Source organism: Chlamydotis macqueenii, chromosome 26, assembly GCF_036417535.1.
Source record: "Chlamydotis macqueenii isolate bChlMac1 chromosome 26, bChlMac1.mat, whole genome shotgun sequence".
Lineage (NCBI taxonomy): Eukaryota > Metazoa > Chordata > Aves > Otidiformes > Otididae > Chlamydotis > Chlamydotis macqueenii.
In genome coordinates this window covers 4,113,083-4,242,154 of record NC_141581.1, presented here as the reverse complement: position 1 = coordinate 4,242,154, position 129,072 = coordinate 4,113,083, and the positions used below count along the sequence as shown (strand labels likewise).

At 59.2% G+C, this 129,072-nt stretch overlaps 7 protein-coding genes and 1 long non-coding RNA gene across 21 annotated transcripts; 4 read left to right on the top strand and 4 right to left on the bottom strand.

The window, feature by feature from the left end:
* The first annotated feature begins 7,087 nt into the window (after positions 1-7,087).
* On the top strand, positions 7,088-10,433 carry LOC104483863 (granzyme E). Its single transcript, XM_010125772.2, has 5 exons — positions 7,088-7,274; positions 7,388-7,535; positions 8,560-8,701; positions 8,819-9,052; positions 9,711-10,433. Exons 1-5 carry the CDS (start codon positions 7,088-7,090, stop codon positions 9,846-9,848), a joined length of 849 nt encoding a protein of 282 aa, XP_010124074.2. The 3' UTR covers positions 9,849-10,433.
* A 6,873-nt stretch (positions 10,434-17,306) lies between these two features.
* On the bottom strand, positions 17,307-33,286 carry LOC104483865 (guanine nucleotide-binding protein subunit alpha-11). Of its 3 annotated transcripts, none has more exons than XM_086767200.1 (8): positions 33,121-33,259; positions 32,659-32,758; positions 28,567-28,751; positions 26,810-26,964; positions 25,695-25,823; positions 24,149-24,278; positions 23,257-23,410; positions 17,307-21,655 (listed from the first exon to the last, which is right to left on the bottom strand). In XM_086767200.1, exons 2-8 carry the CDS (start codon positions 32,666-32,668, stop codon positions 21,465-21,467), a joined length of 954 nt encoding a protein of 317 aa, XP_086623326.1. In that variant the 5' UTR covers positions 32,669-32,758; positions 33,121-33,259; the 3' UTR covers positions 17,307-21,464. The 3 variants fall into 3 exon arrangements, with proteins under 3 accessions (XP_086623326.1, XP_086623327.1, XP_086623325.1); XM_086767201.1 differs by having other exon boundaries at positions 32,659-32,795; positions 33,121-33,250; XM_086767199.1 differs by lacking the exon at positions 32,659-32,758 and having other exon boundaries at positions 33,121-33,286.
* Positions 33,287-33,786: 500 nt separating this feature from the next.
* LOC147597569 (uncharacterized) lies at positions 33,787-37,069 on the top strand. Its single transcript, XR_015261144.1, has 4 exons — positions 33,787-34,516; positions 34,957-35,039; positions 35,282-35,411; positions 35,742-37,069. It is a non-coding gene; the product is annotated as an uncharacterized LOC147597569 (long non-coding RNA).
* A 10,009-nt stretch (positions 37,070-47,078) lies between these two features.
* TLE5 (TLE family member 5, transcriptional modulator) lies at positions 47,079-55,620 on the top strand. 2 transcript variants are annotated; one of them, XM_086767693.1, is made up of 7 exons: positions 47,079-47,288; positions 47,763-47,860; positions 49,142-49,205; positions 51,466-51,510; positions 52,515-52,577; positions 53,642-53,716; positions 54,363-55,620. In XM_086767693.1, the coding sequence occupies exons 1-7, from the start codon at positions 47,262-47,264 to the stop codon at positions 54,579-54,581; spliced, it is 591 nt and encodes a 196-aa protein (XP_086623819.1). In that variant the 5' UTR covers positions 47,079-47,261; the 3' UTR covers positions 54,582-55,620. The 2 variants fall into 2 exon arrangements, with proteins under 2 accessions (XP_086623819.1, XP_086623818.1); XM_086767692.1 differs by having other exon boundaries at positions 47,087-47,288; positions 54,360-55,620.
* Positions 55,621-63,281: 7,661 nt separating this feature from the next.
* TLE2 (TLE family member 2, transcriptional corepressor) lies at positions 63,282-79,185 on the top strand. Of its 5 annotated transcripts, none has more exons than XM_086767691.1 (20): positions 63,282-63,506; positions 63,587-63,684; positions 64,145-64,208; positions 65,347-65,391; positions 67,286-67,348; positions 67,571-67,645; positions 68,093-68,285; positions 70,092-70,108; positions 72,382-72,483; positions 72,785-72,829; positions 73,744-73,884; positions 74,917-75,058; positions 76,178-76,338; positions 76,733-76,809; positions 77,152-77,401; positions 77,532-77,779; positions 77,905-78,052; positions 78,144-78,294; positions 78,401-78,514; positions 78,590-79,185. In XM_086767691.1, the coding sequence occupies exons 1-20, from the start codon at positions 63,483-63,485 to the stop codon at positions 78,592-78,594; spliced, it is 2,163 nt and encodes a 720-aa protein (XP_086623817.1). In that variant the 5' UTR covers positions 63,282-63,482; the 3' UTR covers positions 78,595-79,185. The 5 variants fall into 5 exon arrangements, with proteins under 5 accessions (XP_086623817.1, XP_086623815.1, XP_086623814.1 ...); XM_086767689.1 differs by having other exon boundaries at positions 63,284-63,506; positions 77,532-77,774; positions 77,909-78,052; positions 78,438-78,514; XM_086767688.1 differs by having other exon boundaries at positions 63,286-63,506; positions 68,096-68,285; positions 78,438-78,514.
* A 583-nt stretch (positions 79,186-79,768) lies between these two features.
* LOC104482219 (transducin-like enhancer protein 1) lies at positions 79,769-92,166 on the bottom strand. Of its 2 annotated transcripts, none has more exons than XM_086767184.1 (21): positions 92,060-92,166; positions 91,491-91,615; positions 90,729-90,877; positions 89,992-90,055; positions 89,464-89,508; positions 86,752-86,814; positions 86,492-86,566; positions 85,678-85,873; positions 85,233-85,249; positions 84,823-84,927; positions 84,635-84,679; positions 84,236-84,391; positions 83,769-83,898; positions 83,471-83,655; positions 83,320-83,396; positions 82,920-83,169; positions 81,557-81,804; positions 81,174-81,321; positions 80,932-81,082; positions 80,533-80,609; positions 79,769-80,429 (listed from the first exon to the last, which is right to left on the bottom strand). In XM_086767184.1, the coding sequence occupies exons 2-21, from the start codon at positions 91,512-91,514 to the stop codon at positions 80,322-80,324; spliced, it is 2,313 nt and encodes a 770-aa protein (XP_086623310.1). In that variant the 5' UTR covers positions 91,515-91,615; positions 92,060-92,166; the 3' UTR covers positions 79,769-80,321. The 2 variants fall into 2 exon arrangements, with proteins under 2 accessions (XP_086623310.1, XP_086623311.1); XM_086767185.1 differs by having other exon boundaries at positions 86,525-86,566.
* Positions 92,167-100,066: 7,900 nt separating this feature from the next.
* PLPP2 (phospholipid phosphatase 2) lies at positions 100,067-104,485 on the bottom strand. Its single transcript, XM_086767202.1, has 6 exons — positions 104,245-104,485; positions 102,458-102,609; positions 101,879-102,156; positions 101,629-101,686; positions 101,306-101,482; positions 100,067-101,186 (listed from the first exon to the last, which is right to left on the bottom strand). The coding sequence occupies exons 1-6, from the start codon at positions 104,294-104,296 to the stop codon at positions 101,049-101,051; spliced, it is 855 nt and encodes a 284-aa protein (XP_086623328.1). The 5' UTR covers positions 104,297-104,485; the 3' UTR covers positions 100,067-101,048.
* Positions 104,486-106,923: 2,438 nt separating this feature from the next.
* On the bottom strand, positions 106,924-123,976 carry MIER2 (MIER family member 2). 6 transcript variants are annotated; one of them, XM_086767190.1, is made up of 14 exons: positions 123,946-123,976; positions 119,887-120,015; positions 119,197-119,284; positions 118,492-118,643; positions 117,620-117,745; positions 116,867-116,990; positions 116,128-116,237; positions 115,410-115,479; positions 113,595-113,746; positions 112,788-112,869; positions 112,588-112,682; positions 111,662-111,789; positions 110,477-110,613; positions 106,924-109,644 (listed from the first exon to the last, which is right to left on the bottom strand). In XM_086767190.1, exons 4-14 carry the CDS (start codon positions 118,633-118,635, stop codon positions 109,169-109,171), a joined length of 1,644 nt encoding a protein of 547 aa, XP_086623316.1. In that variant the 5' UTR covers positions 118,636-118,643; positions 119,197-119,284; positions 119,887-120,015; positions 123,946-123,976; the 3' UTR covers positions 106,924-109,168. The 6 variants fall into 6 exon arrangements, 5 of the variants coding, with proteins under 5 accessions (XP_086623316.1, XP_010115047.2, XP_086623315.1 ...); XR_015261143.1 differs by lacking the exons at positions 119,887-120,015; positions 123,946-123,976 and having other exon boundaries at positions 106,924-107,974; positions 108,903-109,644; positions 119,197-119,317; XM_010116745.2 differs by lacking the exons at positions 119,887-120,015; positions 123,946-123,976 and having other exon boundaries at positions 119,197-119,317.
* Between the last annotated feature and the right edge of the window lie 5,096 nt (positions 123,977-129,072).

Sequence of the window (129,072 nt, the reverse complement as noted above, 5' to 3'; positions counted from 1 at the left end):
TTCACCAACTTCAGCAGCGTCACGACCTGCCTGGGAGCACCAACAGTCAGGATGTGGTGTGTCAGCAGGTACCAGGGGTCAAAAGCTGCCGTTCTCCTCAAAGCAGTGACTGTCCCCTCTGCAGGGACCTCGTGCCTGGGTGATGTTGTACCCTAGGGCGTACGGCAGCCAAGACAGCAGGCTGGGTCGCAGGGAAAACCGGGCTCATCTTTTCAGCTCTCTTAGCTGTAGGAGGCTCCAGCAGGTGAAGGGAGATGGACTTTTTGTGGTCTGTGCTGCTTCCGCCCCATCTCAGGATGGTGGCTGAGATCTCAAGGATGGGGCTTTAGGATCCTAGAGAGGAGCCACACTCACAGTCCCAGTTGTTGCACACCAGTGCTTTCCTGTTTGCCTCTGCCATCCTCCAACAGCCACCGTCCTCCATCTCCTGGACAGCACCTGTCCCTGTCCCCCGTGGTGTCCCACCTCTCCCTCCTTTGCGACAGGTTTGAGGTTTTGACTTTTTGTCTGATCCGCAGTGAAAGGCGTGGGGGGGATGGGATGGGATGGGATGGGATGGGATGGGATGGGATGGGATGGGATGGGACGGGACGGGATGGGATGGGACGGGATGGGATGGGAGCTTTGGAGGTGCTCACCCCTCAGCATCCCTCCCAAGTGAGTGTGCCACAAATGCAAGCTCCTGAGTCATGGGATCATGGAACCACAGAATGGTTTGGGTTGGAAGGGACATTCAAAGCCCATCCAGTCCAACCCCCCTGCAAGGAGCAGGGACATCCCCAACCGGATCAGGTCACTCAGAGCCCCGTCCAAGCTGGCTTTGAATGTTTCCAGGGATGGGGCATCCATTTGCCCACAGATGTCCCGCATCTTCGTTCTGGTGCGGCATTTACAGCGCGTGACAGCCGCTGGCAATTGCCAGAGAAGTGGTCCCTCCCCTTCCTAGGTCTGGATTTTGGCCTGGGGACCTCAGAGGGGCTGGAGGAGATGGACCAGCTCGATGTCCAGTCTCCAAATGCCGTGGCCGGCACCAGCTCTCCTACTGTTGCCTGGGACGAGCTCAGCTTTTCTGCTGCTGCACGGCCAGCCACGGCCAGCGTGGTGTGACCAAGGCCACGGGGCTGCTCCAGGGACCCGGAGCCTGTGGCCCAGGGTCCCCTGTGCAGGACCCATCAAATCCCTCATGCGAGCTCATCAGTGCTGCTTTGCACCCTGTTGGGCAGGGCCCAGCTCAGCGCCAGGCTCGTCACCGCGGGCTGAGGGCTGTTTCTTCCCGTGCTCGTGCGGGGCTGGCAGGGAGGAACCGGTCCTCACCCAGGAAACCTCCAGGGAGGGCTCAGAGTAAACAGCGGGGTGATGCCCGCGTGGGGAGGGGGCTGGCAGGGGCGCGGTTCCCAGCACCAGGCAGAGGAAACAGGGCTGGTTTGAAACCAAACCTGAGCCCTGCAGAGGAAGGACAAGCCGCACACCTCCCTGCGGTTTGCGCTCCCTGGCTGGGGCAGGGGCGATGCCGCGACTGGCGGCAGGGCTGGTGCTGCTGCGCTGTGTCTGGAGAGCAGAAGTTTATCCAAAGCTCTGCTGCTTACCGTCCTCTGCATCACTTCCTCCACCTGCTGTTTTTTTCTCCCTGCCCGTAAGAATACCAAGCGGTTTGGGGCAGAGAGCTGCTGTCTGCTTTCTGCTGTCTGCAGCATAGCCTGGCCCTGGACCCACCGGCTGTTACGGAGCGATAAATAAACTCAACTGGGCATCCGAGCTCCGAGCTTTTGGCTTGGCATCACCAGGATTGAGGAGAAAGCGAGGCCGTTGCACGAGGTTACTGCGGGATGCAGGCTCACGGGGAGAGCTGCTGCTCACAGAGAGAAATTAGGGAGCAGAGCACGGTGGGAGCCCTGGGTTTGGGAGTGAGGCTTTCATCAAACCAAAGCCCTGGTGTCCAAAGACCAGCAGGCCCCAGACCGCCCTGCCCGAGGTGGTGCAGCCCTACCACAAGCCCAGCGGCTCTTCTGATGCTGGAGACGGCTCCAGGCAGTCAGAGAGGGATGGATTTATCTGTTGCTTTGTTTACACCTACACACGTACTCTGATTTTATTTCCAGGAACTGTTTCAGGGGTTTTCCATTCTCATACCGCAGCTTTCCCTCAAATGCTCTCCTCCCAGCAACGAGGACGTAGCTGGCAGATCAGCCCTGCTGCCTCCCTGGTGCCGTCCTGGGACGCTCGCCCTCTCAGCTCGCTCGCGTGCCCCCAACAATTGCCTGCCCCTATGCCAGACTTTGGTGTCAACAGGGCAAAGCAAGGAAAGGGTCTGGACTTCAGGGCTTGGAGGAAATTTCTGGAGAGCATCCGAGGGAAGGTGTCATAGTTCAGCCCCAATCGGGACCAGACTACGCAGTCTCTCTCTCGTTCCCCCCACCCTCCGAGAGAACAGGGGGAGATGATACAAGAAAAACGGCTCGAGGTTTGAGATAAGGACGGGAAGAAATTTGTAAAGTTACCGTTACAGGCAAAACAGACTCGACTTGGGGAAAACTATTCATTTATTTCTAAAACTAGCAGGAGAACGAGACAGGGAACAAGATGACCTCCCCCCACCCCTCTCTCTTCCCGGGCTTAACATTATCTCCACTACCTTCCCCTCCCGAGTGGCACAGGGGGGAAGAGGGAATGGGGGTCGCGGTCAGTTCATCACACGTTGTTTTACGCCTCTGTGTCATCGTCGGGGGAAGAACTCCTCACATTCCTCCTCTGCTCCAGCGTGGGGTCCCTCCCACGGGCCACAGTCCTTCGTGAAACTGCTCCGGCGTGGGTCATCTCTTCCACGGGGTGCAGCCCCTCCAGAACGGCTGCCCCAGTGGGGCCTCCATGGGCCACAGTCTCCTTCAGGCCTCCACCTGTCCCAGCGTGGGGTCCTCCATGGGCTGCAGGTGGATCTCTGCTCCTCCGTGGACCTCCATGGGCTGCAGGGGCACAACCTGCTCCACCATGGCCATCACCACAGGCAGCAGGGGAATCTTGGCCAGGAGCTGCATTACTGCTCCCCCTCCTTCTTCACTGACCTTGACGTCTGCAGCCGTTCCTTACAACAGGCTGGCAGGGGCCTCTCAGGATCCTTTTTACATCTCATTTACTTCTCATCTCCTCTCCACCTCTTGCAGCCGGGCCAGGCTGAGTCGGGCCCAGTCAGCTGCCTGGTGGGAGGCCAGAGGGTGAGGCCTGCAAGGCCCACAAGTCTTGTGCCTTCCCCTCTCTGCCCCTGCTCAGCTGCTTCACATCTTCTCTCCTCTTTTTTTTCTGTTTTCCCCTTCTTAAATACGTTATCACAGAGGCGTTATCACGGGACATTCTGCTACCAATTGGCTCGGCCTTGGCCAGCAGCGGGTCCGCCCTAGGCCCGGCCGAGTCCCCTGAACAAAGGGGAGCAACTTCTAGCAGTTTCCTACAGAAGCTGCCACCTTAGGCCCCCCCTCACTAAACAAAACCAGAGCAGAAGGTTTAATCCTGACCAACACTCAAAATAGGAGGGGTGAGGCTGGGAGCAGGAGGTGAGGAGGATCTGGCTCTGCTCTCATGAAAGCCTTTGTCCTTCTGGCAGCAGAGAGGCCGTGCGGCTCCGATGCGGCGTCCTGCCCCCTCCTCTGCCGTGGCTGTCCCTTCGGATGCACTTGTGCTGGAGTGGAGTCAGGAGCTGTTGAACGTCTGTGAGTGTGGAAACGATGTCCATCCTGTCTGCAATGCGCGATCCCTCCTGAGCAGAGCAGACGCTTCACGCAGCGTTGACCCCAAGAGATCGGCACTTTGCTGTGGGCCCGCCACTGCCTAGACAAGCCTCAGGGGTGAGAAACGGCGCAGCAAACTGGGATAACCTGGCAGCGGGTTAGATACCCGAGCTGAAGGTACGTAGGGGCTAGGAGGTGCCAACAGGAAGGACAACTTCAAACCACGCAGGACAATACGGAACAGCTCCCTCCGAGCTCTTTGCACAAAGGACAGGCTCCACTGCCGTCGCAGGATGCGCTCGGGCAATCTGAGGCCCAAAGATCAGCAGGGAAGAGCAGACAGCCACCAGCTAAGGCGGCGTGGGAGCCAGGGAGAGGAGGAATGCTGCAGTCCGGAGCCCAGCTCCGTGCCCTTGACACAAAGATTTGGTCGCCTCTCAGAAACAGGGTGGCCTGGGGCAGCTCAGCGGTGGTTTCTGGTTAGGGCCACGAGGCAGGAAGGGACGAGCGCAGCAGGACTGGCGCTCAGCTTAGCATTTAAACAAATCACGTTTTGCTAGGGGCAAGGTGAAGGCAGCGATCGCAGCTTTGTTTGCTCTCCCAGGGAAGGGAGAGAGCAGAGAATTCAGAGCGGGGTGGGTGAAGGCTTGCCCTGGTCCCATTGGAACAGAGGTGCTCGTGGCCAGACCGGCTGCAGAGGGGAAAGCGTGGAGGGGAAAAGCATCTGCAGTCTGGCAACGAAGCGTGAAGTGACCGGATCACCCCCAGGAGCAAATGGCGTGGGCTGCTGAAGGTACAGCACAGGACAGACCACCACGCTTTGAAGCAGATGGACGGGATTTGTCCTGCAGCCAAGCTGTGGGAGAAATGCCAAATCACACCTCAACAGCACCCCAGGCCCCCTCTCCCGGGCTGCACCCCTGAGGCTTTGGGACCGCGGCGTACCGCGTCCTCTCTGCCCTGGCCTCTCTGTGCTGCTCTATCGCCCATCAATCACAGCCACGGGGCACGTGGGGCAGCGGAGATGCAGATAGCTCTGCAGAGATGCTGCGCGGCTGCCATTAGCGCAATCAGCCCATTGCACATGGTTTCCTGGCTGCTGGGTACAGCTGGCCCCAGGGTATAAAACCAGCCCTTGGGCACCAGGAGACTCGGACTTCCACACATCTTGGAGAGAGCGTCCCGCTGTGGGAAGAGATGCCCCGGCCTCAGCCCCAGCCGCTGCTGGCCCTGCTGCTCCTGCTTTCCTGCCCATGGGCCAATGCCAGTAAGTTGGGGTGCCGCTGTTGGGACACTGCTGGTCCGGGCTCCGGCCTCGGCAGCCACTGGCTCATCCTGCGGTGGGGTGTCTTGCAGGTGCTCTACGGGGTCACATTGTGGGGGCCCATGAGGCAGGTGAAGGGAGATGGACTTTTTGTGGCCTGTGCTGCTTCCGCCCCATCTCGGGATGGTGGCAGAGATCCCAAGGACGGGGCTTTAGGATCCTAGAGAGGAGCCACACTCACAGTCCCAGTTGTTGCACGCCAGTGCTTTCCTGTTTGCCTCTGCCATCCTCCAACAGCCACCGTCCTCCATCTCCTGGACAGCACCATGATGTCTTGGGTGGAGAAGTTGACGCAGTCTCTGAAAGGATTGTACTGGGAGGGCTGGTAAAGGACCTGGGTTCACAAAAGCACCTGACCCCATGCCAACTGTTGTGGGAAAGTCCAACTCTTGGCCTGGAGAAGACAAGGGTGAGTTCTAGCTGAGCACTCTCTGACCTGGAGCTGGTTGGCACGTTTCTGGCCCTCTCAGATGACAAGTTGGCAAATAACGGAGCTGCAGACCTCCCTGGCGTGGGATGACGGATGTCTGTGCAAGTTTGATAGGAGACTGGGGGGGTTCATGGTGGGGAAACCCAGTGTGGAATTTTAAACACAGAGAAACCACGTGCAGTTCAAGAGAACAGGATCTTGCCCTTTTCTCTTAGCCTTTCTGAGGCTCCTGCTGGCCACCGCTGACAGAGAGAAGAGAAGGCCTGCGGTCCGGTGCCGGGTGTCTGTTTGTATGTTCTCCTTGGTTTTGCCTGGAACGAGGGGAAACTACGTCACTGTTGCCTTCAGCACCCATGTCACCCTGGCAAAACTGAGAAGGGTCCATGGTTTGGGCTTCTGCTAGGAGCTGCTATCAGCTAAGAAATCTGCATGCAAAAAGGCTGCAGCTGCTTATCTGCATTGTACAAATCTTTGTCACGTCAGGGTTTTCCTTGAAGCTCCAGCTGCTGCAGCCTTTGCACGAGAATGGCAGCTCTTCGCTTCAAAATGGGTGTCACTGGGGGCAGAATGGTAAATTTACTGGCAGTCTATGAGGGCAGCGAGGACTTATCAGCCACGTGTCATCGTGGAGGCCGGGGGTGTGGGGAGTGTGTTGAGTGATTTGCCACCAGCTCTTCCTCCAGCAGCGTCCCGCTCACCGTGGGCCGGAGGAGGAGGAGGAGACGCTGCGGCCGCTGGACCTGGTCCAGGGAAGACAGATCTCCACGGTGCGCCGCAGAAAGGCACCTGGCACTCACTTGGCATTTTAAAAACACTGCCTGCCGGGGCGGGGGCTGTGCTGGCTGTGGTACACTTGGGCACGTCCCTTCCTGGAGGAACCAGACGTGGGGTTGGGCCACCTCCAGCCCACGAAGGGGCAGAATCCCAAACCTGCATCCCCCGTGTCTATCCACCCTCAACATGTCAGAGGGAAAGCGAGCCCCTGCTCCGGGGTCAAGGAAGCGTCCTCCTGCCTTCTCTCACACTGGCTGGTCAGAGCGAAGTCCCCAGTTGACCAGTGAACTGGTCAACACCTGGAAAGAAACACTTAAAATGGTGTCTGCCGTACAAAGCGAGCCCTAAGTCAGCAGCTGGGGTGGAACAGAGACCTTGTGGCTGCAGTGGGCCATGCTGATGATGCTCCCGTAACGGCTTCTTGCCCTCACATAGGTGTCGTGAATGCGCTCACCCCAATTTTGCTCTAGCCAGGACCACACCTACTGAGAACGAGCAGGAGGGTCCTCAACTGCCTCTGCGCCGTCTTTGGAACGGGTACCTCGAGTGAAAGAAACCTCGTTCTCACAAGGCTCGTGATAAAAAATGAGAGTTTGCAAGGGCACGACAACCAATTTGGAGCTGCAAGGGAAGAACACCCTGGCAGGCAGCAATGGGGGGGATGTGCTCCCTGTAGCTTCCACCTCAAGGGCAATGGGTTAAAACTGGCTCTGGGTTTAAGAAGATGTCAGATAGCCCAGATCAGACCCAAGATGAAGGTGGGTTGATGCCCAAGGCTAAGGCTGACTGAATTCCCCTCTCAGATCGCTGAGGTATGCAATTTGCACATAGAATAATCAGATGAGTCTGACTTCTGTGGTTTCCTGGAGTCTGGTCTCAGGCTATAAAACCTTGCTGGGAGCAGGAAGAGACCCCAGCTGCAGCCTCAGCTCCAGAGGATCCACCAAAGCCGAGAACGCCGTGATGGAGTACCTGCAGAAACTCCTGCTCTCCCTCCTGCTGGTACCGTACCCCCCGGCCAAAGCCAGTAAGTAGAGCGGCTCAGAGGTGAGGAGAGGGCTGGGGAAGAAGAGGTCTCAGAGCGCACATCCTGTGCCCCGTGTCCTCCCACCCCCTCAGCCTCCGCCCCGTCCGTTGCAGATTATCCCTGGAATCGGATGGAGGGCGGAGGCAAAGCCAAGACCCGCTCCACGCCCTACGTGGCCTATCTGCAAGGAAAAAACAACCATTTCTGCGGAGGCTTCCTCGTGGCCCCGAACTGGGTGATGACAGCGGCTCAGTGCTTCATGTAAGTGTTCGCTGCGTTCGTACGGCATCCAGCGCCACCAGACTGGTGCGCTGATCTGGGTGACATCCCCAAACAGAGGTCTAACCGTTTGAGTCACGTCCTTCACGGCTGTGACCAAACTCTGTCCCTAGCAGGGCGTGTGGGCTGGGACAGGGCGAGGCTGCGGGGGCTAGCACCGAAACCGCAGGGGTCTGCAGCTCCCCCTCGAGCCATCCTTCCCCATGTTCCTCCCCAGCCCACGTTCCGATTCTTCTTACCTTTATTTTTTTCATTCTCCCTCCATGACTCATTTTATTCTTCCCAGAGAAGTCAGGCCAGCGTCTTCCCATGCTGGCGCTGAGCTGCTGGCGTAGCAGGGATTGATGGTTGGCAGGATTTGCCCTTTCTACCACCAAAGATCTCCAGGACTGCTATCACAATTAATCATCTCTTGTCAGCACGCTGCTCGCTCAGCTCTCTTCCATCCCTCCAGCTGGACAGACTGGGGCAGGGACAGGCAAGAGAAAGCCAGGCTCCAGGTTGGTCTCCACACCCGAGCAGCAGAAAGCAGGATTAGCAGAACTCAGGAGCCCGGATGCCCAAGTCCCTGCTGCTAGATTGAGAGGGGCTCCCACCCAAACCCGGGCTCCCTCTCCATGTTCCTAAGGCAGCCCCTTCTGCAGACGGTGTAGAGGCCAGTGAAGGGACATTGGCCCAGAGGAGGGTCATTTAAAAATCCCTCCTTGCTACCACAGGCTTCCATGGGCCTGCAAAGCCTGGACCAACGGCCCACGAATCTTAGTTCACAGCAGCATCGTTGGGCCTAATCTGCTCAGCTTGAGATCCCGAGGTTCAGTAACCCTTGCAGAGCTCCAGTCCCTCAGATGGGAACTTGCTCTGCCAATTCCCTGGCAGAGCTCATCGCTCCCACCGTTCTTCAAAGCCCAGCCGGTGTCTCCTGGCCGTGCCCCTGGGAGATGTGCCTCAGCGTTACCGGGGAAGACAGGAGAAAGCTGATGACGCACGCCGTGCTTAATTTTACCAGGCACAAACCTCTGACTGTCATCCTCGGAGCCCACACGATTCAGAGGAGAGAGGAGAGCTGGCAAATATTCGAAGTCCAAGAGTATCACTGCCACCCGGACTTCATGAGTGCGAAGAAGGGGAACGACATCCTCTTGCTGAAGGTAAAGGTCCCGTCTGCCGGACGCGCAGGGCTGAGCCGTGGCGCTGGGCTGGGAGCGGACAGCCTGCGCCGCAGAGCCTTTACAGACCAAGCGCTTATTTCTGTTTTTCTGTCCCAGCTGAAAGGCAACGCCACCAGCAACAGCTACGTTCGAACCATTTCCTTTGAAAAATCAAAAGTCCCCGGCGGGACCGAGTGCAGCATCGTCGGCTGGGGCTACAAAACGCCCGCCGACACGTTACGCGAAGCCGCCGTCACCATCATCAGGCAAAGGGACTGCCTCAGCCACTACCCTGGACTCACCGACAACTTGATCTGTGGCCGCAGCGGACCCGCAAGGGCGCCCGAAAAGGTCAGGCCCTGACTTAGTGGGTAGGAGGCTGCAGGGGAGGTTTCAGGCAAAAAAACTTTGCTGAGAAGGTGCCGCCTAAAATCGCTTTTTGTTGTCCCCTCGCTCCCCCTCAGCCCCACATCAGCCTGTGCTTCCCCACCAGCATCCCCCTCTGGTGCTGTCCTGGCACAAGAGGAGCCCTGGGTCTCGCTCTCCGAGGATCCTCGGAGGGCCGGCAGCGTTCCTACCGACTGTGGGCGTCGCGCTTGCGCTCAGCCCCGGGCGAAGCGGGAGAAATGGGGGGGATCCTTGTCTTCCCGCGGCAGAGGATCTCGGAGTCTGCACCGGCACGGTGGGACGACAGCTGGGCTGAAGGGGGGTTTGCCCTAAATCTCAGAGCTGCTTTGAGCGCGTTGAGAGTGCTCTGCAGCCAGCAGAAGGGCAGGAGCGAAGCGATGCTTTAAGCTCCAGCTGTAGCTGTGCTGGGTGTCCTGATGGGTCCCAGACAAAACTGCCAAGGGTCCCTTTTGGACCCAGAGCCACCCACCCCCACCGCGAGTCCCAGCTGCCCCCGGGGATGCTCTGTCCTGGTGTTCGCAGCCTCCCGCTCTTTCCAAACGCGCCCTTTTCCTGGGGACCCTGCGTACGCCGGCGCTGACCTCTCTCCTCCGTTTCACAGGGCGATGCCGGGGACCCGCTCATCTGCAACAACAAAGCCTACGGCATCTTCTCCTACAGGCACAACAACTGGCCCGGTTTCTACACGCACATTGCTCCCTTCCTGCCCTGGGTCAACGGCATCATGAAGTCAGCGTGACCCCGCTCTCCCTCCCGCTGCCGCCCTGGAAAGCTCACTCAACCTCAGGGCCCCGCACTCGGCTGCTTTTCCTCCCTTTCTCCCTGGGAAGCATCTCCCACTGATCCTCACGGACGCAGCAAGGGCGTCCCTCTGGCAAAGTCAAACTGCGGCAGCGGGGGGCTTGGCGCAGAGATCGCACCGCGGCCGCGTTTACCCCCTGCGTGAGGTGGGCAGTGCCGCTTCACCCAGCGCGCGCTCGTGCACTTTGCTGGTCCCGTTTTCCCCTTTCTCCGGCTCTGGAAGGGAAGCAGCGGAACAGCCCCAGGCGAGTCGAGAGCGGCCGTTGGGACACCTGCCGCTCTTCAGGAAAGCAGCGCAATGAGATGGGGGCGGGATCCAATGAGCAGCCTCCTCCCTGCCCCTCGCGTTTGTGACATCGGGTGCCCGGGTCTCTGCCCAAGCGCTGGGATTAGACAGGGGCTGTCCTGGGATGAGGACAGCGGCAGCTCCCGCTTCGCTCCCCGGCCTCTGAACCCTGCTGCCTCCTTCCTCCCCTCTTGCTGTAGCTCCCGTCTTGTAAGAATCCATAAAAGTGATCTGTTGGACCTGCGTTTGAGAGCCTTTGTCCTTCTACCGTTCGGATTTCTCCAGTTCCGAGCAGCTCAGCAGAGAGTTGCCGCGCAAACCGCTGAATCCCAAACTGGAAGTTTCTAACCCTAACTGGTGGCCTCCGTTTGCTGTCCACCTAAACCCCAAAATAGGTGTCAAGCCTGGTTTGCAGGGCAGGGGAAGCCTCTGGGCCTCCTCTCCCCAGCGTGGAGTGCCAAACTGGAAAAGATGGGAGCCAGTCGCCTCCCGGGAGGAGGCCGCAGTGGGAGCAGGCAGGGAGGGGGCACTGGGCAGGAGGGGTCCCCGGGGCGATGGGAGCGCTTGCGGTGCGTGATGCGCTCCTTCGGCTGCTCCAGCCACACAGCAGCCTACAGAAACACCTCACTGTGGAAGGAGGCAGAGCGCCGGGCTGCGTCTCGGGCAGCCATCGTGTCCTCCGGGAGGTTTGTTTTCCTCAGGAAGAGGATTCCCAGTGAGCTCTGGCACAGCGGGCTCTCCGCCACCCCGTTCTGCAGCGAGGGCAGCGCGCGTGGAGCTCGCTGTCCCTCTCGGGCAGGCGTTCAGCTCGCCAACCCCACAGCCCCGCCACAGAGCGCTGACGGCAGGGACGGCCCGCGCTCCGCACCAGCACTCGCCCAACGTGCCTGGACCACCAGATGGGCTCCTTGGCCAGCACCACCCAGCACAGATGTGCAAAGGCTCTGCTCCCCAGTCACCGTGGCGCCTGCCCAGCCCCAGGAGAAGCCACGTGCCATGGTCGGCGCTGCCTTATTTCCTGCCGGGGAAGGGAGAGGCAGCCAAGTGAGAAAGCCCAAGGGCCAGAGATGCAGTAGAGAGGGAAGGTTTGTAGGAGTGGAAGCCTTTACGCCTGCCACGCTCAAAGGGCTGACTGCTTTACGGGAGCTTCACCTTAACGGCCTGTTCTGCACGGAGAAGCGGTGTTCCTTGGGGCCAGCCGTAGGCATCCTGCTCTGCAGCACATCCTGAACAGCAGGAACGCGAGAGCCTCAGCTATCCACTCCAGATGGGACAGAAAACCCCAGGAAGCCAGGGCAGAAGGAAGCAGTCTGTCCCCTCGGCCCACAGGGCTGTGCCACATCTACATCGTGTGTTTGGGTTATTCTCAAGTCACGTTCCCCTCATCCTCCTCAACACACGCGCTAGCTGGCTTCTAGTCTTCTTCTGGAGTCAAGCAACGAGGTTCCTCCAACAAAGAGGCAAGAACGCTGAACCTCACTGCAAGAGGACAACCGCACCTAGCGCGGCACGGTCTTGCGCCGAGGCTGTAAGGCACCGCTGCCATACACGATTTTATCTCGGATCGCTGCCAGTCCGTAACAGGGTGAAGTCAGTCTGTACCAATAAAGAAAACAGAACTGGGAGTACCACTCCTGTCCCCATCCTTTAACTGTATCACCATCCTTCTCTTCCTACATCCGTAACATCCAACCACTGTGCCACTGAGGCACAAACCCCACAGCCACCCCCAGTTCCGACGCGTCGGGAAGCATGCCCAAAGATTCCAGAGATTTTTGTGCCTGGTTGTACTGGAAAACGCGAGTGAAAGACGTAGGCCTGAGCTCATTGGTGAGGGGAGGGAAATGGAATCTGGCATCCACAGATTCAGGCTCTTAGAAGCAGAGCCCACCCAGTCCAGGAGGCGGGGAAGCTCTTCTGCATCGCTGCGAGCCAGCGCCTTCGCTTCCCCGGCACGCGCCAAGGCACAGACAAGCGCAAGCGAAGGCAGAGAATCTTGCCCTCTCCCGAGTTTTGAAAGCCAGAAACAAAGCCAGAAACTTTTTTTGAGTGAAAACTTCAGATCACAGAAGTGCAGACTCTTCCTGCCGGTACAAAGCGACCACTGCTGAGGGGGAAGGAGAGGGAAGGGGCGTGACGGACGGTGAAACGGTGAACAGATGCTGTTTCACACAGACAAAGGGCATTCCAAGACCTAGAACTTTGAGGCTTGTCTTTGAAGAAGCACGAAAACACCAACACCAGTTGCTTTTTCTCCCCACGTGGATTTCCAAACGTACCAGTTTTGACTGGGATGCCATTTGAGACATCGGCAACATTCTGTAGTCTATCCAAGACTAATGCCGGGCAGGGAGGAGAGGAGGAGTTTTGGAGAAATCATCTATTTCTATGGATTTCCTGGTTTCTCTCCTCTCTTCGCTGCAACAACCACTTCCACCCAGCCGCTGGAGGTTCGGGACCTCAGAGCCATGAGGCGCAGGAGCCCCGGGCGAGCGTCGCGCTGCGGTGACACAACCGCAGAGACAAATCCGAGCCTGCGTCCGCAGAACCAACGTCGCGCTGGCTTTCCTCGATGCCACGTTTGCTTTGGCCTTAACTAGGGCTGCACGCTTGGGGGCTTACATCTGGGGAACGAGAGACCCAGCTCTCCGGCCAGAGAACAAAGAGAACGCGGGTGATCAGGGATGAGATGGGTTCAGCAGGAATCTGCCCAGCTGAGGTGTGGATCCGTACCTGAGAGGCAGGGATGCACCAGGAACAGAAAAAGCAGCCAGACAGCTGAGAAAGTGGGGTCGAAGCCGACTCTCTGTTAGGAGAGGTACGCGGGTGGTTTTGTAGCGCGTAGAGGTTTTCAACTTGACAATATTTGCGTTCTCCTAACTGCATAGAAAGGAGGGACAATTAAAAAAAATCTATTTAAAGCACAGGAATCCAACATATTTCCTGAGATTAGAACAGATAAATGACATTCTAAAATCCAAGACCAGGGGACGATGTTTCCAAAGCCGCTGAGAAGAACATTTGCCTTTTTGAATCCAAACCTGCTTTTGGATCCAGCCCAATTTCCCCAACCAGCTCCTGTTCTGAAACCGTTGTAAGCCTGCGGGTACGCTTCAGTTTGCAGGTCACAACGAAAGTTTCCTGCCTACAGGAACACAACCGCCAATGGTTTTGAAAAGCAGCAGTCAGACTGAAATTTTTCTGTTAAAAAAAAAAATCCCTACTGGGCTTTATTTTTCCAGATGTCCTTCTCATCCCGTCTTTCCTGATGTTCACCTTTCCGTAAGAGCCCCTTGAATATCCGCAGCAGCGCTGGATACAAAGCGCTAGACCAAGGATTTTAAGATTCCAAGTATTTTCCAAACCCAGTAATTCAAAACTTCTTAAAGCCCCCCCAGGTCATCCATGTGACGGAGGAAAGCTAGAGCTTTTCCCAAAAAGTTATCCTGGATTTTTGTTGCGAATGCTGCTGCAGGAGAGCGCATTCGTGCTGTGGGTTTTGCATGCACGCAGTGCCCTCTTCGGGTTAGCAACAGCAAGTGTGCTTCGAAGTTCTGGCTCTAAACGACTTCCAAATTAACCCAAAAAACTCACTTCGAAAAAAACCCTTTCTCGATGAAGCAGAAGATCGCGGTTTGGCAGTGAATCCGTGGCTCAGCAGAGAAAGGCACCTCTTTCCCTAGGGCTCTTCACATTTCATCTGCTTTGAATCAAGTGTTGCAAAGCTGACATCAAAATTAGAGTTTTTTTAATTTTTTTTTTTCCCTAACCAGGCTGCTGAATCCTTTCCAGAAGGATTCCAAGAGCGTTCTCATCCCACATCGCCTCCGCTTTGCAGAGAGCCTCGTTGGCGATATTTTGGTTGCAGTATTGGGGTGACGGTCGGAGCCGCTGGCAGGAGCATCCAAACCAGCAGAGCCGGAGAGGCTCGCTCTTGGGGAGCTTCACCATTTATTTCCACAGCCAGGAGCTGCGGATACGCACCTGAGATGAAGGGAGGAGCAATTCTGGGAGCAGTGATGGAGTGGCCAGTGACACCAGTGAGTGGTAGCAGAACAGCCCCCAGGTCGCCTCTGGAGTCCCTGCTAAGCCGCATCTTCTCCCATCTTGGGAGCCAGGTTGCTCAGAAGCTTTCGCGCAGCCGAAATGCTGAGTCTTGGCATACAGTCCAGTGTGGGAGCTATGAAAACTCTTCAGAAGCCACGAGTTCTCAACTCAAGGTGATAGAGATGTCACAAATATTGCTTGCAGAGGCTTAAATTCCTGATCAGACTGCGTCACAGAAGATAAACAGCTCAAAGACAGCTATACTGAACTGGTAGGACAAGAGTTTGTTTCAGAAACTGCTAATGGTGCGAGCTTTTGCTGGGAACCCACTGAGATATCATGGACAGGAGACCACACGTACAGTTTATTTTCAACTAGCTTTACAAACCAGAGAAAGAAGGAGGAAGATTTTGTCCAAGGTGGTTTCTGGGAACCTTCATTTCCATCCTGACTGCTTCCCATCAGTTCTTTTGTCTGCAGGGACACACGTAACCATAAAGGCTTTTTTTTAAAAACACCAGCAGATATTGGCTTCTGGAATGGAGGAACTAGCGATTTCCGTGTTCTACCCTTGATCATAGACTGGTTTGGATTGGAAGGGACCTTCAAGGGTCATCTAGTCCAACCCCCCTGCCAGGAGCAGGGACATCTCCAACCAGATCAGGTTGCTCAGAGCTCCAGCCAACCTGGCCTGGAACGTTTCCAGGGACGGGGCATCCACTGCCTCTCTGGGCAACCTGGGCCAGCGTGCCACCACTCTCAGTGTAAAAAAAAAATTCCTAATATCTGATCTGAATGTACCTCCCTCTATTTTGAAACCATCACCCCTCGTCCTGTCACACCAGGCCCTGCTGAAGAGTCTCTCCCCACCTTCCCTGCAGCCCCCTTTGGGCACTGGGAGCCGCTCTCAGGTCTCCCCGGAGCCTCCTCTTCTCCAGGCTGAACAGCCCCAGCTCTCTCAGCCTGGCCTCACAGCAGAGCTGCTCCAGCCCTCTCAGCATCTGCGTGGCCTCCTCTGGACCCTCTCCAGCTGGTCCATGTCCTTCTGATGTTGGGGGCTCCAGAGCTGGACGCAGTGCTGCAGGTGGGGTCTCACCAGAGCAGAGCAGAGGGGTCCAGCTGGAGCTTAGCACAGCGACGGCTAGGTGTGACAAAAGCAGGCAACGACACGGGAGGCAGGACCCCAAATTCTCTCTTCTTTGCCCTCTTTTCCTATTAAAAAATCCCCTGCAGAAGAAGGAGGAAATTGATTTCCATAAAAATGGGGAGAAACTCTTCAGGGGGGCCTGTTGTGACAGGACGAGGGGTGATGGTTTCAAAACAGAGGGAGGTACACTCAGATCAGATATTGGGAAAAACTTCTCACACTGAGGGTGGTGGAGCACTGTCCCAGGTTGCCCAGAGAGGTGGTGGATGCCCCATCCCTGGAAAGGCCAGGTTGGCCGGGGCTCTGAGCAACCTGATCTGGTTGGAGATGTCCCTGCTCCTGGCAGGGGGGTTGGGCTGGGTGGGCCTTAACGGTCCCTTCCCACCCAAACCATCCTGTGATCGATCCTGTGATTAATGTCTGGGCCCACCTACGTACATAATCCCCAGGACCCGCGCTGGTGTTGGCGGTGACATCCAAGGGCCAGGTTGGAAGTGACTTGCAGCACTGACAACACCCCGGTCCCTGGGCCAGGACACCTCACCAGAAAACTCACCTGGCCCACCGCCCGGTTTAGCCCACTCCCTTTTCCCGGGAGTCCCTTAAGAGCAGGACACAGGCAAAGGAATCGCCCGGGCAGCAGCAGGCTGCTCTGTGCCGCGGTCACTCCTGGGTTCCCGAGGCCTCTCCTTGTGGGACAGGGTACATCCTGCGCAGGACAAAGGCGTTAAGGGCCCGAGCTGCGGAGCTGGACGCTGAGAGTTTGCCATCTTGCTGGAAACCATTTAACCAGTCTGTGCTTTGAGGGGCCCTTGGGAAAGACAGCAGCTGCGAGCAAACCCTGTGGATACATCGGCTGCTGCTCCAGCTGCCCCTTTCCCCGGGCCGCTCCAAGGCGGGCAGGGACCCAAGCTCCTGCAGAGACGGCGAACGAGCTGCAACGCACCCGTGCTGCACGCCTGCAGAGGGTCCGGGCAACGTGCACACACGTCACGGCCGGAGGCTGTAGAAGGGCAAAGCACGAGGCCTTCTCGCAGTCAGCTGGGAACACCGGGCATTAGTTTGAAGACTTTTCCAGTCTGAATCGGTCTCTGCTTTATTTAAACGGAGCGTTATTATACGCTCTTTGCAAAGAATGGCACAACACTTGACACATACGGAGCTGAAGGAAGAAAGCAACAAATCAAACACGCTGCTTCCAGCTACTATTTCATGCTTTCCAGCTGGTGAGGACACAGAGCGACCGGGAAAAGCGACGCACGTTCATCCTTCACCAGAAAACATCCATGACACAAACAGCTGGCAGTATTCTACCGGCCAGATCGGCGCGATCCCCCCGGTCAAGACAGAACACCGCATCTCTGGCTGGCCGGTACCTGCAGCTTCACCTTGGCGTTAAATGACACAGAAGGGAGCAGAATGTCCTCGGCTGCAGCTTCCGGAAAACACAGCAAACCCTACACAGGGGAAGTCAAACATCTCTACCCGCTCCCAGCTGATCGAATCTGAAATTCCTGGGGAACAATCCCAGGGAAGGAGAAATAAATTCAGGAACTCCATCCCAGGAAACACCTTTGTGAAAGCTTTCACAATCATCCATCCTTAAAGGGAGACATTTAAGCCGTGTTTCTTATTTCAGTCCGTGTTGCTAACGAACGTGACTGGAAGCAGGTCTGGTCCCACCAACATAGGTCCTGCAGGAAACGTGCCTGCAACGGGCACGTTATATAGTTATTGCACATTATACCTTGTGTTTTCCAGAACACGTGTTGTTTCTGTGCTTCAGAGTCCTGATCTTCCGACACTGCTAGCCAGGAGCGTGCTTCCATCGGATGCAGTTCCCACAGGATACGGAAGTCGTGCAGCCAACCCGAAGAGGAGGGACAGGAGTGAAAAAACGCATGCACGACCACCACGGCTTTTAGGAACAAAATTTATTCCAATTTCAAACAGAGAATTTATTTCAGGAGAAAGATATGAAAATCAATTTCCATCAGATATTTCTGTAATAAGGGTTGTTGCCCAGCAGTCAGAGTGGGATCATTCCAAGAAACAATCGCACTCCTGGACTGGAATGAGACAGTTTGGAGCCTGAATAGATCCTGACACTGGGCATCTTATTCAGAAACTCCTTTCCCCTACCCTCTTCCCTCCCCCCACCCCAACACGCACAACAATACATGCATTGCAAATGACAAGGTTTAAAAACAGCATTTTATATAGTATCTTTTTAAATAGGATAATGTTTAAATTGTCTTAAATCAGGATCCTATAATATACAAGTATAACCAAAGAATTTCCACCACATTGGCACTTGTAAAGAGTCTCTGGCACTACTAAAGAAGGGGCATTGGCACAAACCATACTCTTAGAAAACTGGGTGCTGCGTAACACACTTGATCTCTGCTGGACTCTAACAACCCGGGCTCTGTACAGTACAATACAATGGTCAGCACACTCCGGAAGTACTTTAAAAAAAAAAATAATAATAATAATAACCCACAATAAAACACATGAAAAAAAAAACCATAGTTGAACGCAAGGCCGACATTGCTAGGAAGCAACAACAAGAGACCAAAGAATCCAACTCTAGGAGAAGGGGGGACAGGCAGGAGGGGCAGGAGCTATCCGACACGCTGAAGCGGGAAGGGGCTGTTGCTCACCAGGTAGCCAATTCCACACAGAACGGTGCAAAGAAATGGGATGGTCCTCTCCTCACCGACTTGAAGTTTCAAACTGCTTCAAAGGACGTTGGTTTCTTCAGCAGAACTAATATTAAAAGTGCACAAGGAGCAGAGGTTAGCCAAGAGACCGCTTCCTCAGACTCGAGAGTCTAGATTCTCTCCAAGAACCCAATTCCACCTCCTTTCTGAAGGTCAATCTGTTGTCTCAACCTGCAGAAAATTCTGACTGGCCTTGCTTTCCGAAAATACGAGATAGGCAAATTTGGTTTCAGGTTTGGCACTTTCGCTAGGGCAGGGATTTGCCAAAGGGCAGCCAACAGAGACACAAACCAGTTCTGCAGGAACACTTCGCTGGCCGAGCTGGAGGCGCACAAGCTACTGGTCGCTAAGAAAAGCGCAGGTAACGCTGCTGTCTTCTCATGCATGATACAGTCCACAGACAGCTCCAGACGACGTGTCCAAGTCTGACCCGTTCCTCCCCTAATTCAGAATGAGGTTTCAGGAACTCGCGTCATGTTCTCCCCTTCCCTTTGCAATAATCATGACACAAATTGAGTTATCAGGCGGCAGCTACAGCGAGCAGCTGCTCCGTAAGGGACAGCACACGCCTAAGTCCCCGTGCCCGTAGCCTCCCTCCGTTCCCCACGACAACGCAGATTCACTCCGCAAGAGCCAGAAGCCAAGATCCCTCCTCCTGTGCCAGGGCAGCAGCTCTTAAAGAGGGGAGGATATTAAAAAAAAAAAAAAAAAATGTAAAAAAAAATTTAAAAAAAGGGTTTTCTGATTCAAGTGGAAGTACCACCATCATTCACCTTGGAAAAACAAACTTCTGGGAAGTTATTTCCAAGAACCTGTGTATCTGAGTGCCAGGCTGGTCCTGGCAATAGCTGTAGTGTGAACCATTTACGAGAGGATCACAGAAGTGGAAAAGGCTGGTGCTGCCATCTGCCTCAGATGAACAGCACTTCGAATACATGATGATGATTATAAATTCCTCGTTATAGGACAGTTTCTACAAAACGGATCATTTTAGCATAAAGACAAAAAAAAAAAAAGCAGTAAAATTGATGCAAAGCTGTCTGACACATGGGAATCCCTCTCATTCCTCCCAAGTGTTACATGCAGTCCGGAGCATGGCTGGTCTGAAGGGATGCTGCGTTTCCCTCAGCACCGCTACTCAGCCAGACTGGCTCTTCAGCTGTTGGTCCCATGGCTGCTGTTCCAACTTGAGCTCTCTAACTCCTGGCAGAGCTTGCTCTCTTCTCTAGCGCTCCGCGACAGAGCCTCTCCTCAGCTATTCCGGAAAACAAGAGGGACGGATGAACATAATCACTCCAAAGGACGTCCCTCGTATTTTAGTGTTCTAGATCAAAGCATCTTAATTAGGATTTACTCTTCCACATTGTGCAAAACACTGATGTAGTGCTCTGTCTACAAAAGAGACAAAATATCACCAGCCCCCTTCAACAGTGCAGCTCATTTAGTCTTTATCTACTGGCAGCCTGCTAGCCTTCAAGGGGGCAATCCAATTGATCCGGAGAACTTGGACCCAACGTTACTTGTTGGAATTGAAACAGAAGCATTAGTGATGGCTAAACGACACGCGTCCAGAGGTGGGTCAGATTTCCCTGCTTCCTGCTCCTTGCCTTGCCGCTGTAGCTATCTTCCAGGCCGGCACCGGGTCTTCGGCGCGTTTGTTCACTTCTCTCAGCTCCTGGAAAAAGCTCTCTACGGTGCAACGGCTTCACATCTTTCCGCTCAGTGGAGTTTCATTTGGCATCTAGAATCCAGAACTGCTTCCGCTCTGCCTTCCGCCTGCACCAGTAAACCCTGCCTCTACTCTCCTGCTAAACAAAAGTGCAACCACTGCAGGGCTTTCCAGATTCCGCAGCAGCCGCGTGCTCCGGCCGTGGCTGCTGCAACTTGATTATCGCATCCACCCTGGAGCAAGGATGTGTGCAAGTCTTCCAAAGAGGATCCGTACTCCTCGACGGAGAAACACAGCAGCATGTGCCTCAGGGGAACGCAGAAACAGGAGAGAGAGAATTGCCGCTCCCTCCAAGAGCTATCCTCGATCTTTTAAAGTAAGAACCCTACCTATGTCCCAAAGTTTGTCACCCACCAACTCTGGTCCTCTCAAGAAATCCGCAAGCTGGACAGGACTGAGGAATTCTTACAAAAGTCATTCAACACACTGGCACAAAACGCAACAAACAAGGCTTGTTTGCTACCGGCAGCGAGGAAAGAACTAGAGGGTGGCACGAGACTAAGATTCCCAATCCAAAGTCTGATGTTTAAATGCCACAATTACTCCGTGTGATTTTGAAATCTGCTGCATAGAGAAGTGACTCGCTTGATGTCTACTCAACAAAACAGTTTCTCTCTGCAAATCTGCAAATTGAGCCTTGTGCGCGCACGCATGCGCTTGTGGTGCGGGGGGGATGTGTGTATGCGTGTGAAAAAAAAAAAAACAAAATGAAATAAAAAAAAAAAAAAAAAAAAAGAAAAATTGCAGTCAGGCACTTCCCCAGGCTCAGCAGCTATTGCTCCAAGAGCTTCCATCATTTGTAGTCCATGAACAAAATACAGCAACACGTAGCAAACTATGTATAGAACATCAATAATTTAAAAAAAAAAAAAAAAAAAAAATCACAGTCTCCATACCTTTTATAATTGATAAGAAAAAATATCTCAGAACTAGAACATATAAAGAATGGAAAAGTGATGGCTTTTTTTAGTTGTTGTTTTGCCTTTTTCTTTTTTTTTTTTTTTTTTTTTGCACAACAGTTGGAGAGCAATCGCTCCTCCCCAACATTTCATCACAGTGAACCATGGAGCGTGTCCTGGGGAAGGGAAGGGAAAGGAAAGGGGGGGGCAAGCAGGATTAGCAAATTACATCAGAGGTACCCTATAGCACAAGGCAAAGGGACCAGTAGCATTCTGCACTCCCACAGTCCAGTGAATTCACAATCTCAGCTGGAAAGTTTTTTTTTTTCTATATATACCATGGGAATGAAAAGGGGTGGGGGGGGTGGGGGGAAAGTGGCTAAGCAACAAAGGAAAGCTCAAGATGAGACTGCCTTAGCTGTTTGGCAAAAATTAAGAAGCAAGCAAGGTGCTGTAGAAATGAGGTGTATCCCCGTTAACTGTGAAATAAAAGCAATTTGTTAAAAATATGAAATCAACTACTCTGTGGACAGAGACATGAGACTCCAGGATAACACTGAGCACTTGCCACTCCACAGATCAGACAATTTGCAATCATTACATCATCAAAAATTAAAATGTTTTTTTCCTGTCATATTTAAAATTTCCTTTTTTTTTTTTTTTTTTTTTTTTTTGGTCTTTTCTTCACAATGAAGCCTCTCAAGGGGCCAAGAGCAGAGCAGGTCAAACCAGGTTGTACTCCTTCAGGTTGAGCTGTAGGATGGTGTCCTTGACAGCTGCAAACACGAACCGGATGTTTTCCGTGTCTGTGGCACATGTGAAGTGAGAATAGATGATTTTATCGCTGTCTGGATTTAAATCCACAAACATCTTGAGAATGAACTCACGGGCTGCCTGTGCATCCCTCTGCGGGCCTGGGAGCAAATAAGGAAACCAGTTAATGGATGTGCACCCCCCAGTTTAGTCCATCAGAATAACTGCTAGCGCGCTTTTCTCTTAGGGGTTACAGAGCTGTAAAGAAGAAATTAAGATAATTTATTGCATGAAAGTCTCAGGAGCTGAGGTGCCTTATGCATTTCAGTTATCTAACCAAAAACTTACAAAAGGCATTTTGCCAGAGACAGATGCTGGGTATACCTAACACAACGCTCTCCTCCGGAGATGGGATGTATATTTCTTCCTAATGTACAGATGGATCTTACGCACTGAAGGACACAAGCTGATGTTCTGCAAACACGGGTCATCTTCAGTCTGTCCTAACCGGCTGGTCAACTCACAGGAGTCAAAACCTGGAATTTTTGCCAGTATTTACTTCATATTGCTGACAGCTCCTCAGAAGAGAGTCACTGACTGCTATTTCTTTCACAGTACTGGCGTTGTCACATTCTCCGTGGCAAGGACCATCTTTTGGGAGGTGTTCTGATGGGCAACCTCCCAGTCACAAGCCACGCAGCATCCCTGGAGGAGCTACAGTAAAGACTTCTACGAAAAAAAAACTCAAAGCAGATGACCCTTCCTGATGTTGCGATCGTGTCTCCAGCTAAGTTACATCAGAAGTACGCATTACGTGACCGATAAGCTCACCAGCCCGCTATAAAAACGTGGTGTTCTCCACCACCGACCATTTCAGACCGCTTGTGCTTTCAGACAGCAGGGGGCATGAAACTCCAGAAGCGGGAGGACAACTCATCAGGAGCAATTTCATTAGTCGCTTAAAAGAAAAAAAGCTATTTGCAAAATGGCAATTCTTCCTTTACCCTGTATTTTTAAAGCACATAACGGCAGAGTTAATAGCTGATAGCATGGCAAGAAGTGTGTTGCCTGATCTCACTCTCCATTACTTTTATTTAAATAATTTTCAGCCCTGTACGGAGGTATCACCAGCCAACGTTAAACGCGCTCGGCTGAAGAGCCTGAAATGCTACTTTGGCTAAGGAATTTTGTTTCAGATGGGAATTTCTGTTTCACACAGGTATATTTTTTCCACAACTGCAGATGGCACGCTAATAAGAACTTCATGCTACCCGAGATTTTTCAGCACTGTCATCTGAACAACCTGGGAATTTGGCTGGTCAGTTCCTCAAAACAAGGATTCGAGTCACCTCTCGACTAGAGGTTAAAATGCCCAGTATACCAGCAAATTGTCACATTTATAGGACGTGTCATATGTACAAGAATACAGGTAGGAAAGTTAGACTTCCATTATTTAATATTCTGAAGTGCATATTGGGAGGGGGAGGGAATAATCCTTCACCTAGGAGAGGTTTATAATTCGATCATTCGATCGGATTCCAGTTGTCTACACGTGATTGAGACATTCTTCTGACATTTTCTCATTGTTGTAGGTATTCCTTCTCAGATTAAGATGCTCTCCCCATCTCTAGATCTGAGTTTTCTTTAAAAAAAAAAAAAAAAAAAAAAAAAAAAAACAAAAAACAACCCACCCAAAATTCTACCCAAACCACTTCCACCCTTTCTTCTAGATATAGAGTGTTCCTTCTTAAAAACCACTCACCATCAAACTCCGGGAAATAGTCAACAAGGTGGGAATACAGGATCTTGTCTTCCAACAGATCTTTCTTGTTGAGAAAGAGAATAACAGAAGAGTTTTGGAACCACGGATAAGTGATAATGGTTCGAAAGAGGGCTTTACTCTCTTCCATCCGGTTCTGAAATAAGAAAGAGAGCCTTGTTTTCACAAATAAGCGCCAAGATGGCTTTCTGCTACCTGCACACGTACTCAGATCGGTATCGATCCAGCACCTCAGATACTGTACACAGAATACTTGGGCCGCAGCTAGGTTCTGGCTCAAGCTGCACTGGTAAACGTAAAGGAAATACAAAATCTGAGTGACTCAAGCTTCACTTAATAGGCAAAGCTTTCATATCAAAAGGCTTGAAAGCAATCTTATACTTTGACAGTCATGTGAGAGGACTGGCCGCGATACTTTGTGAGCACGTTTTGTTTAGGAGAAAAGGAAAAGGAAACTGCTGTTACCGAATGCTATTTTTTTCATCTATTAGCAAGTGCAAAAATTCAGTACTGCACCTTCAAAGAGACCAGTCGCTCTCTAACAAGACAGCGGTCACAGCATAAAGTAATTCGGTGCGGAAAAGAGGAACGGGCGATTTGTAAAAGCGTGCCGTCACACAGAGCACAGCAATTTCAGAGTATTTCACTATTACTCGAGAAGGACAGATGATTTGAATGCACTGTGCATTTTCCATTCTCAGGGACATCACGACCCATCGAGGCTCATGTTCCCTTTGCAAGAGGAAGAACTGAAGGCCAAAACCAATAACACTTGCTAATCCAACTCAGCACCAACCACCTTGGTACCAGTCTCCAAGACAGACATTCCTCCTTTCCTTCCACTCTCCTGCAGAGTTCTCGTGCTTTGGCTCACCTCGTTATCAGATTCCACCAGAACTTGGTCATATTCGCTAAGTGCTACTAAAAACATGATGGAAGTCACATTTTCAAAGCAATGGATCCACTTCCTTCGTTCTGATCTCTGACCTCCCACATCCACCATCCTGAGGAAGAGAAACACATACAGTATCACGGAGGCAGCTGCAGTTCTCTGTCTGAACGCAAAGGACCAGCACATGATAAGAACGAATGCGGCTCTTTACCGTTCAAGTTAACCCAGCACGGGGATGTAACAATACGTCCTCGCTAACAAAGCCACCAAGTTTACGAAATATCCTGTTTCAGAAACGTATCATAGAGAGGAGATGGCCACAGGCGAGCGATACCAAATTCAGATCCCAAATATCGGCATTACCATTTTTAGCTGCGTTCTGCTCTGGTTTGCTAAGTAGCAGCCCTGAGTCTGAAAAGAGAAGTCCTTCAAAACTTTGCTCTGTCAAATGAGCAAACTATTTTTACTTCTTATTAAAGCATCTGTTTGCCTAGAAACTTCTCTTGCAGAGAGAGCTCTCTTTAGTTATTAAACTTTTCTCAGAACGTGCTGCTTAACAGTTACGCACTTCAGTTTTAAGTCCCACCTGTAGAGTACGCTAAAATTATTTTGTCGCTCACCTAAAGTGCAACACACCCAGTCCACCTTTGCTAAAACCCTGTATTTATTTCACAGGTCAGCAAACCAGCACAGGGAGAGTAAATTTCTGTACATCTGTAACGGAATGGTTTCAGAGAGAGGGTGCAGGCTTCTTTATTCCTCTCCTGTAATGGCCGCACTGGGACAGAGAAGGGCATGGAGTACCAGAGGGCTAGGGGAGAAAATTGCTTTGCAAAAGACAGCGTTGTGCCCTTTATGCCGTGCTCAATTGCTGGCTTAAGCCTTCAAATGCTATCTACTGCTGCGGCAGCACAGGCAGCAAGCTTTGTTGTCACCCTGAGCGCACAGGGTAGGCACAGAAAACCATCTCTGAAAGGAGACACGAGGTGTCTCCACCAGAAATACTTCCAAGGAAGTATTTCTGCACAAAAAGTGCTCTCTTTCTGAAGGAGAAATAAGTGGCGAAAGTTGCTTGAGCTGAACACTCTTAAATGGGAAATATATTTCAAGTTAAGCACTGCCCAGAGCAAGCTTCCCCCTCCTGCCTTTGGTAGCTTCATCCCCCAACAGTTCACTCCCAAGTCACCACCTCAGCCTCGGATGCCAGCAATGCAATCCTTCCCAGGAAGGACGCTGCTTCCCCCAAGACGGTTAGTCGGGCTTTAAGTGTCACCGATTCAAAAGTACGTTCTCTTTTGTGACAGTCAATGCTTCAGCTTGGAGTTTTCCCTCAATCAGAAGAAAATGTGATACCATCCCCATTACAGGAGAAGCCATCAGCAGAAACTGCATAATATCTCAGCACCTACGGCCACTCCAGTCTCTCCACCAAGCACTTGGACACGCTAAAGCAATCCAGCACTCATCCTTCCTGAAACCAGATCAGTTCTCTCTCAGTTCAGCTGTAACATGAATACACCTTCAGTACCTGAAGATAATATTCTCTAGGTCAAAGGGGTACTCTATGATACCGGTTGTAGGAACTCTAACCCGTAGCACATCTTGCTGAGTTGGTAGATATCCCGGGGTAGCGATACGATCCACGTCGCTAAGATAGCTACAAGAAGCACAATGGAAAAAAAAAACTACCTTAGGTTGCAGCATGTAAATATACAGATTTAAACACTGCTACGTTTAGTCTTTCCCTAACATAACAAGAAAGTCTGAAGTCACCTTCATCATTTAAAATGTGACATGGAAAAAGAACAGAATACATCTTCGGGGGACCAGTAATTCACCAGCCATCCCCTTTGGAGGACTTTGTCTTCCAGACTCCTGTATGGAGTCGATAATCTTTACTACAGAGAAAGTTTAAGTACAGTGGGCACTTATGTTTCAGAATCAAGTCTCACCTAAGGTTTTCTATCTATAAACAAATCTACGTCACCAGACTCAGCTTCTGTTAATAATAAATCCATTAAGTTACACATCCATATAGACCTGAAGGCCAAAGGACAAACCTGAAGAGAATGAGCAATGCTTCTGCTGCCTAAGAGACAGGACCAACAACAGACAGCGTAAGGCAGAGATTCAAACCTCAGGTATGTCCAGAAGCAGATGTGTGAACAACTGGCTTTATCACCCACCAGAATACACTCATGAAAAGCAGAGAAAGGTAAGGAATTTCCAGATCTAAATCTATCCCCAAATAGACATAGCTTCCCCCATCTCCAAAGCTCTTTCCCTTTCTGGAGCCAGATTCAAACAAATTACGAGTTACCTGCTCCCATGGCTCTTTCTTCTTTGTTTTTCCTACGGATACTTCTGGCTGACAGAGGCAGAGTGCCTCGCTCATATGCCTAGGATTTTTATCCCGATGCACACAGCCAGCAGAGACCGCGCAGCTTGTCTACAACACTAACAAGACTCATCTGCCTCAACAAAAAAGATAAAAGGTACTTTAAACAAACTACAAGTGAAATCTACAGCAGTGTTCTTTCCCTTTGAAACAAACTCTAGACTTTGATAAAAAAAACTGGACAGGTATTATTTGTTAGACCATTACTTCCACCTACCAGTGCATACCAGTGATTATATACTTACTATTTAGCTGAGTCGGAAAGCTGATACTCTCTTCTCCTGTCATAACACTCTTGTATTCCAGGGTCGTTCCACAATGTTTTAATTGCACTTACATATGGCTGCTCAAATGTCATGACCTTCTCTATGTCCACTTCCCGGATCAGCACTGCATTGGCCTGGAGATTGAAAAGAAAAAAAAAAAAAAAACCACAAAAGGAGGAGGTGGGGAGCATGTCAGGAGCAGGGGGTACTAGTCACAGGCAGGGAAAAAATTCTCTGATTAACTAAATCTTTACATTCTGACTTCAAGGATGCACATGCTGGTTGTGGACCAGGTTGCTAAGACCAGAGGGACAACGGGTAAACTCTACACCTAAGACATAGTAGAAATTCAGCAAAATTCCCCCAAAGCATCGTATGCTCCTTCACAGAATAAGCTGTAAAACAGCAGCAGCTTCCACCAATGATTAGATCACCAGGTGTTTTGAAACACAGTGGTTTCCAAGGCAGAGCATTCACTGTGAAGAACCACAGGCTGCCCAACTTCTGAAGAGGTTCAACTGCAGTTGGATAAGGAGTTGCTATCTCAGGTTTCTTAAAAAAAAAAAAAAAAAAATTAAACTTCATTTTGAACAGCAACAGAGACATTGTTTTGGTGTACTTCAATCATGATCCCTTTTGAGAGAGAAAAATAAAAATGCCGCACCCTACAATCTACAAGAAAAGGAAAGACTAGAGTCATTCCAACAGTGTGCGTGGCACCCGTGAGGTTATTATCCACACCAAGCTGCTCTCCGAAATCATTAGCACACTTGCCACAGGAAGGGGCTTTTGCCTATACCACCTATACCAGGAAAAGCAAAAACCAAAGCCAAGTTCCAAACACATTATCAGAAGTAAAAGGTGGCAGATTACACCTATCAGAACACCTCCACCGTGCCCCAGGTAAGGCAAGCTTCCACACACCCTGCCTGTTCTCATCACTGAGACTGCAGAACCTCTCGAAAGGGAAAAAAAGTCTTCCGACTCCAGAATTCCTGGTGCACCACCCAGTCACTATAAACAGTTACTAAAAATCAGCTCCAAGTGACAGAACAGATAAAATACAATTTCACCTAAAAATATTAAGGTACTAAGCATTAAAGAAGCAAAACACACACACACAAAAAAAAATCTAATTTCCTGGCACATCTTCACCCTTCCTCCAAAAAAACTAAAATAATTTAGACCAGATCTGGCTGAAAAATGTATCCCTGGACCCAAAATCAGTAAGCCAGACGTCAACTCTAATCATGCTTCTGTGGTTGAGAGCAAAATCCTTCAAGAAAGTTTTGCACCTTTGGTCAGGTATCAATCAGAAAAAAAAAAAAAAAAAAAAAGATGGATTGCCATAACGGTGATGAGTACCAGTTCCGGTGTGAACAGTAACTCATGCAAGGAAAAGCCCAACAGGGTTGACAACACTAAATCCTTGAAATGAGCAAAGAGAACACCTCTCCTACGCCCTACATCATATCCCAGTCCCTTGCACCGCTCACTATGCAGACCAGTGCACAAAGCACCCCGAGGAAGTTGCTCCATCCCTTAACGCAACCAAGTTAAGTTGGATATCAGCAAAATGTCATAAAAAGCAGTCTTTTGGAGCAAAACATTGATGGGAAAGAGTTCTGAGCAGTTGAGGTCGCAACACAGAAGGACGCAAACAAACAGGACTTGGGATTCAAACCCTGGAAACCCCATTGCCTTAAGACACAGGCAAAAAATGGTGCGAAACTTACCTTGTTCTGCTCATATTTGTACAGAATCTTGAGGGTTTCCATGGCCCTGATCATAGACTGCATGGCAGTGAAGATGTTTTGGTACACCAGCTTGGTGAAGCCTTTTTTGTCCTCTTCAGAGTAGCCCGAGCCATGAATTATACGCATTTGCTTAATGAACGTGCTTTTTCCGCTCTCTCCAGTGCCTACAGAACGCAAGGGAGAGAGGGGGGGAGTTAGAAGCCATCACAAGCGATGCTTGCTACCTAACATCAATACTCCAACGTCCCTGTTGCTACACCAAAGTACACGCTACTTTCCATCACTTTTTTTAGCCACTTCTAGATTCTTAAAAGACAGCCTGGGTGGTCCTGCTCATCCTCACCACGAACCTAACATCGTAGAAGGAAGACATCTTGTCCTTAACAGCAGCCTTCAAAAGCAGCTCCGGTACTTATTCCAAATCTCACATTACAGCCACTCCCACACGTTCTGCGTCAAAAGGCCCTCGTCCGTCACACCTGACCTATTCCCAGATACTCCAGCGAGATGCTACAATCACAGCGCCAGCCGGAGAGGGCCCAGATGCGCTCCCGAGTTGGTACGTACCGCGAGCCGAGATGACGGCGAGCGGGCTGGGGGAAGCCTGCTTGCGCAGTAAAAAGCAAATTTTCTTTTGCCGTGATTTGCCACAAGATGCTCTTTACCTTACAGCCCACGTGTCTTTTCACAGAAAAGAAGGGAACACAACAGAAAAATCAGCTCTGAAGGAGAACGGAGCTCAAGAAACTATCTATCCGACATGAACAATCCAGTTGGTGCGCCTGCCTAGAATCCCAAACCACTGCGCAGACATAACGTTTGCTTTTAAGGACTGAAATGATAACGGGCATTGTGGCAAGATGCTTCTAATGCTGTGTGCAGCCTTTGGATAGTACGGAGTTAAAAATAGCGACGGACAGGGAGAACAGAGGATGTTGCTCACAGCTGTCTGTGCTCTGTCTTGATCCCGAACAGACAGCAACGCTACTGGTTCCTTATTGCATGGTTTACCGGCCCAGAGAAGCTGGATCTTCGAGGAGCTGGGAGGGCAAGACACACACCAGTACCAGCGTATTAAACAGTCCAGCCCTTTCGGCGCCTGCTTCCTGCACAGTCACTCGGGCAGGTCCTCCCACTCCCACATTTACGGCCCCAGGAAAGCCGTAATTTCACGTCATTTAACACGTGAAGGCCAACAGATGATAGAAAGAGACAGGGAGAACTTTCTAACACGGTAGGTATGAGAGAAAAACGTCATCAGATAAAGCATCTATCCGTTACACAGCCTCGTTAAATTCATGATTCGACTGCTATTACGGAAAGTACCCAGCGACTTCCAGCCTCTATATGCACAGCACCGTCTGTGGGGGGGACACGCGGGTCAAGTCCTCACGTGCTTAGCGTACCTCCACGCTTCACCCCGCGACCAACAGCCTGAGGCTATGTACACCACTGACTCTTCCGGGGAGCACTTCTGTTCAATCTTCTAAAATTTGCTATCAACACGCAGAATATAGATTAAAAAAAGACAGCTCTTTTTAATTCAGCACCCCAGTTCACTCTACTGTCGAGAGGAAAAACTAAAATGTATCGCCTAAGCGCTGTCCGTCTGATCCGCAGTTAGGAATACGCATGCTGGCACAGCCCTGGCTTCTGCCACCACCGGAACCACCAGGTACTCGCCTCACACTGGGAGACGGATCTAGGAACACAGGATCTCATTCATCGCGACACACGATTACTACTCACACGCAGATTCTCACTTGCGCACGTTTATAGTGCCAGGCGAAAAGGCAAACAAATAAATATCCTCAAATTAAAAGCAGCATGTTTAAAATAAACAGACTCTCCCCATCTCCAAGAACTGACAGAAATTATATCGGCGTAGTTAGAAATTAACATTATAAACATCATTAACATGCAGCAAACTGTCTCCATCTCAAACAGAAAGCTGCACCATAAATGGGGGCGAGGGGGAACTGGAAACTTAAGTCTTCTGTGGTTTCTCTCACTGTGGTGAGAAATACTTCCTCGTCTTCTACCACAACGACCAAAACTGAGAAGAAGAAAAAAAAAAAAAAAAGTGGTGTTTCAAAGCACTCCAATAATGAAAACCTAAGAGAAACCTCAGCACCAGCCATTCACTTACTTCTGAACTCAAAAGTTCAAACACAGACTCCTCCTGTCACTCCATCATCACCCATTTCTGGTGAGGTTTTTGGTTTGGGGCTTTGGTTTTTTGTTCTTTTGTTTTTGTTTTTTTTTAAAAAATGTGCCTTTTGATTTTACCTAGGCCAGAACAGCACTACACCAGAACGTGGTAAGCTCTGGTAGGTATGGTCTCTACATTTACGAGAGCACAATAACCTTTTTTAATATGACAACGTTGAGACAAGGAGAAAATCTGAATTCACTATTTCTTTTGTCAACACGTGAAAGCAGCGGAGTTTACAAGAAGTTACTAAAAATTCCCAAATACCTGACAGGCACTTGTAAACATATTACTCAGCCAACAGTATCCCATGCTTAATCACAAGTAATTTTTGGATAAAATATTCTCCCCATCTGGTAAAAAGACAAACGACTACTTTATACCAGAGGGCAATGTCCAATAGCTTCAAATCAAATTTCTTATTACCAGGTACATAATCGATCAGCACCGTAACTCTTCACCCCAACTTTCTATTTTAGGCCTCAACAAGCTAACTGTCACCAGATGCAGGGACAAAAAAAACCTACCACAGTCTCCACAAAGCAGAAACTCCCTCCACACACAGGCTCTCTGCAGAATTCGGGAGATTCGGGAAAGCTCTCTCACCAATACAATCGCTAATATTTGTGAATGTAAAGAAGTGCACGCAATAGGAGCAAGGCAGAAGAAATCTCTGCAGGCAGCAGTTAAAGAGCCTCAGCTCAAGGCGGGCAATGTGCAATGCTGTATCCAGTGAAAAGCATCCAGCAAACCATCCTAAAACTGGGAGTGTTGCTTATCCAATATTAACCACCTCATACAGATCTTTTTTTTTTTTTAATATAAGTCTGATGCTGAACCTTACTTTATCTTTTAGAAAAGCAGAAAAGGATTCTTGAGAAATTTGGATTCCTTCTGAAGAGACATCTTCAGATCCAGTGGGATCTTCTTAACCCAGATCTATCCTATAGTGCCAACCTATTTTGAAACAGCTGTTTCTGCGGGACTGCTTTAGGGAAGCACGACAGTGAGAAAGACACGTTCCCTAGTCTAGAAGCAGCCTTACAGAAACTGACACAGCATCTTCAAAGAGCACAAACATCAAGCCCTCGATTTCACCTTTCACCCGAAGAACAGCAACATGTTAATCACCGAGGATTCACGGTGAGAATCCTAAACCATTACTGTGCAACAACATCAGTATTGGACACCTGGAAAGGACCTGGGCACACACGGCCTCACTTCACCTGTGTAAAGTTCCACGTTTGTTTCCACGACACCCTAATTCCTCACCCATACCTTAACAGATTGCCAACTCATGGCAGACCCCAGCTGAATAAGCTCAATCCATCAGAGCAGCTTCCTATTTCAGCTTGAGATGCTACAGCACTTAAGACACAAAGCAGAACACACAAGCAATGATAAACCACAGCACCCATGAAAACTGCAACTTAAGTTTCATTTGGGGGCTACCTGGATGCGAACATCAAACCCACTGCAGAAGAAAGACCTAAATGCCGGAAACCTTAGCTGCCTGCTCCTGCAACTGATTAGCCATCCCTATAAATCTTATCTGAACAGGGAATAGTTATCCATCCGCACAGCCACAGAACACCACTGCGCTTCCACCTGAACACCTAGGTGCTTATCGCCGCACAGGTGACGCTGGGGTCTGAAGGCAACGCTGAACACCGTAGCCATTTCCTCATCAGACGCAGAACTCGTGCGCTCTCGCTGCTCCGTCTCCCTTTGGATTCACTATGCCAAGCTCCTAACCTCAGCCCCCCACCCCACCCTAAACTCTTGTGGTTTAGGAGCCAGAGGCCAATTTTTCCCCCCCACAAACGTTCACGCAAAGCCCAGAAGTTCCCCGACAATACCGAAAAGCATCGACTCCACCAGCGAAATTCTCACAGACCGACAAAGGCCAGCATGCTCTGGGAAGCGTTTCCTCGAGACGATTTTCACACGCGTGCGTGCCTGCGTTCAGAACCAGTAATTTCAGCTTGCACAGTTCCTGCTTATGTCAAAATCCATTTTGACAGAGAACGTATCATGAAAAACAAACAAAGGGCAGCCAATGAGGCGGCCGGCCCGGCGCGGACAGGAAGGCCACCCCGAGCGCAGGGCTCGGAGGCGGGGATGGCTTGTGGCTCCCGCCGCTTCCCCGCCACACCCGCTCCCCGCCAAGGCCCGGGGCGCGGCGGCGGGGCCGCGCAGCCACCCGGACCTGTCAAGCCCCGCGGTAGCGCCCCGGTGGGCCGGGCCCCGCGGCGGGAGCGGCGGCCCCGCGGGCCGGACCGGACCGGACCGGGCCGGGCAGAGGCCCCCGCGTTCCTCACCCAACAGCAGCAGCTTCAGTTCGCGGCGGGCGTCGCGTTTGTCCCTCCGCAGCTGCTTCTCGATCTCGGCGTTGATGCGCTTCGACTCCTTCACCTCGTCGCTCAGGCAACAGGCCATCATGGACTCCAGAGTCATGGTCGCGCCGCGGTCGGGACGCCCCCGCCCACCCCCCCCCGGCACCGATCACCGTTCTCCGCACGGCCGGGAGCCCGGCCCGGCCCGGCCCGGCCCGGCGCCCCCTTCCCTTCCTTCCCCTCCCCACCCTCCCTCCGCGGCGCCGGCCCGGCCCGGGCCTCGGCCCCGACTCCTGCGGCCGGGCCTAGCGCCGCCGCCGCCCCCCCCTCAGCGCGCTGCCCTCGCCCGGCTGCGCCGCCCGCCGCTCCCTCCTCACACAGCCCCGCCGAGCCAGCGACGAGCCGGCGCAACCCAACCCGCTACCGCCGAAAACAAGCGCTGACTGACAGCCGCCGGCGCCAGTGGGGAGAGCGCGTCGGACGGTGGGGCGGGGCCTAGCCGGAGAGGCGGGGCGCCGCGGCCAACCGGAGCGCAAGTTTGGTTGGCCGGTGGCGGGGGAGGGGGAGGGTGTTGGGATGCGCGTTTGCAGAGCGGGGCGGGGCGGGGCCGCTGGGCATTGTGGGACGGTGGCGGACAGGGGGCCGCCCCGGGCCTCGCCGCGGCCGAGCGCGGAGCTGGCGCCGCCCTCCGGGTCGCCGCGGGCCCGGGGCCTGGCCTTGCTTAGGGCCGCGGATGGCCGCCGGGCCGGCGGAGCGGGGCAGGCCCGCGGCACTGGGCGTTGCGGCGCTTTCCGCACCGCCCGAGGCCCACCCGCCGTCCGGGGGTGCCCTGCGCCGCCTCGGCGGAGCCAGCCAGGCCTCGGCCCCGCTCGGGGGAGGGCCTGCCTCAGCTGCAGGCCCCGCAGACCCAGCCAGCCCGGCCTCCCTCTGCCGCCCACGGCTGCGGCAGTCCTCGATGCAGAGGAGAGGAAAAAAAAAAAAAAAAAAAAAAAAAAAAACCGAGGCACAGAAGTGCCAGGCCAGCCCCAGGCTCTGGCTGCTGCTGTCTCCAGGCTACGTCCCACCAGAGCTGGGCCAGACGGAGCGGAGCCTGACGGCTGAGCTCTCTGGATGCCACCTCCGAGTCTCTCCCCCGCTCAGCATCTCCCAGACAGGTCTCTAAGGTCTCTCTAATCCTGCTCTCCCCGTTGCTTCTTACTAGGTCCCTGTTGCCCTGGTACCCCAACCTGCAGCCTGATGCACCCCGTCAAAGCCACAGCTGTGTGTTCATCCTCTCGCCTACAGCGGAGCTTTATCTTCCTGAGCAACCCTGCCGTGCCCCAGAGAACCTGTCCCCAGCAGCAGACCTGCCACCTGAGCTCGCCTGGCACGCACACCACTTGTGAGCGCCCGTGGGTGCACACCCATCGCGCTGCCTTGCACGGCTGCATGGGACCCCGCAGCTCCGCTCCTTTACCTGCAGTCAGTTTCCCCAATCTCGGTTCATCCCCAGCCCCTCCAGAAGAGAGGTGGCAGCCTGGAGAGGCGGGAAGGGGAGTGTGCCTGTCAAATCAGACCAACTGAGTCCCACCTCTGTATCCCAGTCCCTCCAGGACCACTTTCCCTGGGTCTGGCATTACCCACAGAGCAGCGAGTGCTGACAGTGGTGGGGACCTAGTGCCAGAGTGCCCCGGCCAGCCACGTGCTCTCCTCACAGCCCTCTGCACAGAAAGATAGAATTCTGGAAATTCAGAAGATTCTCTTTCTCTTTTTCCATGGCCAAATCATGCGGCAGCAGACGCTGCCAAAATCCACGTGCTGCAGCTCCCACCTTCCTTTCAGACTGATGCCAGCTGTTAGAAGCTGTACTGGGACGGTCGTGTATCCTGATTCCATCCCAGCCCTAAGGATCTCCCAGTGCTTTAGTACGTGCCTCTCATTTCAAACCTCTCCTCCCAGAAGGAGGGGAGCAGGCAAAGCAAGACCTCTGCATATTCCGCATGGCAAGCTAAACAGATGCACACTTAACCTTCCAAAGAAGTCTCTTCCCGCCTTCCTCTCCCCCTGCTTGCCTTGGTTCCTCTTGCTCCATCTGGTGTTGTTTCTTTGTCTCACTTTCAATTTCCCTAACCCCTCGGTTTACTGTCCCTTGTTCTTCTTTCTGCAGGTGCTTCTGCCGGTGTTTGGGAGTCCTCGCGGACACTCGGCTCCAACGCTGCCCATTCTGTCTGCTTGCAGTGTGTTCCCACACCTCCTGGGCTGGGCTCACTCGCTTTCCTAGTCTGCTCTGCTCGGAGGTCTGTATGTAACCACTCTTTTTGAAGGTCCAAAAAAGCATGATGGGGCTTAAATACCTGTCTTCCTTGTTACCTGCCTGGCTTGCATCTGGCTTGCCAGTCCCTACCTCATGGCAGTCTGGCTGAGACAGAAGCACAAGATACAAGCAGCAGGTTCTGTTTTCCACTTAAATTCCACCTGCTCCTCTTATACCTGTGCTATTCCCATGAGCTCTTGGCCTCAATTAAAAGAAGATTGTAATTTTTTTTTCAGTAGTCTCTCCATAGTTTGGCCTTTCACAGCATCGATACTCACCTCCCATTCTTATGTTCTCTTATTTTCTCTTCCAGATGCCCCCCAGCTGATCTCTGGTGAAGGCGTAGTCATTTTGCTTTGGTGGTCAAAAATTATTCTACAGACAGAGGTGCTCAGGACATGCAGAAATGAAGTCACGCTGAGCTGCTCAGCACGATCCTTCGGAACTCTCTCTGTGGCTGGAGCTTAAGGAGGCAGGAAAACTTAAGTTCTTCTAACCCCTGCGATGCTGCTCTGACTTCAGGCAAGTCACTTAATCTCTTTGGATGTCCTCAGGCTGCGAGTGCGGTAGATACTGTGTCTGAGGAGCATGCTAAAGAGTAATCTAGTTAGGATTGCGAGGCTGCTTTGAACCACAAGGTGCTACATGCCAGAGGGTATTGTTTTGGTTACCTTCCCCTGGGCAGGATCAAAATCGAAAGGCCAGAAGATCCCGAAGAAACCTTCACAGCTTGCCAAAAGAAAAGGAGTTACAAAATTTGCATCCGTCTTGCTTGGTTCCTGCTAACAGGCATCAGTTCTGATGAATCCTGATCAAACTACTGATTTTAAGAATGACAGACTGCTAGTCTCCAAGCAACAAGACTCCGTCCACTCCTCCTCTTTCTGCCCTAGTGGAAAAGTTTCGGTGCTCAGAGGGCTCACCTAGAAAACAGAAGACCTGGGATTTCCCTTTGCTTTGTCACCAGCGTGCTGTGCAATTCCCTGAGCTCCAGTCTTCATTTCCCTGCCCCACCTGCGCTGCTGTATCTGTAGTCTCAGATGTTCCCCTCCTTACCTTTCTCTCCCCTCACTCGTCCCTTGCAGCCTCTCACAACTGCTGCTGTCAGCAGATGTCACTGACTTCCAGGCGCTCTCCCCCGTCCCCTACTGCTGGCGTGCTCTCCAGTAAGCAGAGGAGTTCCTGCCAGTCTGCCTAGCCTCACCTCGTTCCGCCAGCAGGCTGGCAAGGGGCGGGGGGAGATCCTTTTGGGGTTTTTTTTTTGTGGCTTCCCAAGTTCGGCATGAAGGACTTAATAAGCAGCATTTCCCAGAAAGCTGATCCTGAACATTTCAGGCCACTTCAGAGCAACTACTTTATGCAACTATTCTGTGATTCTACTTTCATGGCCCACATTTGCAGCAGTTAATATTAAGCACAATGACCCCCATTCATTTATAGAGAGGAAGGTCTCAGCCCTCGTAGAGGGCGCTGAGCCGCTGTGCCCAGCAGGATGCAAGCACGCCTTGCTACACAGTACTGCAAACATTCCAAAGTCCCATTCCCTTCCTCCATTCTGGCCCCATTTCCTAGGTGCTTTTGAGTTCCAGGTGCTTGAGAGCAGAGGGGAACAGGGACAACCCAGCTGCATTTTGCTGCAGCTGCTTGATCAACAGCTTAATTGAGGAAAATTTTCATTGCTTAAAGAAAAAAAAAAACAAAAAAACCTTGCAACCAGATGATGATAACTGCTCCCATCTTAATGGAGGAACCGGGTGCTCCGAGCACAGGATCCCCAGTTCAGCTGCGCGCATACACACAGGGATATTCTGGAAGCCAAGCACTTGCCCCTTTCCGCGTGTACGTTGCCGAATCAGGACCCTGATTACAAAATATTCGCAAAGCAGAAGATGGGAGTTGAACAACCATTTCCTTCAGCTGTTGGAAAGAACTCGTTACTGCAATTCATTTCTTGGGTGAGCTTTTAGCAGCAGAGGTGGTGCAGGGTTATAGATCCCCCCCCACCCCATGACTTTGGGGTGATATTTTCTGTCAGCTGGAAGCACCCTGCTGCCAGGCGACATTTTATACCTTCTAGCTGTCGGAAAAAAAAAACCGCAGCGTGGGGTTTCCCTCCTCAGTGTCTCTCCAGGAACAGGCCAGCCCATGGAGAATCTCATTTCCCAGCTTAGGGGGGGTTATCCAAGTGTGTGACCGCTACCCCTTCCCAAAAAGCAGGGGTGGAGGGCGGGGAGGAAGCGGAGCGGTGGTCTGCAGGGGATGAGGAAGGGAAAGGAGCTGGTGCGTTATGGCCACGGAGGCTTTGCCAGGAGCAGCCCGCCGGGCGGATCCAGCCTTGCGGCGAGCGCTCGCCTGAGGCGCCGGGCCTGAAGAGAAGCCGTTCCTCCTCGGCCGCCCCCCCCCCCGGAACAGGCTCCCCACCACCGCTGCCCTCGGATCCCCCCGCGGGCGCCGGGACCCCCACCCGGGGCGAGGCCCGGGCCCCGGGCGGGCAGCGGCCGGCAGAGGGCGGCGCGCGGCGGCGGCGGGAAGCGGGGCGGGCGCGGGCGCCTCCCGCCGCCCTAACCGCGCTGAGCGCGGGGCCGCTGGGCCCGGGCCCGGCCCTACGCGGGGAGCGGGGCCAGCCCCCTCCGCTGCAGCCCTGAGCGGCGAAAACCCCCTCGGAATCGCACAGCCGGAGCTGCGCTGGCTCTCGGTAAAGCTGCTCAGCGGGAGGAACAGGACACAGGCTCCCCGCTTTGGTCTGGGCTTTGTGCTGCTCACCATTTTCCTTCTAAAAAAAAAAAACCCCAAGCACTTTAAGGCCCCTTGCAAGTGTGTTTGTAGCCTCGCACCTGCTCCCCTCCTTTTTCATCCCTTTCAAGGTTTCCTGCCCACACCAGCCGCAGCCACGTTGCCCTCAGACCGTCTTGGGAAGGGGTGGCATCAATTAGACACCACCCTCATCTCTAATCAGCGCTAACAAGTGCCCGGGACCACTGGGATCCTTGAAGTCGTCTCTGGAACAGAGCAAGGAGAAGAAGGGCCTGCAGCAGAGCTGTGCTGCCAGGCAGGGCACAGGGCCCGGCAGACCGGCCACCAAACCGCCCAGTGACAATGTGCAGGGACCGTTCAATCCTGCTGCCTACGGGCACAAAGCAAAGGCAAAGCAACTCCTACCCAGGCGCTTGGGAGGACACTCGAGCTGTTTCTCCCATGTGTTTTTAAAAGGAGCTCGCAATGAAGAGTCAGAGCACGCTTTCCACCCAGCCTGGAGACCCACGGACCGGAATCTGCAGGTTTAGGGGTGATTCGATCACCTACACCATTTCAGTTACTGGGCAGGATTAATTTTGGGGACTTTTTTAAAATGAAGCTCATTCCGTCCCCAGCTGTAAACACTGGGCCTGCGATTCCCACCCTGAGTTGTCCCCTTCTCACAGAGGTTCACCACTGCTCCTTGGACTTCCCCTCTCCTCTGCCTGCTTTTGCCATTCACCTTGACTCCTCTTTGGCCTTTGTCTCCATCCCTTGCCAGCACCCGTGGAGCTACCCAAGTCCTTGAAGGAGCAACAGCAAGTTCCCACCATCATGGGACAAGAGTAACTCCAGTGTTCAGCCCTTTCCTTTGGGCAGACCCGAAGCAGCACAACGTGCAACCTTGCTGTGTCAAACACCCTCCCTACTTAATCTGCAACGACGTTCAAAGCACAGGGAAAGGCACGTGCATCCCTTCCTCCCCAGACTCTGCCGTCACTTCCCTGAATGGAGACACGTGTTCCTCTGGGAGGGAGCTGCGTGCCCAGCGCTTGCTGTCAGGCCGGCCACAACAGCAAGGCTCCGTTAGAAAATGCCACGGCCTTTGTGTCCTGTCGGTGATGCTGAGGACCTGTTCATGCATTGGTGGCACATTCTGGGTCTGGGCCAGGAGAACTGGCACTCCGGAGAGCACAAGCCAGGCACAGAGAGGGCTCTCTCATCTGAGGAGGACAGAGGCAGAGCTGTTACACAGAGAAGCCAGGGGCCAACAGAAAACAGAGTGTGTTTTCCAACTGGGAAGAGGATAGGGTCACCGGCCCCAGCCTCGCCTCCCGCAGGGATGCTGCCAGCCTGCCTCCAGCCACCCCCACCGCTTCAGCACCTCCTTCCCCTCCTGAACCAGGTGCTTCAGCACAGGATGGGGCCCCTGCCACTCCTGAACCCTCTCCTGGCCTGGCAGTTCCCATCGCGTGCCAGCACAGCTCTTACAGCAAGGAAAGGGAAAGCAACCTATCGTTTGATAAATTAAAGCGCTTTTATACCAGTAAAATCATGACAGTAGCGCTAACCCTGCATGAGCTGGGACTCGCCCTGCATCAGCTCCTTCATCTCCTTCCCCGTGCTGCAGGTCCCAGACTGTATCTGCTGCCCAGGAGGACGCAAGAGGCACTTAACGAGTACCTGCAAGGTGCATAAGGTCTCTTCCTAAAGCCTGAGCATGCCAGGTGTGGTTGCTGCAGAGCAGGTGTTAAACGTTTCAGCCTCCCCCAAAATAATTTTTACAAGCTCCTCAATTGCCTGTCACAGGAAGATGCCACAGGGAGGCTTCAGTTCTCTGAAAAAAAAGAGGGAAAGGCACCCAGATCAAACACGCTGACAAACGCAGCCCGTGACAGCAATTGCTGGATTACAGTTTTTTAAACCTTATGTTTCGCATCGGGTTTGTTGTGGCTGTTGTAGGTGGGCTCGGTGCTCGGTAAATCAGGATAACAAACCTACATTTACCGTGATCCTTTCATCCCCTAGGATCCCAAAGCACATCATTTAATTGCACTCAGCCTGCACACAGATTTCATAAATAAAGGAATGATGAATTAGCACAGCTGCCGCAGCGTTCACATGAGTTACTAAGACACAATCTCCTTGTGCAATCAATCCAGCCTCATGCTTCAGTGTTTTGTCATAAATTGAGGTCAGGAAGAAATGTTCTCCCTACCTGGAATGCGGCGCTGCTAAACTAGCTGAGCACAGGAAGACACTTAAGGGTGTAGTAATCTGTCTTCCCTCTGCAAATCTCAGAAAACGTTGCAAATACTAATTTGACGGAGTTCCCATGCAGTAGATGAGCACTGATCCTGCGCAGGGGCAGGAGAAATGTGATATGGGGGAGAGATTATCTGCTTCACATTAGGCAGGAGGAAAGCCTGGATCCCTTTGACCTTAAGATTGGTATCTCATTACGCCCTTTGTCCAGCAGAACAGAAAAGGAGAGAGGTGAGAGTCCTTGCTGTGCCGGTGACACACCACCAGCCTGGGCTGGAAGCCCGCTTTGCCCGCTCCAGCCCCTGCTGATCACTCCCTCCGTCAGGTTCCGTCTCTCCTGTGCAGAGGGATTCAAATGCTGCTTCTGGAAACTAATCGGCCCAGGAGTCTCCTCGTGGTCAAAGGGTCAGTGGATTCCCCTGGACCTCCTGACCGTGCCAGAGCTCCAAACTTCCTGTTTATCTCCCAGCAAATGCCTCAGAGACACCACCCGGAGCTGAGCCCTTCTCCAAGCTTGGTGCCGTTCCAGCCCCGGCCCTGGCGCCAGCGATTTCAGGCATGCCTGCCATGTGCTTCCTCATCACGCCTCAGCTGCAAAATCCCTTTCCTGCTTGCTGCAAGGAGCGTGAACTGTTACTTGCACTTTGGCTGGTAAAAAGGACGATAATTACCCCTAATCAGTCTGCAGCGAAAACACAGGCCGCAGCAGAAGCAGGGGCAGCCACCATGAGGAATGGAACCCAATTATTCCAAGTCACTGATAAAACGACGATCAAAAAGGGTGGAAATGCTTTACCAGCTGTAAAAAACCCAACCGGACCAGAGCTCTTCCTGGGAGAAAGGGCCTTTCTGCCCACGGGCCGTCGCTGTGCACATCCATGGGGCGGTTTCTCATTTTTCTTCTTGGTACAGGCTGGGAATTTGGCATGAGGCTCATTTATGCCCCTGAGGGCAAGCAGCAAGATGGTTTCCTCAGGAAAAGAGCGTCGTAAATGTGGGTATATGGTGCAGAACATGCAGCTTTGCCCGCTGCCCCGTGCGGGAGCTGAGCTGCTGCAGCTCTGCTGTGTCCTGTCACCGGCACCTGGGTGTCCCGGGGAACACGGCAGTCGAGGCTGGGCAGTGATGGGGGCGAGGGACAGCGCTGCAGAACGGCATCTGGCCAGGTGTGCTGCCAAGGCCGCGTCGGCGGGGTGGGCAGCACCGCGCTGCTGGCTGCTGTGAGTCTTCCTCACCACCCCGCGAGCCCGCGCTGCCCGGGACCGCAGCCCTGGACAGCGTGCGGGCTGGGCTGGGGATGCGTGGCAGATGAGCAGGTCAGCCCAGGCCGTCCCAACGCCGTGTGCCAGGCAGCTCTGCGGCGGCACAGGTGCTGCCAGGGCACCGAGAGGGTAGCGCGTGCTTTCTGCCAGCTCCCAGGGTTATCAGCTGTTCCTTGGAGTTCAAGGCAGAGAACGAGCCCACAAAACTGCTCCGGCCGGTGCCAGCGCTCGCTACTGAGCTCCAGCTCTGACCCCTCTGCCAGGCGTGCGGCTTCGGCTTTGGCGAGGGAATCTCAGCGACCAGCAGTGAAATTTCCCAAGGGCTGCAGCGGACAAAGCCGCCGTCGTGGGGAACCTGTCCTCCGTGGGGCAGCCCCACGGCTCGTTCCAGCCCTTTGCCGCGCAGCAGGGAGATTTGCACCGGCTGATAACGACGGCGGAGGGGAGAGTTGGGAGGTGGCGAGGGAGAGGAGGAAACAGCTCGTACGTGAGAGAGAGACCGCAGAGACAGATTGCTTATAAATCACTTCTGGGCCCGCCAAGCCCTCGCCAGGCGTCTGGTAGATTGCGTTATGCTATCTGGAGAAAGTTTAATATAAAAAGCCAATAATCCCCGTGATAAGAGGGGTGATAAGGGACAGCATGGCCTCGAGTCCCACAGGAGCTGGCCTGGATATGGCAGGGAGCTGGGGCCCAGCGCCCAGCCCTGGCCATCGGGGATGCTGCCAGGGTCACAGTGGTGCGTGGGGAGGGGAGAAAGCGACCTCTGCTCTGGGACGGGGATGCATGGGAATGGCCCACAGGCAACCCAGCCAAGGATCTTGGCCGAGACGCGCTCCGTGAAAATGCCTCCCTTGTCCCCAGCGCCTTTCCTCGTGCCCCGAGAGATGCTACCCCTTCCCTGCTGACTGTCTGGAACGGCAAACTGCTAACGGAGGGTGCAAGGAACCACAGAAAGAGAAACCTAAATGCAGTCCTGAGAGGCTGGAGCAGAACGCAGAATTAACCCCTGCAGCTTCAAAGCTCTGGAAACCACGTGGTTCCACATGAAAGTCAGCGGGGAAACTTTACGCAAGGGTTTTGCTGCTGCGCGCAAAGCCGCGGAGGTCAGACGCGTACCCGGCAGGGCTGCCGGTGAGCAGAAGCAGGCAGCTCCTCTGCCCAGCTCTGGCCGGAGCCAGGCTGCAGGGTTGGGCACAGCAGGAGCCGGCCCCGCTGCCTCGCTGCCAGCGAAGATGGGCTGGGAAAACAGGGAGGGTGGAAGGGGATGAGCCTGCGAGCAGCAGCAGCACGGCGTGGCCTAATAGCCCGCAAGCTGCCAGCCACCTTAAGAAATGCCTCACAGATGTCTCCGTGTGAGGTGGCAGTGGGGGACGGCGCTGTGCAAAGCCAGGCTTTACGTCCTGGGGAGGCACTGGGGTTTGTTAGCAGCTGGTGTATGGATGGCAGCTGAGGTTTAACGAGTTTGGTGGGTCTCAGGCCTGTTTCTACTGGAAAGAGTCCACAGAGTTCAAACCACAACCAAGAAGGGAAGGAGGAGCCGCTGGCTGAACCGTGCCACCTCCAGCGAGGTCCTGACCACACCGTGCAGCACCCAGGGAAGCCCAGATTTCTCAGACTCGATCCTGCAAAGCACTCGTGGAGGCGATCAGCTTTAGGTGTTGGGACTCAAGAGTGGTCCTGAGGCATGGGGGGGGAGGAAAAAACCTTCCTTGTCTCAGCGCCTGGCTTGCTGCTGTGCCTTTTTTATTTCTTCCTGTTCAATTCCAGGTAAAAGAGGCAGCATTCTCAGGGTAAAAGCAGGATCTTAGAGCCTACATTTCCTTTGCAATGACAGCGTGACTTCCACCTTGTGTCCAGAGCTTCAGAGAAGAAAGCGTCTGTACAGCCTCTCTCCTTGAACTGGAGTGGGATTCAATATCTGAATAATTTACAAAGGCTCTTCAGTAAACGGATTTATTTTTGACAGCTTTGTTAGACTGCTCCTTTTCGGAAAGAATAGGAAGTTGCCCTGGTCTCGTTCCTGTACGAACCCTTCCTGCTGGGGCCGGCGACTGGGACAGCCTATCGCTCCATTACCAACGCTAAATATAAATTACCAGTAGGATCCAGTGCCAGCGGGCAGGCAACCTGGCGAGCGAGGATGTCCCCAGACACGTGTGTCACGGGAAGCGGGAGCAGAACCTTCCTTCCAGCCTCTGCGGGCAGGAGACCGGCATGGAGGCACGGAAGAGATCCACTGCTCGGGCGAGGTTATAATTCCACCTTCTTCAGATGCGGATACATCGCCTGGCTGGAGGCAGGCCCGTTAAAGAGTCATTTTCTAGGCACAAGTGAGTTTGTGTTCCCCTGGATTGGGATTTGCCAAGATTATACCATAAATTAGTGTGTTTCCTGGAAGAAAGTAAGGAGAAGAAGAAAAAGAAAAAAAAAATGATAAAATGGAACATTTTTTAGCCAACATAAAAGCCAATAAAGGAACATTTCATTTCCTGCTTGGAAGGGAGCGACCGCGACTGGTTGCAAAGAGAGGCAGCGCAGGGCAGCATGAGCCGGGCTCCCGTGCTCTCACCGTGACCGAGGGAAGACTTGGGATGCGCGTTCCTGCTGCCCTTTGCTGCTGGGGAGCTCGACCGGGGCCAAAGCCGCCAACGAGCTGGCTGTTCCCGCCGGGAGAGGCACCGCGAGCCCTTTCCGGAGGCCGGGGTCTGAGCCGGGGCGCTGCGTGGCAGAGCCGTGGAGGGTGCGCGCTGCTGAGCCGAGGGAAGCTTCGTGCTGGCAGCCCGGGGCCTGGGAAGCGTGCTTCTGCCTCATCTTCTGGGAAGTTCAATCCACTCTTGTAATTATGATTGTTGTTTAAAGAAGTCCATCAACCACAGGAAGAGCCTGGTCCCGTTTGTTTCGAGGACAAATGCTTCACGGCTTTGGCAGTACCGTCATGAGGAACACCCGTTGTTTCAGGTTGCTACATGGCAGCTTTGCTGCTTTATCTCAACTGGAAATAAAAAAAAAAAAAATCATTCAAGTTAAAGAAGAAATTATCATATCTAGAGGACGAACGAGGGGGTGAGGTGTAGAAGGAGCACAGAGCTGCTACCTGGCTTGGCAGGCAGACAGACATTCCTGAGCGTCTCACGAAGGCGCGTACGTAGCTGTGCTGAAAGGCAGCCGCCAGCGGGTAAAGAACGCGCCTTTGGCTCCGGCCGCCCTCCTCGTCTTACCTGAGGAGACTGCTGAGGCAAGACATCCACGCTGGAGATCTCACCGCAAAGTTTGTCCTGCTCTGCGTCACAACCAATGCCCGCAACATCCCGCATGGGAAGACGTTACCAGACGGCAACCGCTCGGCGGGCCCGGCACACCGGGTCAGCCTTCAGCACCTCTGCCGAGGGCAAAGCCCGTAAAATGGGAGAAACGCGCGCGACACGTTGCACGGGGCAGTTGGCATTGCAGTTTAGGTCTCCGGGAATACACGGAGTCTCTTCTTCCAAAGGAGCAGCAAGCGTGAGCCTCCCGACCCACGCGTAGGCTCGAAGGGTTTTTTTAACTAGGAGGAGTAACTTCTTGGAACAACACGGCAGCGCTTCTGCAGACGAAGCAGGAGCGGTCTGAATGGCGCAAACCTCGCAGGCAGCAGCCGTGCAAGAGGATCCCAAAGCTCCGGTTGCTCCCCTCGGGCGGAGCTGGCTCGGCCCAGAAGCTTCTCAGCGGCCACGCGCGTGAGCTCGCAGTGACGGGCCCTGCACCAGCACTGCCACCGCGGAGCACAGGAGAGATCCCACAGCCCTCGATTTCAAACGCAACTCTGCGGGGAGACTGGCTGCCCTGTTTCCCAACCCTTATTCCGCAGGGACGTGAAGCCTGCCTGCACTATTAATAATCCTTGGCACAGAGCTGTCACAGTTTTCACTAATACGGAGATGCCGAAGCGAAAAAGCTACTGCGCAGTACGCAGGAGGTGTCACAATAACTCAGCTGCTATATTGTTCTCTTTAAAAATAAACACTACAACAGCCCAGCCCGCGTTGCTGGAGTCACGACGTGTAGGGTTTTATTTTTAATCAGAAAATGCACCGATTTTAAAAGATACACCCAGAGCAGCATCTGAAATCGATGGAAGCTCCTCGGCGCTCACACGCCACAGCCATACTCCTGCCTTCCAAGGGCCTGGGCCCGCCTCAGCCCAGGCACAGCTGTGCGCGTGGCTTGCACGAGGCCCCGTGGCAACAAAGTCCTTCCAGCAACGCAGCCCACGGCTCAGTTCCCCACCTCTCCGCAGGGACGCAATCGATCCCCCCGGGACACAAACCACAGGGTCTGCTCCTCAGGCAGCAGGTTTAGGACAGAAGTTTGCATCCAGCGCGGAATTTTCCGTTGTTTGGAGACGGCAGGTTTGTTTGCGGCCGGCTGCAGGTGAATCCCCTTGCCTTCCCTCGTGCCCAGCAAAGGCAGGCTCGAAATAAAGCCAAACAAAACCCCCGTGTAGACAAACCCCGCTTGTTTGTTCTCCGCTTGGGGAAGGATGTGAAAACGAGCCGCGTCCCACGGCGGCGTCACCCCGCAGTGCCAGCGCGGTTCAGATCCCGCGGCGGCAGGTCGGGTTTAAGAACCCGGGGGGAACCGCAGCGGTGGCTTCGCCAGCAGCAGAGCTTCCCCCTTCCCTCCGACACCGCAGGACAAAGCTGCGGCGCCAAGGAGCCGCAGGAATGACCTCCGACGGGTAGGCCAGGGCTCCTCCAAGCAAGAGGTGAGAAACCCGGCAAGGCCTGGCGCTGCCCAGCGCTCCCGCGGCCTGGCCCCTGCGGGTCCCGAGGTTTGACCCGCACACCCCCGCAGGCCTGCGGCCCCCGAGTTAAACCCGGCCCGGGGCCGAACTCAGGTCTCCGCAAAGAGCCGCTGCGGCGGCTCGGCCACCCGCGCCCCGCAGCCCGGGCCCCGCGGGGCAGCGCTGCACGCCTCGGCTGCGGCCCGGGGCCCCGCATCAGCACCGGCGGCGAGGAGGGGCCCGCAGAGAGGGAAGCGGCAGCCCGCAGCACCGGGAGGGTGCGGGGGGGGCGGGCAGCCCCGGCAGGACGGCAACGGGCAGGGCTCAGGGGGCGCGGGGAGGGGAGGGCCGCTGCGGGAAAGGCCCGTCCCGCACGAGCCCCGCGCCCCGCAGCGCGGCGGGGGAGCCGGCCCGGACCCCCAGCTCGGCTCCCGCGGCCCGGACCGGTGCCTGCGGCCGCCGGCGCCGCGCGGCGGGGGCGGGGACCGGCGGGGGCGGGGGCGGCCGTGGGCCCGCCCGGCCCGGGGAGGCGGCGGCGGCGGCAGGTGGTGCCGAGCAGCCGCAGGACGGAGCCGGAGCCGCAGCCGCCATTAGACAATAGGCGCCGGCGGCGGGGCGGCGGGAGCGGCGCGGGGCGAGCGGCGCGGCCGGGGCGGGGCGGCCGCGGGGCCGGGGCGGCCGGGCCCGGCGCGGACAAAGGCGGTCGCGGCGGCGGTGCGGGGAGCCGCAGCTGGGCGCGGGAGCGGGCGGCGGTACCGGTACCGGCACCGGGCCGCTCCGTGCGGGGGCCGAGCCGCAGCCTGACATGATGTTTCCACAAAGCCGGCACTCGGTACGGCGCGGCCGGGTGCGGGAGCCCCGCGCGGCCGGGGCCGGGTGCGGGGCGGCGGCGGCGGCAGCAGCGAGGCCGCGGGGCGGGGCCGGGCACCGGGGGGCGGCGGGGGCCGCGGTGCGGGGGCCGCCCGGCCTCCCTGTGGCGGCCCCGGCGGGGCCGAGGTGACCGAGCGCCTCCCGCCGCCGGCAGTGAGGGGGAGGGTGCGGGGGTCTTCCCGCAGCCGAGGGGGCGGCGGGGCCGGACCCAGCGCCCGGGGAAGGGGCCGGAGCGCAGCGGCCCCCACGGGTGACCTTGGGCGCGTCCCGGGCCCGAGCGCGCCGTCCCTCTCGCCCCCGGGCCCGGCCTGCCCTCGCAGGGGGCTCAGCCCCCCCGGTGCCGGGCGTCCCGGCCCTGCCCGCGGCGGCGGGAGCGGGGCAGCCGGACGGGCGGGCTGCCTGCCCCCGGCGCCAGCGGTGTCTCCTGTCGTTCAAGGGCTCCTCTCACCTGCCGCAGCAGCTGAAGTTCACGACCTCCGACTCTTGCGACCGCATCAAGGACGAGTTCCAGCTCCTGCAGGCCCAGTACCACAGGTACGTGACCCCCGCTGGGCTGGCAGGCGGCGGTACCAATCGCTCTTGATTCTTCTGCGGGGTTGTTCCGCTGCGCAAACCCAACAGGAACGCCGAGGAGGGCACCTGGTCGCGGGGCTTGGGTCACCTTTAGAGGAGGACCTAAGGCGGGGGATTAGCGGCGTCCGCTTGAGAACACTCGTCTTCCCTCTCCAGCCAAGGTCTTTCCTCTGAGCGCGGCTCGGCCAGGACCGCGCGGAGGCTTGCCAGGCCTCCCTTGTCTTGCTGGGAGTTTTCCTCGGTTCTCGCTGGCTGCCATTCTTGGACGGCGAACGCTGCAGGGAGCACTTCAATCCGAAAGCTTCCGCTTTTCTGCGGCTGTGTGTGGAAATACTTCTGCTGACCCGAAAGCTGCCTTGTGACGCACTGTTGCTTTGTGTGTGCGTCTGACATAAACGTGACCCTCTTGGGTTAAATCGCCTGGGTGATGCCCTGTGCCGCAGCCCAGCGGGCTGTGAGGTGCCGGTTGTGGCGTGTGGCTGGGCGCCGTGCGGCTGCAGCTTCCCCGTCTGCCTTCCCCCGGCTCGCGCTCTGATGGGCGGCCAGGTCACAGGTTTGCGGTGATGTCGTTCTGGCAGGAGCAGGCAGAAAAACATGGGAAATGGCTTTTTTTCCTGGTGTCCCCGTGTCTCCGGGCAGTGCCAGTGAGGGAGCAGGGGAGCCCAAGAAACATGGCCGCTGGAAGGGAGGCTGTCCCCCCCCCTCCACCCCTTTGGACTTAATCTGCTCGAGGAGAAGCAGGTTTTGTGTAGGTGAAGCTGTTTCTCGTTTGAAACATAAAACCGCAGCACATGCCGGCTGCAGTTGCTCGGCTGGTGAGTTGGAGTCTCATAAAACACCGGGAGCAGCAGCACTTTCTCTGAAGGGTGTGAAGAACCTAGGAGAGAGGGAAAAAAAAAAAAAAATCTTTTCTTCTGGAGGGATGTGCTGCACTTGGGCCTCCTCCCCACCATCCAGAAATGGATCTGGCTTTGGTTTTGAAGCTGTGTTGGAGTACCTCTGAGGGCTGCAGGGAGGCCTGTGCTAGAAGCCCGTCTCCGGGCTGGGAAGGCGGGAGCGGGCCCGGTTGCGGCCACCACTGTACCAGCACAGCGTGACCCAGCTCCGTCCGCCCCTTGGAGTCCGGACGGTGGTGTGCAAGAAGCCCGGCTGGGATGGGGCTGTGCAGGAAGCAGCTGTTCCACAGCCATCAACTCTCTCACCTCCTGTTTGTGGTTTTCTTACTGTTTTCTGGCTTTTCAGCTTGAAGTTGGAATGCGACAAACTAGCCAGCGAGAAATCGGAGATGCAGCGTCACTACGTCATGGTAAGGACCGGCCCCGGCAGCCGAGGGCGCGTGGGTGGCAGGGATGGGGACTCCAGCGGTGAGCAGGTGCCTGCGCCTGGGATTTGCCTGGCAGGGAGCTTTAGCCCTGCGGAGCGGCAGGTCTCGAGGCAAAGCCGGCCCCGGCTTTTCTGAAAGCAAGGCTTTTTAAAAATATTTTTGTGTTGTCGGCATGCAGAGGATTGTTGAAACACGGGGAAGTAGCAGAGAATTGTTGGACGTCGAAAACCGATGGGCCCGGTGGCCGACTGCTTGTTGGGTGGCGGCGTCCTTGGCCTTGCCACTGGCCAGCTGCTTGACCGCACTGCAAGTGCCCTGGGGGAGGTGACGGCTCTTCCACCCGAGGAGCTGGTGCGCAGGTGTCTGGGGACTCCGGGAGAGTCACGGCCGGTGAAAGACAATGCAGTGCTCTGAGAAGTCACGAAGCTAGGAAACTGGTGGCAGCTGGAACTGGAAACCAGCCTGCTGCGCGAGAGCTAAGCCCTCTGCCCCTTCTCGTGACCCCAGCAGCCGCGGTGCCAAGCGCTGGCGTGTCTCACCCGTGCGTGTGTCCCAACAGGAAGCGCGCAAATCCCAGGGCCGTGCGCGGTAAAGGCACAAGACATGGCGCCGCTTAGCCGTAACCCTCTAAAAAAGAAAATCTGCTAGGAGACAGCCATGTTCTTGGAGGCAGGGTGATGGTTTTTTGCCTGCTGGGTGATGCCTCTGTCTTCCCGCACGTGGAAGAGCCCTCGTAGAGGAGAGGGATGCCAGGCACGGACATGGTCTGTTCCTGTCCTGCCAAGGAGTTAACAGGAGGTTGTGATGCTGGCCATAAAGAGGAGCTGGTGCCTGCTTGCCAGCTGCTGCACCTGCCCTGGAAGGTGGAGATCAGCTGTAGAAATTACTACAGTAGCTCTTCAGAGGAGAGTTAGGACCTTAAAACCAGAAATAAGGGATCTGCTTCCTCCATCCTCCTGTACTGATGGTGTGTCCACGCTCCAAGGCTGTGGGGAGCGAGGAGTGCTTGGAGCTGGGGCCAAGGAGAACAGGTCGCAGCTTTCCTCGTACGTTAACGGAGAAGCCTGTCCCACACTCACTGATAAGCGATCGCTTCCTGAGCCATGCAGACTCTCATCCCCAGGTGTGGCTGAGATATATATATATTTATTTTTTTTTTTCCCCTTAATGCTGACAGTCACCAGAATTGATTCAGGCAGCCATCAGCGGGTCGGCGGCAGAGGGGAAGGGCTGTTGCTCGTTGTGCAGCACTTGAGGCTTTGCAGGCGCAGCAGCTCCTGCCTCCTCTGCGTGGCACAGAGCTGCCGTCGCTCCCCACCGCGGCGTCACGGGAAGCAAAGAGGAGGGTTTCTGTGAATGTGCAGAGCTGCTCCAGCTGCTCTGATTTTTTTGAATAAATCACAATTAGCAGCTTGGGGGTCGGGCTCCTGCTTCCTGCTCGGTCTTCAGAATGCAAAGAAGCCTCAAGAGCCAGCAGCGGTGTTAGAGCAGGCTGAGATCATGGCGATGCCAAGCTGGGCGCTTCTCAGGCTTGTGGCATCGATACCAAAATGCCAGCGATCTTCTCCTTGAATTAAACGAGCGCAGATGTGAATTTTTCCTTCCCTTTGGAAGAATCAGCATTGCAGCCTGCAATTTCTAAACTTTCAAACATCAGCCTTAAAACAGCTTCTTCCAGGCGTCAGGAATTAGCTTCTCGTGCCAATAGATTGCTCTGTAGCTGCTTGTTGCTGCTGTGCAGAGATTTTCTGGGTGGGGTTTTTTGATGATTTTTTTGTTTTTCGTTTTTTTTTTTGTTTCACACGGCTTCTTCCCAAACAGCTGGAGCTGTGTGCAGCTGGATGTGTTCCTTGCTAGCTGAAGCCCAGTTGTGATCTCTTCCATTTGCTGCTGAAGCGGCCACGTGGGCTTTAGGATGTTGGCCGGGTGAGGCTTGTAGAGTCAGGCCGCCTCTCTTTTGGCGGCGGATGTGGAAGTCTGCGGAGCCCTGAGCCTTTTTCCAGGTTTGCAGCAGCATCGCTCGCTCTCACCTTGCTGCAGACTGCGGAAAGGCGTCTGTGAGGGGTGTTGGGTGGGACCCCGTTGGCAAGTTCTTCTCTCCTTCCGTCCCTGCCCAGCCTTTGTAGAAGACCTTGCTAGGAAAGCAGGAGTGGGTCCCAGCGCCGCTGTACGGGAGCCTCTTTACCCGGTGGAGACCTGACTTAACGATTTCTTTTGTTTTCTTCTCCCCCCTGCTCTACAGTATTACGAGATGTCCTACGGGCTGAATATTGAAATGCACAAACAGGTAGGGGGGAGGCACTTCCAAGTGCTCTGATTCCTGGGGAGGGTGGGTCGTCTGCTGTGCCCTGCCCTCTGTCACCTCAGTGGTGTTTCAGGAACTAGAAATGCCATCAGCCTGTAAAATGGCAGAGCTGCCTTTGAAATGCAGAGACCTTCCAGCTCTCAGGATCGTGGTGCCTGGCTGAGGGCTCCCAGTTCGGGCTGTGGGCACGCTCTGGTTCTCCCCGGGGCCTCAACAGGTATTTAAGCACCAGCCAAGGCATCGCAAGCAGGGTGTGAAGCTGCGGCTCGGTTGATCAGCGGACGTGAGCCCGGTGTGGAGGACAAGAGGTGGCCCCGCGTCCCTCCTAGCCCTCCTCCCATGCCCTGGGTTGGTTCCTGGCCCCGCCACCTTCGCTGGTGCCCGGGAAGGGTCGTTGTGGTCACCCTGAGAGGAGGAACTCCTTTGGCTCCCGCCGGGCTCTTGCTGCAGTCAGACTGAGATCCGAGATCCAAGAGAGCGCGATTAGGTAACACGATGGCAGCCCTTCTGAGAAAGCCTCCTTGTGATGGAGACTGCTGCAGCCTGGCTAAGTTTGTTCGTTACCCTCGCTGGTGGTTAAGCTGTTAATTATCCCCAGTGGCTAATTACCTGTGCTGTTAACAACGTGAGCCTCCTCTGAGCCTGAGCCTGTCTTCAGTTTCCAGTCACAAAGTCCTCTGTGTGTGGTGGCTCAGCTATAAGCCTCTTAGCGCAATTCTGCTCCCCACAAAAGCACATGGTGCCTCCCATCCCATCGCCCTCGTTGGGAAGCCCCCAAGACTGGCTTTCCTGGGAAAAACCTGTATCTTGGACAAGGATCTGAGCCACAAATCCTCGCTGCTGTGCCGTGAGCTGTCTCCCAGCCTAGTCCACTCCCCTGTGGTGCTGGTGGGGCCCCCTCATCCGGCTTCAGGGCACACCTAAACCCTTGGTGCTCAGTCCTGGGCAGCTTGATGCCTTTTCTCTCCGTTCTTCCCACCTTCTAGGCTGAAATCGTCAAGAGGCTAAACGGGATTTGTGCGCAGGTTCTGCCCTACCTTTCACAAGAGGTGAGTCCTCCAGTTCGGCCTCGGCTTTGGGAGGGGGAGCAGAGGCTCCCATCCCACTGCGGGGCAGCTCCTCACCCTTTCTTTGGGAAACCTCTTGGCCCCTACGCAGGGATGAACCCTTTGGGGAGGGTCTGGCCCCCCCAGGCACTGTGCGGTGCCTAACATGCCCGTCTGTCCCCTTTTGTTGGCGGCTGCAGACAAAGCTGGGCTCTGTTCTCTCCCGCCCATGATTCCTGAGTCACTGGTCACTTCTGCACGGGCAGCTAACTGGGGGGGGAGGGCCTTAAAAAAATACCTCCATCTGGCTCCTCCTTGAGATCTGCTTCCTCTGCCTCATTAATTAATGCAGCTGAGGGGCTCCCCACTCCCCTGATAAATTAATTGGGAGGGCTCAGGAGTTCCTGCCTGAGGCAGAAGGAAGATGAAGCACCTCTAGTGCCGTATCTGTCCATCTCCCCACCCCACAGAGGCCGTTTAACCTCCACGGCTGGTTTTTCGGCCAGGACTAGCTGCAGGGTGGAGGCTGTGTCTCTCAGGCTGGGTTAGCTGTGGGGTTTTGGGACAGGCTGGGTTTTTTCCCCACCCACCTGTTCTCAGGGGAGACAAAGTGGCTTGCTGATCAGATCAGAACTGCCGAATAGCTAAGCCAGGACTAAACCTTTGGCATCTTCCTGTAACCCTTACCCTGTCCCGCTGGCGAGGTGGAAAGAAAAATCCTCTTGCTGGAGTGCGATGGACAGGCCCGAGGTTTGGAAACCTTGTGCTCTCAGAGGAGCAGGTACAGTTGTCCTTTATTTTTTTTTTTTTCAAAGTACGTGATGCAGCTGTTTTCCCTGCCTGTGTTTGGAGCAGCCGTGCTGGGCTCTTCCACACCAGCATCTTCCAGCTGCGGCAGCTGGGACCCGGGATGCGTCCCGAGGAGTGGTGGGACTCCCAAGAGCTTCTGATTTTAGGGCTCGTTTTGTTTGTTAGGGTGCGTGTGAGACCCGGCAGGGCTGGGTCGCTCTCCTCCCTCCCTGCGGTGCTAGAAATGACCCCGAATTCCTCTGTTCTCTCCGCACCAGCATCAGCAGCAGGTCCTGGGAGCCATTGAACGAGCCAAGCAGGTTACGGCGCCAGAACTGAACTCCATCATCCGTGTACGTGATGCACGTTTAGTTTGGGTTTGGGGGGACGGGAATCTGTGCCTTTGGCCTTCGAGGCAGAGCTGGGCGGAGGAGCCGTGACCCGGGGATGTGCTGCGAGCGGGCTGCGGCCCTGCTGGGATGAGGCTGTGAGCGCAGGGCAGGCCTGGCCGGCGTGGGGCTGGTTTTCTCCAGACCTGGGCCTGGGTGTGCGGGGGAGCATGCATTCCTGCGCTGTCCCAGCAGGGTGTGAGGAGAAGAGCTTTGGTTTTGAGCAGCAACCGCGGCAGCTCCTTGACATGAAAACACCATCTGTTCTTGGTCGGGGTCGGGAGGGCTTTAACCGCATCTGTGGAACGCGCCAGAGCCTGAGGCTGGATGTCCTGTGGGCTGGGGGCCGTGTCGTGCTGGGGACGCGCTACAGCACCTTCTCTTGAGGCTGACGCAGCCCAAGGACTCTAGAACCTCTTTTTTTTTTTTTTTTTTTTTTTCTTCTTGTCCCCCTGAGGCTGCAGTGCTCTCCAGGACCCTGAGGTCCCTGGTTGAAGCTTGGCTGCTGGCACAGTTTGGGAGCCCAGGCCCTTGGGTTGGGGTCCAAGAGCGCTCCAAATGACAATATCCCTCTCCTGTCTTCCTGTCTGTCCATCGTTCTCTACAGCAGCAGCTTCAAGCTCACCAGCTGTCGCAGCTCCAAGCCCTTGCTCTGCCTCTGACTCCGCTCCCCGTGGGCCTCCAGCCCCCATCCCTCCCCGCTGTCAGCGCCGGTACCGGGCTCCTCTCGCTCTCGGCCTTGGGCTCCCAGGCTCACCTCTCCAAGGAGGACAAGAACGGCCACGACGGGGATGCCCACCAAGACGATGACGGGGAGAAATCGGATTAGAGTGAACGGGGGGGCCGAGGGGCGGGGGCTGTTTTGGGGGGTGGGGGGGCGGGTTAATGCAAGATGCAGTATCTCTCTCCGGTTGCTGTGTGGCAGAATCGCGGGGGCTTGTGTTTGGTGGCAGCTTGCCAGGCCTGTTCCCGTGGGCAGCAGCGCCTGGGGGATGCCCCCTGCCGCCGAGCTGCTCCGCGGCGACGCAGGCGCCATAGCAGTAACCGCGTGGCCGATCGTGCTCTCCCTGCGCCCAGCCTGGCTTCCCCGTCCCCAGAGCCGAGCCAGAGCCTGGCTTGGGCGGCTTTGGGCCCCAAAAACCTTGGGCTTTTTGCCCCCACCCCACCCTGCTGTCCCGACTCCTCAGATCTGTGTGGCTCCCCGCCGCTCATCCCGTGGTATTTAAAGATGCCCCTTGATCCTAACGGTTTCTGCACAACTCCCTGCTGGGATCCCTGCCCCAAAACCACCTCCTCCCTCCCCGAGCGCTCTTGATCTCCTCGCATTGCCCCAGCCCTGTCCCAGTCCTCCCCGTGCCCCCCCCTGCACTAATACCAGGCCGGCACCTTGCTGTTCTGCATGTATCTGTTCTTGACCGGTCCGACGGCCATACGCGACGTGCTCCGGCCACTGAGGTTTCTCCTTCGGACTGGAGAGGGGGGTCTCCACCACCCGCTCCCCTTCGGCATAGCTCCTGGCTTCGGGGGGGGGGGGGGGTCCGGGCGGCTGGGCAAGAGGAGCAGGCAGAGCGAGAGCCTTTCCCGGTCCTCCCCCTCCCCGCGCCCCCCCGCGTAGAGGATACAGCAGCTTTCTCTGTTCTTATCTCCGTGCGCTAGCGTGTCTTCTAAAAAAACAAAAATGGAACAAAAAAAAAAAAGAATAAAATTAAATAATCATCTGGTGTTTGTATATAGTCCTTTAGAAAGATCTTGTTTTGCTTTTTGTGTTTAATCACTTGACCTATAATAAGAGGAACTGAAAATGCTGTATCAAGGACGTACAAGCTGTGCCTTTCAAATAAAGAAATAAGAAGGTTGGTTAAAACAGTGACGTGCCGCCTGCTTTCTTTAAAATACTTCCCTCCCTCTCCTGCCCCCCTCAGCTTGGGAGAACTGGGGGGGGACGACACGCACAACAGGTCACCTCAAACTGCCTCGGTTTCCCCGCGGGCTGTCGCAGCTCCCGGCGGAGGTGTCTGGAAGAGCCGCCCCCCCTGCTCCAGGCGATTTTGTCCCAGAGCCTTACCCCGTGCGATGCGCTGCCCTTCCTGGGGACCCCTTCTCCCCTCCGAGCGAGGAGAAGGGGAGTTAAATGTCGCCGCGACTGGTGCTGGCTTCTCTCCCGCTGTTGGCTCCGCAGCTGCTGGCAGAACAAGGACTGTCTTCATCGCCCGCATCCTGCTCCGGGACACTGGCCTTCCCCCAGGCATCCTCACGGAGCCGCGCGCCCACGCCAGAGTCCGCTGGAGCCGGGGCGAGGAGGATCCCCGGGCAAAGCCAAAACAAACTGGAGAGCGAGGCGAAAGCGGGCGGCTGGCGAAAAGGGAGCCAGGAACGCTCCGGATGAAAAGCAAGGAGGGCTGGAGCGACGTGCCAGCGAGGGCTACGGGCTCTCCGCCGGAGCGGGAGCGGCGTGGTTTGGGAACACGTGGGAACGGTCCCTGTGGGCTGCCGCAGGTCTGCGTAATTCATTTTTTTTTCCTGTGGGTGCAGAGGATAAGCTGCTTCTGGGGCACTCGGCCGCTCTGGAAAATCGGGCCGGTGTTGCCCTGGGGCTGAGGCTGCTGTCGTGGAATCAGCTCTCAATAATCAGAGCGTCCTCCGGCTTTGGAGCCTGCTCCGCCGCGATAGCATCTTCCCCTCCCTATCTTCCTGGCCAGCTGGAGTGGGAAATGTCCTTCCCCTGGGAAGGAAGCCGTGCTGGAGAGGGGGGCTGCTCACCGAGGTCGGAGGACCGTGGTGGTGCAGAGGCCCTGGTGAAAGCCAGAAAGGGAGCGGGGGCCACTGTGCCCCGATCCTGCTGGTGCTGGGCAAAGACTGGGCTGAACGCCCCAGGGTGGGATTTGACGGGGTTTGGTGACCCGGCTCAGGCCTGGGACCTGCTGGGCCCCTTCCCCAGTGCCGCTTCTGGCGGGTTGCTTCTGCTGCGGACCAGCCTGCTGCAAAGAGGGGATGGAGGGCCGGGATTGCGGCTCCGTCCCGCATCCCGGGAGCGCCAGCCAGGCCTGGCACAGCCGTGCCACAGCCTCGGACGGGTTACAGAGCCTGTGGGCAGCGCGAGGGCTTGACAATGCCCCCGTTATCCGCCTGCGACGCCTCGCCAGTGTCAACCGGGGGACGGCTGGGGCAGGGCTCCTGGCACAGGCTCACGAGGAACAGGGAGGCCTGCGGAGGAGCTCCCACGGTCTTGGAACTCCGGCTGCTGCCGGGGGGTCTCAGCTCTGTCCCCTGCCAAACTGGGTGCCCTGTGCGGGGCCCGATGCTCCAGATGCGGCTGTCGCCGGCGCTCTGGGAAGCAGCCATCACCGCTGGCTGCTGCGGGCAGGTCCAGAGCGCGGAACCCGTGGCCGGAGCAGAGCTGCTGCTGCGTGGCAGGGGCTGGCCTGGCCTCAGCACCCTTGGGTGCAATGCCTGCCCCGCTCCCCGCACCGCGCGGTGCTCCCGGGCAGGAGCCGGCTGTGACGCTGCCGATGGCTCCAGTCTGACCCCGCGGCCCTGCAGCTGCTGCGAAGGCCTTGCCAAAGCCGAGCGGGCAGGTTTCTGATGGAACAGGCCAAGGCAGCTTCGGGCCAGGGGCTGCCGTGATGCACCGGTTGCTAAAACCATTCCTGCTCTGGAAGCGCCGCCGAAAACCCCACTGGGAGCACTGGCTGCGGGGAGGGCTGGGGCTTTTCCAGCGCTTTCACCTCGAGGTCACTGGTTCAAACTCAGCCTGGGGGTAGGGAGCAGCGTAAGTGGATGTTATTCCTGATGGATGCGCAAGGGAGGAGGATGTAGGAGAAACTGGGCCGGGGTTTTTTTCAGGCTGGGGATTTTAGAGGAACAGACTTCCCTGTTGTTAGAGCTAATTAGCAGCCTGGCTGGGTGGGCAAGGGATCGAACAAACCAGGAGGCCACTGGCTGAGCATCTGCCGCTGCCGGCAGCCTGAGGCCCGGAGCCGCTCCTGACCGGGCCTCCTGCGGGTGACTAACGCACCAGGACACACACGGACAGAGCTTTTGGGCTCTCCAAACCCCCCGCGCCTCCCAGCAGACGCTGAGTTGAACCCCGCGCTCCGCTCCTGCTTCCCCTGACGACCGAAGCGCGCTGGCTTCGCACCCGCAGTGTTTCTCCGGGTGGGTGGGAGGCACCCGGTGTCCCATCCCACGGACGGGCAGCGCTGCAGCTCCCGGTGCTTCCAGCCTGGCTCTGTTCGCACCCACCAGATTGGCTTTGGGATCTCCAAAGGGAGCCATTTCAGAGCGGCTTACCGGATTTGGGCTCAAATCAGACTGAATACCAAAATCTGCACATCTAACCCATACCCGTAGCAAAAAAAAAAAAAAAGGGTTTAAATCACCTCCCTCATGCCTCTCCCGGTAGCTGCAAACTTGAGGAAACACCTTCTCGCCTTCCAAACGCGCTGCTCTCCCTCGTCACTTCTCTCACAGTGGGAGATGCCAGCTCCTCTCCTCAGCGCTCGTGAGGAGCGGGTGACATGGGGCCCCCAAAGCTCAGGGGTGGTTTCAGACCGGCTACCGGCAGAGAAACCCCTTCTTTTTGTGCGCAAGAGGTCGTGGTGCAAGAGTGGGCACGGGACGCCAGGCTGAGAACCGGCTCTGCCAGCACTGGGATCCTTGGAAAAACTCAGCAAAGCCCTGGCTCATTAGGGGGGGACAGAGAGCAACCGAGTGACAGCCACCGTCCCGCTGTCCCAGCTTTCGGCTGTGGCGGATGGAGAGCCAGCCCAGTCCAGGGGGCAGGGGCAGGACCCTGCCTGCCAGCGCCCCGTGCCCCGAGTGCAGAGCAGCCCAGCGTTCAGCCCGGCTTCGACACCAGTTCCTCCCCGCAGCCGCCCGGGGCTTGGTGAAACTTTGCCGTCTCCCATCTCCCCGTCGCTGGAGGGGTCACAAACCGACATCTTCCCTCCTCGCCGAGGTGAGCGGGTGCCGGTTTTCCACTGGATCGAAGAGGTGCCCGCACCTGTTTGACTTTAGGTCCCCTCTGCTTTTTCCCGTAGGACGGATCCCCGCCGCCTCTGCGGCAGCGGCGGGCGTCGCCTCCATCGCGCCCCCCTCCCGCTCCCACCCTCCTCGTTTTTCAGCGCGGCTCGGCTTGAAACAATGGCAGAGCCTGGAAGCCAGGAATGCTCTGCAGCGCGGCGGAGCAGGGCCTCCTTCCCAGTTCATCACTAATGCAGGAACGCCGAGCCCTTCCTGGCCGCAGCGGGCGCGAGATAAAAGCTAAAAGAGGCATCAATAATTAAAAACCACTCAAAGTCGGTAAGTGCAAACGGGAGCCAACATACGGATCGAAGGCAGAGCCAGAGACGAGAGTCCGTCAGCTGCCGCTCGCTCCGGGGGCTCCCACATCTCTCTTGCCGGCGTCCCCCCCAGTCCCCAGCCCCGCGGTGGCCCTGGCGCAGCGGGGGCTGCGGGTGGGAGCGCATGGGCTCTGCGATGTGCCGGGGGGGCCCGGGGAGACCCCCCTCTGCCCTGGCTCCTGCGTGTGGCTTCCCTTGCAGGCACCCTGGGGACACGTGGCTTCAAAGGGCGGGTGACGGCACCGGGGTCCCGGGGACGGGGAGCTCTGGTTCGGTCCCAGGAGCGTGGCTCAGGGCGCTGGAGAGCCTTGGTTTCTCGTACAGCTTTGGCTCGGCTCTTGCTGACTTGCTGCCAGTTCCTTCCCTCAATTTTCCTTCCCATGTCATTTTCATTCCAGGAGAGACTCCGGCCAGGATGAGACCCCTGTTTGTGCCAGCTGCTGGTATAAACGGCCAGGGAAATTCACGCTGCCTGTCTGGAGGTGCCAGGAACTCAGTTCTCAGAGCTCCACTGAGCTGAAGGCTCCTCATTCGAGCACGCGGGTGAGAAGCTGAAAACAGGATGGTTTGGAAACATCATGGTGACCTTCGCTCCCTGCTTCCACAGGCCAGGCAAACTGGTTGATTCGGGGAAAATTGGAATCTTCTAAATCTGGTGACCCTGGTTCTGGTTCTGCTCCCCCTATCCCATAACGGCCCTACCACAGAGGGCCCCGTGCCACCCAAAAACCCTGCGGCCGCCAAAAAGCCCACCCTGAGCTGGGCTTGCCCGTGTGCTTAAACCCAACCGGCCCTGAACCCACGCGAACCCGAAGAGGCGGGTGCAGGGAACCATTCTGCAAATAACAGGGCACCCCCAGCCGCGGCAGGGAAACTGAGGCAGCACCGCATCCCAGCCTTCCCCCTGCTCCCGTCCCCTCCCGGACGGTTTCCTGCCAGGCCAGCAAACACCCCTGCAAAACTGGACAGGCGGCGGCTTTGCGCTGTGAGAGCGGCCGCCTGCGATGGGAGGTGGGTGCACGCGGCTCTTCACCTCCAACCTGCCCGGCGCCCGCGTTTGGAAGGGACAGAGCTGAGCAGGCGGGAGAGGGGGCACCTGGGAGGGTTGGAGGAGAAACTTGGGGTGCAGGCTTCAGCCGCCCCGAGAGCGGCGAGCCCCGGTCGCCCGTAGGCATCTCTGAGAGACGCGATGGTCTCTGCCCTCGACCGTCCGCTCTGGAGATGCGCTGGGCATGGGAGGCTGCAGAGAGGAGAGGAATGAGGCTGCGTGAGGAGAAATGAGGAACGGGAGAAGAAATGAGGAGAGAAACGAGCCGACCCATGGCACAGAGCCAGGAAAGACCCGGGGCTGCCCTTCCCGGTGAGGGCAGGAGTCTGCCCGTTCCCGTGCCCCAGGCTGGCGTTTGGGGAAGGAGCCGAAAGGTAAAATCCTTGGGGCAATTCCAGCAGCAGCAACCTGTTTTGCTTGGATCCGGGTTCAAACGGAGCTCCCGAGTATCCCCAAGCCCAGGCTTCAGTTTCTCTGCCGGTTATAAACCGGCACTCGCTTCTCCATCCCGGTGTGGATTTCACACGCCCTCGTCCTTTGGGGCTCTTCCAAGCGCCACCGCTACCGGGCACGAGCGCGCGGCTGCCGCAGGGAGCGCCCGGGCCCCCGCCTGAGCATCCCGCAGCCGGCCGCGGCCGCGGCTCAGCCCCGCTTTGCTGCCCCACATCCCCGTGTCCGGAGGGAGGAGCAGGACCAGACGCCTTCGCTGGGGCACCCGGAGGCCTGCGGGTGCAAAGGGTTAACGGCGGCTGTCTTCTCCCCAGTCCGAGCACACGCTGAAGCAAATTAATCTCTGGGTTACAGGCTGTCCTGCTCCAGGGCCCACGTCAATCAGTAAGGGAGGGTGATGAAGACGTGTGTGACATCCATCGTTCCGGAGCTGCCTGTTCCAGGTTCACCTGTGTCACTCTCCCAGACAGGAGAGCAGAGAAACCGCCTAAGGAAAACCGGGAATTTTTGGTAAGGAGTTTTGAAAAACGCTGCAAAACGTCTCCTCGGTCGCTCCTTCCTGTGAAGAATGATCTGAAATGTTGCCAGCTTTTGAAAAAAAACTTGCCTTAAATAAAAAAAAAAACAAACCCAACACAACTCCCCCTAATAAGGCGAACAAACCAAAAATAAATTATCTAAAACTTTATTTTTGGATTAAATTATGCATGTTCTTAAGCGCGGATAGGTGATGCACGCACACGGATACGCGCGGACACGAAGGAAAAGTTTTTCAAGGGCCAGCAGCCGTCCCCGCCTGCGGCGCTGGGCCCGGCCGGTGAACACCCGTGGGCGATGTACACCCGTGGGCGCGCCTGGGCAGGGGCCGGCTGCTGCCGTGGGTGGGGGGCGTGGGGGCCCGAGCCCCGGCGGGCTGTCCGCTGCCACGGGAAGGCCCCGCTCCCTGCAGCAAGTAAATAACGCAATTAATAAAAGATCAGGAGGAAATGCGAGGCCATTAACTATTTAACCGCGCGCCTGCCCGCGCAGAGCCCAGGTACAGCTGGTCCCTGCAATATTTAAGGATTGCTCCTCGCTCTCCCTTCGCCACCCCCGAATGCGGGGACCCGACGGCGCGCTGCGGGCTCTCGGGGCGGGGAGGCCCCTGGGGCTGGGCCCGCTCCCCCCGGGGCCGGGGGCCCGTTCCCGGAGCCGGGCGCGGGCGGCCGCGGAGGGAAAGGGGCTGGAGGAGGGGAGCGGGGTCAGGATCCGGCCTCGGCCCCGCGGCGGGAGGCGCCTGGGACCCCGGCCGGCCGCCGCTGCTCCCCGCCCGGGGGGCACCGAGCGAGGCGCGGACAGGACCGGGAGCCCCCCGCGGTACAGCCGAGCGCCGCGGCCCCGGGCCCGGCCGGGGGTTTCCTTCCTCCCCGCGGCGCCGGGGTTTCCACCGCCCCGCCCCGCCCCGCGCTACCGGCCGGGGCAGCCCCGCAGCCCGCGGGGAGGCGGCGGCGGCTCCGAGCCCCCCCGAGCCGCGCCCCCCGCCTCGGCCTCCGCCGCCCCACGTTACTTTGAGTGGCAGCCGGCGGCCGCCGCAAAGCCTTGTGGGCAGCGTAGTCCGCCCGACCGCGCCACCAGCTTCGGGAGCCCCGGTCGCCCGGCGGCTCCGGGACAGACCCGCCCGAGAGGGATGAGCCCCCCTCCCCGGGCCCCCGGCGGGCAGCGGGCGGGACGGGCCGGCTACGGGCGGCCGCGGCGGAGCACGGCGCAACCACGGTGGAACTACAGCTCCCAGCGTGCCCCGCGGCGCCTCCGCTGGGGCTGCTGCGGCTCGCTGGCTTCTTATTGGCCTCCCCGGGATGTGCCGTCACGAGCCCATGTGGGAGCGGAGCAGGACGATTGGCTGGCGCTCCCGCGGCGGCAGCCAATGGCAGGTGCGGCCACCGCCGCTGCGGGCCCTGCGGCTGGTTAAGGTGGAGCGGGGCCGCCGTGGCCGCTGCGGGCGGGGTTGCGTGGTTCGGCGGTCTCTCCCGTCCCGTCCCGTCCCGTCCCGTCCCGTCCCGTCCCGTCCCGTCCCGTCGAGGGGCCGGTTTTGAGGGACCCCCGTGGTGTTGCGCTCTCTGCAGCCCCGCGTCCAGACTCCAGCGCGGCGGCCCGAGCCGCGTTCCCGCAGCCCCCGGGGTCCCCGGCTGTCAGGGCCGCCTTCGCTTGTGTTTGCGGTGGTGCCCCCGCGCTGCCCCCCCGGCGGCCGGTGCCGTGTCCGCCCGGAGCGGGGTGGGGCGGTGGCTGCGGTCGCCTGTGACCCCGGGGGATGGGGATGCTCCTGGGAGACGGGGGTGCTCCCGGCCCCGAGGGCTGTCGGCGCGGTTCCAGGACCGGGCTGGGGGGCGTGCGGGGTCGGGGGGGAGAGGGCGAGCGGGGCTCCGGCGAGTGCGGGGGGCTGAGGCTGCGGCGGCGGCCGCCTCCCGGGTGGCCCCGTTCGGCTCCGGAGCAGCGGCTCCAGAGCCACCCCCTCCCCGGGACCCTCCCTCGGTCACCGGCGCCGCCGTGGGTGCGCGGGGCCGCCGCCCCCTCGCGCTGCCGCCAGCCCGCGCCCCGCGGGCCCCCGCGTCCTGCGGGAACGCGCCACCTTAAGCGGTCGCCGACGGACGGGGCGCTCGGGGCCGGGCGGCAGCTCCGCCAGCCGGGGACCGCGGGGGCCCCGCCGGCACCGCCCGCCCGCCCGCCCGCTCCCGCCTCCTCCCCGCCCCCGGCCCCCATGGGGGGCGCGCGGAGGCCCCGCGCCCGCCGGGCCGACCCCCGCAGCCGGCTTCACCCCGCCTGAGCCGCCCTCCCGCCGCCGGCGTCGAGGCGAGAGATCCCCGAGCAGCCCCGGAGCCCGGGGGGGGGGGTGGGGGGGACCGGGGCCCTCAGGATGTTCCCGCAGGGCCGGCACCCGGTAAGTACGGGGCCGTGCGGGGGGCCGGGGCGGGTGCGGGCAGCGCGGCGGGGCCACAGCCGGTAGCCGTCTCTCCGCAGACCCCCCTCCAGCCCGGGCAGCCCTTCAAGTTCTCGGTCCTGGAGATCTGCGATCGCATCAAGGAGGAATTCCAGTTCCTGCAGGCTCAGTACCACAGGTAGGGGCGGGCGGGGGACCCCCGCTTTAGGGGGGGGGGTCCGGGGGTCAGGCAGGGGCTGCGGCAGAGGCGAGCAGCCGGAGAAGGGGCCCGGCGGGGACTGAGGGCACGGGGAGGAGAGGTCCGGGCACGGGGGGAGGATGGGGCACAGGCCGGGGGGGTGAAAGGGGCAGGGGAGGGTGGAAAAAGAAGGGGGGGGTGAAAGGAGAGGGGTCTGGGCTGAGCGTGAAGCCGTGGAGTCTTGAGTGGGGGTCCCAAGGGGGAGACCACCCATGGTTTGTTTCCTCCAGCTGAGCTGGGTGCAGGGGTTGGGTCCCCCGAGGGTGACAGCAGCCGTCGGGGTGGGCATGTGGCACCCCCACGGCCCCGTGGGGCTGCGGGGGGAGGCAGGAGATGCCCCCGGGGGGGATGGAGCAGGAGGTGGGGGACCGTGGATGAAAACCGTGGCTCCTCTTCGCAGCCTGAAGCTGGAATGCGAGAAGCTGGTGAGCGAGAAGACGGAGATGCAGAGACACTATGTCATGGTGAGCCCCGGCCCCCCTGCCCTGGCCCCCCCCCACCCCACTGAGCATCCCCCCCGCCGCCCTCCGGTCCCGGCCTCCGCGGCCCCGCTCACCCAAATACCGGCGGCCTCCCCTCCCTGCCGGGGGGTGCGTGGCCTGGGCGGGAGGTGCGTGGGTCAGGAAGGAGTTAATCGTTATTCCTAGCAACGCCTGGCTCTGCTGCTGCCTGCTGCCACCCCTGCTGCCGGAGCCCAGCGATCCCGCCGTAGGTTTTGTCTCTTCTCTTTTTTTTTTTTTTTTCCTTTTTCTATTTGGCCTTTTAAAGGTCTCTTCCCCCTCTTTCTTCTCTCCCTCCAAAGGAGGGGGTGTCTTGGAAGCGATACTCTGAGGCAGGTGTTTTGGGTGGCAGCGGAAGGAGCAGGGCAGGAGGGGGCTGCAGCCAGCGCGGGGTTAATGGCCCCCATACCGACCCACCCGGGCACTGGTCAGAGCCAGGCCGGAGCGGGAGTAGCTGCTGGAAGGACTGGAAGAGGATGGGAATTGCAGAGCTGGAGCAGCGTTCCTTCTTCTTCAGCTTCCTACTTTACGGGCCGCTCGAGGGACGGGGGGAACCCGAATCCTGCCGTCCAAAAGGCAAACAGACCTAAACTTGGGCAACCCCCATCCCCTGGGAGATGGCAGCCCCGGGAGGCCAGGGGCGCGTTAGGCTTGATCGGCATCCCAGGGGACGTTCCTGTCACCCCCCAGCTGGGATCCCGTCCCGCATCCCGGAGGCTCAGGGCTTCCCGTTGCTGGGCTGCTGCCTTTGAAGTGGGCTTTGCCGGAGGAAGGCAGGTCCTCTGGACCCCCCCGTTCTCCCCGACCTCAGGGCCGAGGGGACAGGGTCTGCTGCTGGAGCCACTCGTGACCTGCGAAAGCTGTGACCGGACGTCATCTTGGCTTTTGCGCAGGCTCACTTACCTTATCCCAGGCTCGTGGCGCGGGTCTTGGCCCGCGGTGCGCCGGTCAGCTGGGCTGGGGGGAGCAGGGACCCTCGGCGGCAGCGGTGGAGTTGGGCTGCGGGGAGCAGGGGTGGGCTGGCTACCGAGCCCCCCGGCTGGTAACGGGCCACTCGCTCCGGGCGGCTCCTAACCGGGCTGCGTTGTGATTTTGCTCCCAGTACTACGAGATGTCCTACGGGCTGAACATTGAGATGCACAAGCAGGTAAGCGAGGTGGGGGTCCGGGCCGGCGGCGGGGGGTGGCGAGGAAGAGGCAGAGGATGGAGACTTTGTTGGGAAGCGATTTCTGTGGTCCCTGTGCAGCTGCGATGGCGCAGGACAGGGGCTGGCCTGCGAAGGGGCTCGGCAGTCGCCGGGACGCGGGCTGTTGAGTTCTGGTGGGACAGGGCCTCCTCCCTGCCACCCCCAAGCACCCGGAGCCTGGCTGTGAGCCCCGCAGCCGTGCCCTGGGGCCCCAGAGGAGGCAGCCTGGAGGAGACAGCAGGAGCTGGAGCCCAGAGGCGAATGAATTCTCTGTCTTTTCTTTTCTTTTCTTTTTTGTTTTTTTTAATCCCCTTTTCCTTTCCTCAAGCCAAAGGAGTGTTTCCACCCTTCCCTAGTTCCCCTTTTGTTCCAGCGTTAATTTGCTTTCCTTCTTCAGATTTATCAATCTAGTCATCGCGGGCTCTCCGCCAGGGAAATTAGTTTGGACCAATGCCTGACAAAGTGGCGAGTCAACTGCCATATTCCTCCAGCTGGCTCAGCCCCGCCGAGTTTGCTCCTTTTGTTAGCAGGGAGAGTCGCAGAGCCCGCCAGCACGTTCCTGCCATCCCCACATGCCCCGAGCTCCGCTGGGACTGGGACCCAGGGGTGGGACTGGCACTCAGGGGTGGCCTGAGCCACGCGGGATGACAAGGCGATGGCCAAGCGGTTGGGGAGAGGGACCCCGAGTCCGGTTCCTGGCTCTGTGTGGGCAGGAGAGGTCCAGAGGAGAGGGGAGCCTCTGGCGCGTGGGGTCTCGTCGGGGCGGTGGCCGATGCCGCAGCGGGGACCTGCGGGTGACTGGGGTGCTGGTGGGCGCGCGGGCTTTGAGTGCGGCAGGTGAACATTCCTTTTGTTCTTCGCCGGCTTTGTGCGTGGTTTGACCTCTCCGCAGCACTGTCGGGGATTGTCGGAAACCTGAGATGAGAAAACACGCCAGAGCAGCCAATCCCTCCGGCGGTGCCAGGGTGGATTTGCAGCGGGTGGGGAGGGAAATCAGGTTTTCCCAGGGAGATGTGGTGAGGCTGGGCTGGAAGCCGCAGCCTCTTCCCTTGGGAAATGCCGCTTACCCTGGCGAGGCCGCGGCCGCGCTGTCCGTAACCACAGGCTGGGGAGAGGATGCGCCGGCTCCTCTGCGTTTCCTCGCTTTCGCTTGCAGGGCAGGGGGCAGGTATGGGGGGGCTCTGTGCCTCCGCTCTGGAAGGAGCGGGGAGAGCTGGGGGGGAGCAGGGAGAGCTTCGGCGGGGCTGGGAGCGGGGGTCCGTGCTCCGGCCGGGGCCGGGAGGGCAGAGCAGGTACCGCCGCGGGTGCCTCGGCGCGATGCAGAGTTTGTGTGAATTTTTCATCCCTGGCTTCACATCCGATGTTCAGGGAGAGAGCCGGCAGCGAGCCGGTGGCCCGCTGCCAGCGCTCGTGGCTTGCCTCTCCCCCTTCCCTGCCAGCCTGCCCACTGCCTGCGAGAGCCGCAGCCCGCAAAGCCGCGATGGCTTTGGGCTGAGCAAAGCCAGCTGGGCTGCGAAAGGACTGACAGCTCCGAGCTCGGCTTGGCCCCGATCCACCCAGGGATTTCGGAGTCGAGTTCCCTCCTGTGTGCCTGGGGAGGGGGGGGACCTGACAGCCTGCGGGGGTCCCGCAGCCCTGGGCAGAGTCCTCCCCTGGCAGCAGCTTGGGAAATCCCAGCGGGGATGCAGAGGCGGCGGCGGGGTTTACGCTGAGCGGGTGCGGGTCGGGAGAGCTCAACTCCTCCGCAGGGGCCGCGCGCGTCTGCGGGACGTTCGGCCGCTCTTCTCTCCGCTGGAGGGAATGGGACGGGGCTCGGAGCCCTCCCGTCGGTGGTGATGCTCGCTTCCTCTTTCAGGCGGAGATTGTCAAGAGACTGAGTGCCATCTGCGCCCAGATCGTACCCTTCCTGACGCAGGAGGTAAGGGGGGAGGCAGGGGGTGTGCGCGGGACTGCTCGCGCTTCTCTCGAGGCCCTCAGGAAGGGGCGAACCCGAGCCCGGCCCGAACAGTGGGGGTTTCGTGGGGGGAAAAACCTCTGTACCTGGGCTGGAGGGGTGGGAGAGGGGAGCCGGGCAATGCTGGGGCGTGTGGTCCCTCCAGCCGGGAGCGTGGGGTGACCTCCCGGTGCCGTTCCTCCCCAGCACCAGCAGCAGGTCCTGCAGGCTGTGGAGCGGGCCAAGCAGGTGACCGTGGGGGAGCTGAACAGCATCGTCGGGGTGAGTCGCGCTGGCGAAGGGTCTTTCCCGCTCGGAGGTTCAGACCCCACAGCGCGGCGGCGGGGGAAGCCAGGGTCTTTACTGCTGAGCCCGGGGCTGGTCCCCAGCGGTGGGAGGGTTTGCCGTTGTGGCCCGAAGGCCGCGGGTGGCCACTGGGATCCTCCCTGGCCCCTGCCGCCCTGAGCGGAGCAGGGCAGAGCCGTGGTTTGGGCTCAGCTGCCGTGTGTCGGGACGGCATCCGCGGCGGGGAGGTTGCTTGACGTGCCCCGGTTGGAAGGGGCGGGCGATGTGACCCGGACTGCGCGGCCTCGATGGCGCTGCTCCCCCCTCCTCATCCTCGCGCTGCGTCTCATCCCGTCGCGCTTCGGTGCGGGAAGCTGAGGGGTGCCAGGCGTGGCTGCGGCTCCCTCCTCCCGGATCGGGGACCGTTTGCTCTTTCTCTTTCAGCAGCAGCAGCTTCAGCACCTCTCCCACCACGCATCCCCCATCCCGCTGGCACCCCACCCCGCCAGCATGCAGGCTCCTGGCCTGAGCGGGGCCGGCGGCACCTCGGGGCTCCTGGCCCTCTCGGGGGCATTGATGGCGCAGTCCCAGCTGGCTGCCAAGGAGGACAGAGCGGCCCAGGATGGGGAGAACAGAGGAGGTAAGGGGAAGGAGCGCAGCTGGGTTAACCCTTCGAAGGCTGGCAGACATCCCAACGGCACGCGGGGCAGCGCTGGGAGGGATCCTGCTGCCAGTTCTGCCCGGTTCCCGGGGCTCCTCGATGCCTGGCGGCCTCTCCCCGGGGCCAGGGCGAGCGGCAGGCGCTGCGGATGACGAACCCAGCTAATTAAATATCTGCAGCCCGGGGAGGCTGGCTCTATTTCGGAGCGGGGGAACGGCTGCCGCGCAGCGACGGCGTGCACACCTCAGACGCTGGGCAGCAGGGCTCTGCACCCATGGGTCTTCCTGCTCCTCCGGGTGCTCCCAGTGCGCGAGGGTCCCCTCTCCACGAGGCAGCTGGGAGGGCGCGAGATCCCCACCACGGAGAAACCCTCTGTTTACCCCAGGATTTGACACCCGAAGCCAAGATTTTAAGGGAATAACAGCAGCAATTCCTCAGCCTTACGGGTGCCTCCTCCGATCAGGATCGCAAAGTGCTTTACAAACATCATCAATATTTAATCGTCGTTAAATCGGTGCTCTGAATGCTACTGGCAGGCCCGGGCCAAATCAGTCACACCGCCCAGTGGCGCGTTGCTATCGAAATGCCGGGGGAAGGAGACGCCGCTCTGAGCTCGAGGCAACTGCCGAGCGCAGGCGTCGGGTTTTATCGCTGGTAGAGGGCTCCGGGCAGCGGGGCAGCTCGATGGGCGAGGAACAGGCGGTAAAATCGAGCAGCCGTAGTGATGCTCCCCTGGGGAAGGTGCTGGCTGCTCCCGCTGGCCTGGTGCTGGGACCAGTAACGGCAAAACTGGGCAGCGGAGGGGTTCGTCGCGTTTTCCTGATGATCCGGTTTTGCTTGTAAGATTTCAAGGCGGCGAAAACGGCAGCAGGGAAATGTCCGTGTCCGCTTTGCGCCCCTGCGCGTGGTGCCTGCGGGTTTCATTCTGTCAGCGTTTCTGAAGGACGGCCTTCCCCTGCGGAGAGGCACCAACTCCAGAAAAAACGGATAAAAGCGGGATGTGCTGTGCCTGCCTTAACTCCCAGAGACACAGGCAGCCTCCGCTTCCCGCAGCAGCTCCAGAGCCGCTCTGGGGCAGGGGCGTCCGGCCGTGGCAGAGGGCGCGAAGGCACCCGGAATAACTCCTCTGCCAGCGGAGACTGGGACGGGTTTGTTCTCCGAGAGCTGGTGCCATCGTTAGGAGTGAAAAATCAACCGGGGGGGGCTTGCTAGACCCCAGCCGTAACCCCCTGCTTAGGTTTGCAGCAAATGCCTGGCGCGTCTTCGCCGAGCGCGGGGAGCTGGACCTATTTTGGTGTGTGTGTGAAAAAAGCCTCGCAGGGTTTCCGACGGGCCTTTTTTAGCCTGGCTTCCTAAGGAAGTAGGATGGGTGCGATTCGGGAGGTCTCAGCGGGCCGGCCAGCTTGTCCCCTGGCAGCCTTGGACGTGTCGTCATGTCCAGGGAAGAGATTCCGAAGCTGGAGTCAATTTCTTGAGAGTAGATGGGTGGATGGACATACCCCCTGCTTCCTCAAGGCTGAGCGATGCGCTCGCCTCCTATTAGACATCAGAGAACCCACACTGCGGGTGGGCACCGTGGGAAATGGGGTGGGATTTTTTTTTTTCTTTTCCCAGCCCGTGTCCTGCCGTCTCCTCCTGTCTTGCCCTGCAGTGTCCCCCTCTCCTCTCTCCCCGGGTACTTGGGGTACGGCCTCCGCATTAACAGCCTCTTCCTCTCCTCCCCTCTTGCCTCGCGGACGCCGGCCCGCCCGCACGCCCTCCCTGCTGCCGCCCGGGCCCCAGAGCGCACCCCGAGCCGGGTAAGTGGTGGCCAGTCCCGCGTGGCTCTGGCCGGGCCGGTTGCCTCGGCTGGCCCCCGTGCGTGGAGGGAGCCCGGCTGCGGGGCAGGGGTGGGTGCAAGTTGGGGTGCCGGGGCTCCTCGGGGAGGGGAGGGCGGAGCAGGTCCGTCCTGTTCCCTTGAAGCCCACAGCCCAGGCACCCTGCTCTGCTCCTGCTGTGGGCTCCAGGCTCCCGTTCATTCCTCCAACGCGTGGGCTCCTTTCCCCCCCGCTCCCCGTCTGGTGGGGACATCTCCCCCCACCGTGGGTCACCTTTCAAGGCTTGCACGCAAGCTGACCGGGGTGACAGGCTCCCAGGGCTGGCCTTCCCCTGCGGACTGAGTTTGCAAGGGCTCAGCTTGGTGAGAAGGCAGGGGAAAGCCATGAAGCTGGGGGGGGGTGGGGTGTGAGGGGCTTGGGGCAGCTCTGCCCTCGCCCGCAGGCAGCGCGGGGTCCTCATGAGGCTGGGCCACGTCTCTGGATTCAAGGAATTCTGGGGTCATCCCTATTTCTCAGTGGAGCTGGTTTCCCCCAGGCTGGGAAGAGCCTCCCCTGGGGCCAGTCTGACGAAGGGGGGCCCTGACCCGCGTCCAGCTGTGCATTCCAGCGCTGGCAGATGTGCGGCGGAGGCAGCGCCCCGACGCAGCCGTGCCTGGGGTGGAACAGAGCCGTGTTTGAGCTCCGCAGTGCTGCGGGCTGGAGAGGCCATCCCGCTGCGGTGTGGAGGGTGGGAGCAGCCAAGCGGCGAATATGCGTGCGGAGGAACGTAGGGGAGGCCAGGAGAAATGCTTGGATGGCGCTCCAGCTCCTGGTACAGGCTGGGGAGGGAAGGGTTAACGAGCCTCTCCACTGGGCAGCAATTGGGATTGATCTCCGTTGTGGGAGAGGAGGCTGGAGAGATGGTGGCTGTGTTGTTTGGGATGGATTCCCCCCACCCCGTGATCCTCTCTAGGCCGAGCGCCTCCTCCCAGGATCGCCTGGGGAACGGGAAGCATCCTTTCTGCTCCGTGGTTGTGCGTCTCCAGGCTCTTAATCCTCCTGTGCCGGAAAGAATCCATCAACCGTGTGGGAGCCCCGGGATGGGGCGTTTTCTCCCCCATCTCCAGCACGAAGAGCTCTGTGGAGCTCCCCCGGGAAGGGCGGGGAGCCCTGCCCCAGAAACTGCCCCAGCCCAACCATTCTCCTCCGAGCAGCGGGCATGGGGGGCCGGAGGGGGTTTGAGACGCCCCTGCCGCCGCTGGCAGCATCTCAGGGAAGGGTCGTTGGTCCTGCTCATCCCCATCCCGCTTCCCGGCCCGCGAGCTCCTGCAGCGGCAGCGTTAAGGTGAAGCAAACGCGTCTTTCCGATGGGGATTTTCCGCTCCGCCGTGCCTCCGTATCTCCCGGAGGGGCGGCTCTGCTCTCCAGCCGCCTGGCTCAGCTCCTGGCGTCGCCGAGCCCTGCGTGCCAGCGGCCGGGCCGGGGCGCGGCCACCGTTCCTCGTCCCCCGTGTTGCAATGGGGCTGTTGCCCCTCCCCGCCCCGTTGCCCACCCCCAATGCTCTGGTGAGGAAGGGGAGCCTGTGGCTTTGGGCAGAGCCCCCCAGCCCAGGAGATGCTTTGCCGGGGCGGAGGTGGTGATGGGCTGATGGACGGGCCACCGTCTCCCTGGGAAAGGGGCTGGGGCCTGCGGCCTGGCCAGGTTTGAGAGGCGAGGGGTGGGCGAGGGCAGCTCACACTGGAGCCATTCCGGGGCCAGGCTGGGAAAGGGAGGTGATGGGGCTGCACGTGGGTGACTCTCTGAGCACCCTAAAAATACTCCAGGCAAGGAGACGGCGGGCAGCCCACCCCCCAGGGACGGTCCCCATCCTGCTTCCCTTCTCTCTGCTCCATCCAAGCTGGGTGGATGAATTTGGGGTAAAACCCAGGGCTCTGGAAACATCTTCCTGGCCTCGCTCGAGGCACCAGACTAAACCCCATCTCTGCCCCGGGTACGTTTGGGTCTTAGCGGACTCTTGGCTGCGGGTGCATGGGACGCCGGTGAGGGGATGCTGCAGGCATCTGCTCGGAGAGGGAGAGCGGTGCCTCCCCCTTCGGCCCTGCCGCCGGCGTGATGGGCGAAGGGGACCGCTGTGCACGGATAGCTGGGGCTGGAGACCAGCTGGGAGCAGCCAGCAGCACTGGGAGGTCTCATCCAGAGGGGAAACGCGGACGGCGGGGGGCTGCCTGCTCACCCGCTGGCTCACTCGCCTTCCTCTTCCTCCCTCTTTGGCTCAGAGCCTTTCTGCTTCCCCTCCCGAGAGCCCACAGGACGAGGAGCGGACGGGAGGCGCGGGGCTGAAGCGGAAGCGGGAGGAGAAGGACCCGCCCGGGCATTACGTGAGTGCACCCAAGAGCGTGGCTGCGGGAGACGAGCCCGGGCCCCAGGGGTGACCCTCCTGCCTGGGCGCGGAGGGATGCAATCCTCCGAAAATAAACGAACGGAATGAAGAGCCCTGGGGAAGCCGCTCGGTTGAGTCGCTGCCCGCGGGGCACGGTGTTGGTCCATGAGAAGTGATGTTCAGGAGAAAAGAGGGTCTCTCTCTCTCTGCTGGTGGGGGTCCTGTAGGGCAGAGACCGGAGCGTGGTCCAGCCTCTCCCGCTCCTGACTGAGCCTTTCTGGGTTTCTCCTCCCTTGCAGGATAGCGACGGGGACAAGAGCGACTACAACCTCGTGGTGGATGAGGTGAGACCTTCCAGGCGTGCTGAAGCCTTGCAGGGTATCCCGCTCCAGCTGTAGCCGTCAGGTTTGGGTCTCTGCTTCCCGAGCTTTGGGGCTCGTTAGGCTCCGCGTCGCTGCCGCTGGGTGGGAGCGGCCAGCCAGGACATGTGCCGGCGCCGCTCCGAGGTGTTTGTGCCAGCCGAGGCCGATTCCGACTTGCAGCCCTTCCAGGTTGAAGGCTCAGCTTTGCCTTGGCTCCGCTTCCCAATCCCGTTTCAGCCCCGCTCCCGGAGCATCCCGTACGGGGAGGGTGATAAACTGGGGTGACAGCCCCAGCCATTCTTGGCAAAGGTGATGTTTTTGGGGACATCCCTTTTCCTCCCCGGGAAGACTAAGGGGACAACATGCGTTTTTTTTTATTTTTATTTTTATTTTTTTTTCCCTCCTGACACTTCCCAAGAAAATAAAGCCCTGAAAGGAACATCAGCAGGGATTTCTGCAGAAAATGGCACTTATAAAAACTGCTCGTCGGTGTAATTACGGTGATAAAAATCACAGCCCTAACTGGATGGTTATAGGAGTGCAGGAGCTGAGGGCTGGCCTTGCTCTGAAATGCTGTCGAGGGGCTTCCAAGAGGCCCCTTCTCAGTTCCTTGGGCGTGCTGGTCACCATCCTCCCTCGTGAAGGCATCCGTGGCCACCAGCCTCCTCCCGAATCCGCTGTCACCTCTAATTTTGTTCAAAGAGGAAAAAAATCAAGGAGGTTTCTCATCCAGGGGACCGTGGAGCGGAGCTGAGGCCTCTAAGCGGATGCTCCTCGTTAGTGCCGCTCAGCCAGATGTGGGACGGCGCGCGGCCGGAGATGGTGGGGAGCAGAGCGGGGCTCGGTGGTCCCTGTGTCCCTGCGCTCCCACTCCCGGAGCTCTCTTCTTCCCCCAGGAACCCCCCTCGGAGCCCGGCAGTCCTGGCCGCGCACCCGGCAGCCGGCTCCCGCCAGCCCGCCGGGAGATGCCGGAGAGCCCTGCCTCCATCGCCTCCAGCCGCAGCGCGACGCCCCTCAAGCGCAAGGACCAGAGTCCGGTAGGGGGGCACCTGGGTGTGGGTGGGCAGCAGGGCTGGGGACGCAGCCCCGAATTTCTCTGCAGCCCAAAGGCGGGCGAGGAGGTGCCGGTGTGGAGTTTTTGGTGCCCACCGCCCGACTCCGCGTGCCCTCGGAGGGAGGCTGAGCATCTGCGAGGCAGAGCCCTGGCTCTGCAGGTATTTTGCATCCGGCTGCCTGCAGGATTCCCCAGAGCTGCTCATAGCAATCGATTTTTCTTTTTTTTTTTTTTTCTTTCTTTTTTTTTTTCCTTCCTCCTTGCCAAGCACCAGCCCGATGCTCAGATTGAAACATCAGCCTGCGGGAAGGGGGAGGGAGGTTACTGCCACTCCTCGACCCTGCCAGCCGCCGCGGGGACCGAAACGCTGCCTCCCCGCCATCCCGGGGTCAGGAGCCGGCTGGGGGCCACGGGGACCAGCGAGCGGCGGCTCCCCAGCACAATCGGATTAGAGCAGACAAAGCGCCCTGAGCAATCTGCCGGCACAGCATGGAGCTTTTCTCTGTTATTAATTTTTTTTTTTTTTTTTCCTTTGCTGGTGTCGACAAAATCCCCAGGCAGAAAGAGGAAGAAATAGGAGATGCAAGGAAAAAAGAAAGGGATGAAATAGCTGTGGGGATCGGACGGGCTGCTCTGCGCAGGCTGGGGACGGGGGTTCCCCCCGCACGGGAGGGATTTCGGCAAATCTGTGTCACAGCCCTGCGAGGCCTCATGCCAGCGGCGGGGTGCTGCGGAGGTGCAGGATTGTGGCAGTTTGGGGTGACGCGTTGGGCGTTTGCACCCAAGGAGGGGAGCGGAGACGTGGGCCTCCTTCCGTGCCGTGGGAAGGGCACAAGGGGTGAAGGAGTGGGTTTCGGGCCCGGGACGGCCGAGTCCTCGTCCAGCTCTGTCCGGGAGCGGTGCCTCTGGGTGCTCCCTCCCCTCCCGGGTGCTGTTGGCAGCCCCGCGGCGCTGGGATCGTGCTCCGGGGCAGCAGTCCCACCGCTGAGGCCGCTCGTCCCTCTCTGCCCCGCAGGCCGACCCTCCAGCCAGCGCTCCCACCTCCAAGCCCTCCTCTTCCTCGCCGCCCCACGACTCCCTCACGCCCGGCCCCGGGCCCAGCTCGGCCACCCTGCTCCGGCAGCCACCGGCCAAGGCGCCTGCCACCGACACCATCGGTGAGTACTCGGGGACGGCGCGGGGCGGACGGTGCCACGGGGCTGGGGCGAGGGGCGGCAGCAGAGCTGGAGCGGCTGCTTTGCTCCACGTAATCCAAAACGTCGGCCACAGCCGATGCGTGCGCCCGCGTGCCGTGGCCACGTACCTGGCTGCCGACGCTTTCCCGGCGGGCTCGGACTCGCCGGAGCCGCCGTGTCGATGCGTGGAGCTCTCCGCTGCGGGTGGGGACAGGTCTTTTGTCTGGAGCCGGTCATTTTTCTCTGACACGTCGTCATTTTGCTGTTGCTACGTGAAGCCGGGTGCTTCAGGGCTTGGCTGCGGCGGTCGGAGGGGTGGCCGAGCGCTGCACACGGGGACGCAGGGGGCCAGGACGTGGCCTGTCTCCCTGTGCCGCTGAGGATCTCCGTAGGGGTGAGGGTCTGCGTGTGCTGGGTGCTGCGGAGACCCCGGGTGAGGTCCAGGTGACCCCGGACCGCCTTCTTCGGAGAGCACCGGGGAGGGCAGCGAGCGCTCAGTAGTGGCTGATGGTGAACTGGTCGTGCCCGCTTTTCCTGCCTCGGTTTTCTTGAGGACACTTAGGGAAACCTTGGGAAAAGGTCTCTGGCCACCGCCTGGGCAAAGGGACCAGGTGGGAGGAGGGCAGCTAGCCCAAGGGAGAAACAGAGCCAGCACTGGAGGTGTTAAACCCTTGTCTGGCTGGAAAATCACAGCGGTTTAGCAAAAATTGAATTGGAATTGATTTCAATAAACCATTGAAACCCTGGAGGCAGGGCCGGTAATGGGGCCCAGCTGAGACTGGGGCAGCGCTGGCAGCGGTGAGGGTCGCTGTGGGTTGGCGGCCCGCGCGCCCTTGGAGGGACGGAGCCGTTCGATCGCCCGTGCTGGGTCACTGACGGGTGGGACTCGGGGTCTGCCCCTCTCCTTTGGTCTTTGGCTCCCAGTCCATAAGCTGCCCGCCCCTCCTCCGGATCCGCTGGTTCACGCCAGGCCTGGCCGGGCCCGGTGCGGAGGCAGTGGTGCCTCTCGCTGCCCGGCTGCTGCCAGACGCCCTTTTCCCTCGGGTGCCGCTCGCTCACAGCCGTCGGCCAGCGCCAAAGAGCGGGTCTCTCCTCCTGCAGCTCTCCGCAGCCCGCTGAGCGTGACCAGCCCCTACGCGTCCTCCTTTGGGATGGTGCCTCACGCCACCCTCAACGGGGAGCTCCCAGCCCCCAGCGTGTACATGGGCATCCACCTCTCGCCGCAGGTCAGCAGCGCCGTGATGTACGGCCGCTCCCCGATGGTAAGTCGCTGGGGGAATGGGCCCGATCCGCCCCGGCACGCGTTGGCCCTGCCGCCTGTCCCCCGCTGTCCCCGACGTGCGGTACCTGCGCTGCTGCTGTAAGCCCAAGCTGGGGGGGTGCAGCTGTAGGAAGGGCTCCCTTCTGGAGGTGTCGGGGCTGTGGGGCCAGCGGAGGCTGGAGAGCTCTCGGAGAAGCCCCCACTGGTCCCACTGGTGTGCGGCTGTGTCTTTGGGAGCTCGCTTTGTCATTGCGTGTGGAGGATGCAGCAAGCAGGGACCTCGCACAGAGCTGGGCCGGTCCTGTCCCAGGACGCGCGGGGAGAGACCCAAGCGCAGCCCACCCATCCCCTCCCGGGGTTTGGCACTTCACCCCGTGCCCTTTTGCTTTGCGCAGGTGGCTTTTGAGTCACACCCTCACCTGAGGGCTTCCACCGTCTCATCTTCGCTCTCCTCCATCCCCGGAGGGAAACCGTAAGTGTGGCCGCACGCAGGGTGGGCGGTGAGGGGCCAAGCCGGGCAGCGCGGGGTGGGCGCGATGGGTGGGGGGCAATCTCCTTCCCCGTGGCTCATTTCTGCACCCAGCCAGTTTGAGGCAGGGCAGGGCCCGGCTGGAGTTTCCACTTCTAAGTCCAACCCTGTCATTTCATTCTGGGCAGCTGGTGCTAACAAGGAGCTGGTTAATTATATCCCTCGTTAGCCAGAGCGCACCGGACACCTTCCAGCTGGCTCGAGCGTGGCGGATGGGAGAGGTCGGCTCCTGCTCTCAGGCATCGCGCTGGGATGGTTCAATCCTCTCTTTCACTTCCTTCCCAGCGCCTACTCCTTCCACATCAGCGCCGACGGGCAGATGCAGCCGGTGCCTTTCCCGCCCGACGCCCTCATCGGCTCCGGCATCCCCCGCCACGCGCGGCAGCTCCACACCCTGACCCACGGCGAGGTGGTCTGCGCCGTCACCATCAGCAGCTCCACGCAGCACGTCTACACCGGGGGCAAGGGCTGTGTGAAGGTGTGGGACGTGGGGCAGCCGGGCACCAAGACGGCCGTGGCTCAGCTGGACTGTTTGGTAAGGAGGAAAAACAGGAGGGAATTTGGGGAGGGGGGCTGGGAAGGGGAATGTGCCCCTGTTACAATGGAGGGACCCCATGCGCTGATCGGCTCCTTCGCTTGCCCCGTTCCCGGCCATCCCAATCCAGAACCGCGACAACTACATCCGCTCCTGCAAGCTGCTCCCCGACGGCCGCAGCCTGATCGTGGGGGGGGAGGCCAGCACCCTCTCCATCTGGGACCTGGCGGCCCCCACGCCCCGCATCAAGGCCGAGCTCACCTCCTCTGCCCCCGCCTGCTACGCCCTGGCCATCAGCCCCGACGCCAAAGTCTGCTTCTCCTGCTGCAGCGACGGCAACATCGTGGTGTGGGACCTGCAGAACCAGACCCTGGTGAGGTGAGCGCGGGGCAGGCGGCTGGGGGCGCAGAGCCGGAACGTGGAACGGGGGGCTGCCGGCTCTTGGGGAGCTGCCAGCCCTGATGGCCCCGTGCCCCCGTCCTCTCCGTCCCCCTCTCTCCCAGGCAGTTTCAGGGTCACACGGACGGTGCCAGCTGCATCGACATCTCTAACTACGGCACCAAGCTGTGGACGGGGGGGCTGGACAACACGGTGCGGTGCTGGGACCTGCGGGAAGGGCGGCAGCTGCAGCAGCACGACTTCAGCTCCCAGGTGGGGCTGGGGCCGGCCGGGAGCACCGTGGGGCGGGCTGGGACCGGCCGTGCCTGTGCCTGACCCCGTGTCTGCGTCCCCCCCACCCCAGATCTTCTCGCTGGGGTACTGCCCGACGGGAGAGTGGCTGGCGGTGGGCATGGAGAGCAGCAACGTGGAGATCCTGCACGTCACCAAACCGGACAAGTACCAGCTGCACCTCCACGAGAGCTGCGTCCTCTCCCTCAAATTCGCCTCCTGCGGTAGGCAAGAGCTGTTTTCTGCTTGGGCGGGGTTGACTTTGGAGTACAGGGGGAGGGGTGCTGCGTTCAGCCCCAGATGGGTCCTTTTGGTTCCTCCCGCAAACAGAGTCCCAAACGCTGACCCGCTTTGTCTCCTGCCCCAGGGAAGTGGTTCGTGAGCACGGGGAAGGACAACCTGCTGAACGCCTGGCGCACGCCCTACGGAGCCAGCATCTTCCAGGTGCGGGGGAGGCGCTGGGATGGGGGGATGAGGGACACCAGCACCGCCCTCACCACCGCTCTCTCTCACGTTCAGTCTAAAGAGTCCTCGTCGGTGCTGAGCTGCGACATCTCCGTCAACGACAAATTCATCGTTACGGGCTCGGGTGACAAGAAGGCCACAGTCTACGAGGTGGTGTACTGAGGCCCCCTCCGTCACCATCCATCATGGGAGGGGGTGCCCCCCGCACAGGAGGCTGGCGGAGGTCTCCTGTGCTGGGCCAGCTCTCCCGCAGCCCCGCTCTCCCTCCTCCTCCTCTCCTTCCAGCTGCCACCACAAGGCCAGGACCCCGGCCCCGCTCCCCGCCCCGTACCCCAATCCCTGCCCGAAGTGGGGAGAGCTGGAAGTGAGGGGGTTGTGCTCGTCATGGCCTGGTGTCCCCCCCACGCTGGGCCATGGGTGGGGCTGCTGTGTGTGTCCGCCAGCCCGTCCGTCTGTCCGGGCCAGAGGCACGGGGTGCTGGAGGGGCGCAAGACGAGGCCAGGAGTGACGGAGAACGTGTCGCTCCTGAAATACTGCTACTGATTTAACGGCACCCGTGCTCTGCTGCAGAAAGAGCTGTAAATTATCGGTAAAGAAATGTATTTAACTGTGTTTCTGATCCCTTACTAATAAAAAGGAACAAAACAGGGGCTGGTGTGGTGGTCTGCAGCAGGACCGATGGGAACCTGGCACTGGGAAGCTGAGCGCCAGCCCCACATCCCCTAAAATGGGACTCAGCCCCCTCCCGCAGCGCCAGGATGGGTGCCACGGGAGAGGAGAGCGGCGGGAGCTGGTCCTGTCCCGCACCCCAGGGTGGGTATGGAACGAGGGTCACCCCAGCTGCGGCTTCCCCAGCCAAGGGCCTGAGGGGGGGTCCAGGAGAAGCCCCCTCCCTCCTCCGGCCGCGCTGGAGAGGCCTTTGCTCCTGCAGCAGAGCGGCTCCGGGCTGGATGGGGTGAGCTGTGCCCCCGCACAGGAGCCCATCGCGGCCATCGCCACCCTGCTTCCCCGCCACGGCCTCGGCGGTGCGGCTGTGCTCCACCGCTCTGGGCAGCAGCCCCCCCCATTCCCCCCACGGCAGCTCTGGGGGGAAGCCAGGCCGATAAGGCAGCGCCGACCGCTCACATCTCATTTTCTTCAAAAACCGCTTCCTCTGCCCCCCCCAGCCTGCGGAAAGGAGCGGGGAGCTGTGGCGGCACTGTCCCTGGCTGGGGGGGGACACTGCTGCCCTGCTCGCACCCCTCAGCACCTGGCTCCATCCCACCACCGCCGAACAGGGAGGCTGCAGCCCGGGCCGAGGCACAGCTGTGCTTTTTTTAGTTTGTTTTTATTATTAAATATGCCCTAGGAGACACAGAGGGAGATGAGGACAGAGCCCATCTTCTCCAGCCTGGCCCCGAGCCTTAATTAAAAAAAAAAAAAAAAAATCACAACAAAAAGTTTAAAAAAAAAAAAAACACAAAAAAAAAACCCAACCCTAACACTCCCCGACCCTTCCCCCCACACTCCCCCAATCCAGATTTAGAAACAAACCAACAACTAAAGAACAAACCAAGGAGAACGTCCCCAGGAAATCCACTCCGAGCGGCCGCCGCCACCTCCCCGCCCAGCGCAGCAGCCTGGCCGCCGGCCCAGGGCCACCTTCCCCCCCTCGCCGCTCTCCAGCCGCGGTGCCCCGGCCGTGGGCTGCGGGTTTTGGGGAAGGCAGAGTCCACCGCAGCGTCCACGTCGCCGTTCGCCCGTCCACGTGGCCGGGGGCCCGCCGCAGTTGGCACCGCTCGCGCTCTCAGTAGATGACCTCGTAAACCGTCGCCTTCTTGTCCCCCGAGCCAGTCACGATGAACTGGTCATCCGTGGAGACGTCGCAGCTGAGGACGGAGGAGGTTTCCTTCGACTGGAGAGAGGAGGGCAGCGGGGTAAGCGCAAGAAACGGCCGCTCCCGGAGGAGCATCTCCCCCCGCCAGCCCAGACGCCGGGGGCGGCGCAGCCCCCCGCACCTGGAAGATGCTGGCTCCGTAGGGCGTGCGCCAGGCGTTCAGCAGATTGTCCTTCCCCGTGCTCACGAACCATTTTCCTGTGGGACAAAGAAAGAAGAGCATCCCGTCACCACACCAGGCCCAGGCGCTGGGTTCCCGCAGCAAACCCTGTCCAGGTTGGGTAATGCGAGGTGGAGACGGGGAGGAAGGCAACGCGGGGTCCCGGGACAACAGAGCGGAGCGCAGCCGCGGGTTTTGCTCCAGAAGCGATGGACACCCCTTCTCTGAGGGATACCACTGGCATCCACACAGAACCAGACTGACGACTGGCACCAGTGCTTGTGCCCAGCGCAAGGAGCAAGGAGAGGAGGCTGCATCCAGCTGTCTCCAGTGCCACGGGGTCGGGACAGGTGCGCCTACCGCAGGAGGCGAATTTGAGGGAGAGGACGCAGCTCTCGTGGAGGTGCAGCTGGTACTTGTCCGGTTTGGTGACGTGCAGGATCTCCACGTTGCTGCTCTCCATGCCCACCGCCAGCCACTCTCCCGTCGGGCAGTACCCCAGCGAGAAGATCTGGGGTGGGGGGGACGCAGACACGGGGTCAGGCACGGGCACGGCCGGTCCCAGCCCGCCCCACGGTGCTCCCGGCCGGCCCCAGCCCCACCTGGGAGCTGAAGTCGTGCTGCTGCAGCTGCCGCCCTTCCCGCAGGTCCCAGCACCGCACCGTGTTGTCCAGCCCCCCGGTCCACAGCTTGGTGCCATCGTTCGAGATGTCGATGCAGCTGGCACCGTCCGTGTGACCCTGAAACTGCCTGGGAGAGAGGGGGACGGAGAGGAGGAGGGCACGGGGCCATCAGGGCTGCCAACGCCCCCCGTGCAGAGCAGGGGCTGGGGCAGCACCCAGCAGCGAGGAATGGTGGGGGGGTTCCCTGCCGCGGGGGTTCCCTCCCATAGCCAGGGTTTGAGGTGTAGGGATGCTCTGGAAGGGACCAAGGGGTCCCCAGCCCGTGGAGCAGCCCACCCCACGTCCCCCTACGCCGCGCTCACCTCACCAGGGTCTGGTTCTGCAGGTCCCACACCACAATGTTGCCGTCGCTGCAGCAGGAGAAGCAGACTTTGGCGTCGGGGCTGATGGCCAGGGCGTAGCAGGCGGGGGCAGAGGAGGTGAGCTCGGCCTTGATGCGGGGCGTGGGGGCCGCCAGGTCCCAGATGGAGAGGGTGCTGGCCTCCCCCCCCACGATCAGGCTGCGGCCGTCGGGGAGCAGCTTGCAGGAGCGGATGTAGTTGTCGCGGTTCTGGGGTGCAGGAGAGAGGACCCCATTAACCCCTTCTTCTCCAGCCCTTCTGCATCCATCCCAGTCTGCCTGGTCACCCCAGGGCCAGAAGCTCGTCCTGGGGGCAGGAGCAACAGCAGCGGGGCAGACCCCCAGCCGCCCTCCCAGGACATCAGGGCTGGGACACAGGTGGCCATGTGGCCCACCCCGTCCCACGCCCACAGCCGTCACCAGGGAGCCCCTCGCTTTGTTCCGGCACTACGAACAGCCTCGGGGACACCCTCACCCCACGCCATCCCTGCCAGCAGCTGCCCGACAGCCCCGGCCAGTCCTGGAGGAGATGATGGAGGCATCCCCAGCGAGGCTGAAACAGCCCACGGCTCCAAGCACTAAAACACCATTTTCCCCTGCTCCCAAATTTCTGATGCAGCTTGAAATTATCATGACTCAGTCATTTCCTTCTTTATGCATCTGTATCTTCAAGGTCAGCACCATCCAGGAATAATATTTGTCAGGCTGCCCAGGCCCCAAGGCCAGCAAGATGAGGAGAGGAGTTGGGTTTGAGCCGCTCAAAGCAGGCACAGGGACTCCGATTCCAGCAGCCCATTTAAAAAAAAAAACCTCAAAGAACACAGGTTAAAAATACTCGCAGGTGATGGCTGTGCCTCCAGCTTGGCTCCGGTGAGCCGCTGTGGTCTGACAGGCCCTTTCATTTCTTTTTTAAAGAAATTAAGTTCTCCCTCCAGCCAGACTCATGGAAACAAAAGCAGAAAGGACAGAGCTGAAGCGGAGTGATGCTTCAGCCCGTGCGATTCTGGCCCACGTGAAGTACCTGGCCGGGCGCTGACACGGGCAGAGCGCTGTCAGACAAAGCCGTGCCAAGGGGTGGGAGCGTAAAAGCCCCCCCCAACAGCTCGGGATGCTCAGAAGGAGCAAGGGAGCGCATCGGCAGCACGGAGCCGCCATCCCCACTTAGAAACGCACGCGGAGACTCTCCCCGCTGCACATCACCGCTTTCAGATGCCCCCTGTACCCTTGAGGTTCCCAGCGGGGACCCCAGACCCCCTTTTCACCGCAGCACAGAGCGGGGAAACAGGGAAAGCAGCCGTGCCAGAGCGGCGCGTGCCCCTCCTTACCAAACAGTCCAGCTGAGCCACGGCCGTCTTGGTGCCCGGCTGCCCCACGTCCCACACCTTCACGCAGCCCTTGCCCCCGGTGTAGACGTGGCGCGTGGAGTTGCTGATGGTGACGGCGCAGACCACCTCGCCGTGGGTCAGGGTGTGGAGCTGCCGCGCGTGGCGGGGGATGCCGGAGCCGATGAGGGCGTCGGGCGGGAAAGGCACCGGCTGCATCTGCCCGTCGGCGCTGACGTGGAAGGAGTAGGCGCTGGGAAGGGACAGAGCAGTGAGAACCAGTCAAGCATCCTGCCCGGAAAAGCGGCCAGCGCCGCATCGGACCCAGCGTGCCCGACGCAGGCAGCATGGACACATCGTCCCCCACCCCCAAATCCCAAAAATCCCATGTGGCCCCACTTACGGTTTCCCCGACGTCCCCACTTGCATGCCAGCCGCCAGCCCCGGGACGCGCATGTGAGGGTGCGGGTCGTAGCCCACCTGGAGGGGACAGCGGTGAGAGCAGCTCGCACCCCGTGGCCCCCCGCAGCCCCGCGGGGATGAGGCTCATGTACCAGGGGAGAGCGTCCGTAGCTGCCGGCTCCCACGGCGGCCGCAGCCCCGTTGAGCTGCGGGGACATGAGGTGGAGGCTGGCGTAGGCGCCGGTGCCGGCCATGTCACCGTTAACGGCGGGGTGGGCCATGGCGAAGGCGGCCGAGTAGGGGTTCTGCACTCCCAGCGGGTTCCTCAGGCCCAGGGCTGCCGGGAGGAGAGGCAGCGTGAAGGGACAATGCCCAGGGTCTGTCCTGGCAGGGGCCAGCGGGACCAGCGCTCGGAGCCACCCGCCCAGGCCTCGGCGCTGCCGCGCTCACCCAACGGGTCCATGGGGGCCTTGGCGGCGGCGGGGCGAAACTGCTGGGCACTGCTGGTACCCGGCGCGGCGGCGTCGCTCTGGGAGGTGGGGGTGCTGGACTTCAGGCTGGGCGTCCCTGCCTTCTCCACCTGCCAGGAAGAGAGGGGACAGACCTGACAACTGCGCTCCCAACCCTGCCAGGGCGGCGGGGGGGTCTCCTCAGGTCCCCCGCAGCGAGCTGGTCCCTGCTCCTCACGCCTGATGCCAGCCCAGCCCCACCCAGCCCAAGACGCGGGGTCTGCGGGATGCGAGACAAGGAGACGGATCGGACAGAACGGACGGAACCCCCTCCCCATCCCCCCAGCACTGCTTTCGCCCCGTGGGTTTGGAGGCAGGTGGACCCGCGTCCAGCAGCTCTGCCTGCCGAGCCTGGGCAGCGGGGGTGCGAGCGTGACCCCTGAGCGAAGCCCCTCGCAGCGCACGCACCGCGGGCGCATCCTTGCTCCGAGACGGGGATGCGCTGCTGGAGGACGTCAAGGAGGTCGGGCTGAGCGGTACGGCCTCCTTCCGCCCCAGCGGGACCTTCTCCACGCCGTTCTCCCGGGACGAGTAGGAGTGGACGCTGTGCGGGGAAGAGGGGTCCTGGGAGGGGCGGGGAAGGAAAATCAGCAGGCAGCAGAGCAGGCAGGAGCGCGGGGACGCGGCTCGAGCGAGGGCCAGGCTGGAGCCTGGATCCGGGGGCTCACGGCTGCCATCGGCGAGAGCCGGTGAGCACGACTCGGGGGTCCCACTGCCACCTCCCCGCACTGCCTGCCTCCGCAGCCTGTTAGCCCCCCGCTCGGGCAGAGGGACGGGCAGCCCACGCTGACCCCCCGGCACACTGACCTCATCCACCACCAAGTTGTCTTCGCTTTTGTCCGCGTCGCTGCCCTGAAACGCAAAGGGACAGTGGGAGCCGAAGGGGCAGAGGCTGCCCTCGCTCCCGCCCGGGAGGTGCGAGCAGCTCCGCTCGTCGCCCCGCAGGAGAGGACAGGGACGTCCCAAGCCCCCCAGCCCTCCTTCCCCAGGCTCACGTAGTCGGTAACGAAGTCCTTCTCCTCCACCTTCCTCTTCTTGCTGCTGCTCAGGTACTCGGAGATGGCTCGCGCCCGCTCCCCGTTGGGCATCACCAGGGAGCTCTAGGACGGGGGGGACGCAGCGTTAGGGGCCGCGAGCCGCTGTGCCCGGCTCCCAGGACACGGAAGGCCCCCGGTGCAGCCCCCTCGTGCCACCAGCTCAGGCTTCAGCTCCCTGCCCAAGGAGCGAGGAGGGGGACGCTGCTCGGGGGGAACAGTTTGCCCATGTGTCACGGGGAGAGCACCCACCCGCAGCGGGGCCTCGGCCGCAGAGCAGGACCCGAGGACCCCGTTCCCCACTCCCGGGGTCCCGGCCGGAGCCCGCGCAGGCAGAGGGAAATAGTGTGAGAGGAGGAAAAGGCACTTACGGGGCCGGGGTCCCGCTCTGTCACCGTGGCAACGCGGAGGCGCAGCAGGAGGATGAGGAGGAGGAGGAGGGAAGGAGGGACACGCTGTGCCACCGCCGACAGCCCCCCAAAAGCCGCCCGCTCCTCTCACGGGCGCTGGGGTGCTCGTGGCAGGGCCCCCACCGGGGACGACCCCCCCAGCCCACCCCGCTGCCCTCCCAGGAGGTGCTGTTTGGTGGGGGACATTCTCCACCCAAACCCCTCCAGGCTGGCAAGCCCCCCGCTCCGCCAGCCCAGTCAGGGGTCCCACGGCACGGACAAGCCGCCCCCTGCCCAGTGCTGGCCCCTGCGCCAGGGAAGTGCCCGGGAAGCAGAGGCAGCACAGCACCACCCGCTCCCAGGTTTGTCTGCTGCCAGAAGGGTTCCATCAGACCCCCCCACCCAGCTGTGTCCCCCCCACGCTCACCCCTGGGCTCGGTGTCGTGGACTCCCCGGTCATCCTTGGCGAGGAGCTGGGCCTGGGCCCCCAGCGCCCCCGAAAGCGCCAGCAGCCCCGAGGCGCTGCCGATGCCCGCGAGGCCGGAGGGCTGCATCCCAGAGGGATGGGGGGTCAGCGGGATGGGGGGAGCGTGGTGCGAGAGGTGCTGGGTCTGGAGCTGGTGCTGGAGAGGAGGAGGAGGAGAGAGCAGAGGCTGCGTCAGGAGGCTGCTCCTCCCCACCGGCAGCCCTGGGTCAGCCATGGGTTGGGGAGCGGGGTGAGGAGGGGCAGGGCACCCTCCCAGGGGTGCCAAATTGCGGGAGCACCGTGTCCCTCTGGCCGCCTCCTCCCACCCTGCAATGGGAGCTACTGGGACAGATGGGGGACCCTACCCATACCCATATGGATGGGGGACCCTACCCGTATCCATATGGATGGGGGACCCTCCCCGTATCCATACCACCGCAACGCTGTGGTCTTGAGGGAACAACCAAGGTGTGGGGACAGTGGTGACCCCCCCCCAGCTCCACCCAGAGGGGCACAGAGCACCAGGACGCAGTGACAGGCACCAGCCATCACCCCCGCACCAGTGCAGCAGCATCTCCTCCACCCTCAGGTACTGGGGCCAGCCCCCCAAACCAGCCTCCTCCTTCCCCCCAGCTCAGCCATGGTGAGAGAAGGCAACGGGGGCAGCAACGGGCTCGGGGCAGGAGGGGTCTCCAGCCCAGGGAGGAGCTGTTGCCTGCGGGAGCTCAGCACCCCGGCCGGGGGGCGCGAAGGGGTGGGCAGAGGGTTGACGTACCCCGATCGCCGCGTTCAGGTCGGTCATAGTCACCTGCTTCGCACGCTCCACGGCCTGGACCACCTGCTGCTGGTGCTGCGGGAAGAGAAGAGCGCGTCAGCGCCCGGTGATGCTCCTGCGGCGAGCAGGGCTGCGGCAGCCCCGTTTCCTCAGGGGACAGGGAAAAGCCAGCCCCCTCCCCAGCCCGACCCAAAGCAGGGATGCTCCCCGCGCCCCGAAGGAGCTCTGCACGCCCCGTCGGGGTCCAGGGGCTCACCCACCTCCTGAGACAGGAACGGGATGAGCTGGGCGCAGATCACGTTGAGCCGCTTGGCGATCTCCGTCTGGCAGCAGAAGAGAGGCCGTGTCTGTCGGGGCAAGGGGCAGAGCGGCCCCCGCGCCGCAGGAGACCCCGCGGGCGCTCCCCAGGCGGGCAGACGTCCCCTCCCCACGCAAGAAGCCACAGGGTGCAAGAGCTCAGTGCCAAGGAGCAGAACCACCCGGGAGAGGACCCGGAAGGTTCTCCTTCCTAATGCCACCCCCTCCAAAAACACAAGCCCAACACCCTCCATCCCTGCTTTGAGCGCCCCGGGATGGCTCCCACCTTCTCCCTTCCGGGGACCTGGAGCCGCACGGCCCATGCCACGCAGGGCCACCCCCAAAAGCTGCAGGGTCAGGCCACGGGTGACAGCCAGGAGAGACCCCGTCGCAGATCCAGGGACCTCACCCCACCTGAGAGCGGGTAGAGATCGGCAACTCCCCAAAAACCCAGGCATCCTCTGCTCCCGGACAAGCAGGGGATGTCCCAAGCTCCAAGGAGCTCCTAGCCCACCCAGGTGGGGAGGACGGAATCGTTACGGAGCCAGCACAGGGCTGAGAGGAGGGGGTCCAACCCGGACCCTCTTGTCAGCCCCAGGAGGAGACCCCACAGCCAAGGGACGGAGCCGACCCCCAGATCTCCCCGCCGGGACCTGGGGCGCACCTCCCACAGTGCCAGGGCGAGGGGCCGCAGCGCTGCCCACCCGGCGTGGGGACACAGAGCCAGGGACACCCCGTGCCGCCCCCCCAGAGCGGCCACCAACCCCTCTTTTCGCCAGACCCACAGAGAGCAGAAACAATCTGGCACCCGCCCTCTCTTCCTCTTCTGAGGGAAGAGAAAAAAAATATGAGAAAGAAAAGAAAGAAAGCGGGGAGGGGGAAGCAGATTTGGCAGCCGGCGGTTCTGGGAAGGATTTAGCTGTCTCCCGGGGCCGGCAGTGATGGATTCTCTTCCCTAATGCACTGATGGGCAGCAGCTCCTTGGGGAGAGCTGCCTCCAATTCACTCGCGCTCGTTAATGTGCAATTTACTGGCACTTTAACGCTCTCAGCATGAAAAATGATCGCGCTGTTCGCAGCCCCCCCAGCCACCAGCACCGCCACCTCCCCTCCGGCTCGCGGTGAGCAAGGCCAAGGCCAGGCAGATTCGGGGAGGCGGTTTTATAAAAAAAAAAAAAAAAAAAAAAGCTCCAGGCCCCTTCCAGGCCAAAAACCAAACCAACAATAAAAAAAATTAACGTCTCCCGCTCGTTCCTGTCTTGAGCCTCCCCCGCCGAGCCGGTGGCTGCCTGGAGAGCTGCACCACGGCGGCCAGCCCCCCAGCCCCATTTCCCCCCAAAAACCCCAGGGCAAAACCGCCTCACGCCCCAGCCCTTGCCGGTGCCCGCGCTGCCGACGCCAGCGTGGTGGGAGCCGGGCGCCCGGGGAGCCTCTGGGGATGCTGGGCTGGGCGCAGCGGGGCCGGAGGCAGCACCGCGCCACGGCACGACCCTGCCTTCGCCAGCGGCGATGGGGCGAGCACTTCCCCGGGGCAGCGGACGAGCGCTCAGGACCCCTGCCCACGCTTGCGAGCAGCGCCAAATTTGGGAGAAGGGGAGGAGAGGCGGCGACCCGATCTCTCCCCGCGGCGGCGATAACCCGCGGCTCCCGCGCAGGCGGTTCCCATTTTTCACACAATGGCCGCTGGCTGTCAGAGCAGACTTACGGGCCCGTGTTAAAAGTGGCGACAGCTCGCTGGCGGGCGGCCAGCGGCACCTGGGGCTGGCAGAAAACACGAGCCCGCCAGGGCCGGGGGGAGAACCGGCGGCCAGATGAGAGGAGCGCGCAGCCCCTCCGCACCCTCGGCGTCGGCCCTCGCAAAGGCGGCTTCACACCTCCTCGTCGGGGACGGCGGCACGCGGCAGGGAAGGACGAGAGCGGCAGAAACACCCACCCGGCGGGCACAAAGCTGGCGAGAGCGGCCGTCAGCCTGCCCCGTGCCGGGGGGCCGGGGGTCGGCACCCCCACGCCGGCTCCCGTGCAACAGTTGGCGGCGCGGAGGAGGGAGGCCGCGGCTGCAGCACGCCTCGCCGGGCTCCTCCGCGGCCTCTTTAAAAATAGATGAGAAGAAACCTTCTGTCTGGGAGCAGCTGGTGACCCGGTGTGCGGCGCAGCGGGAGGAAGGAAGGGAGGGAGGGATGGGGAGGCAGAAAGGGGGGATGTGCCGCCCCAAGCCCGCACCCACGCCCCAGCCCCCTCCTCGCCACCTTGGGGTGCTCCTCGGCCCCGGCCCCCCCCAGGGCCCACAGGCAGCGAGCCAGAGCGGGAGCTGATCTCCTCCGCCACGGTCCCCGAGCGGCCGCGCAAGCACGCGTCCTCCACCACCGCTCTCTCCCCACTGCAACGAGCGCACGGCGACCCAGCCGGGAACACGCAGCCCGACCCCAGCCGGCAAACGGGAGCTCACGCCGGAGCTCACACGCGTGTGCAGAGAGCTGAGACCGGCCAGGGCCATGACGCAGAGCGGGGCAGAGCTCCCAGAGAAGGGAGCGCGTCCCCCGCAAGCACAACCTTCCCCGGACTACACAGGGAGCGACCTCCCACACCTTCCGTGGGAAGGGACGACCCCAAAGGGGCCGGGATGGCGAGGTAGGGACAGGGGAGCCAGGACAACGCTCTCACCCCACCCGGACTCACCTGTTTATGCATCTCGATGTTCAGGCCGTAGGACATCTCATAGTACTGCGAGGGAGAGAAGGCAACATCAGCGCGGCTGCGGAGCCCAGGGGAACGGCGACCAGAGTCCCTCGGGCGCTGGCGTGCGGCGTCAGCCTGGCCACAAACGTCCGCGCTGTGGCCAGGCCGGGAGGAGAACGCGGTCCCCAGCTCCTCGCCCGCGAGCAGAGGTCTCTCCAGCACACGGCCACGGCCGGCAGGACAGACACGGTCCTTCGGGGGTCCCGCTCGCGGGAGAGGACACAACCTGCACCGGGAGCGGCTTCTTCACCACCCCGTCACCGCAAGCTGCGACAGCAAGCTCCGGCTCAAACACCACAGCTCATTTTGGGGGAAAATCAGACAACAACAGCCACAGGAACCAGATCCGAGGGCCTGGCCACACAACCCAAACGCAAGGGGAAGCCAAAGCATCGCAGGGCTGCGCGTCCTTTGATGGTTCGGAGGAGACACCCCCCGCCGCCCTCCTTTCAGGTGGAGCTCACTCACCATGACATAATGACGCTGGATTTCTGTTTTTTCTGTCGCCAGCTTTTCACACTCTAACTTCAAGCTGTAAAAATAAAGAGAAGAGAGAGGGAGGAAGAGAGAGGGAGAGACCTCCTGCTTTCCCCGAGATGAGATCTCCCGGGCTGGGCCGAGCACGAGCCCTCCCAGCCCCCCACGCGCTTCAGCCTCCCGCTCTCGGGTCCCGTCCTGTCTCCCAGCACAAGCCAAGAAGACCACCTGGGAGAGGGTGGGAAGGGGCTGATAAAGGAGAGATGGACAGCAAAGGGATCCAGGCATCAGGGAGCAATCCGCACGGAGTTTTAACCCCCCTCCCCAGCATCTGCTTCCCAAATGGAGCGAGCTGCATTTCAAACCTCGCGGGGAAGGGGAGGTGGTCCTGGCCAGCAGCGGTGGCGGGGGGGGGCGGATCAGAGGGACTCCAGCGCTAACTGACATCTCCCGCTCAGCCCAGGAGCCAGGGCCTGGAAGCCAACACCCTCATCCCAGGGCTTTTGGCAGGAGGAGGGCGAGTTTCCCTCTCCAACGGTGTCGTTTCAAGCCACCAAGGTGGTGCTTGGCGCAGCCGCCCTCCAGATGGACCAGTGCCCGCGGCAGCGCGGGACGGCACCTCCCGCCGGCCCGCAGCGATGCCCAGCGCCGAGGGGGAGCCCGCTTCTCGCCAGCGCCCGCTAAGTGTCCGGCACCTTGCCGGCACGCGAGCTCTGGCAGCTCCTCACCTGTGGTATTGGTTCTGCAGGAACTGGAATTCCTCCTTGATGCGGTCCAAGGTCTCCGGGTAAGTCAGCTTGAGGGACTGGGGGGTGCTGGGGATGGTGCTGGCAGCGACGGCGGCTCCCGAGGCAGCGGAGGGTGCCTGGAGATGGGCCTAGGCAGAGGAGGGCAGCCTGGGGTCACCACTGCCGGCCCGGCGAGGCTGACGAGTCCCCCCGGGGGCTTCCCGAGCTCGGGAAGCGGCTAGGGGCAACGCCTGGGAGAGCGGCCCACCGAGGAAGAGGCAGAAAGTTATTGCAGGGGAAACCGGTCACAGCCAGGCGCCGAGGGCCACCGTTCCCCACCTTTTCGGCACTGGTTCAGCCGCTGAGCCACAGGAGGATGAACAACCACGGGCGGCAGAGCGCGGGCAGCCCCCTGGCCCTCCCGGGGTCCGTCCTCGCCCGCGCACCACACGGCAAGAGCTTCCCGCCAGCTCGCCACCGGCCCCGCGGTCACACCCCAGCCGCGATCCCGCTTCCGAGCGGGTCTCTAAACCCAAATCCCCGCAGCTCCGCGGTTCAGCATCGGTTTGGGAAGAGCCACGCCACCGCTCGCTCCCAAGCGCGTGACACACCGACGGCGCGACCTTTCCAGGCCGAAGCCTCCCGCTCCGCCGCGGGGTGAGGCGGGCGGAGAGCTCGTTTTGGGGGCGCAAGCCCGGCCGAGGCCCAGGCCGGCGCGGCACCACGTGGGCCGGAGGGGACGAGGCCGAGGCGCGGGCTCACCGGGGGCCGGTTCTGCGGGAACATCGTTGGCACCGGGAAGGCCCAGGATCCCCTCTCGCCGCGCCGGGCTCCGATGGCGGCTCAGGACGGGGGCCCGGGGACACTCCCCTGCTCCGGATCAGGCCCTGGGAGAGAGACAGGGAGTCACGGACGGAGCCCCGCGGGAGCGGTGGTGGAGCCCCGGGGCACCGGCCCCACCCGCAGCTCCCCCGCCGAAACCCGGGACCCCCGCACCGCGCAACCCGGCCCCGCATCCCCGCATCTCCGCGGGGACCGGGAGGCCCAGGGGCTCCTTCCGGGCGCTGCGGGACCCCCCCCCAACCTCCCGCCCCCGCCGGCCGCACCGCCCCCGGCCCCGCCGCGGGCACGGCCCGGCCCCGCGCCCCCCGCGCCGCGCAGACAATGGCCCCGCCGCCGCCCGCAGCAGGTACGGCCGCGGGGAGGGAGCGGGGGCCCGGACAACCGCCCTCGACCCCGAGTGGGACCGGACCCCTCCCGGCGGGAGCCCTGGAGCGGGTCCGCACCGGACCGGCGCGGTGCGGTGCGGTGCGGTGCGGGACAGGACTCACCGCGCTGCTGGCCCCGGGCCCGGGCGCGCACCCCTACGGCGGGGCGGAGCTGGGCGGGGCGGGGCGGGGCGGGTCGCAACGGGCCGGACCGAGCTGCACCGGACCGGACCGGGTCGGGGCCACGCCCCCGCCCCGCCCCGCCCCGCCCCGCAGCCGCTGTGCGGAGCGCGATCAATGAACGAGCGCCAGCGCCGGCTCCACGTGGGGGCCTGGCCCGTGCGGGCACTCGCCCCGGCCGCCAGCCAATGGGAACGCGGCGGGACGGGCCCGCCCCCACGTGGGGCGCGAGAGGCTGCCTTCCCATTGGCCAGCCGGGCCCTGTGGCGGCGCAGGCTGTCAATCAGCCGGGGAAGGGGCGGTGCGTGCGGGGAGCGGCCATTAACCCGTGCGGTGCCGGGGGCTGGGGGCAGCTCCCCCCTCCCATCCCGCACCGCCGCCGGGCCCCCACCCGCGGCACTTGGGGCGGTTTTTTTTCCCAGAAACGCAAGAAGTCGTCGTCCCTCTACCCGCCCGCTCCCCTCCTTATTTATTTTTTTTTTTTTAGTCAAGAAAAATGAAAGAAACGAAACCCGAAATGCTCTGAGGCCGCGGGTCCGGCGCACCGGGGACTCCCCGCGCTGGCGGGGGGCGGCAGCATCCCCTAGGCCCGGCCCCGGAGCCCCTTCCCCCTCTTAGGGACCCCACCAGCACCCACCCGGTCCTGCGGGACGCTGCTGCGGGGAGGGCGCCGCGCACCGTGGGAAAACCCGGGCGCGGGTGGGTAACTCGGCCGGGGACAGGGACACCCCCCCCCCCCCAACGTCTCACCAGCCCGCTGCCCCTGGTTCTGCCTCCCCAGAGCCCCCCCGTGTTTGGGGGTCCCCGCAGCCCTCTCTGTGGGGTTTGCCGGTGGTTTTCTCCTTTCCGGGAAATCGTCTGTTGTTCGACATTTTCTGCTGCCTGCGGGTCAATCCGGGCTTACGCAGAGCAGGAAATAAAAGCGGGGGAAGAGCAGCAGCTGTGCGGCTCGGCTTCTCCTCCCGTTTACCCTCAGCCCTCGGCTGGGCCCGGCTCCGGCCTCCCAGTCCCCTCACGGTTCGGGAAGGCAGCGGTCACCCGTGGGATGTGCCCGTCCACATCCCGGCACGGGATGAAATGACCCCTCTGAGAGGAAAGCAAAGCAAACCCAAACACTTCCCCAGCCCCTTCTCCTCCGCCCGGACGGTGTGTGTCCGTGGAGACACCAGCCCTGCACATCCAGAAGGAAAATCCCTCTGGCAGAGTTAAAATTTGCTCTTTGCCGTACCCCTGAAACCACCTGAGCGAGGGGTCTGCGCAGCCTTCCCGGACTCGCGTCCGCCAATTGTCCGGAGCGGCGACGGCGCAAGGCCCTGCGTGTAGGACAGGAGGGGAAAAACCCAACAGAAATCATCCCAAAATGGATCACAGAGGCATCCGCGCGCACGCACAGGTCAGGAAACAAGCAGGGTGATGGGGAGGAAAAGCAACAACCGAAATGTCCGTGCTCGATCTGATTTTCATGTTTGATTTATTTTGCAGCCATTTTGCATCTCCGGGACGCCGCAGACCCCCTCTGGCTGAGATGGGGCCGGGGAAACGGGTTTGAACTTGCCTTCGCCTCCGCTCCCCATCAGCGTCGCGCCGAAGCACGCGGCCACTCGCGCCGGTTCGTGACGTGCGGCGGGGGAACGAGAGCCCCGTCCTCGGGGACCCCAACTCGCCTCCAGGCCCCGGCGGAAGGGAACAATAATAATAACCTCCACAAAACCACCGAAACGCGGCGTGACTGCGCACAGGCCGCCCTGCACGTGCCCGGAGAGCTGGGGAGTCCCAGAGCGATGGGTTACGCCGGCCCCTCCGGCCATGAGCTGGGTTTTCCAGCCGTGGACCAGATCCTGCTGGCTTTGAAGAGCCAGGGACCACCCCCAGTCCCCCCCCCATGGGCACCCAGCCCGTCTCACCCCGTCGGTCCCCGGCAGTCCTGGTCTCGGATGGGGGATCTCCCGTTATCCCAGGTCTGCTGAGGGGAGCCAGGGAAGGAGACCCCCCCCATGTGGAGCTGGAAAGGGATGGGGGTGGTCCCACACCAGCAACTGGTGGGGTTTGTGGAGGGAGAATGGCTGGGGCTGGGGAGGGAGAGTGGCAGAAGAGCGGTCTCCCAGCCCTTATTATATTTTAAAATGTAATAACGGCGCAACGTCTATTTTTGTAGATGGAGCAGATCGTTTCTGGAAGAGGGCTATAAATCTCCAAGGGAGGGGAAATAATTTGGCCAAGGTCATGTTGAGGCAGCAAGAGTGTAAAAGGGAAAAATATTAAAATAACAACAACAACAAAAAAGCAGTTGAGAGCTGGGCTGACCCGCCGTCTCCATCCCCAGCCTGGGAACCCCATCCCCTCTGCCCTGCCGCTTCCCAGCGTCACCCCACGGGGCTGGGGGGCCTGCTGGGTGAGAGGGGCCAAAGGAGCAGAGGAGAACGGAGACCCCAGCAAGCAGGCCCTGGCAGGACCCTTGCTCCCCGGTGGGACCCTCACAGCCCCCTCCAGTCCCTCGCCCCGGCTGCAGCAGACCCCACGCACTGCACCGCGCTTGGGGTGAGGGGGGACCAGACGTGCGGGGGCGTGGGAGCGGGGCCAGGCTCGTTGCGCTGTGTACCGGGTGGGACGACAGGGGGGACTGCGCTACCCACGGGCGCTCTGCTGCTGGCGGCCTCGCAGGGCAGCTCTGGTTTGGTGGGCATGTCACCGTAGGAGCAGGAAAGGAAAGGACCCCAGAAATACCGACCTCATCCGCCGTGGCCCGGGCCAGGCCTTCCTCTGAGGAAGAGCCAGGGCCGGTGGGGGAAGGCTGGCCATCCCGCAGCAGGGCCGGGCTCTGGCAGCGCTGCGTCTCCTCTGCGCGGCTCCTGGCAAGCGGCAGAAAACAAACTGCTGCTCGTACCCTCTGGCTGCTTCTCCAGGCTCGGCTGCCAGCTTCTCCGTGCCAGAGCTGCTCTTGCAGGGCCGGGGTTCGCAACGGCGTCGAGGGCTCCGGGCTGTGCCTGCTGCCCTGGTGCCTGCTCTGCCCAGGGGCATCCCCAGCCTGCTCTGTCCTGGCTGTGCCCGCTGTGCCCCGGCTGTGCCCGCTCTGTCCTGGCTGTGCCCGCTGTGCCCCGGCTGTGCCCGCTCTGCCCCGGCTGTGCCCCGGTTGTGCCCGCTCTGCCCTGGCTGTGCCCGCTCTGCCCCGGCTGTGCCCGCTCTGCCCCGGCTGTGCCCGCTGTGCCCCGGTTGTGCCCGCTCTGCCCCGGCTGTGCCCGCTCTGCCCTGGCTGTGCCCGCTCTGCCCCGGCTGTGCCCGCTGTGCCCCGGTTGTGCCCGCTCTGCCCCGGCTGTGCCCGCTGTGCCCTGGCTGTGCCCGCTGTGCCCCGGCTGTGCCCGCTCTGCCCCGGCTGTGCCCGCTGTGCCCTGGCTGTGCCCGCTGTGCCCCGGTTGTGCCCGCTCTGCCCCGGCTGTGCCCGCTCTGCCCTGGCTGTGCCTGCTCTGCCCCGGCTGTGCCCGCTCTGCCCTGGCTGTGCCCGCTCTGCCCTGGCTGTGCCCGTTCTGCCCTGGCTGTGCCCGCTCTGCCCCGGCTGTGCCCGCTCTGCCCTGGCTGTGCCCGTTCTGCCCCGGCTGTGCCTGCTCTGCCCTGGCTGTGCCTGCTCTGCCCCGGTTGTGTCCGCTCTGCCCCAGTTGTGCCCGCTCTGCCCCGGCTGTGCCCGCTGTGCCCTGGCTGTGCCCGTTCTGCCCCGGCTGTGCCTGCTCTGCCCTGGCTGTGCCTGCTCTGCCCCGGTTGTGTCCGCTCTGCCCCAGTTGTGCCCGCTCTGTCCTGGCTGTGCCTGCTCTGCCCCGGCTGTGCCCGCTCTGTCCTGGCTGTGCCCGCTCTGTCCTGGCTGTGCCCGCTCTGTCCTGGCTGTGCCCGTTCTGCCCCGGCTGTGCCCGCTCTGCCCCGGCTGTGCCCGCTCTGCCCTGGCTGTGCCCGCTCTGCCCCGGCTGTGCCCGCTCTGTCCTGGCTGTGCCCGCTCTGCCCTGGCTGTGCCCGTTCTGCCCCGGTTGTGCCCGTTCTGCCCTGGTTGTGCCCGCTGTGCCCTGGCTGTGCCCGCTCTGTCCTGGCTGTGCCCGTTCTGCCCCGGTTGTGCCCGTTCTGCCCCGGCTGTGCCCGCTGTGCCCTGGCTGTGCCCCGGCTGTGCCAGAGCTGCAGGGGCTCTAGCGTGGGCCAGGCCCTTTCCTGGCTGCTCCAGTGAGAAAAAGCATCGCTCACCATCCTCCCACGGGAGGGCTTTCCCCTCCTCGTTTCCTTCTCCTTTTGCTATTTCATTTCTTTTTCCAGCCCGCTCCCTCCCTGCGCTCGGCGAGATCAAAGGGAGTCTTTGTGGCACCGGGCGCATTTCATAGGAATCCTCGATGAAAGGGCGTGGGGGGAAGCGGCGGGGGTGGGGTCGGAGGAGGAGAAGAAGGGAAGGAGAGGGAGAAGGAGGAGAGGGAGAAGGAGGAGGAAAGGAGGGAAACGGTGACAGAGGAGCAGGAGAAGGGAAGGAGAGGGAGAAGGAGGAGAAGGAGGAAAAGAAAAGGAGAGGGAAAAGGAGGATGAGGAGGAGAAGGGAAGGAGAGGGAAAAGGAGAAGGAGGAGGATGAAGAGGAGAAGGATGAGGAAAAGAAGGATGACGGGCAGGAGGAGGAGGGAAGCTGGAGGGAGCACCTCGGCTCCGCGCAGGATCCCGACCGGGCTGCGGGGGGCCCGGGGCTGCGGATGGACCGGGGCTGCGCGGGGCCCAGGGGTGCGGGGTGGCCGGGGCTGCGGGGGGCCCAGGGGTGCGGGGTGGCCGGGGCTGCGCGGGGCCCAGGGGTGCGGGGTGGCCGGGGCTGCGGGGGGCCCAGGGGTGCGGGGTGGCGGGGGCGGCCCCGCGTGTTCCGCCCCGTTCGCGCGGCTCCGCCGGGCTCCTGCTGCCCCCTGCCGGCCGCCGCCGCGCCCCGGGGCCCCGCACGGGAGCGGGGACCGGACGAGGCGGGGTCTGGGGGAGCGGGACGGTACCGGCTGCCCGGGAGCGCCAGGGCCGACGCGGGGGAGCCCGGTGCCAGGCGCCAGCCCCTCACCCGCAACCGGTCCCCGACCCCGCGCTCGGCAGCACCCGCACCTCCAGGCGCCACGGCCCGGGGTTGGGGGGGTGGGGGCGGCGCGGGGAGAGCCCAGCTTCGATGAGGGGGGCAGAGACCCCGCGTGGCTCCGCAGCCGCCCGCACCCCCCACCCAAAGGTGCGACGGGCGCCAGGCGCGGGCATCGCTCCGCTCCGCCGCGGCCTGGGCCGGAGGCAGCCTCCTGCCGCGGCGTCCGGCCAGGGCAGGGAATGCTTAGGGGATGAGTAACATCCTTCCTGGCAAAGCCTCTGCCCGCTCCTGGAAGCGGGCCGCGGGCACCGGGAAGCTCGGCCCCTCCGCCTGCCTCCTGCCCCAGTCAGCGGGGGAAAGCAGCCAAGAGCTGGAGGGAAACTGGGGAGGGGGCCAGGGCCGAGGAACCCGGCCGAAGCCCGTTCGCAGCGCAGGAGGGGTCCCGGGTGCCAGGATGCTGCGTGGCAGGGCAGCCCGGAGGCGCAGGCTGGGGGGGAAGGCGACCCAGGGCCCCCTCCGGAGCGGGGCTGGGAGCCAGAGCCCAGCTGAGCGCTGCCAGGAGCGGCTTATTTTGGAAAGGACACATCTTGGCTGAGCACTGGGTGCGCGGAGCTGCTGACGCTGGGGAACAGGATGGCTCTGGGAGAGCGGATCCCGGCGCTGCTCGGCTTCAGCCTGCAGCCCAGTCTGTCCCAGCACAACCAGGGCCAGATCCCGAACTCCTGAGTGGCCGCTGCAAAGGGGTTCGGGTGCCCCTGTCACAAGCTGGCATAGCGCCCAGGGCCGCAATTCGCCCTTCCTGAAGCCCAGATCCGAGAGGAGCTGCCTGGATCCGCCGAGCAGCATCCCCCGGGCTCGGTACGACCTCAAGCCTCGCATGGGGAAAGGGGGGCACGCAGGCTGGCGGGGGGCACTTTACCCCACTGCCAGACCCTGCTCCCCACCCTCAGCTCCCGAGAGCGGCACCAGCCCCGCTATGCCCAGCCCAGCCCCTGCCAGGGCTCCGAGCGGGGGACTCGAGGCGGGCCCCTCACAGGTGGTGGGGTCTGGCCCAGAGCTGGAGCAGCACGCCCCGGCCTACGGCCACGATCAGGGCTAGCGAAGGCAGGAGGGATTGCAGACTTCGCAGCAGAAACTGGGCCTGCTTCGCCTTTCCCCGTGCCCCGCTGGCGTTCATGAAGCCGAGGTGCCGAAATAGGGGCACCTCCCTGCCACCACCACCCATCGCTCCCCTCCCCAGGGCTGGGGAGCACCCACGGGGCACGGGCCGGCTGCGCCTCACAGCCCCTCGCTCGGGAGCTTCCTCCGACTGCACGTTACTCATGGCTTGTGGCATGCCATGAATGCGGTCAGGTCTCAGCCCCTTTCCCCCCGCAAGGGCACGGCTGTGAACTGCCAGGCAGCCTCGTCGGCCCCCGGGGAAGGAGCAGCCGGGCTCCCGCCGCGCACCAGGCTGCCCTGCCCTTCGGAGCCGCACAACTGCGGCATTGTGGCCCAGCTGGTTTTTCCAGAGACTGCATCCAAGGGGCGAAATCAGATCTCAAGGGAAGGGAGCAGCACGTTCCTGGCTGCGCAGAGGAGCTGTCGAGGCAACACCAGGAACTGGGGCAGCTGCTGGGCTCTGCAGCCCGGCTGGAGGAAAACCGAGCAGAAAAACTCCCGAAACCTGGGCTCTGCCTCACTCTCCCCAGCTCCAGGAGCTGCTGCTGCTTTGCAAACCTTTGTTTGCAAACCCTGCAGCAGAGACGCCCTGCCCAGCCACTTCCCACCAGCTTTGTTTTACACCATCAGATATGAAACCAGCGCAGGGTGAAGGACGCTGCTGGGGACCAGGGAAGGGCTCGCGGGAAGAAAGCTCTCAAAGGAAAACAGAAAAGCAGCGCGTGGGGAGGGAGTTCCCTCCACGCCGGGAAGGTATTTTTTGGTCAGGGCTTGTCTAGACTGGAGTAACCCGCGCTGCGTAAGCACATCGACACCGCACAGCGAGCCCAGGGCGTGCAGGGCCAGGACGGAGCGGGCTGCGCTGACCGAGGGCGCGCAAGAGGCTCGACCCCAGGACCGGCCATCCCACTCCCTGAGGGACCAGGGTGACCCCAGTGCTCCTGGCCCCCAGGGACGCCAGGGGTCCAGCCAGGGTCCCAGCGCCAGCTCCGTCCGCTGCTGGCAAGCTGCAGGCAGGACCCGGGTGGCCCCGAGCACCACGGGCAGAGCTGGGACGCCTCCACCTCGACCCAGAGCCCAGGATCCCCAGGCGTTGCTGACACCACGGGCGCTGCGGTGGAGCGGACGCCCTCCAACCTGGTCCTGCTGGGACACTGCCAGGTGTCCCCCATCCCTGCCACAGCCCTTCCCACAGCGAGAGGGACGTGGCCGGCCGTGCCAAGGCTCCCTCGCCGCCTGGCCTTCCTTCAGCTCCGGCTGCCGGAGCAGCCAAGGGAGCTGCAAGCACAAAAACGTCACTTTTTCCGAGAGCTTCTCCCCGCCTTCCCTTCCCCCTCGCTGCTGGAGTGCAGGAGGCTCCCGGGGTCAGGGCAAAGGCAGCGCTGGGACGGAACCCAGCACCCTGCACCAGCCCTGGCTCTTCTCGCCTCTCCAAGGGCCGGCCAAGGAACAACCCTCTGGAAGGTGGTATTTCACAGGCAGCGTGGGCGAGGAGCCCGGCCAGCCCCATCTCTGCCAGCGCTCCCTCCCACGGGAGGATGCTGCTCCCATTGGCCTCTCGCTGGCACAACTGGGAGAGGGGCTCAGCAGCAGCCCCCCCCACCCCCCCAGCTCGTGAGGGGCTTCAGACCCCTTTCCCTTGGTGGAGGACACTCTAACCCCTTACGCCCATCCACTCCAAGGCCAGGAGCGCCCGTGGAGTAAGAGAATAGGCCTGACACAGACATTCTTTAAGGATGATCTAATTTAAAAAACACATTTTTATAAAAACACATCATAACAAAAATGCGTGTCGTTTAAAAGAGGCCCACAGTGCTCCAGCGCCGGAGGCAGCTGCGTGTCGGCCCGTTCCCCACCTTCCCAGGGCGTTCGGCGTCCCGGGGCCAGCTCCACATCCCTATTGATTTTCCCTTACCACAGAAAGCTTCTCCCCTTCCCCTTACCACCCCCCCTCCCCGCACCCCCTAAAGCATCAGCTGAAGCCACAGCAGAGACAAAGGCTTGAGCATCCCCCTCGCCCCAAGCCAGGCGCGAAGCAGGCAGGGCGCAGAAAGCCCTCGCTCCTGGCACTGCAGCGTCAGGCGCCGCGGGAGAAAAGCCCGCCCGCGCGCCCTTCGCTCAACACCAGCTGCTGGCAGCCGGGACGGCTTCTAAAGGTAACCAGGGAACAGAGAAAAAGCTCTGGATTGCTTTAATCCTTTCCAAAAAAAGGTATCGCTAGCCCAGCGGCTGCTGTCCTCCTCCCCCTGTGCTTGGGAGGATTCGCGCTCAAAAGGCTGGAGAATTTGACAGGGGCAACACGCACCCAGCACGGGCGACCTCAGGCTTCCCGACGAGTTCGCTCTTTGCTCCGTGTGCTTCGCCGGCCCCATAAATCCACCCCCACGTGCCACCCTCCCCTCCCTCCCTTCACGCAAAGGGCTGGGACGGCAGCGTGACTCAGACGCGCGGGGGACCGAGGAACATCCCTTCCCGCGGGCAGGGCGCTGGGATCGCCAGGCACCGGCAAGCGCGGTGGCACCGCGGGAGCAGGGAAGGGCAGGGCCATCCCGTGGGTACCTGTTGCGGCGAGAAGCACCGGAGCCGTGGAGCCAACGGTTAACACAGAGCCAGCGTCCCCGTCCTCCCCGTCGCGCCAGGAGCGGTGCGGAGCGCGGCGAGGGGCATGGGGCAGGCGTGCAGTCCGGCGCGTGCGGCCCGCGTGCGGCTCACGGGGCGCCCCGGTAGCTGTAGTGATTGCGGTCGAGGTCGCTCACGGTGAGCGGCAGGCTGGGCTTGCGCTCCGGGTCCTTCTCATCGCACTGCCGTGGGGGACGTTGCTTGAAGAAATCGGAAACGTAGCGGACCTGGAAAAAAAAAAAAAAAAAAAAAAAAAAAAAAGACAACGGGAACGAGGGTTTGGGGGGCCCTCCGGCAGCCAGCGGCAAGCTGGCAGGGCATGGGGTCACGTGGGGGGGACACTCACGATGAGGACGGCAATGAGAGCCCCTTGGAGCAGCCCCGCCAGCACGTCGCTCCAGTGGTGCTTGTAGTCGGACACCCGGGTGTAGCCCACGTAGATGGCGAAGGCGATGAGGAAGAACTGGATGGTGGGGCGCAGCAGCCGGGCCCACTTCCCCACCAGCCGGGCCTGCACGTAGAGCTGGGCGGGGGAGCGGGGAGCTGTCACCCGGCGCGGGGAGGGGGCACCGACCAGCCTGACGACAAGGTGCTGGGGGCACCCGTCCACCCAGGAGGCCAGGACCCACGGGGGCTCGCTGCCTTCCCGTCCCGCGGCACGGCACTTACCGCCAAGAACATCATGCAGTACATCCCGAAGGAGGAGTGCCCGGAATAGAAGGACAGTCTGCGGGGACACAGGGACAGCTCAGGCCATGAGCGAGCCCCCCCCAGCACCCAGCTGGCCCCCCGCAAGCCCAGCACCCGCTCTGTGGGCTCTGCCCCGCACAGGGGAGCGCGGACGTCCATCCGGGGTGCCACCAGACCGCAGGAGCCCAGCACGGCCGTGTGGGAGGAGGGGACTTGCCCCGTGGCTCACCTGGACTCAGTGACATTCCTGCTGTCCCCCTGGCAGACGTTCTCCAGCTGCACATAGATGGAGCAGTTCACCTTGGACCAGTCGGGATCGCAGACGGCCAGGAAATTTGGCCGGAGACGGCCGATCATGTACTTGGCCAGGTCGGTCAGGGACTGGCTGATGGCTCCCCCGAAGAGGAAGGTCCCCACCACCTTGTAAAGCGCGGCCAGGTAGTTGTTGAACTCCGACTTGGAGTAGAGGCGCTCCGTGTAGACCAGGTACGCCTCCCCCGACGAGATCTGCAGAGATCGAGGAGGCGGGGGCAAGGGCTGAGGGGCTCGGGGCCACCGAGCTGCTCCCCAGCCCCAGGCGTACGGGATGCTCCGGCTCCGGCGTCTGCGGCAGAGGAGCTCCCGATACCCGTCTGCTATGGGAACCAGCCCCACGCGACCTGGGTCTCAGCACCCCAGAGGGACCTCCTGACCCCGGAGGGTCCTGTTTGCCCTGCTGGGGGGTCTGGAGGTGGGCTGTGCTGGGACCCAGCTCCCGGACAGAACGTGCCAGGCCGTCCCCGGAGGGAAGGGGACGGTGCTTCCTTACAATGAGCACGGTGCAGGTGATGGTGACCCCAGCCATCAGGCCGTGGGTGATGGTGTCCGCCTTGTAGGGGTAGCGGATGGAGTCATCGTTGCAGTAAAAACCCCGCTTGTACGGGGAGTTCACCAGCGTCAGGATGATGAAGGGCAGGGATGCTGCAAGGCAGAGAGAAGGTGAGGATGGGGGACGCTCACCTGTAGGTGCCCAGCACCGCGCCGTCTCCCCGTCCCTCGTCCCCCCGGGTCTCCGCTCCCCGCTGCCGGGGTGGGACACAGCCCGGAGCCACCCGCACCCGGGGGGCAGGAGGACTCGCGCCCGCCAGCCCCGTCTCTGATAGGGCCCTATCGGAGCTCGCAGCCGCCTGCGGCGCCCAGATACCACCCGCGACGGCCACGGCCGGGCACCTGCAGAGCCCCGACGGCTGCCCCGCTCCACATGCGGGGGCCGGGGCTGATCTCACACCCTTCTCCTCATGCTCCCCACCGGTTTTTGGCCTAGGAGAATGGAGCTCGTTAGAATTAACGAACACAGGCGTCTCGCAGGCCTGTTTTGTGGCAGGGAAAGGTCCCAGATGGTCCCAGCAGGACCCTCACCAGCTCCAGGAGAGCCGATGCCCAGAGATGCTGGTGGGTGACCCAACCCTGGCCACGAGCGTCTTAGAGCTTGGCCCTGGACATCTCCGAGACCAAAATGGGTTGGGGGGGGGGGGGGTCTCTGCCCCGGGGCAGCAGCCATGCCACATCCTCTGCCGCCGCTCCGTCCCTCCTCTCCCTCACCGGACCGGGAGCAGCCAGGCGGGCCCACGGGGGACGCGGGCCCACGGGGGACGCGGGGAAAGCCTCTGCCGAGCGCGCTGCTCCCGGGCCCGCTCCACCTTAAGCCCGGGCTCTTCTCCCGGTTCCGCCTTTCCCTCCGTTTCCGCCCCCCCCCTCCCCGCTCCCCGTTCCACCCGGGAGCCCGCACCTTTGTCCCGCCCGCGCCCCTCCGCGCCCCCAAGCGAGATGGGGGGGGGGGCGATGACAGAACCCCGGCCGGGCTCCCCCCGCCGCGGGGGAACCCCAGCTCCCCCCTCCAACAGCAGCTCAGACGAGACCCCGCTTTTCCGCCTGGGCCATTTCACCCTCCAAAAAAAAAAAAAAAAAATCTCCCCTCAACGTCAGAGCCACTGGCACCAACGGGAGAAAAAGGGACACGAACAAAAAAAAAAACAGGACCCTGCCCTTCCCCGACGGTGCTGGGAGCCCGAGAAAGCAACTCCCGGCCCGGGAGGGTCAGGCCGAAATTACGACCTGGGCCTTTATTTTTAGTCCGTCTTAATTAGGTGCTTGGCAGCGTCAGTTTTAGAAACGGGCGTTTGCCTGCTGGGGGGGGCGGGGAGGCTGTCGGGGCACCGGGAAGGGGCACCCGCACCCACCCGCGTAGCGCGGGGCCCGGCCGGGAGCAGAGGGGAGCAACCCCTCCAATCCCTCCTCCTCGCCCCGCAGCCTCCCGCACCCCGGCCCCACCCCGGCTCGGTCCTCGGGGCGCTGCGGACTCCCCCTCCCAAAGCGCCCGGAGAAGGCGGCGGCCCCGCGGCGGGGCCCGGGAGCTCGGGGCAGGAGCCGGTGCCCCCACCGGCGGCTCCTCGCGGGGGTCCCGGGCAGGTGCCGTCCAGGCTGCGGCCCCGGCCCGGCCCCGCGGCACCGGGCAGAGGAGCGGGGCGGGGGGGGAACACGACCCGGAGCACCGCCCGCCGCACGGCCCCACCGACGGGGACCGGGAACGCTCCGCGGCCGGTACCGAGCCCTCACCGACCGCCAGGCAGAGCACGTCGAGCACCACGAAGACTTTCCTGCGCTCCATCCCGCTGCCGGTGGCGGCCCCGCGGCCCGGCCCCGCGGCTCACATGGCCCGGAACGACGCGGGCCCGACCGGGAGGTAAAGTCCGGGCGGACGGGACGGGGCGGAGCGGGACGGGGCGGCTCTGGCAACCGGTGCCCCCGCCCGCGGCTTGGGGCGGGGCGGGGGGCGGGCTGTGGGGCCGGGGCCGGGGCCGGGGCAGGTGTGGGGCGGCCGGGGGCGGCGGATTCCCCCCCGCCCCTGCCCGCCCCGGCCACGTCGGGCCCGGATCCAGACCCCCGCGCCTCCAGCCGCCTCCCCGTCCCCCCCGCTCCTCCCGGCCGCCTCCCGCCGCTGCGGGGGAGAGAAGGGGAAAGGAAGGGAGCGAGGCCGCGTGTGGGAGCCGCCTGTGCCCGGCCAGCCTCGGGCTGCTTTCCTGAGGTGGGGACAAAAAAAAAAAAAAAAAAGGAGGAAAAGAATTAAAATCTGAGAGTGGAAGAACGTGGCCACAGAAACGCGCTGGCTGCAGGGGACCTTCATTGTTAGCCGACATGGGGCTGACGCTGGTTTTTGGGGGGAAGGAGGGTTCCCTGCAAGCCTTCGGACACAGCGGGGAGCAGAGCAGCGGGCTGGAAACGCAGGACGAGGCGCGTGTTTGTTTGACGCTGTGATTTAACCGCCGAAACGCAGAGCGGTGTTCCCCCGTGCCTCAGACCTCGGCGGAGCGGGACAGGCTCCCACTGCCGCCCGTTGGGCCTGGGGACGCGCTGAGCTGCCGGCACCCGCAGCGGGGACGAGGTTGGAGCGCAGGTCCCTGCAGCGAGTCCCTGGCACGAGCGAGGGCGGCTGCCGTTCGCTCCGGGCCCGACTCTTGGTCAGGAGCGGAAGGAAGCGTAAATAATACAGAAACCACCCAAATGATAGCTACCGCGCTGGTTTATTTAAGCGCAGCACGAGCCGCCTGTGCAGGACGTCAGGGCTGTGGTGGGAAGCCAGCAGAGCTGGAAACTGGGCTGCCCAGTCCCCGGCTGCCCTGGGATTTGAGGAGAGGGACAGAATCACTTGCCAGCTTTCCTCTGCTCTGCTCCGACCTGGCGCAACCTCCGTGCTGCCCGTCGGTGCCGTGGAGCCCTGGCACAGCTGCCAGGGCAGGATTTGCCCAGCGCACGCTGCCTGCGGGTCCCGGGGCAGGTGAAGCCCTGAGCTGAGGGGATGCTGGGGGTGGGGAGGTTGGCCAGGCCCTGTGGGATGCTCGGGCTGTGTTGTGGAGGCGATGCGGCCTTTAATAGTCTTCCCCACCCCTGATAAATCTCCTCGTCGTGTCTCAGCCCCCGGCAGTCCTTGACTGTGCTCAGTGTGGAAGCTCTCCGGGCTGGGAGCACAGATGCGGCAGCGTGGGGCTCAGCGAGGACAGGATACGGCCCGGCGGGGTGACGCTGAGCCGCGCTGCGGGTGTCTGGCTCCACGCTGGAGCAGGGCAGAGGGGAGCGAGATAAAGCTGCTGCTCCCCTGCCCGCACAGCGTGGCCTGGCAGAGCGGGCGCCGCGGGCAGGACTTTGCCCCACGCGGTGCCGTGGCTGGCGGCTGGTGCCAAGGCGGCGGGAGCCACCCAGCAACGGCCCAGCCCGGCTGAGCTGGCTGCTTTCGGCTCGGGCCGGCCCTAAAGGATGTCACGGGGATGGAAAGCAGCTCCAGGCCTCAGCTCGGCCCCACGCTGTTTGCTCTGCCAGCCACGGGCCTTGCAGAGCTGCGTGGGCTGGGGGCAGCTGAGCCCCCTCCCTGCGTCACCGCAGCTGCGGAGGGAGCACGGCCGAAGCCCCGCAGAGCAGCAGGTAACAGGTCTCTTCCGAGGCGCAGGTGGAGCCGAGCCCTGGCCCCAGCAGCCGGGGTGCACGGCCGAGAGCTGCTCGTGCTCCCATCCGCGCTGCACGGACAGCAGCCGGGACGCTCCGCGTGCTCCCAGGGGAGATGCAGAGCCAGGAGAGCTCCCAAGCAGGGGGTGGGCTGCCCCCTTCCCACTGGCGTTTTCCAGCTGCGAGTGAGGGAGAGGGGAGCCCCTGTCCCCCCCGAAGGCCCTGGAACAGAAGGCAAGAGCCAGGGAACAGAAGTTAAGGGGTTTCTAACAAAACAGAGGGGCTTTGTGGTGAGGAACGAGCCTTCTCGTGGAAACATACAACACAGTTGCAGCAGGAACATTTCTCTCGCCTCCAGTATGTTATTTCTGGCTGAAGCCAGGGAGACGTGGATGGACCCCCGCCTCCCACCGCTGCGGGCTCTCCGAAGGCTGCCAGGGTTTCGGAGGACTCGGGGCACCTGTAAGAGCAACGAGCGCCTCCCTCCCCTCCATACCCAGCGCCAGCATGGTAAATTCAGCCAAGGAAGCTGGGCCTGCTCCCAGTTTGTGATGGCATGCCTGGTACAAGGCATGGGAAGGCAGGCAGAGCCAGGAACGGAGAAAGGAGGGACCCGAAAGATCTGCTGCCAACAGCTCCCTGGGTGCTGCGCTGGGCATCCCGTCCCTGCCCACGGAGCACTCACGGGGGGCGGGAGAGGATGGGACAGAGAAGGCAAGGACTCCTTTTCTCACTTCCACCATCACGCTGCGCAGGACTGTGGCATCTTAGTCTCCAAAAATAAGACAGGCTTCTGGCTCACTTTCAAATTAGGTTTTTAATTAAATAAATAACGGCGCGGGGTCTTCAAGGCAGTATCACTTCACAGTGTAGGGCTCCGGGGGGAAGGGGGGGAAGAGTCCAGCATCGGGAGCGGCTCAAAGTGAATGTGCTTTGTAAGAAGGAAAAAGAAAACCCCAACAAAAAACCAAAACCAAACCTCCTCCCCCTGTGACTCCCCCTTCCTGTCCCGGCCCTTTCCACCACTCTTCCTTAAAGTTATGTGGAAAAAGCGCTGCACTCATGTTGAAAGACCCCATGCGAATCTGTAAACAACACTGAAGAACATAAATAAGAGACGTTTCTGCCTCCCCCAGCCTCCCCTCTCCTCTCGTTAGGGCTTGAAGCAAACCAAAGGAAAAACGGTTTCAGGAAAACTAAGAACGTTCTCGGCTGACGGAGAGGAGACGCCAAGGCCTGGCCCTCCCTGGGAGGGCTGCCCGCACTCTCACCCCGCGTTCTCTTCTCCTTTCAGCCAAGGAGCTTCCTCTCTCCCCCAGAAAAGGGGAATCACAACCTGGGCAGTTCCACTATGGAGCGGGCCCTCGGATCTGCTTTCCATCTCCAGCGACTGGGAGCAGCAGCCGGGTGAGAGACCGCCGGTTACCACGTCCGGCTGACCACGCGACGCCTGCTCAAGGCAGCTGCGTGCGTCCGGAGCTCAGCACCTCCCAGCAGAGCCGGCTGCGGACCGAAGCAAACCCCCGCTGACGCATGCAAAACGGGTCTGGGGCTCGGCAGATGAGAGACAGGGTCTGATCCTGTCGTGCCGTGAAGCTGTCCGATGCCGTCTCTGTGCTCCCATCGCGGGGCTGAGCGCAACATCACAGGGCCGGGTGAAAAGGGGATCCGGGCTAACGGGTTTTGTCATCTTCCAAATCCGCCGGCAGCGGAACCAACTGCAGGATCACAGCCCGAAGGCCTCTACCCAAACAAGCAAAAAACCTCAACCCAACCCCTTCCCCAAACGCGGAAAATGGCTGGAGAAAGGAACATCTGCACCAGAGCCTTGCCCAGCAGACAGCACTCCCTGCACGGAAAAAAGGGGAATGAGAACACGTGGATTGAAGCCAGTGGCAAACCCCAGAGCTGGAACGCACCCAGGCAGCGAAGCCGCTCCGGACTCCAGCACACCCACAAACATCCCACTGTGGCTTTCTGCGCAGCGGCTGGCCGCTTCGCTGCCGTGCGGGGCCACCATTGTCAGCTCCTCAAAACGCGGCTAATGGCAGTAAAGACACACTTTCCTCTCAGAAAACAGAGAGCTTTTTTTGTGACGCAGAAAGAGGCAGGGATGCCCAGGACCGGTGTGCTCTCCTGCCTGGGGCTTCCATACTGGCACTGATGACGCGGTGCCCTGGGAGCCGAACAACCTCCTCCGCCTCCTCCCAGAGCCGAGGAATTGTTTGAACAAGCTGGGAAGTCACAGATGGTTCCATCTGCATCCTACCCTCTCGTACTGCAGCAGCCAGCAAGGATCAAGTCCTTTCACCACCAGCAACAGAAGCGGCAGCACTGCACCACTCTGGGGCCAACGTCGTCTAGAAACTCCCTTTACTCCCAGTACAACTTCTGCATGGCCCAGCACCGCAAGGGAAGGTGAGAAGGACTTCAACAGCCATGTGCATGCCCGTCACAACCCACAGCTGTTGGGAGGGGAACGGGGGGGATGACTTCTATTGCAACACACTGTGGGTGAAGGGCCAGGACTCCTCATCCTCCTTTGGCATCGCCATGCCCGTCTCTGCAGGCACACTGCCCCGCAGCCGGGTGGGCTGCGCTCCCTGCGGATTTCCTAAGCTCTCGGACCTCCAGACTGCATCCTCCGTCCCAGCCTCCAAAGTGCCAGCGCTACATCCCTGTTCTCAAAGCATCTCTGCGCTCAGACTGTCCCACTGGGGCCAAGGGACATCTCCCCTGTCCCAGGGACAGGGACTCTCCCAACAGCCTGGCATTACCTGGGGTGACACATGGTCAACGAAACAGGGGGGCGATGGACCTCCCCCCTCGTTAGAGGCAGCCACCAGCTTTGCGTGATTGTGTCAAAACGCACTGGAGCAGAAAGGTGTTTGGTTTCTCTGTAGCCTTGGATCAAGGAGGATGGAAAGACGGATTCTGACCAACAGCTCCAAACCGTCCCTGCGGAACAGTGGAAGTTCCAGGATTTCACTCAGTCAGGTCAAAGTCCTTGCTGGGTCTGTGACAAGTTTGTGACTGGAGACTCTCACTGTGACAAGGGCTCTGATCGAGCCACAGGTGCTGGGCAAGCCTGATGCGCAGTCAGAAAATTATTTACATCTCCGATGCCAATGAGGCCAAAATCTGTGACCGATAAGGACACTTGCGCAGGGGCCACCACTGCCTCTGGGTCTCTGTCCAAATCCACAGGGCCAGCAATTAAAGGCAAACCCTCATTAATGTCTGCAGGGAGAGTGAAGTCCATGGTTATCGTCTCACCAGAGCTCTGCAACGTCTCCTGCTTCTCTGCTAGTCCTGGTCCTGCCGGCGGCAAAGCAAAGAGCCCCGATTCCGAGGGGCTGGCAGTATGTTGCGTGCAGGAAGCCGGGATGACGCCCGAGGACGTCTCCGTGGTGGGGTCGAAGGAACAATTGGTCTCCGAAGGAGTACTGCACTCGTAGCCCTGCCCCGATTCACTCATGCTGCCCAGGCTGCAGGCTGTGCTCTCCACGCTCAGGGGCTCTGTGCACCGCAGAGGAGGGAAACGTTGGAGATGGAGAGACAGGGAGGAGGAGAGAGAGGGGGACAGAAAGCAAAAGAAAGCCAGAGTGAGTTCACAGCATACAAAAAAACCAGAATCTCGTTCAATCCCGCCTAATCACCAAAGCATTTGTTTGATGGCACAAACGTTTCTTTATTACAGCAACCAAGATCCCTGCCAGCGTGAAAGGCAAGATGCAGACAGCAGATGGGAGGCCATCAGTGTTTCTATGGAAATTAAAGGAAACCTCACAGAGACACTCCAAGATAAGCCAAATCCTAGGTCCTGTCCCCTCATGCTGACAGCCCCGGGGAGGTGCCTCCGCAAAGCCCTCATCCGTGACAGGACGGTGAGGGAACGAACCCATTTCAGGCTGTGAATCACAGCCAGCTCTCTCCGAAAGGAGTTTGCAGGTACAACCTGCGGCTTCTGGTGCTTTAAATCAGCCTCGGGACGAGCTGCCTGTGTCTGGAGTGTCCGTGTGTTAGTGCACTGGAAGCACCTAACTCAGGAGCCCAAAGTCAGTGCAAATCCTTCAGGTTTGTGAAGGACTTAGGCCACCCCTCTAAGCCTGAAGCAGGAACAACTCTTTTTAAGTCACTGCTGGTCAACATAGAGACAAAGTCTCCTTTGCTCACACCAAAGTCTGCCCAGGGCTGGTATCGGACACAGGGCAAAGGGAGCACACTGGCAAGGTGCGGGGAGAAGAGCATCAGGTGGAGAATGGCAACAGGAGAAAGGCAAAGGAGAGTCTGTGCTGCCGAGCGAGGGAGACTAGTTATCCCCGCGGCAGAAAGAAGTAAAGGAAGTTACCTGTGCTCTCTATTGCTAGCTGATCTTGACCAAAGTGAGAATCCAGGCAGCTCGTTGCAGAGGGGATTGGTGGGGAGCTCCGAGAACGACTGGCGTTGTCTACTTCACCCCCATCCAAGTCATTGTCGGCATAATCCCTGTGGAAAAAGAGAGAGAGCACTGCCACCACCTGTTAAGCAGAGAGATGCAGGCAGGGAAAATGGTGACTGAGATGAAAACCCATCAACAAATAAAGCAACAGGACTGCAGAGACCTCACCAGAATGAACGTCTATTCCTTCTTGGTCTGTAGAGCAGAGTTTGGACTCTGCACTGAGGCGACCGCGGTTAACTCAGCATGGCTAAGACCAGTCCACAATAAACCAGAACGGGCTCCGTGGCTTTCCAAAACAAAGAGCTCTGCCCCCCAGCGCTCTCCGAGCCTCAGCCCCTTCCGTACAGAAATAAACGGGCAAATGCTCTTCCCAGGGAACAGCCTGCTTCATAGGATGACTGCAGTGGGTTGTGACAACGTTAATGTGCCAGCAAAGAGCAAGCGATGAGAAAATATCTTTCCACCCTGGGAGGATTTGAGATTTCAGGTATTTTCCTGTCTTGCATCAGAATAAAAAAAAAAAAAAAGAAAAAGAAAAAGAAAAAGAAAAATCTAAGACTTCCCCTAATGTTTTTAATTGATTCAATTTAAATATTTCATTTTGACCTTTTAAAACATTTCAGTTTTAACCTTTTTGAAAACTATTTTCTGTAATTAGCATAAATTTCAAAAAGTGAAGAATTTGCCTCAAAGGGTGGCAGCAGGGAAAGACATTAATTCAGGCTCCAAACCACCAGAAACAGTGTATTTTTGAACTTAAACAGCTCCCTTCCCAAAACCTCACTGAACTGCATTATTTCCTGAGATCAGCCTTGAATCCCTGATCCTAATTTTTGTGGGTTCATTTGTCTGAAACAAAACAGTATTTTTCTCACACGAGAAAGTCGACGTCCAAGCAAATAATTCCTTTATCTTCCCCTCCCACACTAACAGTGTTTATGCTCTGAGAATATCCAGTGCATCCCTTCACGCTCCCACCCAATAAACATCCTAGAGCAGGAAGCGCAGTGTTTTAAGCGCAGGTGCTCTGCAGCAGAAACCTTCGCTGGTAGGTTAATATTACTAATTTTAGTGTGAGAATATTCCACGCACGTGGCTCCAGGGTGGAGGACGTACTTCTTCCTTCCTAAACGAGTCTGCTGAGTGAAGTAGTCATAGCGCTCTGATTTTTTCCACATGTAGTAATATTCCACACACTCGCCCACTGACCGGGTGCGCACCTGAGGAGAAACATCACAGAAAGCCATGCATCAAAATGGATCTCACGGAGCAAGGGCTATTCTCCCATTTAATCAGGACAGAAAATCAAGTGCGTTACGGTAGTTTATATTGCTATGGATACATCTAGGCTGCAGAACGGAAGCACAGACTGAGATTTCCAAGGTGGTAATCGACCAGAGAAAGAATTCCCCACAGTGCACAATTGTTTTTGCAGACCCCAGTGTGGGTTCACACACGGTACGTTCGTGCAGGACTTTCCTGCGCTTCTAGTAGCACACTTAACATCAAGAGAGCAAACCTGCATCCATTTTTGCTGGCCAGCGTCAGCATGCCCACAATTAATCAGCGGTAGAACTGGACTCTCTGGTTCTGCCAACTCCCAGCACAGCAGCATATGTTCTGAGGCCCAGCTCTCCCTACAACAGCATCTTTCGTTCTAGAGGACCCCAGGGGACTTTACAAAACATCCACATGCTCAACTCACTCATTCACAGAAGTACTGCAAGGGCTGAGAGTTTGGAAAGAACTTTTGAGACTCCAGAAAGGGCTAATCAGTAATTAACTGACATCACTCATGCAGGTCAGTGTTGTTTGTGACTTCTCCCACCTGGAAAATAAGGCAGAGCAGGGCAGTGAACAGCCCATCACCTGCGAGCATGAGTCAACACAAAGCCTGGGATGGGAACTCAGCAGTCCTGAACTTCCTGCATTAAGCGAGGCTCAAAACGTACCTCTGGTGCAAGTGCACGTGCCTCCTTCCCTGTATCTTAGTGGGACGCTGGGGTGAGCGCTCTTACCTTGTTTGCTTGGATAAGATGGAAGTTTTTCCCATGGACCCTGAAGCCATGTTCAAAATTTCTACATTCTTCCTCACTCCAGGCACAAAGCTCATCTACAGTAGAAAGAAAGAGGAATTGGAGATGTACAGAAAGAGTAACTCTAGGAGTTACACCTGCCTTGATGTTTGGGGTAGAAGGCAAATATGGGGGGTTCTCACCTCTGATAACCTTCACGTTGAACCGTAACCTCCGCAGTGCCTCTTCTGCGTTGAAGTTGCATTTAACCAGTTCATACAAAGCCTAGGAAACAAGAAAATCCTGACAGCACGTACCTGAGCGACGTACCACAAAGCAAGCTGCTCGTGACTCACGTTGGTCTCGTAAAACCTATTTTTCCCAGGAGCCATTTTGCCACTCACTGCAGCCTGACCATCAGCACTGATGATTCCACTTTTCAAGGCACGGGATAACAAAGCCGAGGAGTGAAAAGACGCAGTTCTACCAGCGGCTCTGCAGATTACAGGTGTGCCTGTGCGTTCCTGCAGACTTACTGGGAGAACCTAAGCTGGCTAGCTTAGAGGAAACACAACTGCTCTGAAGTTTCTTAGACAAACGTTTGGTCTGTGGGCTTCAAAGAAGAATTAAAGGACAGATCCAAAAGGATGTTCCTGCTGCAAGCTCTGGCTCAGAGAGTTTGGGATACTGCAAGAATATAGTTAAAACAGTACCCATTCTCTCTTTGCCCAATCTGTTACAAGCTTTCCACACATATAGTTACTGTGTTGGAAGAAAAGTACTTCCTAGGCAGGCTGGTGATCCCATCTACTACAGCCTTTTCCAGGCTTCCCAACAGGAGCGTGAACACCACAGCCAAGAAGCACACCCTCAGCTCTCCACGAAGCAGGAGTAGAGGCTCACGGGAGTCAGGTCTCGTTCTCGTTTCACTGGGTCTCTCAGTCAGCACCTCCATAGGAAATGTTGCATTATTACACCAGCACCAGGCTGCAAGAAGCTCCCACGCTTACCTGTTCGTTGTCCTTCACCATCTCTCCTTCCGGCAGGTTGCTGCTAGATAGCTCGTCCCATCGCCGCTTCACCGCACGGTACAGGAACTCTTCGACCTCTCTCTCAGGGAGTATGTTTGGGTCCCAAAGCAGCTGATCTTCATTCTCGTAGGCTAACAGAAAAAGCACTGCAATAAGCTCATCAGAGAAGGCTGCTGCTTTTGAGAAACGGTCTGCATGTACATGCACAGGAGAGACAGAAGGAGGAAGGAAATCTTTGCTTGGTACACGAGCCTGGCACTAGAGATGACAGCCATCTGTGTGAAGGTACTGCATTTTCCCTCTGATTTTGGAGGCAGATAAGCTTAATACTCTTTGTACCCCTTTTAGAACCTTGCTCAGCTTGCTTCCACTTCTTCAGAAGGGTTGGTTGACAAGGTTTTTCTTACCACTTTCTCAAAGATCGTTGCTTTGATTCATTAATCCTGGCACTTACAAAACCCTAGGTTCTAAGGCATCTTTTCCAGCACGGAGTAAACAAAACGAGTGGGAGGCAAGGGCAGCTTTGAGCTACAACCCTGGCCTGGGCGCAAGACCTTCTCCCTGTCCTAGACACAAAACTAAGCACCTGCAAGGCTGTCCCTCCCCTGCGATAGCTGGTAATGCTCCTCCGTGAGCTGCTCCACCCACACAGAATAGCAGGAGCACACTGCATCACTAATTGATTCTTGCCCCTTTCAGCTTTCAAGGCTCTTCGTCCATGAGAACACCGCGTAGAACAACGCAGAGAGATGCTGAAGTAAAATCACAGCACAGAGGAAAGCGAGAAGAAAGACTGCAATAAAAAATAATCAGAAATATTGAGATTTTTCTATTCAGATAAAAACATTAGCACCCTCTGCACTTAACTTGTTTCTACAGGCAGAGGAACCAACTCTTCTGCCCTGCAGAATCACTAAAATCAGGTTAGAGGCACTACAGACAGGGCACAGAAGACCCCCATCAGGACCTACTATCAGTTTCCTTTCATTTCACACCGATGCAAACATACAGGTTATGGAAAACGCTCGCTAAATCTCTGGTCTTCAATACAGAAGGCTGGGAGCACTGGTACAGTAACAGTGGAAAGTTCTGAGAACTGTATTGGGTAAATTCAAAACAGTACCTGCAAAATTGGTAACTTATCTCCTTTAGCTAATTAGCTTAGAGTCTGCTAGGATAAAAGAACTAGGGAGGAAGCAAGGAATTTCTAGAGACCTTGTTCAGAAACTCCACAAGCTGGTGCTGGTATTGCACCAGTTACCAGACACAATCTGCACATCGAGGCAGCTCCATCTACTCTGCAGACATCCCATCCAATCGGAAGCTGAGCAGCTCCAGGGGACACTGAATGAAAACAACTCCGGCTACTCAGGTTGGAGGGGACTCTGAGCAACCTGATCTGGTTGGAGATGTCCCTGCTCCTGGCAGGGGGGTTGGACTACGTGGCCTTTAAAGGTCCCTTCCAACCCAAACCATTCTATGATTCTAACACACCAGAGAAAAATAAGTGAGAATATCTCCAGAAGGGTATTCCTTCTCTTTGGCTGCAGCTGAGTCTCTCTCTTCCAAACCTGTCACACCAACCCAGTTTTCTCTCAGCTTCTTAGCTCCTGCAGCGGGATCACCAGCCCTATTCAAACAGGCTAGCTTAAAGCTAAGCTCAGGTGTAGCTGTAAGTTTTGGTGTCAACACTGAGAGGTGCCAAGCCTAGAGACACAGAGCAGAAACGGTGAACCAGATGCCCTGGCCAGCAGCCCTACATCCAAAAAAACCACGTAAAGCAGGTTGCCTTACCTTTTTCACCGTGCCTGTTTAAGTGGAGTATGGGAACAGTGGCTTGGTACTGAGGTCCAACCATGATCTCCTGAAATATCACCACAGAGAAGCGGGTAAATTGAAAGAGAAAACGCTCCACGTAGGCACTGAGGTGTACTTCATGGCTTGGGGACTACGACACCACGAGGCAGATTTATATATCGGTAGTCCTCGCTGTCGCTATTACTTCTAGGGAACCCGGACTATTTTATAGGGTAACTAAAAAGATTTACTGCCAGCCAGATGATACTTTGGGGACCGCAGGCATTTACATAGTTTTAATGTTAAAGATATAGGGGCAAGCAGCTAAGGCTGGAGATAAAGAAATGCAGAATCTCTTCTGCAGCCTTCACAACCAGGATGAATTTGGAAGCCTGCTCCTCTCTTTCGTGTGATGGTTCCCCCTCAGTAAACCCTGCTGGGAATACTGCACAGCATTTCACCTTTATAGTGCTACAGAGTGCAGTTTTAATTTACCGAGGCACAACAGCATTTTCTGTATCTGAAGCAGAAGATAATTTCAGATACAGGATTCAAGATCATATTTAAAAAAAACCTCTTGTAACCCACATCTGCCACCACCTTCCACAAAATGCAAGGCGCTGAGCAAAAGAAAATAAAAGAAAGAAAATTTATTGGGGAGATAATCACAGCGCTTTGTATTAGCTCCCCTTCTCAATGCACTCAGATCATTTACCTTCTTACACTCATTAGATGGGATGGAATCTTCCTCCGAATCCTCAGCCATGGAGGAAGCACACGGAGATGAACAGGGCTCTTTGTCTTCATCAGCAAGGAAGTTGTTTGCTTTGTGGGAAAGGAAAAGATCTGTAGTTATGAAATGTTTGGGTTTTTTTTTTCTTCCTACTGTTCTGTGTCCCCTCTCCTTCCCTTCATTTTCTGTCCTAGTTACTTTCAGCATGCTCCTCAGCCACAACTTACCCAAATTTTAATTTTCTCCTTTTAAATAAAAGGATTTGCACACTTGCCACATGAGTGGCGCCGACCAACCCAGGGAGCTCAGACTCCTCCATTTTGCAGGCTAGCAAAAGGAAAAAGGCACTTGATGCTGAGTTTCTCTCAAGCACTTTGGCTTCCGGCATATTCCAGTATTTCGGAACTGCCACAATACATCACAATACTACTCTTTCAGACTGCAATTACAGCAAGTCGCAAACCAATTCTAATTTTCTCAATGTTATGAGTTACAGTTACAGGCTCTTCTCTCCTCACCCCACCGCTCATCCACGCTCTATCACGCCCCAACCAACGCTTGGTAACACCATTGGCACTCAGATTTATTTGCAACCCCCAGAAGGAAAGTGGAAAAACTGATGTCAGGAAACTTAGTGACAAAATAAAGAAAAACATTCTTGCCCTATTCTACACATCACATCTAAGTAAAAACCAATTACTTAGAAATTAGTGACACATACAGCCAGGCTGGTTTGGGAATAGGTCCGACGCATCGTGGGATGTGACGGATGGAGTCAGATCATCAGCTGAAGACTGTGTCTCCTCCTCTTCTTCCCCTGAAAGCAAATCCTTCGCTATTTGTTCCTTTTAACAACAACAAGAAAGTGAAAAATATTTTTTAATTAAAAAAAAAAAATTTAAAGGAGGGGGGCAGTGAGGCCTAGACTAAAGCATTTCTGGCCAAAGGTGTCACATCTACAAACCTCCTCACCCTCCCACATCTTCTCCAAAGACAGGTTCTCTCTCACACTCCCTACCAATCCTAGATTATTATAAGTGGCCCTTTCTGTAGAGCTCCACCCAGAGCAAATATCTCAAAGACCCTGGAAGGAAAGAAGAAAAAAAAAAAAAAGCTTTCTACAGACTTTAGCTAGAACAGGAAGAGCCATAGCTTCAGCTGGGAAGATACAAACCTCCCTTGACTCTCCACAGATCCACATCTCTGTGTAAAGCCTTGTAACCCAAGTTCCATAAAGACTTCTTACAGTGTTCTTTTTAAAACAGCTATCCATTCTCCACTCTCCTCTAAATGCTTTAAATTCAACTTCTGCACCTGGTGTTCCTCACTGGGACACCAGAACAAGGCGAGCCCCTTCCCCTGGTATTAATCAAACCCCAGCTGAAAAGAGCTACTAGGTATCTCAAGCTCCAAGACCTACAGCAACCTACAGCGCAGGCTAGAAGCATACACCCAGGCAGACAGCTGCTCTTACCTTATCCAGAGTCATATCTGGGAGATTTGGAGTAATATCATTGCTCTCACTGTCCTGCTCCGAGATGGGATCAGACGCCTCATAGCCATAAAGTGCAAGCAGCTCCTCAAATGGCATTTCACTGCTCTGAGCGAAAGGAGGACAAAGCTTCATCAGGAATGGAACAATCACCGAGCACAACACCGGCTGTAGTGAACACAGAGATACGCGGGGCAGTCAAGGCAGCTCTGCGCTTCTCAGGGCTCTGAACCGCCTCGGGTAACGCTGCGTAACGCAGGAGGCATGGTCTGTCAGGACCCACCACAGCCTGTTCTCAAAGGCATGGAGAAGGAAGAAACTTTCACCTCAAAGCAATATGGCCAAGGGCACTTTAAAAATCTATTTCTTTTTATACCAGATTTAATGCTGGGGAAGAGATGCCAGACAGCAGGACTGTATTTATACTGAGGAAGGGAAAGAGCAAATCCCTGTTTTAGTCTTGTGCCTGACCTGAAGCAGCAGTCTCTGTCACTAAGAACACGCTTTGTGTCCCACTGAGGCCTTCGGGGGGCCCGCCCAGAAGAGGACCACGTCACCCCATCTTCATGGTTCCTCCACTGTCAAACGGACACTGCATATACACCCAACAGCCGACGGCTCTTCAGCACGGTGAGCGAAGGCCACCTCGGCAGAGGAAAACTCCCAAATTTATTGCTATCACCTGTTGTCACCCAACTTCCCATCCAAATTCAAACCTAAGACGTGTTGATGGGTGCACTGCCAGCTGAGCAAGCAAGTCAGAGTTTCTCACAAAGATCTTTGGTACCACAACTGTCAAAGCAAATAAGGAAACCCAGCAGGTAACTTCCCTTCCCCTCCCTCGCTGCCTTTACCTGAGAGGCACTGAAACTCTTCTCCAGCTCTTCTAAAGATTTCTGCTTCTCCTGAGTGTCATCATCTTCTTCCCTTTCTTCCCGTACGCCATAGTTCTGTGAAAGGATCTCTGCTAGGTTCAGTCGATGATCAGCTGAGCCCATTGACACAACTGCAGGGACGAGAAGAAGTCGGATATTAGCACCACCCCGGACTGATTCTTCGGATGCAGCAAAGCCTGGGATGACCTTTCCTCGTGCGCGTGCAGCCACGATCAGCCAGAGGAAGAGATCAGGCAGAAAGGAGTGAGAGGGGCTGGGGAACACAACTGAAAGAAGTCATTCCACGAGTGCTACATTGCAAAGCCTGCTCCTCTGCACTTTCGAGTCCCACAACCAACTGAAAGCTGAATCTGAAGCTTTTCTGAGTATTTGTGTCTCTCTCTCCTGACTGGATTCACTAGTATCATAACACATGAAGGCACACTGCAGCCCTCCCTTTGCCTGAGGCATTTTTTTTTGGATAATTACCCCTTAGTGCAGGAACAGGCAAATGGACACTTGTAGGAGCTTGGGCATCTTTAAGACTTTCCTCCTCCGTCAAACGGTACGGGAATCAACCAACAGGTTCGGAAGATGTTGGTAGGAGAAGGGAACAGATCACAGGAGCCTTGTTTCCCCTGGAAACCAGCCCAACAAACAGAAGCATACTTAAACTGCGGCTACCTGCTGCACTCTGAAGGCCCGGCTCTCCAGGACATAGACTGTGGGCTGGGTACGGCACCACCCTTGGACTCTGCCTGCCAACCGAGGCCTTCAAGGAAAGAGAAAAATACGGCTCAGACATCTCTTCTTAAAGACGTAACGTGCCTCCAGCCACTTAACCCCACCAGCAAATGCAATTCATTTCATTTCAAAGCAAAAGTTAACAAAAACCACACGGGGTAGAATTAGAAACTGCGCTGTGCAGAAAGAGCTCCAGTCAAGCGCATCCAGCAGCTCTCCCAAGCCTCCTCTCCTCCAGATTCACCACCTTCCCCTCAGTCTCTAACTGCATACGGTGGTGTTTCCATTTTATCTTCATCACTCCACTCATTATTTATCCTTTTACCAGTTTAAGACTCCGATCCTTATGGCTTACATTTTCTTGTAAAAGAAGGACTTTGACCCTAAGCCATTATTCTAAACACACGCACCGTGACGGTTTGAACACGGCGTTTTTATGAACCGACCCGCTCTTCGGAGAGGCAATCGGAAGCCACAACACGCTGGCTTCTCCCTAGTGCCTCACCGCATCCTCAGAGGAGCGAGCAAGGAAATTTAGAGCTGAGCAGGCAGCCAAGGAGCGCGGTAGGACTGCGAGTGGCACAGGTGAGCTGGGAAAGGGTGAGACAGGTAGACACTGAGAACAGGCACCTGCTTTCTGGCACTGAGGGCTCGGTCAGAAGTTCAGGCAGCAGTATGGGCTGGGGCCTGGAAAACAACCCAGGACATCTGCTGCTCCTTGGGCTGCCGCGCATGGAAATGCTGCTCATCAAGTTCAGCCTAGGTAGGGAGCAAGCAGGTAATTAAGCAATGCCTTCGGGTGACCGAGAGCAGCCGACTGCAGAAGAAAATCACAGCGTCGGTCCCCCAGTCACCAATGACATCTTTCTAAGGTCCTCAGCCATTCATAATCTCAGCCGTGCGCCATCACTCCACACTTACGCAGTGGGAGCCAGGACACCTACAATGCTGCGATACGAGGCTCTTACAACTTCGTTAAGAAAACATAGTGCAGCTTCACATCAAAATTTATCCTCTTACGATAAAGCAAGGTACGCATCAAAAAAGCCACCCCAGACTTTGGGTTCTGAGTTAGTGCCTTTGGGCAAATTCCGTAACTACGAGAGAGGCAGCGATTTTCCAGGTACAATTACCACTACGATAACAGTTGGCCTGGGAGGCAGCAGGAGATGTTGCCCTATAAGAGAAGGACCGAGAGGGAGCAAGGGGAAGGAGCTGTGAAGCAGCTGTGGAATTCTTGCTCCTTCCTCTACCAGGACCGGTGAAAAGAGGATGCCTCTAGTCCGGCTGGAGCACACGCTGTCCCCTGTGTCTGATTACTAGCAGCAAGACAACTCCACTGGAGACTGCTCTGTCTGGCTGCAGACAGAGCCCAGTGACTGCGCACACTAAAAGAAAAGAGTTTATGGGATAGTGAAAGGAGAAGGGGACAGAAAGGATTTGGACAGCCTCCATTTTCAGGACGGTCATACTGGGAAACAGCTTTGTAACTGGGCCTTGCTGGAACATGATGAAGTACAAAACCCTCTTGGATAAATCCTTCCAAGCAACCAACCCCAGTTTCATGGAAAGGATAAGGGTGTGGTCTACGCTTGGTCTACGTGGATCTGCAGAACTCTCTTTCCTGAAACAATGCTCTGCGTATCGATTGTGCCTCCTTCGCACAGGGATCAAAACAGAGCTGCACGCAAAGGATCGTGACAACAAAGACTGAAAATGTGGATGGACTGGCTTGAAAAGATGTCAAGAATACTTCAGGAACCATGAGATCTTATATTAATGACCGGGTGCTGAAACAAAGAGTAATGGTAGGACAGGATGATAATTCAGTAACGAATCACAAGTTTATTTCCCCGAAGCAGTAATGTGGCGTCAGAGCAAGTGGGAACTGCTGTGAGCTAGAGTCACCCTGAAATAACCAGCACTGCTGTGTCTGGGCTGAGAAAAGAAGAAACTTGTGACAGACAAAGCAAATGGCCCATTCCACCTCCAATTTACATCTGTTTGAAACCGAATGGTCCCTCAGATTGTCTAGCAATCAAGATTACCACAGAAACAAGTCAAAGGAGCAGGGGAGAATAGCAGGTCTGGCTTCAGAATGCAAGTGATGACAGGGAGAATATTCCCGATGACACCGACTGTCAACGCCACGTGACAATCGTTGGAGTTGAGACAATCGTTGGAGTTGCTTCGTTGGGAAGCAAGGCAGCTGTAGTCCCACACTTGAAATCCAAACGTCACACGGGAGGCAGAAAACGTAACATGTGTCAGAAAGACAGCAGGAACACCAAGGCACCACCAGATATCTCCAGAACAAGAACGGTTCTTGGCCAAGGCGCTGATGCTCCTGTTGCTGGTGCCAGTTTCGGTCACCAGGAAAGGTCACACTGGTAAACTCCACTTATTTCGACAGTGCAGCACGCTGCTGGAAAATGGCTCCTACAGCCACAGGCCATCTAATCACACAGGGGAAAAGGGAGATGAAATTCCTTTAATCTCGCTTTATGTCTCCCAGCAGCTGCTCTCCTTCTACTCCTTTCTGCTTCTCAGGCATGAGAACAACTCTCCTCTCAAAAGCGACACAGAGGTTGACCAGTTACTCACTCCCATGTTTGTATTTTTGGATGGCTCCAGCGCTCCCTCCTTAATTCCAGGCTCAAGTTTTTGAACACGGGGAACAACGCAACAGCCGTGTTTTACAAAAGGCAGGTCGAGGAAGAGCCTGAGCTTTTTGCACTAAGCCGTTTTCCAGTGCAAGGCAGATTGCGTTTGTCCAGAGAGAAAACCCTTCAGGCTGAAACCACTCTTGCAAGACAGCGAGGAAAGACAGAGAGGGTTTCCCTTCCCAGCGTTACTATTTTAACAACTAACGCGGCTTCCTGAGCAAGTTAGTTTAGCATGGATTTCAGACTCAGTGAGAGAAGCATTTCTTGAGAGTCACAGAACGGTTTGGGTGGGAAGGGACCTTAAAGCTCACCCAGTTCCAACCCCTTGCCCTGGGCAGGGACAACTTCCACCAGGCCAGGTCACTCACAGCCCCATCCAACCTGGCCCGGGACACTGCCAGGGATGGGGCACCCACAGCTTCTCTGGGCAACCCGTGCCAGTGCCCCACTGCCCTCGCAGGGAAGAATTTCTTCCTTGCTCTAGGGTCTCCATACTACTCGACTCAGGTCTATTCTCTAGGAACTCCAGCCGTAGCCAGAGGGAAGTGGAATGGATGGAAACGGATTCATCCTGTAAGCTACGCACCTGAAAGAGCAAAAAATTAACAGAGGACAAGCACCTCCTACGCTGCTCCGGAAAATCAGCGCCCCAATCGCACACTGCTGCCACATCACAGCAGAGATGCTCCGCAGTTCAAACCTCACCGGCAGGACAGCGGCAGCTCCTGGATCTCCCCAGGACGGAAACCTGCGCGCGCAACAGCAACGTGGCGCAGCGCGCCAGAGCGGCACTTCAGCACATCGCCACAGCCCAACAACGTGCCAAAGTAACGCTTCGGCACAGGCGAGTGCAGCGCCCTTGGTGCTCCACCAAAGGCGGCAGCGAAGACCAAACCATTCCGGATGGGACGAGGGGCAGGCCATACGGCAAATTCCTCAGGCAAAATGCTGGAATACCCTGAAAGCAAAGCCCTGCCACCGAACAGAAGTTGTCTCAGTGAGCGGTGTTCCAAGATCCCGCGAGAGAGCAGCCAGCTACCTCGATGTCTTCCCAGCGCCCTTTTCCCTCGTCGTGGTCACCGCAAGAATCTTGTGATGGAAATGAAGCGTGGATATCCCACGACAACCGTACCAACAGGACAGGGATGCTTCAAGGAGGTGTCAAGACCCGACAAGGAACGGCATGACCAGCCATAAGCACGGCAAAGTGGCGGCGGTAACATTTTGGCACGACGCACCAAGACGTTGCGACGGGAGCAGCAGCACAGGCGTCCCAACCCGGCACCAGAGCACAAGCCCCCCTTGACCACCTGCCCCCTTGACAGGACAGTTCTCCCAGTCCCAGACACCCAGCCGAACCATTCCCGCTGCCTTCCCCAGCCCCCTGCCATTCCCACGTTCCCAGTCTCCGTGCTCTCCCGCTGCTCAGGCCCTGTCACTCACCTCCAGACTCTGCAAGCCCATTTCAGGATCTCCACACCCCTCTGACCCCGGCTCCCAGCGACCCCGACGCTGTCGGACCCCGCTGTGCTAAAGCCCCGGGGGCTCCCGCTTCACGCTCTCTCCCCCAGCCTTCCGGACCCCGCGGCAGCAGCATCCCTCGCCAGGCCACGGGCGGAGGCGCCGGGCCCCCGGCCCACAGGCCCTTTAAGCGCTTCTCCCGGGCGCCCACGGGGACCCCTCTCCCGGAGGCCCGGCCACGGGCCCTCCGCCGCGGGCAGCCCCCGCTGCCGCGTCCTCCGGCGCCGCTCCCCGGGCTCGGGCGCTGCCCTCCTCGGCTCTCCCGCCGGGTCCCGCCCAGGCACCCCTTCCCCTGCCCGGCCCGGCCCTGGCGCCCCCCGCCCCGCTGCCGCCCGGGGCCCCCTCGGCCCGCGCCGCCCCATCCAGCCCGCGGCCGCAGGACCCCGGCCCTGCGCGGCCCCAGGCTGCCGGGTCCCGGGGAGCCCCCGGAGCCCGCGCTCGGCCGGGGGAGGCCGCAGGCCCCAGGCCCGGCCCGGCGCGACCCCGCCGGCGGCTCGCTCACCTCCGCCATGGCCGAGCGCGAGCGGCGGGGAGGGGAGGGGGAAGGGGGCCGCGAGCCCCGGATGCGGCGCCGGCCGCTGATTGGTTGCGGCGCCGCGAGGGCGGGGAAGCGCCGGGGGGGCGCGGCGGGGCGGGCGGCGCGGGGCCGGGTCAGGGGGCGGGGTCAGGGGGCGCCGGCGGCGGGGCCCGGGGCGGAGGCCGGGCTGGTACCGGTCACGGCGGCTCCCGGGGCGTCGTTCGGGCCCAGCGCCGCTGCCGTCACCTCCGCGAACCGGCGGGGGGCCAGCCGCCGCCGTCTCCTCGCGCGGGCCCCCGGCAGCGCTCCCCGGGGCGCCGGGCCCGGTCACAGACCCGCGTCCGGGCCGTTGCTGGGAGGGGGCGGGCGGGGCCGGACACCCGCTGCTTCCGAGCAAGCGAACAGCGGGAAACGGGGGGCACACGTCCCCCGGCCCTCGCGTTGGGGCCGGCTTGTAGAAAGGAGATTTTTTAGGATTTTTTTTTTTTTTTTGCGATGCCGGTGTCCATGGAACCGCCCGGGCGGCCCCTTTCCACCGGCCGTGGCTGGCGGGGGCTGCAGCAGGCCCGGGAAAAGTCGGTGGCTGAGGAGGAGCTCCACTGGAGAAAGCCTCAAAGCCAGGTCACGCCCCAGAAATGACACCAGGCGCCTGTCGGAGGCCAAAATCATCCTCACAACCCCAACCTGCGCGTTCTTGAACACCAAAGTGAACGGACCACAAAGCCCAGGTCTGCAGGAAACAAACCTTCAGCAACCCTGGCTGAGCAACTCGTTGATAAAAAGTCACTGCGTCTCGTTTAGCGGTCACAGAAGAGGGAAATCGCGCTAGGAGCCCAGGCCCTGCCTTGCAAGGAGGGAAATGCAAACGCTATTTTGTGATTCCTTGCCGTGGCTGTGCCCGGAGAACACCAGAGGTGCGCTTACGGAAGCTGCTCGATGGATCTTTGCAGCTCTGTTTAACCGATGACGAGCCACACGCTTCCAGAGCAAAATCCTCCACGCGCTTCGTTCTTTAATGCCGCGCATCTCCAGGGCCCCCTGTAGCAAACCGCCCCGCCAGGGACCCCTTCCGTCCCCCGGGGACCCACAGCCGGCGCGCCAGCGCTTTCCTCAAGGCGTGCGTTGGGTTGGCAAGACACACGGCTACGTTTGGCACCAGATCTCACCGTTTGACCCGGTCCAGTAGATCATGGTTGAGGTCAAGCTGCTGCCTCTCAGGCTGTGAGCAGATCCAGCCGCGACGCTGCGCTGGCGGAGGCTTTAGTGCTCGGTCGTTAGGAGTAACCCGGCAATTTGCTCTGCGTTTGGGTTTCGCTGGTGCTTTTGAGCTCAGGGAGCAAAGTGTTGTCAAGTGCTTCTGAAGTGGTGGTGGCCCTTGAGCTGAGAAGCAGAGCACTTCAGCAGGCCTTTATTCCTTCGCGCCGATCAGTCTAGCTCTTCTCAAAGGACTGACAGGTTGCAGATGCTGTTTATTCCTTTGAAAAAGTAACCTTCTCTCTAGCTTTCAGAGAAGTTTCTACAAAAACTGCTTTCTGCCTTGCTCCCAACAGTGCATCCAGGTGTTTTGTCAGCGTGAAAAGCGGAAAGGCCTGGATTTGGGGTCAAGACTTGCGGAGCATCAACTACTGCATGGCAGGAATTTCCAGGCCCTCTGCCTGTTTGCAGTTTGCTCCAGGAGCCGCCTTGCTGGTCCGCTGCCTACCCAGCATCATCGGGGAAGAGGTTCAGGCAGCCGCTGGGCCTGGTTCCGCACAAATCGCTGCGCCCCGTCCCGCGAGCGCTCGGCACCCGAACCCGCAGAGACCGCGGGCTGCGAGTTTGGGTTCACGCTCACACACCTTGCTGTTAGCTTTCTCTTGGTCTCGCTAAGGAAGCTTTGCTCTCCTGAACGTTTAGAGGGAAGGACTCGTGGCAGCAAATTTAATTCTTCATGACAACTGCCTGGCTCTACGTGTTATCTGCGTGTGGTGCCAGGAGCTCAGCTCTACTGACCCGGAGCCAGCTTCTGCTGTTTAATGATTGCAGTGCCAGCTGCCAGGCTGAGTCCCTCCGAGCGGCTGTGCTTCCCTGAGGGAGTGGTGAAACACTTCTCAGCAAACACTTCCCAGTATGTTTATTTCTCTCTTCGGAATTACCAGGTGCAGCGGTTCTCCATCCTGCAGCCACCACCGGACTCCGAAGACGGCACACAGCCCGTTGGTGGTGCCGGCCTGCAGAGCAGTTGGCGTGTGAGCAAAGGGAGCCCTGCGTCAGAGCAGGAAGTCAGAGATTTTAGCATCTGACAGTCAGTATTTCGAAATTTTGGAATACAGAGTGGCTTAGAGTCCCCCCAGGTGTTTGCAAGTCATGACACCCCAGGTCAAAACACCGTGCTGTTTTGCAATCGCTGCTCTGTGGACGAATATGACAAAACAAAGAGGGGTGAAGCGGCTTTGGCCGAATCCAGGGTCGATTTGGCTGCAAAACAGGGGTGGACCTAGGTCTTTCCCTCCTTTCTCCCCTCCGCCTATGCTCTGCCCGGGAAGCAATGCTGCTGCTTGGAAAAGCTTTACCGCCCTGAGACAAACAGCAAATATTTTTTTCACCTGATACGGTTCAGCAATGGGATGTTTAACCACAATAGGAACAAAAAAAATTCTGTCAGTACTGGGAAAGGAGTAGGGAAGGAGGGATTTGTGTGTGGATGTGTCCTGCTGCAGGGCAGGCATCCGCAGAGCGAGGGACGGTCTAACTGCAGAGGAGGCAGCAGAGCTGTGGCGTAAGCTTTGCCTGTGCAGAAACTCTTGGTTTGCTGTTGGTTGTGGCTGTCAACAGACGGAAGAACAGTGTCTAATTCTTCACGAAGTGGTTATGAATTAAGCTGTAGGGAAGAGTCTGTTTTCATGAATGCTAGATGGAGCTGTGCTACTCACAAATAACACACCAGCCCAGGTTTCAGGCAAGCGTTTACGCTTCTGAAACATGCAGGCGTCTCAGCATGGGGAATGCCCCCGTAACGTTCAATCAGATTATTACCGATCAAATCAATCAAATTATTACCAATCTTATCCTTCCCAGAGTTGACGGTACAAAAACCCTGACACAACAGCCTGGTCCAATTAAAAAATTCATCTTTCTGACAGTTACGAGGTCTTGGAAAGACAAAGTCTGGAGCCTCACCGCTCACGGCTTCTGGAAATGTCGTGCCTGCATTCGCATCCCAAATGGATGGTTTGTTCTCTTCCCTCCCTCCTGCAACGATCCCGAACTGTCTAAATTCATCTTCAATACCCTCTTGACAAACTCCCGATTTTACCGCGTTGCCATGGGAGTGGGCAATTCGGTGCACGCTGGGGATTCGCCCTGCAAGTCGGATGACGCCCAGGCTGCCATCCCGAGCGCTGGAATATCGGATGGCAGCGCAGGTACAGGCAGGGAGGTGTAACCGCTCCCTGACAGCCGTTCGAATAGCCCGTCAAGGGTCCGCAGTCCCGCGGCCTTCGCACCTGCCAAATAAACCAGCCGTGGGATGGTAAATCCTTTCAAGATGTCGACTTTCTGAAAAGGCCAGCGCCGAGAGGACAGATAAGGCACATTTTCTGTTTCCTAGCACGCTCCGCTGGTGTGATAAGAGCCGGAGTCAGAGCCGAGGGGAACGACAAAGCCGCGCAAAGCCTCTCCTGCGACAACAGAGGGACACGCCGCCAGCTCGCTGGCGTATCACGCAATACCCCCTCGACCTTCCCCGACTGCAGCCTCCCCGACAGACCGGTTGCTCTGCTGCTCATGGGACTGATCCTGCGTCCAGTGAAGTCTCTCTGTTTGAAATACACGCTCCTGCCCTGCAACGTTCGGCCCTACCTTAAAAAGACCTCTGTGGGTGCCCCATCCTGGGCTGCCCCAGCCCCACCCGCTCTCCGGAGCAGCCCCTGGGTGCTGGGGGCTAATCACAAAATTAAAAAGCTGTAATCAGGAGAGGATGCTCTCCCTTCCCCCTTCCCTCCCTAGCACTGCCCACAAGTGTTTCTCGTTGGTGTCAAATAATTAAAAGCAGGTGCTTCATTCCAGCCTTGATGAGGGGTGCGTGAGGCCAGCCTCACCTGGATTTGGGTCCCAGGAACCCCCCCATCCACCCAGCCGGGGGGCTTGATGCCTTCCAGCCTTGAGCCTGTCTCTGCCCAGGGTTCCTGGGTACCCCCTTCCCCCTGCGAACCCCCCCTCCCTCACCCTGCCGCCAAGGGAGCGGCCTCAGATGCTGCGTGCGGGGCTGCCCGCCTGCCACTCCGAGCTGGCGGCTCCAGGAGGGAGCTAAATGAGGCAGCGCTGATGAGGAACTCATTAATTCTGGGCCCTGTCAGCCTTACAGGGTGATAAAATGCCGCGTCCTTCTGGAGCAGCGGGATGCAGCAGCAGGGCTGGAAGGGAGTGGGGCCATCTGTCCTGCAGCCGTCCCTGCACCCCCCCCAATCCCGACACACATCTTGCATCCAGCCCCTCGTCTGCCCCCAGCAGATTGGGGGAGCGTGAGGGCCCCCCAGGAGGAACAAGGGGGCTGTAGGGTGGACGGGGCCCCCGCACGTGCGGGTTATCTGCTGGGTTTTCGCAGATCCTGCGTTCACCGTGGCCGGCCTGCGCGCGGAGCGTGTGTGACTGCCCGCCTCCTGGGCCCCGTGCGCCCGCGTGTGCCTCGGCGCGGCCGCCGTGCGCTGGCGTGCAAGCGTGTGCCGGTGCACGGGGTGGCACGTCTGCGGGGCGGCAACACGCGTTGCTCCAACCGTCTGGGCACCGGCTGGGGGCTCCCGCGGCAGAGCGTGCCTGGCAGTGCTCCTAATAAATTCAGCGTTGCCCTTCACATCAAACGGCCACGCGAGAAGGTGTTTTTCAGCCCCCTCTTTATTCCGTGCGCCAAACGCGCCGCTCCTGCGCCTTGCCCTTGCAAACATCTTGTTCACAGCTGCGGCTTCAAAAGGACCAAGGGAGAAGGAGGGGGAGGCTGTGGGGCGCGACACAAAGCCGGGGAGCGCGCTGGGACTGCCCGCCGTCACCGTCCTCCATCGGGGAGGAGCTGAGACCCCCCCCGGATGCAACCCCAGCTCTGCTCCCCCGGGATGCCCGCGGCTGGTGGTGCTGCTG

Excerpts from the sequence above, each read along its gene's own strand:
- LOC104483863 (XM_010125772.2), top strand. The coding sequence starts at position 7,088 with ATGAGTCTGACTTCTGTGGTTTCCTGGAGTCTGGTCTCAGGCTATAAA. Across the intron at positions 8,702-8,818 it reads ACGACATCCTCTTGCTGAAG|CTGAAAGGCAACGCCACCAG; the intron begins GTAAAGGTCCCG and ends TTTCTGTCCCAG. Across the intron at positions 9,053-9,710 it reads CCGCAAGGGCGCCCGAAAAG|GGCGATGCCGGGGACCCGCT; the intron begins GTCAGGCCCTGA and ends TCCGTTTCACAG.
- LOC104483865 (XM_086767199.1), bottom strand. The coding sequence starts at position 33,256 with ATGACTCTGGAGTCCATGATGGCCTGTTGCCTGAGCGACGAGGTGAAG. Across the intron at positions 25,824-26,809 it reads CTTTCCGACTCAGCTAAATA|CTATCTTAGCGACGTGGATC; the intron begins GTAAGTATATAA and ends TGCTTCTTGTAG. Across the intron at positions 24,279-25,694 it reads CTAGAGAATATTATCTTCAG|GATGGTGGATGTGGGAGGTC; the intron begins GTACTGAAGGTG and ends TCTCTTCCTCAG.
- TLE5 (XM_086767692.1), top strand. The coding sequence starts at position 47,262 with ATGATGTTTCCACAAAGCCGGCACTCG. Across the intron at positions 47,289-47,762 it reads TTCCACAAAGCCGGCACTCG|GGCTCCTCTCACCTGCCGCA; the intron begins GTACGGCGCGGC and ends CTGTCGTTCAAG. Across the intron at positions 51,511-52,514 it reads ATATTGAAATGCACAAACAG|GCTGAAATCGTCAAGAGGCT; the intron begins GTAGGGGGGAGG and ends CCCACCTTCTAG.
- TLE2 (XM_086767686.1), top strand. The coding sequence starts at position 63,483 with ATGTTCCCGCAGGGCCGGCACCCG. Across the intron at positions 75,059-76,177 it reads GCCTGCCACCGACACCATCG|CTCTCCGCAGCCCGCTGAGC; the intron begins GTGAGTACTCGG and ends CTCCTCCTGCAG. Across the intron at positions 78,515-78,589 it reads ACGGAGCCAGCATCTTCCAG|TCTAAAGAGTCCTCGTCGGT; the intron begins GTGCGGGGGAGG and ends TCTCACGTTCAG.
- LOC104482219 (XM_086767184.1), bottom strand. The coding sequence starts at position 91,514 with ATGTTCCCGCAGAACCGGCCCCCG. Across the intron at positions 90,878-91,490 it reads TCCCGCAGAACCGGCCCCCG|GCCCATCTCCAGGCACCCTC; the intron begins GTGAGCCCGCGC and ends TCCTCTGCCTAG. Across the intron at positions 86,815-89,463 it reads ACATCGAGATGCATAAACAG|ACGGAGATCGCCAAGCGGCT; the intron begins GTGAGTCCGGGT and ends TTCTGCTGCCAG.
- PLPP2 (XM_086767202.1), bottom strand. The coding sequence starts at position 104,296 with ATGGAGCGCAGGAAAGTCTTCGTGGTGCTCGACGTGCTCTGCCTGGCG. Across the intron at positions 101,687-101,878 it reads AGGAATGTCACTGAGTCCAG|ACTGTCCTTCTATTCCGGGC; the intron begins GTGAGCCACGGG and ends GTGTCCCCGCAG. Across the intron at positions 101,483-101,628 it reads ACTGCATGATGTTCTTGGCG|CTCTACGTGCAGGCCCGGCT; the intron begins GTAAGTGCCGTG and ends TCCCCCGCCCAG.
- MIER2 (XM_010116745.2), bottom strand. The coding sequence starts at position 119,317 with ATGTCTGAGCCGTATTTTTCTCTTTCCTTGAAGGCCTCGGTTGGCAGG. Across the intron at positions 112,870-113,594 it reads TGGTGAAGGACAACGAACAG|GCTTTGTATGAACTGGTTAA; the intron begins GTAAGCGTGGGA and ends CTTGTTTCCTAG. Across the intron at positions 111,790-112,587 it reads ATCTTATCCAAGCAAACAAG|GTGCGCACCCGGTCAGTGGG; the intron begins GTAAGAGCGCTC and ends GTTTCTCCTCAG.